The sequence below is a fragment of the Nerophis lumbriciformis genome, linkage group LG22 (genome assembly GCF_033978685.3).
Source record: "Nerophis lumbriciformis linkage group LG22, RoL_Nlum_v2.1, whole genome shotgun sequence".
In the NCBI taxonomy this organism is placed as follows: Eukaryota; Metazoa; Chordata; class Actinopteri; order Syngnathiformes; family Syngnathidae; genus Nerophis; species Nerophis lumbriciformis.
Window position 1 is genome coordinate 21,264,231 of NC_084569.2, and position 132,248 is coordinate 21,396,478.

General features: G+C 40.1%; 2 protein-coding genes, 2 long non-coding RNA genes and 3 gene segments (V, D, J or C); 2 read left to right on the forward strand and 5 right to left on the reverse strand.

Annotated features, from left to right (window-relative positions):
• nacc1a (nucleus accumbens associated 1, BEN and BTB (POZ) domain containing a) overlaps positions 1-969 on the reverse strand; it is a 38,027-nt gene extending 37,058 nt beyond the window's left edge. Inside the window, exon 1 of one of the 2 annotated variants that reach the window (XM_061974078.2) lies at positions 635-969. The gene's annotated coding sequence lies outside the window, so the exon portion shown is untranslated. The remainder of the gene's footprint in view (positions 1-634) is intronic. The other variant, XM_061974076.2, reaches the window with a different exon arrangement.
• Positions 970-8,277: 7,308 nt separating this feature from the next.
• Positions 8,278-48,709, reverse strand: LOC133615458 (uncharacterized). The gene is made up of 13 exons (XM_072915698.1): positions 48,659-48,709; positions 48,294-48,588; positions 22,667-22,725; positions 21,647-21,946; positions 15,085-15,408; positions 14,715-15,008; positions 13,437-13,748; positions 13,087-13,371; positions 11,192-11,518; positions 9,055-9,366; positions 8,699-8,986; positions 8,484-8,632; positions 8,278-8,373 (listed from the first exon to the last, which is right to left on the reverse strand). Exons 1-13 carry the CDS (start codon positions 48,699-48,701, stop codon positions 8,365-8,367), a joined length of 2,997 nt encoding a protein of 998 aa, XP_072771799.1. The 5' UTR covers positions 48,702-48,709; the 3' UTR covers positions 8,278-8,364.
• Positions 35,737-59,639, forward strand: LOC133615473 (uncharacterized). 2 transcript variants are annotated; one of them, XR_009816722.2, is made up of 3 exons: positions 35,737-35,835; positions 55,963-56,410; positions 58,052-59,639. It is a non-coding gene; the product is annotated as an uncharacterized lncRNA (long non-coding RNA). The 2 variants fall into 2 exon arrangements; XR_009816723.2 differs by lacking the exon at positions 35,737-35,835 and adding an exon at positions 48,382-48,702.
• LOC140679710 (Ig heavy chain V region 5A-like) lies at positions 43,700-44,156 on the reverse strand. The segment is given in 2 exon segments: positions 43,700-44,040; positions 44,111-44,156. Coding segments are annotated over 2 exon segments (369 nt in total).
• A 21,753-nt stretch (positions 59,640-81,392) lies between the features above and the next one.
• LOC133615460 (immunoglobulin heavy constant epsilon-like) lies at positions 81,393-88,871 on the reverse strand. The segment is given in 10 exon segments: positions 81,393-81,488; positions 81,599-81,747; positions 81,814-82,101; positions 82,170-82,481; positions 84,268-84,594; positions 86,164-86,448; positions 86,514-86,825; positions 87,792-88,085; positions 88,162-88,485; positions 88,558-88,871. Coding segments are annotated over 9 exon segments (2,295 nt in total).
• A 17,030-nt stretch (positions 88,872-105,901) lies between these two features.
• Positions 105,902-114,377, forward strand: LOC140679711 (uncharacterized). Of its 2 annotated transcripts, none has more exons than XR_012051087.1 (4): positions 105,902-106,065; positions 110,815-111,057; positions 114,060-114,146; positions 114,245-114,377. It is a non-coding gene; the product is annotated as an uncharacterized lncRNA (long non-coding RNA). The 2 variants fall into 2 exon arrangements; XR_012051086.1 differs by having other exon boundaries at positions 105,904-106,065; positions 110,812-111,057.
• A 497-nt stretch (positions 114,378-114,874) lies between these two features.
• On the reverse strand, positions 114,875-115,612 carry LOC140679709 (Ig heavy chain V region 5A-like). The segment is given in 2 exon segments: positions 114,875-115,491; positions 115,562-115,612. Coding segments are annotated over 2 exon segments (519 nt in total).
• Positions 115,613-132,248: the final 16,636 nt, after the last annotated feature.

Below are 132,248 nucleotides of genomic sequence, written 5' to 3' on the forward strand. Positions count from 1 at the left end.
ATCCTAAACCAGGCATGCTGGGAAAGTGGGTCAGCACACTCAAAAGACATTCTGTCCACAAAATGCATGCTTATTTCAACAGTCTTGGGTGTTAGCATGTCTGAAGTGAAGTGTGGAGTCATTGCTGCAGTTGGCACACACAATGCTGACTTTCTGCATTAGTACATTTCCTGGTTCTCACGTGCATTCAAAAGTCAATACAATAATATGCTATGGTGGATATTAGAACCGAAAGGGATGCCGGGTAAATGGGAGCACACGAGGACCGTACATGGTGCCAGTGTACCAGCCGGGCTCTTCTCGACTGGGCACCGGGGGCGACGTGGAGGGAGGCGGCGCAGGCTGGCAGCGAGACCCCGGTGAGACCCCCTGCTTTCCGGTATTACGAATGTCGCTCAAATAAAAATAAACAAAACACCACATTTTGTCGGCGTTAATTCACGCCGACGCCACTGGGGAATCATAGCCCCCGTTTACCTTCCTCCCCAATCCGCAACGGGCCTTGTAAAAGGTGGCTAACGGCTAAAGCTAACTAAATATTTTTGGACCATCCACTCCCTCAATATCACGCATTCCCACGACGGCTCACACTTCAGACTGCCCTAAAAAAAAGACACAAAGGCGGTGTACTTACAGTCAACGCGGGCGAGGGAGCTCGGGCTGCGGCCGTCGATTTTTTTTTTTATCCGAGATAGAAAAAGAAAAAAAGCATCGAGATGTGGCTTATTTAAATATTTTGGTGATGGGGGAAATCGCTCCCCCTGCCAGTCTCCATTGTAACGGACATCAACAGGTCATCCCGGGACACGCAGCAGCTGACTGCGAGCCAGACGGAACCAGTGCGGCAGGGCTAGGGGAGGTGGGGGAAGGCTCACAACAAGGCGCGATTATTCACGAGCGGCGCTAAAATTGACGCACACCTGAGCAACTCTGCGGTTTTTTGGGGCTATTTTGTGGCAACAGCACATTTACTGTGAGCTTGGACCGACGGGGGGGAAGTGAATCCAATGTGGTATCATCCCCTACTTTCTTGCAAACTTTAAATGTCCCGTATCAGCCGGATTCTTCATCGTCCTCATCATCACGGTGTTGAGGCGCAGACTGGCCCTCCCTCCTTTACTCCTACTCCTCCTCTTCTCCGCAGCAGTCACCGCTGTCGTCGCCGCCGCCGCTGGATCCTGAGACGACCCTGGCGGAGGATGGCTCCCTCTTGGAAGTGGATACTATGGAAGCCCGTTTCCGCCACAAAAAAACAAAAATGTATGCCAATGGTAAGTCATAAATAATGAGATAAAAAGTCATAATTTTAAACTTTGAATTTAAAAATCTATATTTTCATAAGGTGACGACTTGTCCAGGTTGTACCCCGCCTTCCGCCCGGATGCAGCTGATAGTCTCCAGCCCCCCCTCGCAACCCCGAAAGGGACAAGCGGTAGGATTCCTACCGCATCCATTTCCTACCGTAGGAAACGGATGGCCAAATACAAACAAAAGTATTTTGTCAGTCTTACCTGTGAAAGGTGATCCCCCTGATATCTAGTTTGGATTGTAAACCAGTCGGTACAATTTCATGGAAGGATAAACGGTATTAATGATAACCGCGGTAAATCTCCTGACAGTTGGTATTACCGTTTTAAATTAAAATAATTGAAAAACCGTGATTGATTGATTTGATAATCTCACAGATTGACTGGCACCAGCTCGCTATCTTAAATGCTAACATGAAAACACGAAACATTAGCATCTTTCCCCATTAAGAAATAACATAACCCAATCTGAACTTATACAAACACATTACTGTCTTAGCAATTAAGATATTCAGTTGTACACATTGAACCTTCAAGAATCAGAATCAGCTTTATTGTCATTACGCAGGGTAACGAGATTGAGGCCATTCCATACAGTGCGATGTGTGCATGCAAGAAAACAATGTGTAAATATATAAAAATATAAAAAAATATAGAAGTGCAAAGAAAGGTGTGGCCCACAAATGTGACCCTGTACACTCTATACAGTGGGTGAAATGAATATATACATGAAAAAAACAGGGTGGTTGGTGGAATGGGTTATTGCACCGAAGAGAAGGCAGTTATGAGGGACAATGGGGCAGTCCGTCAGGGTGGTTATGGCCCTGGGGAAGAAGCTGTTCTTTAGCCTGTTTGTCTTGGTTTTTATGCACCTGTAGCGCTTCCCAGAGGGCAGTAGGTGGAACAGGTCAGAGCGAGGGTGGGTGCTGTCCTTGATGATGGCACAGGCTCTGTTGAGGCAGCGGGAGGTGTAGATGTCCATCAAAGAGGGGAGAGGGCGGCCGATGATCTTCTGAGCCGTCTTGACCACTCTTTGTAGCCTCTCCCTGTCTGCTGCAGTGCAGCTGCCGTACCATACTGTAATACAGTAGGTCAGCAGGCTCTCGATGGACAAGCGGTAGAAGGTCAGCAGCAGGTCAGGCTTCAGGTTGTACTTCCCGAGGACTCTCGGGAAGTGTAGCCGCTGCTGAGCCTTCTTGATGATTGATGTGGTGTTGACTGTCCAGGAAAAGTCGTTAGAGATGTGGACTCCAAGGTACCTGAAGGTGTGGACCCTCTTCACACGCTCGCCGTTGATGTAGAGGGGGGCAGGGTCGGTGCTGCTCCTCCTGAAGTCGACGATGATCTCTCTGGTCTTGCTGGTGTTGAGAGCGAGGTTGCTCTCCAAAGACCAGGCCGTCAGCTTCAGAACCTCCTCCATGTAGGCGGCCTCGTCAGCCCTGGAGATGAGCCCGACCACTGCGAACTTGACGGTAAGGTTGTCACTGTGGGCTGGACTGCAGTCATGCAGTCAAGCACTGCTCTCTTAGCACAGAGTAAGTGTTCTATATTCAGAGGAATAGAAGACCAAGGTGTTTATATGGTATGTCCAAGGACCACTGAACAGAGTAGGACACAGAGTCTTCTCTGTAGGTATGCGTATTGTTTAGAAGTGTAACGATTAATCGATATATCGATTCATATTGCGAAGATTCAACTGCATCGATTTGTGCTCGACAAGTTTGCTTTCCGGAAGATAGGAATTTATCTAACATTGTTTTAAAAGGGAATCAATCTATTTTATGTATCCTAGAAAAAGGAAAACTTTGGATTTAAAAGTGGCAGACTTTATATGAAGTTTAGCACTATTAATGATAAGGACGGTAAACGTCTGTGAAGCTGTGTGAATACGATAGTTAGCTCAGCCATCAGTCATCAAAGCAAGAATGGTGGATACCTACGGTGCCTGAGAAAGGTCACAACAAATGGAAACAATAACAAAGACACAATGCAACAACTTTTTGCTACGGCACGATTGCAAAAGCCACAACAAATACAAAAACTGCAACACAATACCATAAATTGATTAACGTGGACCCCGACTTAATCAAGTCGGGGTCGCTTTATTCCGCTCATTCAGCGGTCTAAAAAATATCCAAACCCCCCCATCAACGATTTATATTCACGCCGTAAGTATATTTGTAATGTAGTAACAGGCACATTAATAATAACATGTAATTATTACGTATTTTGCTCATTAAAAGCATACGGCGGCGCATTCATTTCACAGACGTATCTCAACATTTGCTTTTCTCTGCAATGACAAATCTACTATTCACGGCATTTGTGAGAGACAACAAGGACTACTTTGAAACAATTTATGATCCACAACCTAAAAATCCATCCATCCATCCATTTTCTACCGCTTGTCCCTTTTGGGGTCGCGGGGGGTGCTGGAGCCTATCTCAGCTGCATTTGGGCGGAAGGCGGGGTACACCCTGGACGAGTCGCTACCTCATCACAGGGCCCACACAGATAGACAGACAACGTTCACACTCACATTCACACACTAGGGCCATTTTAGTGTTGCCAATCAACCTATCCCCAGGTGCATGTTTTTGGCGGTGGGAGGAAGCCGGAGTACCCGGAGGGAACCCACGCAGTCACGGGGAGAACATGCAAACTCCACACTGAACAGATGCAGCTTTATCCATCCATCCATTTTCTACCACTTGTCCCATTCGGGGTAGCTTTAGTTAAACCTAAATCTACTACGAACATAACAAACAAACACTCTACAGTGTCTGCTCTCACTGGGATGCCAACTGGTGGAATGTTCATATCTTCCCGTTTAGATGAATAATTAATCATAATCCCCACAAAAGGTTGAAAAATAAAAGTTTCCACAAACAATATTTTCGTGTCTTTGACAAAGTTGACCACTTCTCGATTTGGTAGTTAGCTCTGTTAAACATGCTCCGCAAAATTTCGATTAACAATAATAATAATCAGGTGACAAGATATAAATGGACTGTTGTTGGCTGTTTTTGGATGGTTATTTAGATGGCTTTGTGGGCATAATACAGTTGCTCCTATCGACTCCATTGTTAGCTGAATTTTGCTTTTACTTTTATTTACAATTTAGAATGCATATAAAAAAGAAGATCATGTATTTGTTTGTCTTACATAGGAATTTTGAATTACAGGCAAAATTTACAAAAAAAAATTGTTGTTCCTCTTTTTGGAACTTTGTGACATTCAAGCTGAATAGACTAGCAATTTCAATACTTTATTTATATAAATCAAACGTAATACTTTCAAAAATGAATAATAAAATCCACAACAAAATGTCGTAATTTTTGCAGCAATACAAAACAATTTTTGCAGCAATACAGAACATAGAGAAAGTGCCAAAAGTGACTCTTGCAATTATTGATGGTCATAAATCAGTGGGTTCCTGAATAGTCACTAGCCATAACCGAGCCTGGTGCATAATAAGGGAGTGCTCTGTTTTTGCTGTGGCTAGCTTAGTGCTGCAATACTAACGGTGTTATGATGGCTGCTGTTGGCGTGCTAAGGCTCGTAATTAAGTGTAAAACGAGCTTCAGACTCTGTGTACTTATATCAGGACACTACAGTACATAGAGGGAACCTATAATGCAAAACCAACTTTTCTTACCTATTGGTACTTGCTTTTGTGTATTTGGGATCCCCATAAGTCTGAAAAATGTGAAATATAACAGTGGAAGCATTGCGGAGATATTTATAGAATAATCATACCTTCCTTCATACTTTCTCGAAACAAGCCGTTTGAAATTAACTCGTTCAGGTGACGTTTTCTGCCCTGTGAGGTCAGACGATATCTCCATATATGGTTTAAATTTACCCGAAGATCCTTGCGCGAATCTGCAAATGTAATCAGACACTGTAGTCAATAAGTTCCTTCTTTTTTCTTCAGACTGACTTGTACATGGTCATGCATCCTCTGCTGTTGCCATTTCTAATAAAAAGAAACATATATCTCCAAATGATATCTGTCAATAGACTGCATATAGAAGCGTTAAGAACTAAAACATTGCTTGCGGGGAGAAAACGCAGTCAAAGTGGAGCCACGTAATTAAGACCAAAACGTCGCATCCTTAAGATACAGTCAGGAAGCTGCTTGAAAACGGTCTGTAAAACATAATCAATGCAACATTTTGACAAGAGAACCACCATTACATGTTATGTAAACCACAAGGAAGTGTTTTAAATGTAGAAAAAAATCACAATATCACCCCTTTCAGAGACGTTACTTGCACAATATCACCGTCAAGCAAGTGTTGCAGGTTGCTGGCCTGACTTTTTACAAGCTGCAGAATGTGTGTTACAGTCATCAATGTTAACCAAGGTTTACCTAGTGGACCGGGAAGCTGTGTGGCCCCAGCTGCCAACAGTATACCGTAGAGTTTTATCTTCTCATGGAAGGTCATACAGGAATTGTAAGACGCTCATGGGAAGGAACGACGAAATGGCGGAGTTTCCTGAAGAAAGCAGGAATTGTTGTCAGATATAAAGTTTATAGGTTAATTTGACTGTCTCTAAACTTTTGAATGCACAACTGTTCAAAGTTTCAGTACGTTTTGCACAACTTTCTGTTTTCTAATAAGGACAATCCATTAATGGGCCAATAATTGTCCTGGTTCAAATAAAGTTGTCCAAATTCCTTGGCAGTCAGCATCTTGATTGACATCATGAGACAAAGACAAAGCCTAACATTTGATCAACAGTACTTTGCCAGTCCGAGACTTCAAACAGGATGTTCCCAAAGATAAATGGCCGCTGTGCGTCGGGACGAGTGACAAAAATAAATCCTGTTTAGTATGCTTTTCTGTAAAAAATAATTTAATAAAATGCACCTGTTGTACATTTTACAGTTAAGCTGCTTGTTAGAGAATAGCAAGTTGTGTAAAAAGTACTGAAACAGTTGGACATGTGTAAGGGTTTTGAATTACGGTAAGTTCACCTGTAAAATGTATACTGCATAATGTAAATGTTAGGTACATCTTGAAATTTCACCCAAAAGCTGCATATCGCTTATGTTTTCTGAGTAGTTTATAATTATTTATTTTCAGAATTGCGGGCTCTCTTTGTGCCCTAAGTGACTGCTTATGCCACTGGGGGCCCCCAAACATTGAGAACATCAGTGATAACATTCAAACATCAACTAGTTTTACTGAAGTATGGAGAAGGGGTAAGATAAGATGCAAGTAAGCGTATGCTACTTCCTACTCCTTTTCGTATATGTTTGGATGGTATATATACATAAACTTGTGCATTACTATATTCTAATATCAAGGGCTGTCTCCGACTAAGGATTCTTATAGTTGATTGTGATTTGCTAAATTTTGCCCATAGTTGATGATCAGTTAAATCAATGTTTTTTAAAGAGAGCGATAAACAGATTGTGGAATAAACAGATTGTGGAATAAACAGATTGTGGAATATGGTAGTAATTATACTGATAATTATACTGATGGGTCACTAGGTGTCAGTAACGCCACATTAATGTGAATCGAGCCACTATCTGGTGATTCCTTCAAAGTGGTTGTGGTATCAGTTTATTTTGAACAATGAAATACATATTTTCAGTTTTTTATTATAGCATGTCCGAAAAGGTGTATTAGGAGTGTACTAAAGCAAATTATTTTAAAAATCCAGAGTTTCTTTTAAATGAACAAAACAGAGATCACATTTGCGACTTTTTCCACCTGAAAAAAAAGTTGCAACCACTCGGATAAACAAAAAAATACGCTAGCGATTGCACAGTTTAGTGAGTTCCTCGGCTCTGGCGCATCGCAGAGAAAAAAATCAAACTTAAATAGAGGAAGTAAAAGTTTAGCAAAGTTTCTGTATGTTAACATGTGGCAGGATCATTACCATTGACAGAGGAAAACTACACTTCTGGTGCAAGGTACTATGTCTAAATTTAGATGCACGCTATTTATATTTTCAATAACTCGTGACATTTGAAACCTTGGCGGGTTCACTTTGATTAGCTACTTACAAATCAAATCCTTGTAATATTGAAGACCGAAATGGAGCCACAAACTACATTTTATTTTTGCCACAAAAACTAGCCAACCTTGGTTATGGATGTGAGTGTAAAGTGCAAAAGGACAAAAGTTGTTTGGTGACACCTGTGGTTAGCATGTATACATTTCCAAGACACCCATCTTTTCAGAGTTTTTTATATTGTAAAAAATACCATCTTATAGATGCGTCAAGACTGTTTATTTCACAAATCACGTATGCATTACTAGATTGTACTAAACATTAGCATAATTCCCTATCAAATATACTGTAACTCGTTTTTTTAGTATGGGATGTGACGGTGGTCAAAGACAGTGACACCCTCTCAGGCCGTCCCGTGGGCCTGATGCCATGCATCCCTGTTACCGGCCCCTTGGCAGTTAGGATGGCATCCGCATGCTGCATCCACATCCCAGCAACAGCGTCACAGATTTGGGCCTACTAACTCAAGTCCCCGGCCAATCACACATCGACAAAGCCAATTCATAGCAGAGGTAGCAAATAGTTGTCCTTGATGTTGCTGAGTTGTCATCCCTCCAAGATGGAAATTCCTTTAAACCCACTATGTACACAACACATGCAGACAGTATAGTGGGAGTGTGTACATACTTTCAAAAATGCTGTGAATGGAAAGAAAATAATATATATAAAAAAAACATATCTGTTGTTGTAAAGAAGTGGTTCTTTAGTTAAGTATTGTCAATACTTAACATTTTCAAGCATGTATAACAAAACTGTCAAGCAAGCAAGCTTTACTACAGTTTAAACTTTGGTGCACTCTTGTGGCCAATGTGAGTAACTGAGGGTGTTATTTTTTGTTTTTTTGTTTTTACTGTTTTAATGCAGAAACAATATTCTATTTTTTATGTTGTTGTGATACTGCTTTGTTAAAAGCAAAAAATAAACCAGTGATACAGTATTAGAACCAAATCTTTATTTATATGTCAAAAGTAGTTCAATAAAACATCCACTGTCTTGGAAGCATTCATCTGTTCCACTGACAGAATTATTTAGTCTAAAGGAGAAAAAGGCGGGATAAAGTGAGGTCAACTTCCACATTAAATGTGATAATTTGTATAAAATAAAAAGATTATGTTAAAAATAGAATTATTATCTATAGCTCACCTTAAGCAGGGTGGCCACCACACCATAGATGGTGGAGATGAGAAAGAGGACAAGGAATGTGGCAGACATATACCAGCTTTCCGCATTGATATCTTGGTTAACAACTGCATGAGCGATGTCATCCAAGACGTTGCAATCTGGCAAAATCACTGTGGAATTATTTTTTAAATGAGTTTATTTTTCTGCCAGATAATCATAAATCAGCTCATTAGTACCTGGATTGGTTATATTCAACGTCAGTGTAACGGTCACATGTGTCACCCTGCAGGTGTGAACCGCCCCAGGTAACAAGTTGACTTGAGACAGACGAAGGCGGCTTTGGATGCTGAACTTCCCATCTGGGCCTCTGCTGGGTTGACTGGTGTTGAAGTCCGACAGCTCATCGGTGTCATCCAGAAACCAGGAGACGTTAACGGACGCGGGACTGAAGCCGAACACCAGACACACCAGTTCACCACGACCCTGGAGCAAGATGGCTGACGGTTGGGTAGGAGTCACTGTGGCTGTGGAGATGAAAGTTGTAAGGAAGTATGTAGTGCAAACACAAAATCATGTTAAGACTTTCACTCACCAAACACGTCCTCTATAGTGCTCGTAAAAGGACTTTGAGATGACTCATGTCTGACAGCGCAAGAATAGCTGGATTCGTGGTCCTCAGTTTTAGACACATTAATTCTACTGCTCATTGAATAAGTATTGCTGCTGCTGTATTTCCACGAAGGGCTGTTGGTGTAGTCAAGCAATCTTTGACCATCTTTCTCCCAGTACACTATAATGTTATCTGGGAAATATCCAGAAACTAGGCAAGTCAGTGTGAGGTCATCAGACAGTGACAGCTCTGAGATGGTCGGTGGTATTATGTGCACTGTTGGTGGATACAAGTCTGATAAGAGAAACACAAAAACACATTAATAAGTGACAAGTGATAATAGTGATAATTACAAATAATTATCAAAAGAAACAGGACCAAAAACCTCTTAATTGTGCATCTGCCAGAAGTTGGAGACATTATCCATGTTTAGTTTACACTTGAAAAGAGTTTATCTCTCTTAAACATTCATTTATATTCCAACACATTCATCCCCGCACGTTAAAAGCATTTGTGAACTGTTGAGAGTTTCTATTGCGGTAATTTTTGTTGGTAATTAAACGATGATGAGAGATTATCATCATACTTCAACATCTCTAACATGTAAATGCTGCCTCTTTGCTAGGTCAATATTCCAAATAAGCATCTGTTCTTGATTGTCTTACCCTGGATAAAAAAAGGTTAGCTAAATATATAAATACAAGTAAACTAGAAAGTGGGGACGCTGGTCTGTTGCTAAATGTTCTTATACTACATTACGCAGAAGGCTTAGCGCCGTAGACAGAACCCAGAAGAAGGTGTGAGCTATACACGGGAGGACGACAGTTGTGCGGTTTGAGCAATAAAGTGTTAATAAGTTTTGGTTAGACAGTTACTGTGCGCGTTTGAGCGATGATCAGAAACAAATTCGATTGGCAAAAATTATAATAATAATCATAATATTATTATTATGATTACATTTGATTGGCAAAAATTACACTGGTGGACAAAATGTGCGGTGACGGTGCAAATTTGCGTGAATTGGCAAATTCCTGGAAGGCACTGAAATATAATATATGATATTATCTTCAACTGTTTTCAGACTTCTGCGATGAGGTGGCGACTTGTCCAGGGTGTACCCCGCCTTCCGCCCGATTGTAGCTGAGATAGGCTCCAGCGCTCCCCGCGACCCCAAAGGGAATAAGCGGTAGAAAATGGATGGATGGATGGATGTTTTCAGACTTCATTTTAAAATAAATCTAAACTTGTCCAAATTGTAAAAACTTATATTATTTAGTTTTTATAATGTTTAAACTCTTCATATTGCAAAAAATATGAACTGAGTTGTTGTTGTTTTTAATTACATTTTGTATGTGTGTGTGTGTGTGTGTGTGTGTGTGTGTGTGTGTGTGTGTGTGTGTGTGTGTGTGTGTGTGTGTGTGTGTGTGTGTGTGTGTGTGTGTGTGTGTGTGTGTGTGTGTGTGTGTGTGTGTGTTCTTTTGTTACTATTACAACCTGGAAAATTCACTGTTTAAACTGCAAAAAGGAGAAATCTAAGGAGGATCAATGTGAAAAGTTTTTTAAACCTATGTGAAAGACCAACTTTCTTAAGAAACAGTGTTTCTTTTTGCTGGTAGCAGATTTTTTTTGTTTTAAGTATGCCTTGTCAAATTCTTACATTCATACTGTTAATATCAAAATGCACTTTTTTCCTAATGTTTACAATTTTACATTAATACTATTTCCATCTGCTTTAAACCTTCACTAGTTAAAGTCGTAAACCTCAACTATCCTTCATAAAAATAAAAACTATAAACATTTTTAACTCACATTGTTTTAGAGAAAAAAAAATGCTATTTTTAGTAAACATGCAATGTTGTTTTTAGTGTGTAATTATAACAGTGTCAAAATGCCACATGGCACACACACACACACACACACACACACACACACACACACACACACACACACACACACACACACACACACACACACACACACACACACAGACACAGACACAGACACACACACATTTGTTCAAACACACTCATACAAATACACACACATACTTGTCCTGGATGAAAAACGATGGTGTGGTAGTGCTATCTGGTGGAAATGTGAATATATGTTGAGACAATACCTCTGCTTTTGCGGATGTAGTCCTCATGGCCCTGGTTGGAACACTTGTGTTTTCCCTCACAGGACACTTGTTTATATGCATCCCAGTCATCTGCTGGCACACTGAGGAAGCTCCGTAAGGTCTCTGTACCATTGCTGTGACGAGTCGGCTCCTCCGTGTGGGAATTCTGAGAGTATTTCTTCCCATCTACTTTCCAGGAGATGACAAAATCATGAAGTCGAGGGCCAACCAAAAGACAAGTAATGGTCACCTTGTCCCTCTGCTGAGACTCTGTGAGTGGGGGTCCGTGAACAAACACTCCAACTTGTTGGGATGATATTGGGGTTACTGTAAAAATAACATGAAATGTGAGATTAGAAACAAATATTAAGATCCTTTTCAAATCTTTGAACATTTTGTGCCATTCGCAGTTTTTTTGGCAAGCCATTTTGGTTGTGATGAATGAGCATACAGTAGGTAAAATTTGCAAGTTATTTATTTTTTTATTATTACACTAGTGTTGTAATCTAAAGACAAAAAATGCTTGTATGAAAACAAATAAAAATGCAACCTTTGATTTGACATTTATCTTAACAGAAGTTACTAATGTTTATGTTTAGATCTTAATGTGGACTACTGGTCTTTCAGTATACATTTGTATAAATGTCCACCCATCCATCCACCCATCCATTTTCTACCGCTTATTCCCTTCGGGGTCGCGGGGGCGTGGAGCCTATCTCAGCTACAATCGGGCGGAAGGCGGGGTACACCCTGGACAAGTTGCCACCTCATCGCAGGGCCTACACAGATAGACAGACAACATTGACACTCACATTCACACACTGGGGCCAATTTAGTGTTGCCAATCAACCTATCCCCAGGTGCATGTCTTTGGAGGTGGGAGAAAGCCGGAGGGAACCCACGCAGTCACGGGGAGAACATGCAAACTCCACACAGAAAGATCCCGAGCCCGGGATTGAACCCAGACTACTCAGGACCTTCGTATTGTGAGGCAGATGCACTAACCCCTCTGCCACCGTGCTGCCCGAAATGTCCACCATATGTCGCTATTTTTTCCTATTCAAAGCGAGCAGAAAAACAATTCTGCACTTGTGCCTTCTGTAATGGCAAGTGTGTGTTTTATTATTCTTATTTCATTTCCCAATAATAAATATTAGTGTGGTTTAAGCATAATGGCTTTTGAAGGGTTAAAGCCCCAAAATATAATAAATATTTAATATTTATTTTGAAGAAATAGCAAAACAATGCAATGAACTTATGCATGAAAAATTAATAAAGTTGTCAATCATTAACCTATCTTAGGGCCTAATGATAATATAAAATAAACATCATAATAATGATGATATTGAAAGAAAGCACAATGATAATGATAATAATATTAAGGAAATATTCCTTAAAATATATTTCATGGACATATTTTTTGTTTTGAATTTAGGAACAATATATCTCAGCTACAATTGGGCGGAAGGCGGGGTACACCCTGGACAAGTCGCCACCTCATCGCAGGGCCAACACAGATAGACAGACAACATTCACACTCACATTCACACTCTAGGGCCAATTTAGTGTTGCCAATCAACCTATCCCCAGGTGCATGTCCCCGAAGGGAATAAGCGGTAGTGAAATGGATGGCTGGATGGATAGTTCAGCAAACACTTGCTTTCAAAGGGTTAAATGATATATACTGTATGTATACATTTCTTTTAATGCTTTTAAGTGATTTTGAAAGACTGTCACAGTTAAAGTGGAAAAAATATTGAATAATATTTTCACAGCAGTTTTTGGTAAGCCGATATTTTTCTCGAGGGACAAAAGAATGCAGATATTTGAAGGACAATGTTATGAGTTGTCTTTTTTTCATGCATCATGCCAATAGGGTACTTATGATTATTTACCGGAGCAAATGCTGATGGTCTTGGTGACATTTTTATTCAGCCACTTGTCAGACACTCGACAGGTGAAGACCTTCCCAGTTTGCCACTCTATCAGTGGGACGTGGAGTTGACTGGTCACAGCCACACGTCCATCCGCACTCATGCTGATGCTAGTAATTGATGGCGCTCTCTGCTTAGCCTCGCTGAACCATTTAATTTGAGGGTTAAAGCCCCGACCAGAGCACAGAACCCTCTGAGGTTTCGATTCCTCACTGGGGGCCAGAAAGAGTTCCACTGATGGGTCCACTGTTGGAAAATGGGTTAAAATTATTGTGTCAAATGAATCCAATTCTGATGAGTCAGACTCTCACCAAAAAGGCCGTATATGGGGTTTGACCGGAAGCTGTCGGAGAAGCCTTGGTTCACTTTGCAGGTTAAATTTGCGTCACTCTTCCTGTAGGACTCGTGCAAACTGAAACGTGGACGGATGGAATGTGGGCCCAGGCCTTCAGGGAGATCGACGTACTGTTTGTTAGAAATATCCACACCGTCGGCCTGAAATGTGACGTAGAGGTCGATGGCGTCCAGTTGTGTGACGTCACACTCGAACACGCCGCTGTTGTTATTCTGTAAATCTGCAAGAGATCGCCTCATCTCCACCAGTGGAGCGGTGACTGCAACACCTAAGTGATCATAACAGGATAAAAGGTGGAATTCAGTCTCTCAAAGATACAGTAGCTCATCAGAGTACAGTAAATACACCCCTCACATTTCAGCTAACGTTTTATTTAATAGTCTCAAAGTACAATACGATGGAAATGAAACTTAGAGTAGTCAGTGTACATCTTGTACTGCAGGGTTATTCAACTAGCGGCCGCCGGTAATAGATAGATAGTACTTTATTGATTCCTTCAGGAGAGTTCCCTCAGGAAAATTAAAATTACATCATATCGGCCCCCGAGTTCAGTTCAAATCTTCAATTAAAAATGTTTGCAGTCAATTTCTAAAAACACAAATGCTCTTGTTGTACAGTATAGAGGAACTTGGACCAATGTAAACACATTGGCAGATCTTTGCACGGACATTTCAACCTTGCTAGCAAACATAGAAAACTGGGGTCAAACCTTGTGATTTACATAACTGAGGCGTTCCTCAAGGCACCCTTTCAAGTCCTTTTTGGCAGTTACACATTTTTTTTTGTATACAATTTATGTATCTAAGGTGTTGCTGTTGCTTTTTTACTTCAGATGCAGTCAATCGTCATTTGTTCAACTTCTTTAGTTATACTAGTGGTGTTCCTCAAGGTTCCATTTTAGGTCCTCTCTTTTTCATCATAATGTAAATATATTTATATCAAGTAATCCAATTATCAGCCAGTAGTTTTACTTTACAGTGGAGGAAGTGGGCTACTTCACAATGTCACAGTTGGATGTCCCTTAAAGAACCGCAGCTCACCAGTGCTGGCAGTACTCATGCATCTTCAGGCCATGATGTTATCTTGGTATAGTCACTTTTGTTCCCAGCTGTTTGGACAATAATGGCCGAGTGTTGAGTCATTTTTCAGTACGTAGTAAATGGACAAGCTGTACACTGACTACTTGTTGAGTTGTGAGGAGTGGACTTACTCCGATTTTGTTCAGTCGTCCTACCTGACACACGTACGGTCTCCTCGACGTCCGGGAAGCAAAGATGCGCCGCTTTCCATTTGAGAATCCTGATTTGTCTCCACACATCAGGCAACACTGTCAGAGTACTGATGACGTGAGACGCATTAGCGTACGCGCTCGCTTGGTCGCCGGCTGCTTTGCCGTCCAGCAGCCATGTGACGACGGCATCCAATGCGGTGCGCACCGAACATGTTGCTTTCACTTGGGATGTTTCCGTCATGACTTCCTTGAAGCTGGGGAGCTCCACATGAACGGAAGGTGGGACGCTTGCCTGTGCTGCCAGGCGACACGTCCGTTGTTACAAGACGATGACAATAGCTGTGTTAATGCGAGACGGCAGACACATACGTACTTTCACAGATACTGATTGACTTTTTCTCTTCCACCTTGTTGTGAGTGGACTTGCAGGTAAACCTTAAGCCGTTTGTCCACTCTTTTACATCAGGCTCAATCTCACTGATTAGACTGAAGGTCTGTGGGGCCGTCACACTCTGAAACTTGCTCACGGTTTGCACGCCGTCGATGATTCGGTTGCCCTGCAGCCACTTGACACTCAGCGTGTCCGGGAAGAAGCCACTTAAGGCGCACCTAAGTTTGACAGAGGAGTCTCCTGCAAGGTTGCCCTCCCACAGCGGATACAATGTCATGTTTGGAGACACAATCCTCTCCATCCTCTCTGTTGAAATAGAAAATACGTATATGACGCATGTGGCTATTTCTCTAGATGTAGCAAATTACTTGCACATACCTTCAGATTGTTGCCACAATTCTAAAGGTGCAGGTGACTTTAGTTTTAAGTAGTTTTATAGTACTAACAGTCAGGTGGAAAGGGTTCCGCTTGAGCGAGCATAAGCAACATTTGAAAAAAAAAAGAAGAAGATAAAAGTACCGAAAAAACACAGAAGTGAAACTCAGCGATACGCAACAGTGCATGACTAAAGCCAGGTGTGAGAAGAGATGATGACATATTTAAATACATTTCACACACGGACACATCTTTAAAGTTTTTTTTTTTTTTTTTTATAACACTAAAAAGTTATTTTCTTTTTTTGTAGATTCCAGCTGCAGCTTTTTCAGGTCATTCTGAATTTCTGAGGAAAAATCTGCAAGAAAAGCATCACTCACATTTTATTTTTTATTTTTCTTTAAATTGTAAATCAATATGATTACTTACATATTACAGTTCATTAAAAAAAATGTTCATTTGACCTGAAAGAGAAAAAAAACTAAAATGTATTAAAGAAATACACAAATAATACACACAACAGACTGACTCATTAATCCTACTGGAAATCCAAAAAGAGATCCTTGGTATGTTTTGTGCAATTCAATTGTTTTCCAAACCATTTGTACCATCTGTCTTCCTTAAATTAGCCAAACTGGTAAAGCTAAACAAAAAACAACACATATGTTTGCAGTGACACAAATTTCCTTTTAAAACCGATAAAAACACAATTTTTGATTTCACACTATCCTGTCATAAACTCATGTAATAATTTAGGTTTAGATGACAATTTGGACTAGTGGCGTTCTACTTCTTTCTATTTAATTTTTATATTTTTCACCAGACTTTTGTTCCCCCTACTTTTTCCCATTCAAAGCATGCAGCAATATTTCTGCATGGCTGCCCTGCTACTGTAATGATAAGTGTGTGTCACTATGATGGTGGATAATGGTGTGTCTATCAAACAAAGTGTACAGTCAAACCCAAAAGTATGCATAGGTCTACTGTACACCTTGCAAATTTAACTTAAAGTTACTTAAGTTTTTCTTGCTTGAAAATTACACAGGAGATAATAGGATGATGAACAAGAGGAAAAGTTGTGGGGGGGAAAATACTTTTTAAGCTTTTATTGTATTCACATTTGAACAAAAAATGTACTTTGATTGACTTTGGACAAAAAATGGCCAATGGTATGATTAGTTTCGGTCTTGACTCTTGTATGTGTGTGTTTGGACAAAAATGTGGTAACTTTTTCAACATAAAACCCACTGTATTCTAAAGGGTTAATATTATAATATGTACAATATATTTTAGAGCAGTTTTTTGAAAAGCAGACATTTGTGTACATAATCAATAGCCTATTTGGTATGTAATTTATATTTAAGACTGAAGTTTTTAAATATTTACTTGCTTGAATATTAATGTGTAATTTTTTACAGTATTATTGTCTTTTTGGACAAATAAGTATTTATATTTAAATTCCAGCTTAAGGGCTAACCAACAAATAAAGTATAGTTATACTTTGTAATGTGTCTATAGAATTTAAAGGGAATTGTTTTTTTTAATTTTGCCCATTATCCACAATCCTTATGTCAGACAATCTTGTATGTGCGTTTTAAATGGTGAAAAACTGCTAATAAGAGGCGGCTAACGATGCGGACTTATCGGATTCATCTACTCTGCGCTTTTAAAAAAAACAACAACAATGCACTAGTTACATGCCGTGACCTATAGCGACATTGTTATTATAGGAGCTAACACAGAGGAACTACTTTTATGGCATAGAACAACAGAACTACCACCATAGTGAGTAGTCAGCTACTAGCTACTAGCTGGCTTGAGCTGCTAACAACGTAGGCTGCGACTCGCCACAAAATAAACAAGAAAGAGCTTTAGCTTTTTCTGCTGCATTGACTTTAAGGTAGGGTTCAGATGGTAGCGCGGCCGTACAGAAATTGGAGGGTTCCTTGTACGAATCTAGCTTCTGCCATCTTAGTTACTGCCATTGTGTCCTTGGGCAAGACATGTCACCAGTTTACCCCAGGGCAGCTGGGGCTACAAATGTAGCTTACCACCATCAATAGCGAATAAATGATGGGTTCTAAGTTCTCGCTGTAAGCGTTTTGAGTGTCTAGAAAAGCACTATATAAATATAATCCATTATTATTATAGTAGAAGGTTGTGGCACCAAGTTACATGTTATCATGAATGTGCCTGTTACTACATGACGTACATACTTACAGTATGTGTATAAAACAGTGTGGGAGGTTTTTGGATGTTTTTTGAAGGGCTTGTTTGGTGAAATAGATCGTATCACAATTACCTGTATTGTTCGCCGCCTTTTACTAGCAGTCTTTTACTATTTAGTATGAAGAGAAATAGGAATGACGTGTGTTTTGGTCTCACAGAAAGATTGTGATTGATAGACAAAATTCCCCAAAAAGTGCATTAGTGTAAAAAATGTTTACCGTCAACCAATGTTCTTCAGAAATATTGCAGACTTATTTTCACCTACAGTATGTAAAGGTGCAGTTAAGTGCTCAACTCAAAAACAAAAGTTGTATTATTACCTTGAAGACAGTTGTTCCAATGCTGAACAGCAGCGTGATGAGAAAGAGAATGATGAAGGTGAGTGCCGTGTTCCCCATGTTATCTTGCTCGGCTTCCACAGCATTGTTCCACTGGTGGCTCATCTCCACCAGGAAGTCTGGTGGATGTACAGTAGTACTTCAATACATACTGTATTTATTATTACTGTATTATGTGTTTATACAAACAAATGTGTCCTATAATGTTGATTTTATGAGTACAAGTAGTGCTATATAACTGGAGACCCTGAATTGCCTTTTGAAAGACTCCATTATTTCAGTGTGTGTCTTTAAAACATGATATTTCTTGTGTTTGTGTTTGTTAGGGCAAGACCCAGGAGAGGAAGAAGACGCGTACGAAGACAAGTCACACAGACCACCTATCTCTACGAGTAAGGACTTTAATACTCTCTTTCAAAACCCCAACATACTATTAATCCTTGTTGCATGATTAGTGACACTGCAAGTCACACATAGCTAAAAATAACGACAACATGAACAGCTTGCGACATACAACAGTTGCAAAGTGATTTTTTTTATTTATTTTGATTTTAAATGGACACACACTATCATTAAACATGCAGCAAACAACCAAGAGCAAAGAAGAGAAGACAAGAGTGACACAGAACACATCTACAGGGCCTTGCACAATTTGGGGTCGTCCATGTTGACGTTATCGGTGGTTCTGTATGAAATGGACCTGACAGGGACATTGGGTGTGTTGGCCACAGATTGGTGGTAAATGGCACAGCAATACACCACACCGTTCCTTTTCCACTGATCAAAGCTGAGCGTTAACTGGCCGTAGACTGAATACACGCCTTGGTTTTCTACAGGTTGGGTGGTCCTGGTGACGTATGTGGAGTTTACGGGGTTGTCATCGACAAGCCAAGACACCAGAACCTCTTGGGGGAAGAAGTCTTTCACTAAGCAAGTCAGGGTAACCATGTTTTTATCAGTTTGTTCCACTGGAGACATCATACGCACCACAGGATTTTGAGGTGATTTATCTGCAAGTGCGACAGAACAACATTTGACCACAGGAAGTAGTATCAATCATTTACAGTTTTCTTACCAGCAGTTCTTTTATAGGATTTCTTTACTGGGTGCGCAATCTTTGAATGCTTCACCACGCAGTTGCGCACTACCCCTCTGCTCCATTCGTCATACGTGATGTCAAGACGAGTCTCAAATGGGCCCGAATGGCCCGGCGGGGTGGCTTTCAAGGTCCCGGCCATCTCGTTGCCATCCTGGTCCTCCCACAAAATACTCAGCACAGATAGCCTGCTAACTTTGACCTGACATATCACGGTGCCTTTTTTGTTCAGAAAGATGTCCTCCATTGTGGGGCCACTGATCTGTATATCGACATCCGCCTCCGGGCATTCTTCGCCTGTTGAATGGACAGGAAGACTTTTTCAAGGCCGTTGTGTGATTTACATTGAGTGTGTTGCATTTTAGCCCGCGTTCACACTGGTGGTTCGGACCAAAAATATATGCATTGAAGGACTTGATTGGACACCTTTATTGACCTAACTCAATTATTTCAAACCAAAATGAGTTGTTTTTTAGACTTTGCTATTTTTACCGACTTATTTGTACTAGGGCAGTTAAACATGTGATTAATCACAACATAGTGCATTAATCATGGGTACACGCATATTAATTACAAATTTTGTTTTGAGCATACATGTTCCTTTACTTTAACTGCAGATGGTTACCTGAAAGGTGGCATACTTTTTTTGTTGTACAACAAACATAATGCACCCAATTCTTGAGGTGAGGATCAATGCTTGATTCAAATCAATTTTTGCAAAATATTTTTTGGTGTAAAAATATAATTAAACTAATGCTGTTAAATGTAACGAGTTAACTCATGTGATTCATCAACCAAAAAATTGCATTCATTAATCACGCAATTTATTTTGACCGCTCATGCTCCTTTATCTTAACCGTGGATTTTTTCCTGAAAGGTGTGTGGGTTGGTATATTTATAGAGTGAGATGAGTGAGAGGACTGCGACTGGTGTGCTCTCTGGCATATTTAATTCCAAAATAGAACGGAGGTGACTTAGGATACAACTTTCTCTGATTTTTTTAGCGTTGCATTCAAGTAAAATATTTTAAAATGTTGCTGTATGTCATTGTCACGTTAAAAATGACATTTGTGCCCAATTACGGGGGCCTTTTTAGGGTCATTTAAATAATGCAAGCAGGTAAAAATGTATATTTCATGCCAATTCAAAAGTGTGATTAATCAGATTTGAATAATTAATCATGTGACCGCACTAATTTTTACAAACACCCTGTTGTCACACACAAAGAGTCTTACATATTTGTAATTTTTGCATGCTTTGTTTGCAATCAGAGTTTGATTTACCCAAAGTGTGAACACAGCCTAAAATAAACAAATAGAAAAGTACTCACTAGGTGAATCACGCGTGTTGCTCACAGATGAGTTGATATAAACATCTCCATGTGCGTCCCTCCCCTTAAACTCGCACCTTACAGTGGTGCCAGATGACCACTCGTCGGACTTGAGCGTGATGAGGCTCGCCGCGCTGTAAAGCGTTGTTCCATTTGCAGTCTTTCTGTCCTTAGACAAAGTTATGACCTGGTCTATTCCGTGGGAGATGTCCTCTTCGTTATACAGCCATTTGAAGTCATAAACATTTGGGGAAAAATCTTTGGCAAAGCAGACGATTGAAGCCTCATCTTGACCATGAGAGGAGGCCAACACTTTCAGAGTTGGCAACTTGTAAAAGGACTCTGAAACACGAACATATTAAGTATATGTCTGCACAACAAATATATATACACAACACAAAACGTCATTTGAATGCTATTACTCATGGCTTCTGCAGGGTCGACACTAATAAAACAGCAAGATTAGATCGTACACAACCTGCATGTGAGACAAGCAAGCGTAGATGAAACAAAAAGCAAGCAAAAAACTGCTGCAACAATTATTTCCCAGACAGACAAGGCAGAGTAAGCAGCTGCACAAGGAAGAGTCAGACCTTTCTTTCCACCTTACTGTTGGCTTTAGCACCAACAATAACATCATTTGTATGGATAGTATGAAATAATGTGCAGTTTTCAGATAAATGTGTTGTGTGTAAACATTTTTAACATAAAAAAATCATCTAATTCTCATTACCCTGTTCCAGATATCCAAATATATTTACACAAAACACTTTTTGCAGAGCTTAATTATATTTTTAAAAACAGGTATAGTTTTTAACCTCACGTTTACCTTTTTGGAGGACTACTGACAAGGATGAGCTACTAGCAGTGTGGTGCATTCAGTGACAGTCTGGAAATACGTCTTCTAGGGCTCTTATTTGACTATTACTGTACACTACAACTTAATTTGGCTCCATAGTGGGTTATTTTGTGTAGAATGCAAAATAACCCACTTTGAATCATACTAAAACCGGGGCATCTAAAAACCAATATATATTTTTTCAACGACTTCAAATACACCGAATCCAAATATACTACAAAAGTGACAGCACACTACTGTGATTACCTTTAGCTGTGTCACATTCATTGTACCTATTTTAAGACTACAGTAAAAGATATGCTGTAAACACGTCTTACCTTCTGTTTTGGTGATCACGGCATCAACAGTTTTAGTTGAATGTTTGGCGACACATCGAAATTTGGCCCTGCTGTCCCAGTCGGCTTGCCTCACTCGGATCTGACTGACTCCCGTGTAGAGGTTGTCCGTCTCCACTGAAGGATACTGAATGAAGTCAGACAAATCGGCCCCGTCTTTGCTCCACGCAAACGTCAGTGGAAGGGGTTTGAAGCCGGTGGCCAAACAGCCGAGAGTGACCATGTCTCCTGCTCCGGAGCCACATTGCATCAGAGGAAAGACAGTGGGTGGGACTGGTGGGACTGGTGGGACTGGTGTGCCTGTGAAAGGAAAAGCAAGTTGTCAGTTGAGATCAAATTAAATGAAAATAGTAAAGGGAAGACACATTTTAAACCATATTCAAATTGTTGGAAAAGAAAATAAGTAGTCGGTTATGATGCAATTCCATGAAAATGGTGAAGAGATAACACTCACCATATTAAACCATATTTAAAGTGTAGATCAAATTGCACAAAAGACCTTATTTTATTTTAAATATCACAAATTATTTCATTCTCATTTATTTGACATTTTGAGTGAACCTTTTCTTAACATTGGAAAACATCTTTATAAATGGAATAGCTCACTCAAAAGCTTAGAAAAACAAAACCTGTTTGATTATTAAGATACCGCAGTGCAGAAACTCAAATTTAAGCAAAATAATCATTGTCATATTTCATAAGACTCTGTTGCTGTCGATGATGGATCAATTTGCTAATATATGCTATAATAACCTGTCAAACAACCAAGAAGATTGGACTCGCCAAAGCACCATTATACTCATTTCAGGTGGTTTTTTAAATTGTTTTGTAATATCTCACAGATTTTAGCATATATTTGTCAACGTAAGATAGATTGGTCTAATTCTACTCTTCGAATACTGGAACTACTTGATATCAATAAATGATTGCACTAAATCAGAAATATTAAAATAATGTACTTGTCCTTTCCAGTAGAATATAATTACCAAAATATTGACTTACCAGATGTAACTGTGACTTGGGTTCCTTTTCCCCAGTAGTCCAAATACCACAGTGACAAAAAGTAAGAGCATTCTAATACAAAAACTTTCCAAATATAGAATTAAAAATGTCTCAAAAGGACGTAAGAATTACTTACCAGATGTAACTGTGACTTGCGTTCCTTTACCCCAGACGTCCAAGTAGTAATAGCTGTCACAGTGATAGAACATAATGTGTTTACAATGAAAATACTATTACATAAAAAAAAAATGAACACAGGAAAAGCTGTTCCTCAAAAATTATTTCTCAAGCAACTCCCTTGAGATTTGATATTTTTTCCGGTGTGCTCTCTAACGTTTTGATTGTGTTTGGATATGTGTGCATAACCAGAGATGGGTAGTTATGTGCTACATTTATTTTGTTATACATTTACTCAAGTAACTTTTTGGATAATTGTACTTGTCTGAGTAGTTTTAATACAACATACTCTTTACTTTTACCACTTTCACTCCGCTACCTTAAGTTTAATTCTGATCGCTACATGTTGGTCTAGTGAGGGAGGTGACCAAGAACCTGATGGTCACTCTGTCAGAGCTACAGTATTCCTCTGTGGAGAGAAGGAAACCTTCTTCAAGGACAACCATCTCTGCAGCAATCCACCAATCAGGCCTATATGGTTTTGTGGTCAGACGGAAGCCATTTCTTCGTAAAAAGTTTGCTTAAATGCACCTGAAAGACTCTGACCATGAGAAACACAATTCTCTGGTCTGATGAGACAAAGATTAATTTTTCGCCATGAATGCCGGGCGTTATGTTTGGAGGAAACCAGGCACCGCTCATCACCAGGCCAATACCAGCCCCACATTGAAGCATGGTGGTGGCAGCATCATGCTGTGGGGATGATTTTCAGCGGCAGGAACACAGAGACTGGTCAGGGTAGAAGGAAAGATGAATGCAGCCGGAATAGAAAACACTTTAATGCCTGCAAACATTTTTTAGGGCACTGGTGGTCTCTAATAAGCCTGCGTACTTGAAACACAAATATTTTAAAGCTGGACATGGGGAGACCCTAGAATAATACAATGATTAATACGAGACGTAACAAACGCATGTATAATGATCTATAATTCACAAATGGACAAAATGGGACACATTTCTTACATTGAACAAAGAGCACAGTCTTCAAGTCAAACTAATTGTGTGTTAAACACACTAGGCCAATAAATCTGATTCTGACTCTGATTTTAGTGATATTACTGCTGCTTTAGAAACATTCTTAATATGCAGCAGAAACAAGAAAGTTGGGTCATAAATAATGCCAAGATTTTTTTGCAGAGTCGCTTTGGACAATTGTTTTATTATCGAAATTCAAAGTGGTAACTGCAAACAAGTGCTTGTTTCTAGCAGGACATTAACCAACATGTCCGTTTTCTTGGAGTTAAGATGCAAAAATAATAACCATTTTGGTACAAAGAGTTAATACTATGTCTGCTGCTATTTTAGCAGACGAGTATGTTCTGACCCACAAAGGAAGCTTCAATAAAGCCTTTTCTCCATCGCAGCATGGTCCAATCACGCACCATCACATAAGTAGGCAACATGTGGCACCATCTAACTATGGCACATGTTGAAGAGGTTCATTTAGCCTACTGATGGCACAGTTAAAGTAAGGCTCATGTGCACATACTGCCAGAAACCTAGTCATTTGATAAACAGCTGTCCCTTGTTGAAGTGAACCAAATCAAAACCAGTAGTTCTGGTAAAGGCCCCTTCAGTGCCACATTCCTTTAAAAGTGAGTGTGCGGGTCCAGCTGTTTATTCCCCTTTTATTATGAAGGGTGCTGCCTCACTGTCTGATAGCAACGTAAAAGTCCTAGTTACTATTTTACGTGATACTGCAGTCTCAAGGTATATTTTTCTTCGTGGTGTGTTGCCTCTCTCACATAAAACCTCCTTAAAACGTAACGAGCTGGTGCAACGCTTTGGAATTAAATTTGCTAAATTACCCATGCACTTTGGTGTTGCAAGCAGTGAGCGGAGATGGGCCGGGGTGGAAATTCTTGTTGCCCCTCGGCTCAAAGCCCGTACGTTGGATTTGAATCCGGGTCGGGGCACGGGTCCTGGCTGTTGTTTGTGCTGATGCACCAAACAGCAGTTCAGAGTACCCACCCTTTTTGGATTCCCTCGAGGGAGTACTGGAAAGTGCTCATGGCTCATGGGACCCCAGAGGCAGCGGACAGGTACTGACAAGCCAAAACTCTGACATGGGAAGAGTTTGGCGAAGCCATGGGAAAAGACTTCTGGACGGCTTCTAAGTGATTCTGGACCATCATCTGCCGCCTCAGGAGAGGGACACAGTGCACTGTCAACACCGTATATGGTGGGGATGGTGTGCTGTTGACCTTGACTCAGGACGTTGTGGATCGGTAGAGGGAATACTTTGACGACCTCCTCAATCCCACCTACACATCTTCCTATGAAGAAGCAGTGCCTGGGGAATCTGTGGTGGGCTCTCCTATTTCTGAGGCTGAGGTTGCAGAGGTAGTTAAACTCCTCGGTGGCAGGGCCCCAGGGGTGGATGAGATCTGCCCGGCGTTTGTTAAGGGTCTGGATCAGGGGTCGGCAACCTTTACCAGTCAAAGAGCCATTTTGACCAGTTTCACAAATTATAGAAAACTATGGGAGCCGCAAAAAATTTATGAAATTTTAAATGAAATAACACTGTATACAGAGATTTTTTTTTACTTTGTGCTATGTTTAAACCAGGGGTCTCAGACACGTTGCCCACACCTTTATATAGGATCTGAAAGCTGGTGCGGCACGCGGGTTTTAACTGAAAGGCGCTTGTCAGCGTCATGCGTGCTGTGTTGGTACAGCATATAGCACCCACCATGAACAGCGTGCCTGATCAGCCTCACGTTGTATGTGGCTTTTGCTTGCTCACGTAGGTGACAGCAACGCATACTTGGTCAACAACCACACAGGTTACACTGACGGTGGCGGTATAAAAATGTTTTCAACACTCTCACTAATAATGCGCTACACTGTGAACCCACACCAAACAAGAATGACAAACACATTTTGGGAGAACATCTGCACCTTAACACAACATAAACACAACAGGACAAATACCCAGAATCCCATGCAGCCCTAACTCTTCCGGGATACATTATACACCCCCGCTACCAAACCCCGCCCACCTCAACCGACGCACAGAGAGAGGGGGGGGGGGGTTGATGTGTGAGGGAGCAGGGTTGGGGTGGGGGCGGGGTTTGGTGTTAGCAGGGGTGTCTCATATAGCCTGGAAGAGTCAGGGCTGCATGGGATTCTGGGTGTTTGTTCTGATGTGTTTATGTTGTGTTAAGGTGCAGATGTTCTCCTGAAATGTGTTTGTCATTCTTGTTTGGTTTTGGTTCAAAGTGTGGCGCATTATTAGTAAGAGTGTTAAAGTTGTTTTATATGGTCACCGTCAGTGTAACCTGTGTGGCTGTTGACCAAGTATGCCTTGCTGTCACGTACGTGTGGAAGCAGAAGATGTATATTGTATAACAAGTGTTGGGATAGCACGCTGTTGATATAGATTGTAGAAGGCGCCAAATGTTGTACCAACATGGTACGCCCTTATTATAGCTGTAAGGGTGAAAATCGGTGAATATTAATCCCGGGGGAGATTTCTGCGAGAGAAACTGAAGTCCGGAAGTCTCACGGGAAAATCGGGGGGTTCAGCAAGTAAGCTGCTGAGCCGCATCAGAGTGATCAAAGAGCCGCATGCGGCTCCGGAGCCGCGGGTTGCCAATCCCTGGTCTGAATACTGTGGGGCTGTCTTGGTTGACAAGACTCTGCAATATTGTGTGGACATCGGGCTGGTGCCTCTGGATTGCCAGGTGGTTCCTCTCGTTAAGAAAGGGAAACGGAGGGTGTGTTCTAACTATCGTGGGATCACACTCCTCAGCCTTCCCGGTAAGTTGTATCTGGTTGTACTGAAGAGGAGGCTACGCCGGATAGTCGAACCTGGGATCAAGAGCAGCAGTATGGTTTTCGTCCTGGTCGTGGAACTGTGGACCAGCTCTTTACTCTCGGCAGGAATCTTGAGGGTGAATGGGAGTTTGTCCAACCTGTCTATATGTGCTTTGTGGACTTTGAGAAGGCCTTCGACCGTGTTCCTCTGGAAGTCCTGTGGGGAGTGCTCAGAGAGTATGGGGTATTGGACCGTCTGATTGTGGTGGTCCACTTCCTGTATGATCGGTGTCAGAGCTTGGTCCGCATAATAACTTTTATGGACAGAATTTGTAGGCGCAGTCAGGGCATTGAGGGGATCCGGTTTGGTGATTGTAGGATTAGGTCTCTGCTTTTTGCAGACTATATAGTCCTGATGGCTTCATCTGGCCAGGATCTTCAGCTCTCACTAGATCGGTTCGCAGCCAAGTGTGAAGCGACTGGGATGAGAATGAGCACCTCCAAATCGGAGTCCATGGTTCTCGCGCAGTAAAGGGTGGAGTGTCATCTCCAGGTTGGGGAAGAGGTCTTGCCCCAAGTGGAGAAGTTCAAGTACCTGGGAGTCTTGTTTACGAGTGAGGGAAGAGTGGATCGTGAGATCGACAGGCGAATCGGTGTGGCGTCTGCAGTGATGCGGACACCGGTCCATCGTGGTCAAGAAGGAGCTGAGCCAGACGACAAAACTCTCAATTTACTGGTCAATCTACGTTCCCATCCTCACCTATGGTCATGAGCTTTGGGTTATGACAGAAAGGACAAAATCCTGGGTACAAGCGGCCAAAATGAGTTTCCTCCATCGGGTGGCGGAGCTCTTTCTTAGCGATAAGGTGAGAAGTTCTGTAATTCGGGAGGAGCTCAAAGTAAAGCCGCTACTCCTCCACATCGAGAGGAGCCAGATGATGTGGTTCAGGAATCTGGTCAGGATGCCCCCGGACGACTCCCTGGGGAGGTGTTTAGGGCATGTCCGACCAGTAGGAGGCCACGGGGGAAACCCAGGACACGTTTAGTAGACTGTGTCTCTCGGCTGGCCTGGGAACACCTCGGGATCCCCCGGGAGGACCTGGACAAAGTGACTGGGTAAAGGAAAGTCTGGGTTTCCCTGCTTCAGCTGCTGTCAACGCAACCCGACATTGGATATGCGGAAGAAGATGGATGGATGGATGGACCCATGTACTCTCTTCAGGTGGCCTTTTTTCTCCCCACCATTCACTGTGTTACGAGCACCATTTTATTGATTATTTTCCATTACTCTTTAATAGGTAATTCTTTTTGTGAGGTAGTAGCTAAACATGATAAACTTGACATACCAATACACGATTTGATGCGGTCTAAAAGAATGTTCTGATCAATGGTATTGAAGGCAGCACTGAGAACAACAATGATGTAGCGTGCCTTTCAGCTGAGCTAGCACTATATTATACCATACCCTGAGTTACAATAGGTTACCATTTTGAGTGCACCAATACCAGAGGTGGGACCAAGTCATTGCTTTGCAAGTCACAAGTAAGTCTCAAGTCTTTACCCTCAAGTCTCGAGTCAATCCCGAGTCAAGACAGGGCAAGTCCGAGTCAAGTCCAAAGTCAAGACTGGAAAGTCTCAAGTCAAGTCCCAAGTCCTGCATTTTGAGTTTCGAGTCCTTTCAAGTCATTTAACCACAGACTAATATATTTACACAGATTGTATATGCTTTTAAAACGCTGTATTAATTTATTAAAACAAGTGCATTTGAAATTGCAGGGAAAAAGATAGTGCTGACATTGCACTTCAAAATAGCACTATTAACCAGTCATTTTAAACATGTAACTCATTCCTTTACAGAATAAACACATTTGGAAAAAAAACAAGTGCAACTGTACTTATTTGCACAAAAGTGTTAACATTGTATTTCCATGGCATATTGCATTGTAACTAGTTCCACAGCAGTTTCTATCCTGTTCTTACCTTATCTCATTGATCTCATCTCATACTGTATGTGTGTTTATGTGTGCGTACACATGAAAAACATAACAAATATATGAACATAACAATGAACAGAGTTGTACTTTTTAGATGTCAGGACCCTATGCAATATGTACACATATTCTTAATATAGTATACATTTTAACTGACCTTTATTTGACTATGTTTGTCTTTTTGTAGGTGGCTAAAATACGCGGTGCTGCTGACTGCCGTCTAACGTTACGTTACAGTGTGTGATACATTGACTAACGTTACGTTACTGTGTGTGATACATTGACTAACGTAATGTTACTGTGTGTGATACATTTACTAACGTAATGTTACTGTGTGTGATACATTGACTAACGTTACGTTACTGTGTGTGATACATTGACTAACGTAACGTTATGTGTAGGTACCTCATGCAACCCTGCTTAAAAAAAAACCACTTGACAAAAAGTATGAATAAGGTAGCAAACTGCAGTGGACGCAACAGATTGCCGTGTTTGCAATGACGTTATAACCATAGACATCTTATAAGTAGATGCAGCATTGGTTGCTGTGACGTGAGCAATTTGGCCGCCATCTTGAAGTGCTGATGAGGAGCCGGCGAGCAGCCTAAGCTGACAGTTGACAGGTAGAAAACAAAGATGCCGGGCTGGTGTTCAGCGTTTTCCTGCTCAAATGAGCGGACTGTTGAAAATAGGAATCGGGGGATTACTTTTCACAAGTGAAATTTAACATTAACGTACTATTGGTTGTATTTTATGAAAATAATATTACCACATAGTTGAGAAGGATCAAAGATCTTCAATATTTGTATGTGAAAATCACAAAGAAATATTCTGGGGGAGGATGACCCCCCTACAGGGGTTTGGTTTACAAACTTTCAGCCCCACCTAAAACAAAATTCACCAGCCACTACTGATTATGATGCATTCTCATTTTAGGCAAAGTATAAGACAATACTTTCTTAACAGTATAATTGTAACCAGGAATCAGTCTTCAAGTAACAATATTCAAATACTAACATTGTTGGGTTAAACAGAATTTGGTTTTATTCTGAATCCAGTGAAACACATTGGTGGTTTTAGCTGATATGAAGACTTTCAGGTGTTTATATATGTTTAAGTATTTGGCAGACGCTTTTATCCAAAGTGACTTACATAAAATAATACATATAAAACAATCACTGCAAACATTATCATTTAAGGGAAGAATGTAATAGAAAATATCAATACAAAGTGTCAAGACAGAATAAACTCTCTGCTGCTGCAGCAACAGAGATACAGTCTATAGGTCCCTAAGACATATAGATATCTAATGTATTCATACATTGTTTATGTAGGATACACGCATATGTATATATAACCTAATCATATTGTTTCTTCAACTTAAAAATAGCTTACCGTTTTTTTCCCCCTTCTCTGGGATTATATTCCCAGTTTTGATCTCGGACGTCTGGTCACTTATATTACTGTTAAGCAAACTATGAATAATAAAACACGCCAAAACATGTGTCTGTTATCATAGCTACATGTATGACAAAAAAGGGGGTGAAAATCAGTGGTATTCAGTGAGGTAAAATGAATTAAATGCGCTGACAGTTCATTGCTCCTGCCAAATTAATTGCACTGAGTGGAGCGGATCACCACTCCAAGATGGCGGCCACGCGCCTCGTCTGCTCCAGTAGGCAGTAGCGCTCGATGCTGCGTCTACTTATAAGATGTCTATGGTTATAACGTTAGCAGTGAGTTTGCAGCCTCACTGATTTAACTACACAGCAAATAAAAGTCACGTTACTTAGCCAATAAACGTTATCTTACATTCAAAACTTACCCTTCTTTGTGCAACTTCAAATGTCGAACGGAGCTGGAAGTTGTTGCGTCTCCGTCTGTAATATTCGAACTGCGTGATTTGCATACGGCAACTCGTTTTTTGTTGACCAAGTCGTAGTTTTTATACCCGAACGAAACCAACTTTAACATAATTGTTTATCACTGGCACGTTGTTGGACAACTCTTAAGAGTTCAAATCAAATTGCAGGACAACCAATGAACAATTGTTCATTGGTTGTCCTGCAATTTGATTGGATGAATGCTGTGTGATGAAAACAACGTAAATCTAATTTGATTGGCTGTTGTACTGACAGCACACCAGCTGACAGGAATAACACGCTGATAGACAGACGAAGAAAATGAAAAATACGGAGCGCTCCCAAATAACTTTTTAAGCTTTGGATTTTGGGGAAAGTGGCAAGTCATGTCAAGTCATGTCAAGTCATGTCAAGTCAAAAGGCTCAAGTCCAAGTGAAGTCACAAGTCATTGATGTTAAAGTCTAAGTCGAGTTGCAAGTCTCTTTACATTTTGTCAAGTCGAGTCTAAAGTCATCAAATTCATGACTCGAGTCTGACTCGAGTCCAAGTCATGTGACTCGAGTCCACACCTCTGACTAATACTCACATGTTTGTGATGAAAGCTTCACTCTCCACTTCACCTCTGCATCCTGACAGGCAGCAACGCCCTCTGACTGGTGCTGTTGTAGAGCATCTGCTCAGGGGTCCCCAACATACTTGCCAACCCTCCCGAATTTTCCGGGAGACTCCCGAATTTCAGTGCCTCTCCCGAAAATCTCCCGGGACAACCATTCTCCCGAATTTCTCCCGATTTCCAGCCGGACTTAAGTCACGCCCCCTCCAGGTCCGTGTGGAACTGAGTGAGTACAGGCTGTCGTCACGTCCGCTTATCCTTCATATAAACAGCGTGCCGGCCCAGTCACGTTATAACATCTATGGCTTTTGGAGAGTGCACAACTGCACACACAACAAGAAGGAGACGAAGCAGAAGAACGAAGAAGAGACAGTCATGGCGACGACGAGTGACAGAGAATAGAACGAGGATGGACAAATTCAACCCTACACTCACTCCTTTCCTGTAAATTAAATTTCACATTGCTACTGGCTGCAAAGCATTGCTCTTTCAAATACAACAATGAGTAGATGAACACTGAAATTCAAGTATTTTATATATATATATATATATATATATATATATATATATATATATATATATATATATATATATATATATATATATATAAAAATAGAATTCACTGAAAGTCACGTATTTATTTCATTTATATATGTATATATAAGAAATACTTGAATTTCAGTGAATTCTAGCTTTAAATATACTCCTCCCCCCTTAACCCCGGCCCCGCCCACCCAGACCCCCTCCCGAATTTGAAGGTCTCAAGGTTGGCAAGTATGGTCCCCAACCTTTTTTGCACCACGGACCGATTTAATGTAGACATTATTTTCAGGGACCGGCTTTCCATTTGTGGCAGATAAATACAGCAAAAATAAGTGCAAGAAAAATACAACTCACTATAACGCTGGGGGGCTAGTTTCTTTGCAATGAGATCCCCAGCAGGTTGATGGTAACCTGCTGGGGACTGCAATTCTACAGTACAGTCAGTGTCATTGAATCATCAATTAAAACTATTTTCTTCTCACCTTTTTCTGTTCTCTGCTCCACTTGGGTAAACTGTTCCTAACCGTGCCAACAAGTTTGTTTCGGAATGTCTTCCTGAAACGAGTCTGCACATGTGCAGTAAATAACGTGTAATAGAAGGGAGAGGAGATCTGTCCCAACAGTCATCTTTGATTAAGTATTTTCAAATACATAAAGTAAGACAGAATAAGTAAATATTGTTTTAAAACTTTAATCATCGTTTTTTTTTGAGAATTCTGGGGGCCCTTGGAAATCTGGGGGCCCCAGGCATCTGCCTGTGTCCTAGTGACAACGTGTATCTTTTTATCCGTTGTGTTCTTGGCTTACAATATTTCAGTTTGTTGGCTATCTTACAAAACACCTGTTGAAGAAACTGTCGCTTCCTGTCTTTTATTAATATCAACCAGACAGGATGTTGATAACCACATGTTCAGAATGTTGGAAACATTTTTTCAGTGTTTTGATATTAGTTGTACATTCAAAAAGCTTTATAAGAAATTCAACATTTCTTTTATGAGATATTTATTAGCATATTGCTAATTTATTTGCTCACTCAATTCACACTATATATAAGCCTTCTTTACCTTGTTTCCTGCTGTCTTTGTTGTCCATGTGCTCATTGTTACATGGTTTGCACCTTGTTCCATCATTAGCACACCTGTGTCTTGCCGTGATCCTTGTGTCTCCTCCAATCAGCTCTCTACTTCCACTTGTCCAGGTACTGCACTTCTGGTACATTCTATAGATGCTAGCCTTAGCCAATTAGCATTTTGCATATCACATGGTCATTTTGCAATTTAGCAACCATCGATTGAATCAAAAGATGCTTCCATTATATTACAATGTACCACATCTGTTGTTAGCATGTGGCTGTTTACATTGTTAGCATCATTAGCATTACCTTTTTAAAAAAAGGCCTAAAACACAACAAGTTGGTCTTAAACCCGGGGCAGGAGGTTTGCAGAAATTATGCCGAGCTGTTCAGAATTATTTAGTTCTGCAGTTTTGTTAACGTGTCTGTGAAATATTTCAACAGGTACAGACAAGCAGATCAAAAGAAAGCCTTTTTTTAAACAGTTACTGCTTTGTTTCATTTGACTAAAACAAAGAAATGTTGCAACTATGGTATATTATATCAGTTTTATTTCATCTTTTAAAATTAGTGCTTGCAGTTTTGGATATATATTTAGATATATGATATAAATGATGTAAATTTAGTTGACGATTGAGTTTTTAATACTATTGTGTTATTGTGATAATGACACATTCTAGTCATGTCACACATATTTGACAACGACAAGCGAATGACCGTTTCCTCAACGCAATGTCTGTTATGTACGTGAGGGGTGGAGGGGGACGACACCCTGAAGAAACTCAGGTTACCGGGTTTATTGTAACCTTTGATGAATGACTGGGAGGTGTATGCTACTCTGTGTTTGTTGCAGGACTGTGTGTGATTTTAACCATGTGAATAATACCAGACAATGTTGTACGTGCGTGATGGATGAATCTGTCGGCAGGCCAAGAGAGCGAGGCAAAAAGGGTGTCTGTAAGCAGGCAGATGGTCGAGAGCAGGAGAGAAGCGACAAGGTCCGTGTCCGGGCAAGGGTCAAGGATCGATGAAGGCAGTCCAAAGTCCGAAGGGAGGTCGAGGCACAGAGCTCGAGCACACGGGACAAGACGTACGGGTACTGCGGGAGGAACAAGGAACATGAGACGAGGGAACAAGGAGGACGAGGAGAACGAATGCGAGGACAACAGGAGGGAAGCCAGAGACGTAAATGCTTACTACGATGAGTTAACGTGGTTCCGGCGTTGATCCAAGGGTCCACTGGTCTTTATGCTGTCTCCCTGATTATTGCCAGGTCCACTGATAGCCGATAGTCTGCAGCTGCGGCGTTGCGTAGGTGTGAAGCGCCCGGCATACTGCCAGCCTGAGTGTTGGTGGATCTTGCTGCAGGAGAATTGTGGGTTCGAGACCGTGCCGTGACAATGTCTTTGCAAGTGAGAGGTGGCTAACTAATCCTAGCCTCCATGGCAAGAAAATAAGCAACAATAACATTAACATTCTTTAAAGTGATGTTATCACTGGAGGACTAGAGGATGAGGAACAGCTAAATATGCTGCACTTAACACCAGAGGAGGACACAATAAGCCATGCTAATCACTAACCTAGAGCTTTTGAATGTAAACAGGGGTGGGCAGACTGATACAAATATTCGACAGAAACAATGCCAAGTATAGTATTGGTATATGGTTGATACTACAATGATTAGATCGATATTTTTTACTATTATGAAAACAATTTCTGTCATTCTTTTGTTATTGTTTACAGGAGTTTAGGACTTTAAACAAGAAGCAATGCTAAGGTAGATCTCTTGAATGTACACAAGGGCCGGCGGCCAATTGATACAAATATTGACTGTAATGATACCAAGTCTACTGTAGTATCAGTATATTGTCAATACTACGGTGATGAGATCCATATTTTTTATTTTTAGTTGTTTTGTTGTTGTGTACGGGACTTTAGGACTTTAAATCAAAGCCAATAGTTGTTTTCACTTATGTTTGGTTATTTTGCACCTCCAAATGTATTTTACTCGAAACTATTAGGGGACGGCTTGGCGCGGTTGGTAGAGTGGCCGTGCTAGCAACCGGAGGGCTCTTGGTTCGATCCCCCGCTTCTTCCAACCTAATCACGTCCGTTGTGTCCTTGAGCAAGACACTTCACCCTTGCTCCTGATGGGTCGTGGTTAGTGCCTTGTATGGCAGCTCCTGCCATCAGTGTGTGAAGGTGTGTGAATGGGTGAATGTGGAAATAGTGTCAAAGCGCTTTGAGTACCTTGAAGGTAGAAAAGCTCTATACAAGTATAACTCTATACAAGTATATTGCTAAAAAATATTGTATGTACTAAAATTAAATAAAACATTAATTTAAATATTGAATTGTTAGCTTTTGTCAGACAGCCATTCTTTGTATTGTTTTTATAATTGTGATGAAAAATGTAATTAGTCAATGAAGTTACAACAGAAAGTAACCAAATTGTACCAGTAAATTTGCAAATAGATTAATAATAGTTATGATTAAAAACAACAGCATTAAAGCATTCTACACAAGACTTAAGCAGTTTAATTTGTTTACGTTTTTGTTCCCTTACTACCTCCAAGATGAACCAAACCGTGACATTAAAACCAAGGTGTTTACTAAACCGGGATTATGGCGTTTCGTTAACCCCCAAATGCATACCCATTATTGTAAATTTATAGTTACCATAATGTTTTAGAATAAGTTCAAAAGTTTGTCTTTACAGATTAGTGATATTAAGAATTTATAATCCACAAAATGCATATCTTTAACACATCTTATTTCCAGCCATGTGATACAAACTAAACAACTACACATGTGTTTTAGTTCACAACTTAGCAAAGGTATTAATGGTTTCAAGTCTAATGTTTACAGTGTTAATGTTTTGTATAAAATAAACTTATTTTTAATTGAGCTAAAAGTTTATACAGTCATTTAGTTGACTATGATTTGGTTGTGGAAAATACGTATCAACCTTTTAGAGCTAACAATGTGCATCAGAGGGTGTGCACACCGCTTGAATAATGAAAGGTTTTTGTTATGATGTGTAACACTGTGCCACCCCGTAGTATACGGTAACCACAGTGACACATGCCCATACCAAAACCTCCCCAGTCGAGCATGTAGCAGAGGATTTTTTTTGGACACAGAAACAAAGGTAGGACATTTTTTTATTTAACAAAGACTTGAAATATACTAAATGTTATTTTTGGCAGGGTATATGTGTACAAAAGATTTTTACACTTTGGAACAGCAAATTGTAGAAGCCTGTAAGGTGTCTATATATATATATATATAGCAATTGTAATAATATTTAATAAAAATATGATGCACACTGTATATTTTCAAACAGAAACAGCAATACCTACAAAGGTAAAGAGCAACAATTTAGAGTCAAAGAATGTCTAAAACATTGACCAAAGTCTTAAATGTCAAACTGTTATTAAGGAAAAGTCCAGAGAGAACAGTCAAAGCAGTAAGTTGTTTTACTTTATTTCAGTTTCATGTAGAACTTTTTTTTGCATTGGTTAAATTGTCTTTACTCTTGCATGGCAGTTGGAAATGTAAACACTTGACTAAAAAAATGCCTGTACAGGTTGTTTTATTGGTTAAACTAGTGGGTCTCATACTTTTTTCACCAAGTACCACCTCAGAAAAAACTTGGCTCTCAAAAGTACCACCATAATGATCAACATACCATTAATTAGCATGGTAGGGCTAAGTATTCATTAAAAACAGGCCAGGGGTTTTATTTAACAAATATATTCAATCATTTTGGCCTGACTTAACATTACACACAGTTGAACAGTAACACTGTTTTTGAATATAGCAAAATATAACACTGTACTTTAATTAAGTGATTCTTTGGCGTACCACAAGTGGTACACGCACCACAGTTTGAGAATCTCTGGGTTAAACATTGTGTCTCTCAACAATTGTATCTGTTAAGGTTAGTGAAACTAATGTCACTGTATAATATATACATTGACATTAAATAATTAAAACACCCCATCAGGTGACTGAATAATATTTGTGTTGCCCATACATCTAACACAGATATCCTCAAAGTTGTATAATCAATAGTCACTGACTTATGGGCAATAAGTTGCTAAGTCGCACCAGTGCCCCATCAAAGATGTTATGCTTAATGGTTGCCATGTTTTTTCAACCAATCTTGGTCAGATTTTGCAGACATGTCCTTGTCCATCTCGTGAAGATTTGTAACACATTTTGTGGCGATATGGCTTCACAACATAAAGTTGCAGGGTTTTTTTTCCCACTGTAGAGCACATTGAACTGCATGAGAACTTTCAAGTCTGTTTGCCTTTTGGGGTCAAACTTTGGAGTTTGATAAAAGTGCGTACATTTGTCACAAAATATTAGCACAGGCAACACGGCAGGGATGCTTGAATGGTTTTGCTCTATTGTGATCAGAGTTGTGGACTTGAGTCACAATTTTGATGACTTCGGACTCAACTTGAAAATATCCAAGACTTGCAACTCGACTTGGACTTTGACTTTACTGACCCGGACTTAAGCATTACTACATCCTAAGACTTGAGAGATGGGTGAGAGTGTTCAGAAGATGTGTCCTCAGCTGTGATTACAAAAATAATAATCAATATAATTACAGAATGAATATCTTGTACACATGAAAAACTTGCATTGCAGCCTATTCGTTGATTCATGTCCCAGCAACCACTACCTAATAATAAAAATCACACGCGACAATAATGTGAAAATTCTTCTTGTCGCAATTGTGCACTCAGTCTTGTATTTAAGACCTTTGCAATCCTATTTGTCATTAACAGTTAAGAGTACTTGACTACACAACATGCTGTCTAAACTTACAGTCCCACTAACTACTTATTTACTGTGCGGGGAATAATACACAATAACTAACAATAAACGCGTCATAAAACAAAACTTTATAATGTACAAATTATACAAAAAAAAGGACGACGGAACACCCTAGACACGTCAGCACTGGTGGAGAACAGCCACTTTTAAATGTCTATAAAAGTGTCTATGCATGTACACATCCATCCATCCATTCATTTTGTACCGCTTATTCCCTTCGGGGTCGCGGGGGGTGCTGGAGCCTATCTCAGCTACAATCGGGCGGAAGGCGGGGTACACCCTGGACAAGTCGCCACCTCATCGCAGGGCCAACACAGATAGACAGACAACATTCACACACTAGGGCCAATTTAGTGTTGCCAATCAACATATCCCCAGGTGAATGTTTATGGAGGTGGGAGGAAGCCGGAGTACCCGGAGGGAACCCACGCAGTCACGGGGAGAACATGCAAACTCCACACAGAAAGATTCCGAGCGCAGAATCGAACCCTGGACCTTCGTATTGTGAGGCAGACGCACTAACCCCTAATCCACCGTGCTGCCCTGCATGTACACAGTATAATCTTTTTGTCACACACATTTTTCCTCTTGTACACATCGGTTTCTTGTTTTATGTTCAATGTATTGTGTATTTGAAAAAGAAAGAAAATAAATCACAACTTGCCCAATTTCGACAGATTTTCATGCGGTTCACTTTATTGTCAACGTCCAAAGACGTGTTAATAATAAACTCAATTACAAAAACAAATTTTATCAGGGGAGTAATGATTTGTTTTACAACGATTCGATTCAAATAATAATTGCCGATTAAGGGTAACTTTTTAACTCCTCTCTGAGCTGCCACTTTAACGTGGTAGAGGAGTTTGCGTGTCCCAATGATCCTAGGAGCTATGTTGTCCGGGGGCTTTATGCCCCTTGGTAGGGTCTCCCAAGACAAACTGGTCCTAGGTGAGGGATCAGACAAAGAGCAGCTCGAAGACCTCCATGAAATATAAAAACCAAGGACCCGGATTTCCCTCGCCCGGACGCGGGTCACCGGGGCCCCCCCTCTGGAGCCAGGCCCGGAGGTGGGGCACGATGGCGAGCGCCTGGTGGCCAGGCCTGTCCCCATGGGGCCCGGCCGGGCACAGCCCGAAAGGCAACGTGGGTCCCCCCTCCAATGGGCTCACCACCCATAGCAGGGGTCATAGAGGTCGGGTGCGATGTGAGCTGGGCGGCAGCCGAAGGCAGGGCACTTGGCGGTCCGATCCTCGGCTACAGAAGCTAGCTCTTGGGACGTGGAACGTCACCTCGCTGGGGGGGAAGGAGCCTGAGCTAGTGCGCGAGGTGGAGAAGTTCCGGCTAGATATAGTCGGACTCACTTTGACGCACAGCAAGGGCTCTGGAACCAGTTCTCTCGAGAGGGGCTGGACTCTCTTCCACTCTGGCGTTGCCGGCAGTGAGAGGCGACGGGCTGGGGTGGCAATTCTTGTTTCCCCCCGGCTCAGAGCCTGTACGTTGGAGTTCAACCCGGTGGACGAGAGGGTAGCTTCCCTCCGCCTTCGGGTGGGGGAACGGGTCCTGACTGTGGTTTGCGCTTACGCGCCAAACCGCAGCTCAGAGTACCCACCCTTTTTGGATTCACTCGAGGGAGTACTTGAGAGTGCTCCCCCGGGTGATTCCCTCGTTCTACTGGGGGACTTCAATGCTCATGTTGGCAACGACAGTGAAACCTGGAGAGGCGTGATTGGGAAGAATGGCTGCCCGGATCTGAACCCGAGCGGTGTTTTGTTATTGGACTTTTGTGCCCGTCACAGATTGTCCATAACGAACACCATGTTCAAACATAAGGGTGTCCATATGTGCACTTGGCACCAGGACACCCTAGGCCGCAGTTCCATGATCGACTTTGTAGTTGTGTCATCGGATTTGCGGCTTCATGTTTTGGACACTCGGGTGAAGAGAGGGGTGGAGCTTTCTACCGATCACCACCTGGTGGTGAGTTGGCTGCGATGGTGGGGGAGGATGCCGGACAGACCTGGCAGGCCCAAACGCATTGTGAGGGTTTGCTGGTAACGTCTGGCAGAGTCTCCTGTCAGAGAGAGTTTCAATTCCCACCTCCGGAAGAACTTTGAACATGTCACGAGGGAGGTGCTGGACATTGAGTCTGAATGGACCATGTTCCGCGCCTCTATTGTCGAGGCAGCTGATTGGAGCTGTGGCCGCAAGGTAGTTGGTGCTTGTCGTGGCGGTAATCCTAGAACCCGTTGGTGGACACCGGCGGTGAGGGATGCCGTCAAGCTGAAGAAGGAGTCCTATCGGGTTCTTTTGGCTCATAGGACTCCTGAGGCAGCGGACAGGTACCGACAGGCCAAGCGGTGTGCGGCTTCAGCGGTCACAGAGGCAAAAACTCGGACATGGGAGGAGTTCGGGGAAACCATGGAAAACGACTTCCGGACGGCTTCGAAGCAATTCTGGACCACCATCCGCCGCCTCAGGAAGGGGAAGCAGTGCACTATCAACACCGTGTATGGTGAGGATGGTGTTCTGCTGACCTCGACTGCAGATGTTGTGGATCGGTGGAGGGAATACTTCGAAGACCTCCTCAATCCCACCAACACGTCTTCCTATGAGGAAGCAGTGCCTGGGGAGTCTGTGGTGGGCTCTCCTATTTCTGGGGCTGAGGTTGCTGAGGTAGTTAAAAAGCTCCTCGGTGGCAAGGCCCCAGGGGTAGATGAGATCCGCCCGGAGTTCCTTAAGGCTCTGGATGCTGTGGGGCTGTCTTGGTTGACAAGACTCTGCAGCATCGCGTGGACATCGGGGGCGGTACCTCTGGATTGGCAGACCGGGGTGGTGGTTCCTCTCTTTAAGAAGGGGAACCGGAGGGTGTGTTCTAACTATCGTGGGATCACACTCCTCAGCCTTCCCGGTAAGGTCTATTCAGGTGTACTGGAGAGGAGGCTACGCCGGATAGTCGAACCTCGGATTCAGGAGGAACAGTGTGGTTTTCGTCCTGGTCGTGGAACTGTGGACCAGCTCTATACTCTCGGCAGGGTCCTTGAGGGTGCATGGGAGTTTGCCCAACCAGTCTACATGTGTTTTGTGGACTTGGAGAAGGCATTCGACCGTGTCCCTCGGGAAGTCCTGTGGGGAGTGCTCAGAGAGTATGGGGTATCGGACTGTCTGATTGTGGCAGTCCGCTCCCTGTACGCTCAGTGCCAGAGCTTGGTCCGCATTGCCGGCAGTAAGTCGGACACGTTTCCAGTGAGGGTTGGACTCCGCCAAGGCTGCCCTTTGTCACCGATTCTGTTCATAACTTTTATGGACAGAATTTCTAGGCGCAGTCAAGGCGTTGAGGGGATCTGGTTTGGTGGCTGCAGGATTAGGTCTCTGCTTTTTGCAGATGATGTGGTCCTGATGGCTTCATCTGGCCAGGATCTTCAGCTCTCACTGGATCGGTTCGCAGCCGAGTGTGAAGCGACTGGGATGAGAATCAGCACCTCCAAGTCCGAGTCCATGGTTCTCGCCCGGAAAAGGGTGGAGTGCCATCTCCGGGTTGGGGAGGAGATCTTGCCCCAAGTGGAGGAGTTCAAGTACCTCGGAGTCTTGTTCACGAGAGAGGGAAGAGTGGATCGTGAGATCGACAGGCGGATCGGTGCGGCGTCTTCAGTAATGCGGACGCTGTATCGATCCTTTGTGGTGAAGAAGGAGCTGAGCCGGAAGGCAAAGCTCTCAATTTACCGGTCGATCTACGTTCCCATCCTCACCTATGGTCATGAGCTTTGGGTTATGACCGAAAGGACAAGATCACGGGTACAAGCGGCCGAAATGAGTTTCCTCCGCCGGGTGGCGGGGCTCTCCCTTAGAGATAGGGTGAGAAGCTCTGTCATCCGGGAGGAGCTCAAAGTAAAGCCGCTGCTCCTCCACATCGAGAGGAGCCAGATGAGGTGGTTCAGGCATCTGGTCAGGATGCCACCCAAACGCCTCCCTAGGCGTTCGGCACGTCCGACCGGTAGGAGGCCGCGGGGAAGACCCAGGACACGTTGGGAAGACTATGTCTCCCGGCTGGCCTGGGAACGCCTCGGGGTCCCACAGGAAGAGCTGGACGAAGTGGCTGGGGAGAGGGAAGTCTGGGCTTCCCTGCTTAGGCTGCTGCCCCCGCGACCCGACCTCGGATAAGCGGAAGAAGATGGATGGATGGATGGGTAACTTTAAGCCAAAGTTTTTAGTCAAAAATGCAAGCAGTGTGACTGTGAAATAAATACTGGACACTGCAGGTGAAGTTTCCTGTGTTCTTGTTATTTCTTGTAAGGTAATTAGATGTAAATGAATTATGGATGCAGATAAGCAAGTAAACTACAATTAAAGGCCAATGCATTCACATCTTATTTAGGTGCCACCTTCACTTTTGATTGAATTAACAAGAGTAAACCTTTTGTGCTCTCATTTTCAGTAATATCAAAAGTGCAACCAAAATACCTGTAAGTTGAATTTGCAGTAGATTTACCGACGACTTTTGCTGTTGTCTAATATAGAAATAATTAAAATCCAGCATTAATGTAAACATTTAAGTGTAACCAAATCTCTTAAGGTTAAATGAACAGTGGTGTGACCTGCAACTTCTAGCGTCCGAGGTGTAGGGCGTTTAAAGCACTCTTTTGAAAGACAAACTGTGAAACACCACAGATAATAAAATATGTTTGGCAGAAGTGTGATGTGGATTTCTTTAATATACTGTAATTGTGTTCTATTCAACTTTCCAATCAACTCCAATTACACCATACTGGCCCCCGAGTTCAGTTCAAAACTTGGGAGCAAAAAAATATTTTTGCAGCAAATTCCTAAAAACAGTAGAGTGCTCCTGTTGTATAGAAGAACTCGAACCACCGTAAACACATTGACATTTTAACCTTGCTAGCAAACATACAACACGGGTGTCCAAACTTGTGATTTACATAACTGAGTCGTTCCTTAAGTCACCTCTATAGGTCCTCTCTTTTTCATCATTTGGATTATTCAACTGGTGGACCACGAGTGTACCGGTAGTTAAAAATACTTGTGAGTAACTCTGTCACAGTGTGTAGGTGACAAACCCCAAGATGCAGAGACGACAGGCTTGGTGCAGGAAAACATGATTTAATTTAACACTAAAAAAAGAACAAACAAAAGGGTACAAACAAAAGGCGCGCACAAGGCGGAGAACAAACTTGGCTATGAACAAAAACTAGCACAAAGACTAACTGTGGACAAGAAACAAAAACACTTACTGTGACACGAAGGAACTATGACATGAGCAGAGTGAACAGAAGTAGACACAGCTACAACGACAAGTATTAATGACATTGACAATTATAACGACAGCAACAATACTCCAGCCCAGACTGGAGGGCAAAACAGGACTAAATAGTAGCTGGCTGATTGACAGCAGGTGTGGCCAGGTGCCAATCAGCCACAGCTGAGGGGAAAAAGCACTCAGGGATACAAGCAGGAAATAAAGACAAAATAAGAGCGCTTACAGGAAATAAAGACAGACAGAGGAAAAAACTCAAAACATGACTAAACTGTCAGTGACAAACCTGACGAACTCACATCTTTGCAGATGCTTTCCAACACTAAATTGCTGTCATAGAAATTATCTTTGACCAGCTTTTTTCGCAGAATGTCCTTAAAAACAGCGAAGCGCTCCTGTAAATCTGACAAAATAAATAGACAAAAATCTAATGTCTACTGCAGAGGACAGTGGTTCTCTGGAATATACAAAATAAGACTAAAAGTGAAGGGACAAGTCAGGGCCCCCGGTCCTCGGCTTTCTGAAATTACATTGAAATAACATTGTAAACACAAAAATTGCAGCACAACAAACAAACATTGGGCAACACAAAGAGCAACTTCCTGTAAGCAAGCAGAAGTTTATCAAGCCATTTCCTGACAAACTCAACAGTGTGAAGATGTAAAATTTGTACATGCAATTGTATCCGTCCATTCATCTTCGTCTGCTTATCCAAAGTCAGGTCGCGGGGGCAGCAGCCTAAGCAGACATATATTAACTTCAGGCCTACCATAGCTCAGGTAGAAGTAGCTAACAAATTTAGGCACGTCGTAAAAATGTGATATAGAAGTGAATACAGTTCTTTGGATTCCATTTAACGAGTGACTAGAACATGTTTGTCACGCTGCACAGTGTTGTTGTTTTTTTTCTACTCTGCTGATGCTTTGTGTTGTTGTGGGTCTCTGGCACAGTAATACACAGCCGTGTCTCCAGGCTGCATATTCTGTCCATTTAGAGTTACTGTGTTGCTGGAGGGGTTCACATTAATACTGGACTGGTTCTTCAGTGAGTCTTTGTAGTAAGAGCTGCCAGTATACGCCATCCCAATCCACTCCAGTCCTTTCCCAGCAGGATGCCTGACCCACGCTGTGAAGTAGCTACCCACAGAATAAGACACCCGACAGTCGATGCTCAGCCTCTGACCAGACTGCAGAGTGACAGACGGTGGCTGGGTCAACTCTTCACACTCGACACCTGCGGAGGAAAAGTTATTAGATATGGGATGTAACGGATCTATGGTCATGTGTGCCTCAGTGACACTCACAGGAACCTGCAGCCAGCAACAGCAGCACAACTACACGGAACATGGTTGGTACTCAAGTTGTTCTGATGGGATGGAATGTGTGCAGCTTTTATAGCACGCTGCATGGTGGGAGGGTCACTTTGCATATAGTGGCACTACAGGTGTGCTGCAAGATAGCCGCTCATTACGTAAGCTGCAATACATTTTACATCATCATGTTTACTATTGATCTTTTTTATTGACACTGTTATTACAATAGTTTCATTGTTGGTACAGTGACTTTGCTTACATTTGTGCTTATGAATAAAATTAATACCTATCACTATTTGTATTATTTTAGGATATTAAATATCATCAAAAATGAGGACAGTAATATCAAAAAACTTTCACACCCAGGGTGAAATCATTTATGTTCACTCACACAAACATATTATCATTTTTTTCATGTATTATTATTAATATTATTGTTGTTATATTAATCTAAAGGCTTAGTGGCCACATGCGTGGACAGCACCTTTTAGCTCTTATTTCCAAAATTGTGTACACTACTGAATTGGGGTCTAATGGCCGCTTGTGTGGATACTTAAACTGCCATCTGGTGGTGTCAGAATTGATTGATTGATTAATTGATTGATTGATTGATTGATTGATTGATTGATTGATTGATTGATTGAACATTGATAGAAGAGTATAACATACAATGGAATCATCATATAACAAGATGATTCTTTGTTTTTATTCTAATTAGGGTCCAATAAGCCCAAATAGCAAAGAGAAATAAAAACAGCATGTCAATAAACAGCTTGGGCCTTAAGAGGTTAATATTATTATCCTTATGTTTTTTATTTTACGTGCGGAGTTCCACAGGGTTCGGTTCTTGGCCCTGCACTCTTTAGTATTTACATGCTGCCGCTAGGTGACATCATACGCAAATACGGTGTTAGCTTTCATTGTTATGCTGATGACACCCAACTCTACATGCCCCTAAAGCTGACCAACACGCCAGATTGTAGTCAGCTGGAGGCGTGTCTTAATGAAATTAAACAATGGATGTCCGCTAACTTCTTGCAACTCAACGCCAAGAAAACGGAAATGCTGATTATCGGTCCTGCTAAACACCGACATTTATTTAATAATACCACCTTAACATTTGACAACCAAACAATTACACAAGGCGAATCAGTAAAGAATCTGGGATATCATCTTCGACCCAACTCTCTCGTTTGAATCACACATTAAGAGTGTTACTAAAACGGCCTTCTTTCATCTCCGTAATATCGCTAAAATTCGTTCTATTTTATCCACTAGCGACGCTGAGATCATTATTCATGCGTTCGTTACGTCTCGTCTCGACTACTGTAACGTATTATTTTCGGGCCTCCCTATGTCTAGCATTAAAAGATTACAGTTGGTACAAAATGCGGCTGCTAGACTTTTGACAAGAACAAGAAAGTTTGATCATATTACGCCTATACTGGCTCACCTGCACTGGCTTCCTGTGCACTTAAGATGTGACTTTAAGGTTTTACTACTTACGTATAAAATACTACACGGTCTAGCTCCGTCCTATCTTGCCGATTGTATTGTACCACATGTCCCGGCCAGAAATCTGCGTTCAAAGAACTCCGGCTTATTAGTGATTCCCAGAGCCCAAAAAAAGTCTGCGGGCTATAGGGCGTTTTCTATTCGGGCTCCAGTACTATGGAATGCCCTCCCGGTAACAATTAGAGATGCTACCTCAGTAGAAACATTTAAGTCCCATCTTAAAACTCATTTGTATACTCTAGCCTTTAAATAGACCCCCCTTTTAGACCAGTTGATCTGCCGTTTCTTTTCTTTTCTCCTTTGCTCCCCTCTTCCTTGTGGAGGGGGGGGGGCACAGGTCCGGTGGCCATGGATGAAGTGCTGGCTGTCCAGAATCAGGACCCGGGGTGGACCGCTCGCCTGTGCATCGGCTGGGAACATCTCTGCGCTGCTGACCCGTCTCCGCTCGGGATGGTTTCCTGCTGGCCCCACTATGGACTGGACGCTTACTGTTATGTTGGATCCACTATGGACTGGACTCTCACAGTATTATGTCAGACCCACTCGACATCCATTGCATTCGGTCTCCCCTAGAGGGGGGGGGGGGTTACCCACATATGCGGTCCTCTCCAAGGTTTCTCATAGTCATTCACATCGACGTCCCACTGGGGTGAGTTTTTCCTTGCCCTTATGTGGGCTTTGTACCGAGGATGTCATTGTGGCTTGTGCAGCCCTTTGAGACACTTGTGATTTAGGGCTATATAAATAAACATTGATTGATTGATTGATTGATTATTTTCTAAAAACAGTATTACACTTGAGAGGGACAAGCAGTAAAAACAAATGGATGGATGTATTTCTTCTTTTAAGATTTGCACAAGTTCAACTAAGATATGTATTGTTTTTTTTATAATCAAGTTACTGTATAGGGCAGCACTGTGGAAGAGGGGTTAGTGCATCTGCCTCACAATACGAAGGTCCTGAGTAGTCTTGGGTTCAATCCCGGGCTCGGGATATTTCTGTGTGGAGTTTGCATGTTCTCCCCGCGACAGCGTGGGTTCCCTCCGGGTACTCCGGCTTCCTCCCACCTCCAAAGACATGCACCTGGGGATAGGTTGATTGGCAACACTAAATTGGCCCTAGTGTGTGAATGTTGTCTGTCTATCTGTGTTGGCCCTGCGATGAGGTAGCGACTTGTCCAGGGTGTACACCACCTTCCGCCCGATTGTAGCTGAGATAGGCTCCAGCGCCCCCCGCGACCCCAAAAAAAGGGAATAAGCGGTAGAAAATGGATGGATGGAAGTTACTGTATATGTTTCCCTCTAAATTGCAGATAAAATATTAAGTTAAATAAAAGGTAAACAAGTGCTGTCGAAAATAAAAAATCAACTCATGAATAGTCACAAAACATATTGTAATAATCATTATGATAATCAATTATTAATCATGTATACAAACAGACTAATGTTACAAAAAGCGTCAACGTTTATTACAAAATATGGCGTTATTACATGAGGTGAAAATGTATTACATTGTTACATAATGCACTGTTATTACAGAATGTGTTGCAACACAGTGCAAACACAAAAGTGAAAGCTCAATCAACACATCGGGCGACACAAAGAGCAACTTCCTGTAAGCAAGCGGTATGACCATTTCTTGGCAACTCATCAGTGTGAAAATGTGACAATTTTACATATAATTTTATCCATTCATTCATCTTTGTCCGCTTAACCAAAATGATGTCGCGGGGGCAGCAGCCTAAGCAGACAAGTCCAGACCTCCCTCTCCCCAGCTACTTCGTTCAGCTCGTCCTGGTGGCTCTTGTGGCGTTCCCAAGCCAAATGGGAGATCTAGTCTCTCCACGGTGTCCTGGGTCTTCCCCGTGGCCTTCTACCGCCCTAAACACCTCCCCAGGAAGACTTCCGGGGGCAACCTGAGCTGATGACCGAACCACCTCATTTGGCTCCTCTCGATGTGGAGGAGCAGGGGCTTTAGTCTGAGCTCCTCCTGAATGACAGAGCTTCTCACCCTCTCTCTAAAGGAGAGCCCTGCCACCCGACTGAGGAAACTCTTTTCGGCCGCTTGTACCCGTGGTCTTATCCTTTCGGTCATAACCCAAAGCTCATGACCATAGGTAAGGATGGGAACGTAGATCGACCGGTAAATTGAGAGCTTTGCCTTCCGGCTCAGCTCCTTTTTCACCAGACTGCTCGATACAGGCTACGCATCACTGCAGACGCCGACCAGCCTGTCGATCTCACAATCCACTCTTCCCTCACTCGTGAACAAGACACAAGGTACTTGAACTCCTCCACTTGGGGCAGGTTCTCATCCCCAACCCGAAATTGTCACTGCACCCTTTTCCGGGTGAGAACCACGGACTTAGACTTGGAAGTGCTGATTTTCATCCCAATCGCTTCACACTCAGCTGCGAACGTGCAGTTTTACATTCATGACCTACTATAGGTCAGATAGAAGTAGTTAACACATTTAGTCACGTGGTTAAAACGTGATTTTAAAGTGAATACAGTTCTTTTTCTCATGCAGACTCTGCCTCGACTCTGCTTTGAGGCCCCTGGGACTGGATTCCATTTAACGAGTGACTAGAACATGTTTGTCACGCTGCACAGTGTTGTTGTTTTTGTTCTAGTCTGCTGATGCTTTGTGTTGTTGTGGGTCTCTGGCACAGTAATACACAGCCGTGTCTCCAGGCTGCATATTCTGTCCATTTAGAGTCACTGTGTTGCTGGAGGGGTCCACATTAATACTGAACTGGTTCTTCAGTGAGTCTTTGTAGTAAGAGATGTCATCAGCCGCCATCCCAATCCACTCCAGTCCTTTCCCAGCAGGATGCCTGACCCACGCTGTGTAGTAGCTATCCACAGAATAAGACACCCGACAGTCGATGCTCAGCCTCTGACCAGACTGCAGAGTGACAGACGGTGGCTGGGTCAGCTCTTCACACTCGACACCTGCGGAGGAAAAGTTATTAGATATGGGATGTAACGGATCTATGGTCATGTGTGCCTCAGTGACACTCACAGGAACCTGCAGCCAGCAACAGCAGCACAACTACACGGAACATGGTTGGTACTGAAGTTGTTCTGATGGGATGGAATGTGTGCAGCTTATATAGCACGCTGCATGGTGGGAGGGTCACTTTGCATATAGTGGCACTACAGGTGTGCTGCAAGATGGCCGCTCATTATGTAAGCTGCAATACATTTTACAATCATGTTTACTATTGATATTTTTTATTGATACAGTTATTGCAAAAGTTTCATTGTTAGTACAGTGACTTTGCTTAGATTTGTGCTTATGAATAAAGTTAATACCTATCACTATTTGTATTATTCTAGGATATTAAATATCCCCACTTGAGTACAAAATTAGGACTGTAATCACTCCCAAGGTAAAACAAAAATGTATGTTTGCTCCCACAAACATATATATATATTTAATGTATTCCTTTTTGTATTATAATATCCTTGGGTTTTTTTTGTTAATTTTTTTTTAAGTATTACAATTGAGAAGGAAAAGAAGTAAAAAAAAAAAAAAAAAATGGATGGATGGATGTAAGTTTTTCACAGGTTCAACTAAGATATGTTTTTTTTATTTTTCTTCATCAAGTCTATTTATAGATCTATATTAAAAAAAAACTTAAATAAAAAAATTAAACACTTTCATTCCTAAGATCACATTTCAGCACTCATTTTTTTTTACACATACTGTATTTATACACTATTTCCTGTGAAAAAAAATCTTGAAATAAGCGTTGTCTTAGATAATGAATGATCTTATCTTGTATTACCTGCATATGTTTGTCTATCAGCCACGCAATCTGACATCGATGGACAAAGATAGTTTTGTTTTATTTTCCTATATTCAAACACAGTGTTACTGTTCAAACTGTCCTTGATGTTACAATGGCCAAAATAAGCAAATATACTTAAACCTCTTTGTTGTTTTCAATGTATATTTAGGCCTACTACGCTACTGTATTTTATTGTTGGCCATAATGGTGGTACTTGGAGAGCCAAGTTTTTTTCTGAGGTGGTACTTGGTTAAAAAAAAAAAAAGTTTAAGAGACATTGTTTAAGACATTCAAATTTACCACAGGTGTTAAAAGAAATAAAGTCATGACAATAAAACTCTTTCACTCTCAGGGTGAAATAAATAAATGATGTACACTTCCACAAAAATGTGTATATGTATATTTATTCTCTCTAAAATCTTTCATTAAAAAAAATGTACATTAAAGAAGAAACACGTTCACTCCCAGAGTCACATTCCAAAACTTGTAGCATATTTTTTTTTTGCATTTTTGGTCTAAAAATATTGCAATAATCATGTAAATATGCAGATTATCATGAATCACTTTGTAATAACTTATACCATATTTAACAAATATATTACGGAATGTTTCAAGGTTTATTACAAAATGCGTTATATTATTAACAAATGTGGCGTTATTACATAATGAGTTGAAAATGTATTACATTATTGCATAAGGTGTTGTTATACACAAACACAAAAATGACAGCCCAAAAAACACATTGGGCAAAACAAAGAACAACTTCCTGTAAGCAAGCGGAATAACCATTTCCTGGGGGACTCAAGACTTTGAGAATATACAACTTGTACATGCAATTTTAAAGTTAATATGACTTAAGGCCTACCATATCTCAGGTAGAAGTACTTAAAAAAATGTTGTCATGTGGCTAAAACATGATTCTGAACTGAATTCTCATAAAATGAGTTAGAGACGCCTGTTGCAGCTGAAATTAAATATTTGATAAATGCAGGAGAAATAATCTGATATAAATTAAGCAATAATGTATTAGTGATGATTACGATGAATTCAGGATAAATTATATCTGACGGCATTTTCTTCTTTGAGACAATTGAAGGTTTCCGACTTTGTGGGGACGTCAGAATATCCTTTTCTGTTCCAACATGGGATCCGTAAAGACGTGATTGAGTTAGTTCAATTGAAAACATTTATGCAGGAACTAGAACTAAAATAATAACCACATGTGGTGACCTCTGCCCTCACAAATGTTAGGTGATTCTTGGTTTTACCTAAAGTCAAACCGAGAATCAGTCATCTCAACTCTCTCAGTCCAAATGCAAAACAGCGGTGTCAAGCATGGTTGGTCCAACAACAGATGGTCACCTTGTTTCTAAGAGATGCACATTTTTCATTCCTACTACCTTTTTGCACATCTATAGTAAACTCTCACAATATTTATTCAACACGCAAATTATTTTTGTGTGGAAAACAGGGTGAGAACACAGAATATGTTTTTATGGGTCCAGTTTCAAAGCAGCAGGTGGTGTCCCAGGGGTGCAGCTAGAGGATGTGTTTGGAAACTTAAAAAGCTTAACAGATCAGAACATTTTGTTTTTTTTGGTTCGACAGGTTTTTTTTTGTTAGTTTTTTTTGCATATATCTTCACTCAAAGTGCAAAAAAATATATATGTATATATATTTTATATGTATTTATATATATGTACTTTACATATATTCATATATTTTTGCCAAGAAAATTGAAAAACAATGTATCCATATTTTTTCATGTGTTTTTTGTAACCAATTCTATTTGCCACATAGTTTTTAATGCATACATTCACACCTCTTATGGTTTTGAATCATTAAATCACCTTTTATTTTTTTTATACAAAAAAGCAACGGCTCAACTAAGTTAACACCAACTGCATTTAGGTACACTATATTGCCAAAAGTATTTGGCCACCTGCCTTTACTCACATATGAACTTGAAGTGCCATCCCATGGAATTGTCCAAAATGTTTTGGTATCCTGGAGCATTCAAAGTTCCTTTCACTGGAGCTAAGGGGCTAAGCCCAACTCCTGAAAAACCAACCACACACCATAATTCCTCCTCCACCAAATTTCAAACTCGGCACAATGCAGTCCAAAATGTAGCGTTCTCCTGGCAACCTCCAAACCCAGACTGGTCCATCAGATTGCCAAATGGAAAAGCGTGAGTCATCACTCCAGAGAAGGCGTCTCCACTGCTCTAGAGTCCAGTGGCAACGTGCTTTACACCACTGCATGCCACGCTTTGCATTAGACTTGGTGATGTATGGCTTAGATGCTGCTGATCGGCCATGGAAACCCATTCCATGACGCTCTCTGCGTACTGTACGTGGGCTAATGGGAAGGTCACATGAAGTTTGGAGCTCTGTAGCAACTGACTGTGCAGAAAGTCTTTGCACTATGCGCTTCAGCATCCGCTGACCCCTCTCTGTCAGTTTTTGTGGCCGACCACTTGGTGTCTGACTTGCTGTTGTTCACAAACTCTTCACTTTTCTTATAATAAAGTTGACTTTGGAATATTTAGGAGCAAGGGAATTTCACGACTGGATTTGTTGCACTGGTGGCATCCTATGACAGTTCCACGCTGGAAATCACTGAGAGCGGCCCATCCTTTCACAAATGTTTGTAGAAACAGTCTCCATGCCTGAATGCTTGATTTTATACACCGGGCCAAGTGATTAGGACACCTGATTCTCATCATTTGGATGAGTGGCCAAATACTTTTGGCAATATAGTTAGTGTATGTTAGAGACAATGATAATAATGTGAAATATATTCTAAACTAATGTATTAACTATCTATCCACAAATGCAATTAGTCCTAGAGAACACAAAGAATACAATATTGAAACTGATGGATAGTTTCATCTGCTGAGCAAACTGGACACACAAAAAGCTATCAAAACTTTAAATGTTTATGATTCAAGTTTTAATATTCCTTTTTCCAACGCTTTATTATTTTGTATCTTCACACTACATGTGTAAATGTGACATGTATTGTACTAGTTTTGAAATTGTATGTTATTATGTACAATCATTAAAAAAAATAACATCTACATCAAACAACCCTTGTCATTTATTTTGTTTGAAATTTAAGCAAAATTCAATATTTATTGTGCTTAAAAGCTTGAAAATGTTATTATGCCCTTTTTTCAAATATATGTTTATGATTCCCTTAATCATAAAGGTTGACAGTCCAGTATAGTTTATAAGTCTAATTTACAGGACCTACCAAATATTTATTATTGCTTAGATATGTTTTTAGATTGAACACTTAAATAAATAAATATGAAATAAATAAATTAAATAATATTAAATACATTCATATTTTTCAACAGTAGGGGGAGTCCTACAGAGATTGAATTGATACAGTATGTTTCTTTATTTTTTAATCAAGGCACTGTTTATCATATATTTTGTACCTCAGGGCGTTCAATCGATTGCAACTGGACTGTTTGGTTTGTCTGAGAAGACGTTTCACCTTTCATCCAAGTAGGCTTCATCAGTTCATGCTCATTGACTTAGTTTGGTCAGATCTAGTCTAGCGGCTGGTGCCAAAAGCCCAAATATTTATACTCCAAAACGAGAAGGGCGTGCCTGGGCAAGGATGGTTTCGCTCCATCGTAGTGAGAAAAACAAGTGTTTGGATGCAAAACAGCAATTTCCACTTGTTAGCATAGTCCAAAATAGTCAGAATCCCCCACGTAAGCATTCCATTCGGGTGTAAACAAATGGCGTTCTGGTCACCTTCTGTGTTGGAAAAATATTCATGGGGGTGAAGCTCCAAATAAAATACTGCTAGAAAAAGTGTCATATTTAGAGATGTCAAAGTTAATGCATTTATGCTGGGGTGTCCAACTCATTTGAGCTCAGGGGCCGCATGGAGGAAAATCTGTGCACTGGACTATTCAAATCATGGCATTAAAACAAAAAATTAAAGACGACTTCAGATTGTTTTCTTTGTCTTACTTTGGCCGAAAATAGAACAAAGAATTTCTGAAAATATTACAATAAGAATATAGAAAAAAAATACCGGCAGCAGTAAAGTTTAGAGCCATAAAGGAAAGAAGAAAGTGAATGAATGTTTACAACTGAATAAATTTACATATTCATAAAAATGTGTTTTCTATTGTATTTTTTTTTTTTTTAATGAATTAAGTAACGTTTATGACAACCTTTTTTACAAAACACATTATAGAATGTGAGATATAACAGGATAATACATACTAGTTACCAATATTTTGGTACCGATACCAAAATTATTTTGATACTTTTTGGTACTTTTCTAAATAAAGGGGACCACAAAAATTGTATTATTGGCTTTATCTTAATAAAAAATCTTAGGGTACATTAAACATGTTTCTTATTGCAAGTTTGTCCTTAAATAAAATAGTGAACATACAAGACAACTTGTCTTTTAGTAGTAAATAAACAAACAAAGGCTCCTAATTAGTCTACTGACATATGCAGTAACATATTGTGTCATTTCTCATTGTATTATTTTGTCAAAATTATTAAGGACAAGCGGTAGAAAATTAATTATTAATGTACTTGTTCATTTACTGTTAATATCTGCTTACTGTCTCTTTTAACATGTTCTATATACACTTCTATTAAAATGTTATAATCACTTATTCTTCTGTTGTTTGATGCTTTACATTAGTTTAGGATGATACCACAAATTTGGGTATCAATCCGATACCAAGTCGTTACAGGATCATACATTGGTCATATTCAAAGTCTTCATGTGTCCAGGAACATATTTCCTGAGTTTATAAACATAACATAAATGTTTAAAAAACGGAAGAAGATGTTGTGAGGCCAAAAATATCGACGTAATCATAGCAGTATCGACTGGTACTTGCTATCATTACAGTGGATGTCAGGTGTAGATCCATCAATGGCGTTTGTTTACATTGTGAAGCCGGTGAGCTACGGTGTGTATTGAAGCATTTTTAGCTATTCCTTGTCCTGCAGGGATGATACTTGTAAGAAACTTACTTTTTTTGTCGCCATGGAGACCAGGATTAGTGATTTAGAAGTAGCTAAAATATGGCCAAATAAGTCCAGCCCCGACTGGGACTGGACTAGCCATGTCTTAAAGCACCTCTTCCTGAGGGCGTTTCAGTGTTATAACTTCACCGGTACTTTTCAGAGGCGGTATAGTACCGAACATGATTCATTAGTATCGCGGTACTATACTAATACCGGTATAACGTACAACCCTACTGCATACATTTATCATTTTTTTTCAAAATGGTTACAAAAAAAGGCACCCCAAAAATTTACTGTGGGACCCCATTTTTATGACTTGATAATTTTGTAAACTGATGGAGTATCGGTGCGCGCAAAATAGCAGCAGGGGGCTGTGGCCTGTGGGCCGTTTCTAATGCTAATCAGAGATAATTCATTTATGGGCTGGATCTGGCCCGCGGGCCTTGACTTTGACACGTAGGCATTAACACATGCAAATAATCTAAAAAAGTATACATCACGTTAATCTTACATAAATCCAGATTAGTCATCTAATCTATTTAGACAGCAAATTCCCTTTACCTCAACCGCGAAAGGTTATCTGAACAGCAAATGTAGCTTCAAAATACACGTTAGGGCAGGGGTGTCACACGTACGGCCCGAGGGCCAGATCGGGCCCGCAAACAGGTTTTATCCGGTCCGTGGGATGAGTTTGTGAAGTCTAAAAATTAACCTGAAATTTTACAATGAAAGAAACTGCTGTTCTAAATGTGTCCACTGGATGTCGCAATTGCAATTCTTAGTATCTTTGTAGATGATGCTACATATGTACAAAATAAACCACATGATGTTAGTACATCAGTCGAGGAAAATGATCAAACTACATAAATAACATCCTGTAATTTAATTTTGATGTAATTTTTTTTATCTTGATAGATTGAAAATTAACACCAATGAGTTGACTGATGAACATTATCACATCATTTATTCAGAAAATATAAATAACGACAAATAAAGGTAGAATACTATTAACCGCCACATGTAAGTGTAGAAAAAACCCAACAACATTATGATTTGTACAATTTTAGAATGTGCTTGTTCTATTTTTAAACAAAGAAAACAATCTGAAGTTGTCTTTATTTTTAAGTTATCGTGCCGTGATTTTACCAGTCCGGTAAAATTTTTCTCCATGTGGCCCCCGATCTAAAATGAGTTTGACACCCCTGCGTTAGGGGACTTAAGATAATACAGTTGCCAAATTTTTTGAGCAAATAAATGTAGTGCGTTTAAGTAAAACATTTTTCTAAAAATGTTTGTGTACACTGTGAGAAAAAATGTCAGTGGATTTTACGGCAAAAATAACTGACAGCTGTCACCAGATATTCACAGTAAAACAAAAGTAGTGGAACTTGAGTTAGGAGTAAAGGCATCCGTGTAAACTAAAGAGGTACAGTAAATAAAGTTTAACATGTGATCTATATGAAGCATTGCTAAATATACATAATAATAAAGGGGCTATTTGCAACCTTTAGGCAGATGCTGTCACGGCCAGGGCTTATTCCAATGCGCCCTCATCTGTGTGCTCTGCTAGTTGCGCCTCCAAGAGCGCACCTCGGGACACGCCCACGACCGCACACTTCCAGGAGCGCACCAGGCGCGTGTCCGCACTGCTGCAGCCGGCAGCTGCAATCATTCACCGGCAATCAGCGCACCTGAAGCTGATCATCAGAGGACTGCCTTCAAAAGCCTGCTCAACCTGCTATCCGGGGCCAGAACGTAAATCAGCTGTTCGAGAACCTATACTCCATCGCCTTGGAAGTGAGCTGTGCGCCTCACTTCCCTGGACCCCCTCTGGATTCTGACTGCCTCCCTCGATCCTGGACCCCCGCTCTGGAAACGGATCTGTTGACCCCTCAGACTACATGCCTGTTTTACGGAACTCCGAGATCTGCCTTGTCCCTCCTCTCGTTCAACATTACGGTAACACTCAGCAGTTAATTCACACACAGTCTCTCACACACACACACACACACACACACTCCCTTGGATTTTGTCTCACTCCAAACCCTTGTTAATTAATATATTGTTTGTTTTATTTATATATATATATATATATATATATATATATATATATATATATATATATATATATATATATTGCTCCCATGTGGTCTGTGCCATCTACACTCCCTCTGTAACCATAACAGATGCCTTTAGGGCGCTAATTTTCCATTGGTGGCCCAATTCAATATTGATATCGGTCCAATATCAGCAAAAAAACAAGTAGCGGATGATATTGGCTTGCATGTAAAATGTCCTCTGACATAAGCAGTCCTACAGGTCGTTGCCTTGTGCAAAGCTAACATCTAAATGTCACTCCTACATCTTTTTTTACTTCAACTCGATATTTGATATATATCGCAATATACTTTTCGGTGAAAGTATACATGTAAAGATATTAATTTTTTGAGCGATTTTCACTGAAATTGAAGTGAATGAGAACTGTACTGTAAATAGTCAGTGGCACTTTTATTAACCCAGTTAGTCAAGATGGGTATTAACAGCACAGAACACAAACTGTGTAAGTAGTACAAAATTAAACAACATAAATAAAATAGAAAAATATTATTTTTATGTAAAATGAATACCATTGTTGTGCAAATAATACAAAATGTATCAAACTCAGATAAATAAATACATTTGCAGGCAGGGACTTTGATTTCCCTTCCTGGTTCGATGACCCGCCCTATCTTACCTCCGATTGGCCTGTCCCTAACCAATCGTGACTCATCATAGTAAACAACCAACCAATCATGGATGTTCTTATACGTGCAAGCACGTCTTGGAAGGAGGAAGGGGAGGGGTTTAGAAGCCCATGGAGGTGGAGCGGGGGAGTACAAGGAACACAACAAATAAGCGGCGTTTGGTAATTTGAACGTGAAATAAATTATATCGATATTACGATATTTTCTTAATTCATATCTTGTTTAAAAATATATCGATGTCTTACAAACTCGACATATCGCCCAGCCCTAGAATAGACCCGCTCATCGGCAGTGCGCCTTATAATCGATGTGCCCTATGGTCTGAAAAAATTTATCAATTCATATCAGTATCGGTCAATACTCAAGGCTCTAATATTTCTATCGTATCAGAAGTGAAAAAGTTGTATCAGGACACTCATAGTTTGAAGTATTATATCTAACCATCTTACAGCTTTTACATCCTTACTACATCCATTAGCTTTGTGTGTTAGCGGTTCAGCTATCATAACAGCATGACTGCAAATTGTTAGTTGTTACTTTTGAGTGAGTAACAAGCCTAAACAGCAGACAATTTTCTCGGGCCGACAAGCATTTTTTATTGTGAAAAATATTTAAAAATACATATGTTCTGTTCTTGTTCTCATTTTTGGCTTAACAAAATTGAACTTTGAGCAAGCTGCAAACAGCTCCTTTAACTTTTAACAACAACAAAAATCCATTTTCAATGTAAGTTGTTCTATCCTATTCCCATTTTCCTTGGTTTTACGTCAAATGATGTCCCTGTCTGAATGTGCACCGTACACACAACATTGCAAATGTGTATATGTACATCATTAAGCCCATGTTTCTTTTCCAGACCAAAGCTGCAGAGATAATCCACCAGAGACTTCATCCCTCCTCTTTGACATACACACATCAGCAAGTGATCACATTTGACACTCAACATACGCACACTCAATAAAGACAGCATACATACATACAGGTAAAAGCCAGTAAATTAGAATATTTTGAAAAACTTGATTTATTTCAGTAATTGCATTCAAAAGGTGTAACTAGTACATTATATTTATTCATTGCACAGACTGATGCATTGAAATGTTTATTTCATTTAATTTTGATGATTTGAAGTGGCAACAAATGAAAATCCAAAATTCCGTGTGTCACAAAATTAGAATATTACTTAAGGCTAATACAAAAAAGGGATTTTTAGAAATGTTGGCCAACTGAAAAGTATGAAAATGAAAAATATGAGCATGTACAATACTCAATACTTCACAGTAAAATCCCCAGTGTTAAATATGCAGTGTCAACATGAATTACATCTATCAGAGTTATTACAACAACAGCTGGAGTAAAACGCCCCCCAGTGTTGGTGTTGATTTCCATCGTTAAACGAGACAGTGTTAGAGGTACTCTGATTAGCCCCGCCCTCCAGCCACTCCTCGTGTCCACACCCTGAAGAATTTTCTGGACGCCATATTCTGGATGTTTAAGGACTGTGGTAAGTTGCTTCTCCTCTCTTACTAAATCAATTATTTGTCATTTGTAGCATCATGTCAGAATTTACTTTATATTGTTGCTCAATATGTAATTGAGTTATTTGTGTACGGTTTTGTATCTAATAAATATGGTATTCTAAAAGGGCTAATGTCACCCAGTGAATGTTAGCTTAAATGTTAGGCACCTCAGACTTCGTTTTTGCGCGGGATGTGGGACAATTTCAAACATTATGTGAAATAGAATATTTGATATGTAAATTGTGCATAATTATATACTGTATAAACCTGGAAAATTTGTGTTTTACTCACTTATTCACACAATACCGGTTTTCACTGTAGTATAGTGATGTACATTGATCCCTGTACTTGAGTACTTCAAATGCCTAATGGAGTGCTTCAGTACTTATATCTTTTAATTATAATTTTTTTTTTTTTATAATTTTTTTTTTTAATGTATTTATTTTTCTAACTTTTAATACGAGGGTTTTTCGACCACGGAGCACAACATTAGAAGAGTCATTTTAACACGTTTGTTACATTTACAGGAAACATTTAAGCCCAAAAATAGATTATTTTTGCACCCAGTCCAAATAAGGGAGTACCTTTGTCATTCCGCGCCCACAACAGTGGAAGCTAAGTATGTTAGCCGCCTGGCTAACAGACGTAACTAGCAGACGAGGCTCGCAGAGCTCTGGGCGGACAGGTGAGTTGACCGCCGCTGCCACGAAGCGAAAAGAGGAACTCGTATAAATACCACAGTGTTTCTATGTCTAATATCAGGTTAGTGTGCCGGGCGGGTAATTTTATCATTGTATAATCTTGTGACGATATGCTCCGTGTGCAGGCTGGGAAAGGGAGAGTTTAAAGATGTAAGTATTGTAAGGACGTCACTCGCGCCGTTATTAACAGTGAATGAATGTAAGCTGTATTCAACGCCAAAATAAATATATAATAATGAACGCACAGAAACCGGCTTTTACTCTGTTTTTTCGTTTCACACACAGACCAAACTTGAACCTCCCCTTGCTCTGTAAACTGCATGTAACAATTGGCTTCAAGTTTATATCTGAAACCAGAACATTTGTAACTATTAAATAAACTAACATAGGGCTCAGTCTGTTACAGTATAGATGCATATATATATATATATAAGTATTTATAACTTACTTTCACAAATGCATTGCAGTTCATAAAAATAATAATTTAAAAAAAGGCTGCTGTATCACATATACCCAGAACTGTGATACGTTGACTTCTTTTCCGGCATTCTGAATGAAATGTGCATGTGGATGGATCTTTATTATGTTGCTCCAATCCTGCTCATGTGTTATGTACTTTCTACAGGGAAAATGCTGGTAAAAGTGAGACTGGGTGATGTCCAAAAAGTTGTTAGAATAACGAAACCAAATTTGTCGGACTTTTTGAATGCAGGTAGGAATTTGATATTGTGAATGTGATGTTTGCACACAAGCTTTAACTGTGCTATGAGCAGAGTTTGTACACAGCCTTGAATGTCTGGAAATATAGGGTTTTCCAGGTTTCAAATCAGAATCATCTTTGTTGACCATGTATAACACACAAGGAATTTGACTCCGATAAACTGCTTTCTCTGAAACAATGAACGAAAAAAAAAAATATATATTTATATATATATATATATATATGTATATGTATATGTATATATATATATATATATATATATATATATATAATGTGTGCTGGAAAATGCTGGATCTACTCAATGATGGCCAGTGTCATAATTTAAAAATGTATAGTTTGATGTAATTGTGTTGCTCCCGGTGTAAGCATCAAAAGTGTCTGGGTGGGGCAAGCCCAGTTATTTGTCATGCAGTATATATATAGATGTATATAGTCTATTTAAAGCTTTGGCTTCTTTAAAAAGTTTACATTTTATCTTGAAAGTGCTGGAAAATAGCTTGAATGTTGCTCCTAAAAAGCTGTATGTTAGTTAATAGCACTGTTTCAATTAAATTAAAATTCAGTTGAATTTAGTTATAGAAATCTGCTCTCACTTTATAACTAATGGTAAGCACAAAGTTTATATTATAACTCAAATGATAGGTTTTAATTCCAAATTTAGTGTCTGTAACTGGGTTTCCATTACAGATTTTTTGCAAAATAAAAACATTTCTAAATGACGACAGTCGAATTGCGCATGAAATCTTATCCCGTAAGAATTTGGCATAGGAAGATGGACTCTCCAAAAATCCATATAACACTCCGTATTCTATGTTGTTATAACACAAAATGGCTTCGAACACTCACAAAATGCTACAAAAACCCATAAAATGACTTAAAAAACACACAGAATACTACAAAAACCCATACAATGACTTAAAAAAACACACAGAATACAACAAAACCCATAAAAGACTTAAAACACACATACAATACCCCCAAAACACACAAAATACTAAAAAAACACACAAAATGACTTAAAAAACACACAGAATACTACAAAAACCCATAAAAAGACTTAAAACACACATACAATACCCCAAAAACACACAAAATACTCAAAGAACATACAAAATGACTTAAAAAACACACGGAATACTACAAAAACGCATAAAAAGACTTAAAACTCACATAAAATACCCCCAAAACACTACAAAACCACACAACATTCTCACAAAACTCAGAAAATGACTTAAAACGCACATAAAATACCCCAAACAACAACATGACTTAAAAAACCCACAACATGACTTAAAAACACAATATACTCAGAAAATGACTTGAAACACATAAAACACCCCACAAAACACACACAACACTACAAAAACCCATGAAATGACTTAAAAAACACACAAAATACTCCAAAACACACAAAATTAAATAGTGAGTAACCCTGGTCTAGGCACTATTGAGCATAGGTGGCCAGAGCACAAAATCATGAGGTGTGTGTGTAAATATTTTTGCTTCTACATTGTTAATGGCGAGGTTACTAAACAATCACCCGTTAGCTTACCAGCGTGAAGATATGCAGATAAGATTACAGGTACCATAAATCATGTTTCATTTTATGTGTTTTTTGAATTGAGTGTGCAATTTCACATTTGTTGGCCCTTTTTTTTGGTAGCCCTATTTGAAATATATATAGGAGTATCAAGTCATTAGGTTTTTCTAATGATCATTTTTCTTATATTTGTGTATACAGTATTTGTTTTGACTGGGCCTTTCAACTTTGGCTGTATGTTTTGCTTCAAAATAACTGATTTGAAACTCATTTTAAAAATATATCAAATGACCTGTCGGTTTCTGCTTTTTTTCTGTTTCCTAGCATTTTCCAAATTCGGTGTCCCAGCTGTAACAGAAGGTGTCAAAGTTGTTGACAGTTCAGGGACTGAGATAGATGATGATGTTTTTGAGGAAATTGTGAAGGATCCATCCACTGGGGTACTAACCATCAAATACGAAACAGGTTTGTTACCGCTTTAAATTTGTAAGGTATATTAACATTTTTATTCCAATAGTGAGAAGAGGTAAATCTTTATTTATAATCAAGCTAAGTAACTTTTTTTTTCAAAGCAAACCGATATTCTCCATTAGATTAGGTGTGGGTTTATGAGCAAATTGTGTCCAACATGTCTTCTTTCTACTTTTTGCAATGGTGGTTAGAATCTGTCTCCAAAGTCCCAATCATCCGTTTGTTCATCAGACTCAGACACAATCATCCTTGAAGACACTCCTACCAGAAAGCGTCAGAGGCTGGACTTTGAAGCTGTGCAAGTAAGACTTCATACAGGCACTAACGCTCTCTATTGAACAAGGATTAAAATGGTTTGAACAATGATCTTAAATTGCATCGTATGAGGGCTATGTTTAAGTTATGTCCAGATTTTAACATTGTATTGTACTAAATATAGATTTCTTAAATTGTTTTATATTTTTGTTTGATATTTTTATTTCAGCTGGTGAAATCCATTCTTACCAAGAAATCGGGAGGAGAATATTTAATAAATGAATACAACCAAACTAAGTCCTTGACAGATGAGAGCAGAAGAAAATTGGTGAATATACTGGCAGCTGAGATGACGGAGAAGAATGGGTAAGTTGTTTATTGGTTTTGATTGGCGCATGTGTTCTTATTTAGGTTTCAGAGTAATTTTAAATCTAAATAATAAATATTTCACTACATCTTATAAAACGTGTGTATGACAAATAAACTTGAATGTGATTTTTTTTTTTTGTACATCTCCGTCTAGACAGGTGAAGGAAATGTATGCACAAGGAATTGTAAAGTTGTTCCCCAACCTCAAAGACCCATTTTTCAAGAATGGCTATGTGAGTTACACACTCTTAATTGTTGTTATAGTTTTTATTTTGAGTCGTCCCAGAGTATGTTGTGACTAATAGTGCCTATTTTTGCAATTTTCTCAAAGGAACATTTTTATGATAGCAACAGTGGTACTGGGTACTTGGCCTGGAGAATTAAAACTATTCAGAGATGCAGTGCTAAAGAAAGGCGATCATCATTTGGAGGTAATCCTATATTATTCTTGAAAAATGTATTAAATAGAATAGTCATATGAGCACTTATTGGTTTTGTTGCATTTGTTGCAATGCTTTTCAGCTAGTAGCCAAACATTTTTTCATAAAAGTTGGGTCAAATCCAGCTGACAAAGTGTTTTGAACTGTATGTGATTGTCATGAGTAGTATGTCTCCATATTGTTTAGCTTTGGCGGAAGGACCATCTGATGAAGACAAGTCGGGAGGACCAACTGTTGGACAAGTTACCCAATTCATTCCAGAGATTGTCCTGTCTGAAGATGAGTGCAAGGAAGCGATGTCACTGATGAAACATTCGGCTGACGTGGACATGGTCATCAAAGAGATGAAGCTGACATTTGCCCATCTGCATAACATGGTCCTGGACCCACAGCAGTCAAGCAACAATCTTATTTTCCTCGTTTTAAAGACATCAAAGGCTTGGTAATTATCTCATCAACATTTTCTGTATTAATGTTGTACAACCATTGCACATTTTAACTGTCGTTTACTGTGTAATTTTAAAATTGGTACCTAACTTCCCACTACAGGTTGAACAGGATTTTGTTCTATTGTTTGGAGAGGATGTATCGGGCAAGTTTCTGGAGAAGTAGCCAACCACATTCAAAAAGAAGATCATCCAACAATGCAGAAAGCTTCCCTCCATCACTGAGCTTGAGAAACTCCTGATGGCAGCTGACCCTCCTGAGGATGGGGCTGAAGTGAACGTTGACTTTGGTAAGATGTTTGTAAGGATACATTCATTTAAATGAGGAAGCATGTTCAAAATGCAGACTTACAACCATAATTAGAACAAAATTCCAAAGTCTTTGGCCTCACCAAGAAGATATTTTTTGGAAAAAAAGGGCTTCTTCAGGTGTTTTTAAAGTGCCATATTTTATTTATATATATATATATATATATATATATATATATATATATATATATATATATATATATATATATATATATATATATATATATATATATATATATATATAGTAATGAAAATGCCACTGACCTTGCAGTGTATTAAATTAAATTGTTGGTCCACATTTGAAGTAGGCTATCAAACTTGTTCTGTTTCAGGTTGGGACAATGACCTCTCATCGATTTTGCTGCTCTTACACTTGATCCCACCGACTGCTCTAGGTCGGAAGAGGCCAGGAAAAGTTTCTGCATCCCGGGCTGAGAAGCATCTTGTGGTCTTCAAGAAGGTTTGTATTGTTCTCTAATAAAGGATTTTTAGTTTACAATAATTTATGTACCGTATTTTCCGCACCATTAGCCGCACCTAAAAACCACAAATTTACTCAAAAGCTGAAAGTGCGGCTTTTAACCCGGTGCGCTTTATATATGGATAAATATTAAGATTCATTTTCATAAAGTTTCGATCTCGCAACTTAGGTAAACAGCCGCCATCTTTTTTCCCGGTAGAACAGGAAGCGCTTCTTCTTCTACGCAAGCAACCGCCAAGGTAAGCACCCGCCCCCATAGAACAGGAAGCGCTTCTTCTTCTACTGTAAGCAACCACCCGCCCCCGGAAGAAGAAGAAAAAACGCGCAGATATCACCGTACGTTTCATTTCCTGTTTACATCTGTAAAGACCACAAAATGGCTCCTACTAAGCGACAAGGACCCGGTTCATGAAAAGACGCAATCTCTCCATCCGCACACGGATTACTACCGTATTTCACAGCAACTGATATTCCTGTGAACCGCACTGTGGAACGGGAGCACGTACGGTGAATATTCGCACCACAGGGAATGAGAAGTCATCCTTCACTGTGGTTCTAGCTTGCCATGCTAACTTCCACCCATGGTGATATTCAAAAGGAAGACCTTGCCAAAAGAGACCTTTCCAGCCGGCGTCATCATAAAAGCTAACTCGAAGGGATGGATGAAGAAAAGATGAGCGAGTGGTTAAGGTAAGTTTAAGTTTACGCGAAGAGGCCGGGTGGCTTTTTTCACGCAGCTCTGTCCATGTTGATATACGTATGTTTGTGATTGCACATTTGCGTACATTTTGGGAGTGAACAGAGTTGTTAGAACGCTGGTTTTTAATATATTATTAAAGTTTGACTGACCTATCTGACTGTTTTTTTGACATTCCTTTAGCGCAGTTAGATGCGGCTTACAACACGGGGCGGCTTATTGGTGGACAAAGTTTTGAAATATGCCGTTCATTGAAGGCGCGGCTTTTAACCCAGGGCGCCTTATGATGCGGAAAATACGGTAATTTCTATAATATAACCACAACCATGTTGATTTTTTTATTCTTCTCTCCGTAGACTGGAACAAGCATCCAAGAACATCTTGACACCATTACTACCAGCACTCAACCCTATCTCCTGGCTGTTGGAGTTCATAATTCTCGACAAGAATGCCATACCTTGCAGGTCACACTCCTCTCTTGGTGCTTTTGATGAACTGTTTAAAGCACACTTTGTGTTTGCAACATCATACCACACCATGCTCCACAACATGTACACAATCATCCAGACTACTTTGTACAACATTGATGTTGGGAAGGTCAAATAGAGTCCTCGTGTTGCTGAAATTAGGACAAGGTTGCTTCTGTAGTGTTTGACTTTTGTCTTGCACCATTAAGTGTTTTGTTTGTCAGGCTGAGTTCCCTAGTTCAAACATGCTTGTTCGACATTTACGCTTAGTTCACGGTTACCTGCCTGGAAAAAATCTTAACCTTAAATGCGTTCAAACTGGATGTGGTGGTGTGTTTGGTACTTTCTCTGGTTTTAGGAAGCATTTGAAAACAAAACACTCAGTGTACTGAACTACAGATTGGCACCTTTGTTCACTTAAACAGGACAGAAGAGACAGTGTCAGTTAATGTAGATGAGTCAGCCACAACATCTGAACAGTCGAGACAAGCTAATAGGAGCAGTCTGGATATGTGTACCACTGCTGTTGCACAATTTAAGGTAGCTGGATTAAGTCAGTCTACTATGAATGGTTTTGTCTCATCCATGGAGGAAGTGTACAGAGTACCGCTGTGACTTCATTGTCTGTTCAGAAGTGGCATTTGACATACCTGTGTTTTGTAAGATAAAAAATATTATTGTCAAAGCTGATAATGTATTGCTCTGTGGGAAACTGTGTTTTGAGGAGCATTACCATGCCTATAAGGTCAGGTTGCATCCAGACAAAGTTGTTAAGGTTTTGGACATAAAGAAACTGCCTTACTCCAAACCAATTGATGTTCAAATGGCGTATGGAACATCATGTTCCACATTGTATGTTGTCCCATATTGCCATTTCATGCAGACCTAAGGTCACCCTTTCTGTATTCTCTCCCTAAAGTTGATTGTTCTGCCTGACAAAGAAATAAAGGTAATTAAACGTATGATATTGTATTACTGTGTTTTGCACTCACTTGCTATTTACAAGACAAAGTTGTTGAGACTTAATTTGACACTGCACAAGAGTAAATCAAGTAGAACGAGCACCATTTTTTTTTCCAGAAATAGTGTGAGGTTTTATAAACACTGCAATGTTAAAGCATTTTTACTATTTACTAAATATTTTTTTCTTCACTGCAAGGGAGTGAATAATCAACATATTATGAAACCTTATCAGAGTTTTTTGAACACCAAAGCAGTGTTAATGAGCAAATACATTTAACTTGGTGTACATTTATCACCACAGAAGAGTAATTTATCAACACTACTCAAGAGTAATATTTACACTAATCAGAGTTAAAAAATAAGTTGAACAACACTCTACAGTGTAACAATTTTTGACTCTAGTGTTCATTTAACTCTATAAATTTAACACTATGGAAAGAGTAAATTTAACACCAGACAACACTCTACAGTGTTACAATTTTTGACTCTATGTAGTGTTCATTTAACTCTATAAATTTAACACTATGGAAAGAGTAAATTTAACACCAGACAACACTCTACAGTGTTACAATTTTCGACTCTATTTAGTGTTCATTTAACTCTATAAATTTAACACTATGGAAAGAGTAAATTTAACACCAGTTTAGGTTAGGACCATATAGACTCAGGAAAAGTGTTAAATTTAACTCTTTAAGTGTTGATTTGACACAATGGAATTTACTGTGTTGGTTGGAGCTCCTTTTGCCTCAATTACTGCGTTAATGCGGCGTGGCATGGAGTCGATGAGTTTCTGGCACTGCTCAGGTGTTATGAGAGCCCAGGTTGCTCTGATAGTGGCCTTCAACTCTTCTGCGTTTTTGGGTCTGGCATTCTGCATCTTCCTTTTCACAATACCCCACAGATTTTCTGTGGGGCTAAGGTCAGGGGAGTTGGCGGGCCAATTTAGAACAGAAATACCATGGTCCGTAAACCAGGCACGGGTAGATTTTGCGCTGTGTGCAGGCGCCAAGTTCTGTTGGAACTTGAAATCTCCATCTCCATAGAGCAGGTCAGCAGCAGGAAGTATGAAGTGCTCTAAAACTTGCTGGTAGACGGCTGCGTTGACCCTGGATCTCAGGAAACAGAGTGGACCGACACCAGCAGATGACATGGCACCCCAAACCATCACCCAACCATGCAAATTTTGCATTTCCTTTGGAAATCGAGGTCCCAGAGTCTGGAGGAAGACAGGAGAGGCACAGGATCCACGTTGCCTGAAGTCTAGTGTAAAGTTTCCACCATCAGTGATGGTTTGGGGTGCCATGTCATCTGCTGGTGTCGGTCCACTCTGTTTCCTGAGATCCAGGGTCAACGCAGCCGTCTACCAGCAAGTTTTAGAGCACTTCATGCTTCCTGCTGCTGACCTGCTCTATGGAGATGGAGATTTCAAGTTCCAACAGGACTTGGCTCCTGCACACAGCGCAAAATCTACCCGTGCCTGGTTTACGGACCATGGTATTTCTGTTCTAAATTGGCCCGCCAACTCCCCTGACCTTAGCCCCATAGAAAATCTGTGGGGTATTGTGAAAAGGAAGATGCAGAATGCCAGACCCAAAAACGCAGAAGAGTTGAAGGCCACTATCAGAGCAACCTGGGCTCTCATAACACCTGAGCAGTGCCAGAAACTCATCGACTCCATGCCACGCCGCATTAACGCAGTAATTGAGGCAAAAGGAGCTCCAACCAAGTATTGAGTATTGTACATGCTCATATTTTTCATTTTCATACTTTTCAGTTGGCCAACATTTCTAAAAATCCCTTTTTTGTATTAGCCTTAAGTAATATTCTAATTTTGTGACACACGGAATTTTGGATTTTCATTTGTTGGCACTTCAAATCATCAAAATTAAATGAAATAAACATTTGAATGCATCAGTCTGTGTGCAATGAATAAATATAATGTACAAGTTACACCTTTTGAATGCAATTACTGAAATAAATCAAGTTTTTCAAAATATTCTAATTTACTGGCTTTTACCTGTATATACACACATACATAAAATACGTGCTTTTTTAAATATATATTTCTTTACAAAAGCAGACATGATCGCCAGAAACAAGCCTGCATCTTCCTCAAAGGGGCGTCAAGGAGACCCATAAGTCACATTTCCAGGAATTCCAAGCAAAATATTCAAAGAGACAAGCTAAAAGTGCAACTTAATAAATTTTTTGCAGAAATATGGTGTGTGTTTTTGGCAAAATTTGTGTATTAAAATGGGGAAATAAAAACAAATGCAAATCTATGATACATATATATGTATTATTATTATTATTATTATCATTATAGGCATCCGTCCGTCAGTAGTGACGATGGGTTGCGCCTGGGGGAAGTCTTCCTCCCACCGTTTCCTCCCTTTAGGGGGGAGGCTGGAGTGACCTCTCCGTGGCGCATGCCTGGGCAGAAAATTTGGAGATCCTGGGTTGCCCAGTCATCAAGATCCCCCTCTCGGCCGTGTCGATGTGGCCCAGAGGAAAGCAAGGCAATACGTCTGGCATCGGCTTGGCTGCAGGAGCTGCCGGCAGGGGGTCAGCAATGACACCCAGCCGCCTCAGGGGCTCCACTCCTGATTTTCTGTCTGGGTTTACTCCCATAGCCTTTCCTTCTCCCAAAGGTACAACAAGGCAGCGGGTATATGTATATGTACTGTGTATATGTGTATGTATATATATATGTGTATATATATACTTCTGTATGTATACAGTAGGTATATTTTTCTGTTGGTTTTTTTTGTATTTTATTTTGTTTTTGTTTTTTCTTTTTCTAATTTTGAAATTATGCAAATCTGGAAGTGTTAAATAGAAAAACAATAGTGGAGTCTTCTTACATATTGACGTTAGCTCTCAGATATAAGGTGTTATGTTATTAATCACACAACAAAAAAATTCTAATATACATTTTTTTTGGACAACATTTCAATACAGTACTGTTTTATATAACATTTACCAAGAAGTGTCCAGGGGGTTTATGGTATTTTTTTTTGTCATTAAAAAATACAGCATATCAGTATAGAATTAAATTATGGAATGGATTAAGCAAAGCAATCAAGAAACTCTTCAAACTTAAAGTGTTTACCAAGTACAAAGAACAAGAACCATGACAAACATTCTCAATTTATTTCATCCATCCATCCATTCATTCTCAAAATAATCTTACTTATCTCATCATATGAAATATGACTTACTTCACCAATTATTATTATTAAATTATTATTTTTATTTATTTTTATTGTGATTACTTATGGAGTATATTGTGAATAAATTGTGAACAGGAAGTGAACAAAAAGTTTTAGCAACTGTTATGTAAAAGAAAAGGGGTAGGATTAAATAAGCTCTGCTTCTTCCTCCTCCTTTTTGAACATGTTGAAAAGAGAAACTGGAAATTGTGATGTATCATGTTGTATGCTTGCATGTTCGAAATAAACTCAAACTCAACTCAACTCAACAATCATGTGCTTACGGACTGTATCCCTGCAGACTATATTGATCTAATGGAGGAACCAGAAATATTAATAACAGAAAGAAACAACCTTTTTGTGTGAATGAGTGTAAATGGGGGAGGGAGGTTTTTTGGGTTGGTGCACTAATTGTGAGTGTATATTGTGTTTTTTATGTTGATTTAATAAAACATTTTTTAACAAAATATATTTTTTATTTATTTTTTGTGCGGCCCGGTACCAATCGATCCACGGACCGGTACCGGGCCGCGGACCGGTGGTTGTGGACTGCTGCTCTACAGTAGACATTTTGGTCTATTTAGTTTGTCAGAGTTACAGGAGTGCTCTGCTTTTATTAAGGACCTACTACAAAAAAGCTAGTCAAGATAATTTCCAACAGCACTGTAGTGCAGTGATTCTCAAACTGTGGTACATGTTCCAGTAGTGGTACACGGGCTCCATCAGTGGTGCGCCAAAGAAACACTGTATTAAAGTGCAGTGTTTTATTTTTCGATATTTAAACAGTGTTACTGTTCAAACTGTGTGTAATGTTACAGTGACCAAAAATAATACAAAAACACCTGTTAAATAAAGTCTCTGCATTGTTTTTAATGAATACTTTGGCCTACTACACTACTGTAGTTCAATGTCGATCGTCATGGTGGTACTTGCAGAGTCAAGTTTTTTCTGGGGTGGAAAAAAGTTTGAGAATCACTGGTCTAGTGCAGGGCTGTAACCAGGATTTGACAAATACCGAGGTCAAAACTTTGGTGGTCCAAGAGGAGCTTTTGAAAGGCTGAAATCATGGGTATCCAGCAGCATATAAACAATATTACCTTCAGCAACACAATTAACAATACACTTTTTTAATTACTATGCTGACATTTAATGTAATAAACAGTTTTAACATCATTGAAACATCAATTTGAAAACTTAACATAATTTATACCTCGACATGGAATTGAACCCACGGTCTCTACTTTGTAGCTTCAGTGCTAATGACACATTCCACCAAGAGTTATGAGGAGAAATTTGTTTTCATGTTCTAATCAGTGCATGTATAAAATTTCATGTGAAGCGCCTTGTCATTAAGTAATTTACATTTGAAGTGCGCTTTTTCTCACAAAACGGGCCCCCCACGGCTAACAAAGCCATGCGGGCGGCACCTGACAAGACAACGATATAAAGTTAAAGTTCCAATGATTGTCACACACACACGAGGTGTGGTGAAATTTGCATTTGACCCATCCCCATGTTCACCCCCTGGGAGGTGAGGGGAGCAGTGAGCAGCAGCGTGCGCCATGCTCGGCATTCATTTTGGTGATTTAAACCCCAATTCCAACCCTTGATGCTGAGTGCCAAGCAGGGAGGTAATGGGTCCCATTTTTTGTAGTGTTTGGTATGACTCGGCCGGGGTTTGAACTCACAACCTCCCAGTCTCAGGGCGGACACTCTAACCGCAAGGCCACTGAGCTGGTATAATTTATGTTGACAGCACATTTCGGATTGGATAATGTTTCAAGTAGGTTTGTACGGTATACCGGTATTGGTTTAATACCACGATACTAATGAATCATTTTCGGTACTATCCCGCCTCTAAAAAGTAAGGTCCCCCAACCAATCCTCGCCAACATGGCGACAAAGTGAGTTTCTTATGAATATCATTCCTGCAGGACGAGGAATAGCTAAACATGCTTCACTACAAAATGTAAAAAAACGCCATGGGTGGATCTACATCTGACATCCACTGTAATGATACCAAGTACAGGAGCGTATCTCGTCGATACTACTATGATTACATCAATATTTTTTAGCATCACAAAATCTTTTTTCGTTTTTTAAAAATGTCCCTGGACACATGAGGACTTTGAATATGACCAATGTATGATCCTGTAATGACTTGGTATCGGATTGATACCTACGTTTGTGGTATCATCCAAAACCAATGTAAGGCATCCAAACAACAGAAAAATTAGTGATTATTACATTTTAACAGAAGTGTAGATAGAACATGTTAAAAGAGAAAGTAAGCAGATATTAACAGTAAATGAACAAGTAGATTAATAATTCATTTTCTACCACTTGTCATTAATAATTTAGACAAAATAATAGAATGGAAAATGACACAATATGTTACTGCATATGTCAGCAGCTAAAATAGGAGCCTTAGTTTGCCTACTTACTAATAAAGGACTTTTTGCTACGGCACTATTGCAAAAGCCACAACAAATACAAACACTACAACACAACACCATGAATTGATTAACGTGGACCCCGACTTAAATAAGTTGAAAAACTTATTTGGGTGTTACCATTTAGTGGTCAATTGTACGGAATATGTACCGTACTGTGCAATCTATTGATAAAAGTTTCAATCAATCAAAAAGCCACAACACAACTTTAAGCCACAAAGGAAGCAACAGACACAACGGAAGTGACAGCGGAGCAAGTTTGGCTGACGGACCTAGTGAGGCAGAAGTGTAATGAACATAATTATTGGTGTTATTAAAAAAGGAAAAAAAAAAGTTATTTATGACTAAAAAATGGTCACACTTCACGTACTTTTCCAATCTCAATCATTACACCGTTTTAACTTTACGTCTTAGGAAGTTATATTGTTATATTTTGTCTTATAGTTGTTGTGTTGTGGCATTTGTATTTGAATTGTTTTTCTCGGCTACCGCAGCTGTTTAAATAACAATAAAACGTATTAAAATAAGTAGGTCAAACCATCTGATCTGAAAAGATTTGGTTGCGCCTAATTTCTCTCGTACACCTCCCTTTCATTCAACCCTGAAGAGATGTTGGTTGCATTTTATGTTGAAAAACAACAACAAAAGTAGCAAGTAAATAAACTGTTAAAATGTTGGTTACTGTACTTTTATATATAATTTCTTGAATATTGAAAATGTAAGCAGAAATCTTTTCTTCTTGTTAATTCAACCTGAAGTGTTGGTTGCACTTTATTCAAATAACATGTTAATGCTTTGGCCATGTTGTTGTTTACTTGTTTGTTTGCATCCATAATTCATTCACCTAATTCCTGAGAAAAAATAAGAGGAATATAGATCATTTCACATGCAGTGTCCAGTATCTTCTTCAAAGTTACACTGGTTGAATTTTTTTCCTAAAAAGTTACTGAATCGATTTCAACTCACTGAATCCTTTCAGATCCTATTATTCTGAATAAACTAATATAGTCCCTGAATCATATCGGCAAAATCAAATTATGATTTGATTCAAATCGTTAAAACAAATTGTACACCTCTATTATTGTTTTATATTTTAATTGACAATAGTATAAAATTGGTTCTTGAAAAACAGTGCAGTTGTTTAAACAGTGCCTGGACTGGTACTTGAAACATTAAAACATGCACATTTTTTGTTAAAAAACAAAAAACAAACAAATAATAAAATACTAATTTCTTAGAGGGGACTGCAATTTTGGGGAATTTTGCCTATCAGTCGCAGTCCTTATGTAAGACAAGGACACGTTTTTCTTTTTTTATGCTTTGTAAATCGTAAATAAACGTTAGCAAAAGTCAGCTAACAATTGAGTCACGGTGAATCGCTATATTCCGCCTATTCAGCGGTTTAAAAAATATCCAAACCCTTCCATCAACGTTTTATATCCATGCTGTAAGTATATATGTAATGTAGTAACAGGCACATTCATAATAACGTAATGTAATTACGTAATTTGCTAATTTCAAGCATACAGCGATGCATTCATTTCACAGACGTATCTCAACATTTGCTTTTCCCTTCAATGACAAATGTACTATTCACGGCATTTGCGGGAGACAACAAGGACTACTTTGAAACAATTTATGATCCACAACCTGAAAATGTTTAGCCTGAATATAAGAAGGATGAGCAACAAGTTTTAGAAGCTGTGTGCAAAACAGATGCAGCTTGAGTTAAACCTAAGGATACTACGAACATAACAAACAAACACTCGACAGTGTCTGCTCTCACTGGGATGCCAACTGGTGGAATGTTCATCATATTTGCCAACCTTGAGACCTCCGAATTCGGGAGATGAGTGTATATTTGGTTTGGTGTATATTTTAGCGTCCCGGAAGAGTTACTGCTGCAAGGTATTCTGGGTATTTGTTCTGTTGTGTTTATGTTGTGTTACGGTGCAGATGTTTTCCCAAAATGTGTTTGTCATTCTTGTTTGGTGTGGGTTCACCGTGTGGCGCATATTTGTAAAAGTGTTAAAGTTGTTTATACGGCCACCCTCAGTGTGAGCTGTATGGCTATTGATCAAGTATGCCTTGCAATCACTTAGATGTGTCATGTCTGTGTGATCATGTTTTGTTTTAGTAATGTTCGGTTTTATTTTTTGGCTTTTTGTGCACTTTTGTTTTGTTTTGTCACCATAGTTACCCATTAGTTTCACTTGTCATGTCACACACCTGTTTTGAGTCACGCACCAGTTGTTAATCATGTCTGTGTTATTTAAGCTTTTCATTTTCTGTTGTTCGTCCTGGTGTCATATCCTTTCTAGCCCTGCTATCCTCTCGTTTCAAGCCCTGTTCACGGTCCCATGCCACAGTAAGTGTTTTGTTTTTTTGTGTTCAGTTTCTGCCTTTGTGCAAGTTTTGTTTTCATTCGGCAAGTTTTTTTTACCTCCGCCATTGTGCGCGCTTTTCGTTTATTCCTTTTTTGATAGTAATAAATAAATCATGTACCCACCTTCAAGCCATGTCCGATCCAAATTCTCTTGCATCTTGGGAAAACAAAAACTCCATAGTCCAAGTCGTGACATTATGACACCAGCAAATCGCTTTCCCGCAAGGAATTTGGTCGAGGAAGGATATAGGGAGTCGTTAGGAGCCATGGCGGAGCGAGACCTGACGTGGGGGCCAAATGGGAAGCTTATTCCTATTAGCTCCATTTGGTCCGAGGACGGCGCTGCGTCACCGCAATCCCGGAAGCGCCGCTCCAGACCGAGGACGTCAGGGAAGGCGAGCAGACCGCACGCAGCACTCCCGCAGGCTCCTCCCACTCCGGGCGGAAGCAGGCTGCTGCCAGCTCCGCAGCTCCAAGATGACGTCAAAGACCAGGATTTTTTTTTTCTGAATTCTTTTTCTTTTGATTCCCCGCTCCCCAGGACTCAAGCCACACCCAAGTCACAAATATATTTTTTTTCACCCACTCAATCACAGGTACAAAAAAGACATTTTGGACAATTTAAAGGGGAAGTTTCTGCTCCCCTCCTGTCCTCCGTCCGCCCACCTCTAGAGAGAGTTCCAGACCGCAGGGAGCGCGTCTGGTATCCGCCCCTTGAGGGGGGGGCTAGGGCTGGGAATTGTTCAGGTGGGGTGGCTCAGCATCACCATGTCAAGCCACAGCCTCCAGCACGGCCGCCACCACCAGTCTTCCGACCTGCCAAGCCACAACCTCCAGCACGGCCACCATCACCGGTCTTTCACCATGCCAAGCCACAACCCCCAGCTAGGCCACCTCCACCTGCACCAGTAGCTGCACCACGGCTAGCACCAGAGCCAAGGCTAGCACCAGTAGCAGCACCACGGCTAGCTGTACCACGGCTAGCACCTGTCGCTGCACCACGGCTAGCACCTGTCGCTGCACCACGGCTAGCACCTGTCGCTGCACCACGGCTAGCACCTGTCGTTGCACCACGGCTAGCACCTGTCGCAGCTCCACGGCTAGCACCTGTCACAGCTCCACGGCTAGCACCTGTCGCAGCTCCACGGCTAGCACCTTTCGCCGCACCAAGGCTAGCACCAGCTCCATGCCAAGACCAAGACCCTCCACGCCAAGACCAATACCAAGACCCGCCATGCCAAGACCAAGACCCGCCATGCCAAGACCAAGACCCGCCATGCCAAGACCAAGACCCGCCATACCAAGACCAAGACCAAGACCCGCCATACAAAGACCAAGACCAAGACCCGCCATACCAAGACCAAGACCAAGACCCGCCATGCCCAGACCAAGACCCGCCATGCCAAGACCAAGACCCGCCATGCCAAGACCAAGACCCGCCATGCCAAGACAAAGACCCGCCATGCCAAGACCCACGCCTAGACCAAGACCAAGACCAACGCCAAGACCAAGACCAAGACCCACGCCGAGCTTCGCCGCCTGACGCGCCACGCTGAGCTTCGCCGCCTGACTCACCACGCCGAGCCACGCCTGCCACGATGACGACGCGCCTGCCTCCTCGTCGGCTACGGATATGGCCGCTACCTGGTCGCCCGCCACGCCAAGTGCGCCCACCTCCCAGTCGGCCACGAATGTGGCCAATCCCTGGGCGCCCGCCTCGCCTGCTGCAGCGGCGTTCCACTCGCCGCCGCCACTTGACTTTGCCTCGGTGGATTCGGGGACACTTGGCCTGGCGACCCACCGCCATGTCCCCCTCCCGCCCTCCCATGACTCTTGTTCATATTTTCTGTTTTTGGACATCTGGGATCTGTCCCTAAGGGGGCGATTCTGTCATGTCTGTGTGATCATGTTTTGTTTTAGTAATGTTTGGTTTTATTTTTGGACTTTTTGTGCACTTTTGTTTTGTTTTGTCACCATAGTTACCCATTAGTTTCACCTGTCATGTCACGCACCTGTTTTGAGTCACGCACCTGTTGTTAATCATGTTTGTGTTATTTAAGCTTTTTATTTTCTGTTGTTCGTCCTGGTGTCATATCCTTTCTAACCCTGCTATCCTCTCGTTTCAAGCCCTGTTCACGGTCCCATGCCACAGTAAGTGTTTTGTTATTTCGTGTTCAGTTTCTGCCTTTGTGCAAGTTTTGTTTTCATTCGCCAAGTTTTTTTTACCTCCGCCATTGTGGGCACTTTTCGTTTATTCCTTTTTTGATAGTAATAAATAAATCATGTACCCACCTTCAAGCCATGTCCGATCCAAATTCTCTTGCATCTTGGGAAAACAAAAACTCCATAGTCCAAGTCGTGACAAGATGTGTGTAAAGGCCGCATATATAATGTGATTGGGCCGGCACGCTGTTTGTATGGAGGAAAAGCGGACGCTACAGGCAGTGCCTTTTAAGGCAAGCCCCCAATATTGTTGTACGGGTGGAAATCAGGAGAAATTCGGGAGAATGGTTTCCCCGGGAGGTTTTCAGGAGGGGCACTGAAATTCGGGAGACTCCCGGGAAAATCGGGAGGGTTGGCAAGTATGATGTTCATATCTTCCCGTTTAGACGAAGAATTAATCATAATCCCCACAAAAGGTTGAAAAATAAAAGTTTCCACAAACAATCTTTTCGTGTCTTTTTCAGAGGTGATCACTTCTCGATTTGGTAGTTAGCTCTGTTAAACATGCTCCGCAAAATTTCGATTAACAATAATAATAATCAGGTCACAAGATATAAATGGACTGTTATTGGCGGTTTTTGGATGGTTATTTAGATGGCTTTGTGGGCATAATACAGTTGCTCCTATTGACTCCATTGTTAGCTGAATTTTGCTTTTACGTTTATTTACAATTTAGAATGCATATAAAAAAGAAGATCATCGTTTGTCTAACATAGGAATATTGAATAACAGGCAAAATTTACAAAAAAAATAATCGTTCCCCTTTTTGGAACTTTGTGACATTCAAGCTGAATATCCATCCATCCATCCATTTTCTACCGCTTATTCCCTTTGGGGTCGCGGGGGGCGCTGGAGCCTATCTCAGCTACAATCGGGCGAAAGGCGGGGTACACCCTGGACAAGTCGCCACCTCATCAAGCTGAATAGACTAGCAATTTCAATACTTTATTTATATAAATCAAACGTAATACTTTCAAAAATTAATAATAAAATCCAAAACATTTTTGCAGCAATACAGAACATAGAGAAAGTGCCAAAAGTGACTCTTGCAATTATTGATGGTCATAAATCCGTGGGTTCCTGAATAGTCACTAGCCATAACCGAGCCTGGTGCATAATAAGGGAGTGCTCTGTTTTTGCTGTGGCTAGCTTAGTGCTGCAATACTAACGGTGTTATGATGGCTGCTGTTGGCGTGCTAAGGCTCGTAATTAAGTGTAAAACGAGCTTCAGACTCTGTGTACTTATATCAGGACACTACAGTACATAGAGGGAACCTATAATGCAAAACCAACTTTTCTTACCTATTGGTACTTGCTTTTGTGTATTTGGGATCCCCATAAGTCTCAAAAATGTGAAACATTGCGGAGATATTTATAGAATAATCTTACCTTCCTTCATACTTTCTCGAAACAAGCCGTTTGAAATTAACTCGTTCAGGTGACGTTTTCTGCCCTGTGAGGTCAGACGATATCTCCATATATGGTTTAAATTTACCCGAAGATCCTTGCGCGAATCTGCAAATGTAATCCGACACTGTAGTCAATAAGTTCCTTCTTTTTTCTTCAGACTGACTTGTACATGGTCATGCATCCTCTGCTGTTGCCATTTCTAATACAAAGAAACATAAATCTCCAAATGATATTTGTCAATAGACTGCATATAGAAGCGTTAAGAACTAAAACATTGCTTGCGGGGAGAAAACGCAGTCAAAGTGGAGCCACGTAATTAAGACCAAAACGTCGCATCCTTAAGATACAGTCAGGAAGCTGCTTGAAAACGGTCTGTAAAATATAATCAATGCAACATTTTGACAAGAGAACCACCATTACATGTTATGTAAACCAAAAGGAAGTGTTTTAAATGTAGAAAAAAATCACAATATGACCCCTTTCAGAGACGTTACTTGCACAATATCACCGTCAAGCAAGTGTTGCAGGTTGCTGGCCTGACTTTTTACAAGCTGCAGAATGTGTGTTACAGTCATCAATGTTGACCGAGGTTTACCTCGTGGACCGGGAAGCTGTGTGGCCCCAGCTGCCGACAGTATACCCTAGAGTTTTATTTTCTCATGGAAGGTCATACAGGAATTGTAAGACGCTTGTGGGAAGTAACAACGAAATGGCGGAGTTTCTGGAAGAAAGCAGGAATTGTTGTCAGATATAAAGTTTATAGGTGAACTTAATTTGACTGTCTCTAAACTTTTGAATGCACAACTGTTCAAAGTTTCAGTACGTTTTGCACAACTTTCTGTTTTCTAATAAGGACAATCCATTAATGGGCCAATAATTGTCCTGGTTCAAATAAAGTTGTCCAAATTCCTTGGCAGTGAGCATCTTGATTGACATCATGAGACCGAGACAAAGCCTAACATTTGATCAACAGTACTTTGCCAGTCCGAGACTTCAAACAGGATGTTCCCAAAGATAAATGGCCACCGTGTGTCGGGACGAGTGACAAAAATAAATACTGTTCAGTATGTTTTTCTGTAAAAATAATTTAATAAAATGCACCTGTTGTACATTTTACAGTTAAGCTGCTTGTTAGAGAATAGAAAGTTGTGTAAAAAGTACTGAGACAGTTGGACATGTGCAAGGGTTTTGAATTAAGTTCACCTGTAAAATGTATACTGCATAATATCTTGAAATTTCACCCAAAAGCTGCATATCGCTTATGTTTTCTGAGTAGTTTATAATTATTTATTTTTAGAATTGCGGGCTCTCTTTGTGCCCTAAGTGGCTGCTTATGCCACTGGGGGCCCCAAAACATTGAGAACATCAGTGATAACATTCAAACATCAAGTAGTTTTACTGAAGTATGGAAAAGGGGTAAGATAAGATGCAAGTAAGCGTATGCTACTTCCTACTCCTTTTCGTATATGTTTGGATGGTATATATACATAAACTTGTGCATTACTATATTCTAACACCAAGGGCTGTCTCCGACTAAGGATTCTTATAGTTGATTGTGATTTGCAAAATTTTGCCCACAGTTGATGATCAGTTGAATCAATGTTTTTTAAAGAGAGCGATACACAGATTGTGGAATATGGTAGTAATTATACTGATGGATCACTAGGTGTCAGTAACGCCACATTAATGTGAATCTAGCCACTATCCTGGTGATTCCTTCAAAGTGGTAGTGGTATCAGTTTATTTTGAACAATGCAATACAGCCCATATTTTCAGTTTTTTATTATAGCATGTCCGAAAAGGTGTATTAGGAGTGAACTAAAGAAAATTGTTTAAAAAATCCAGAGTTTCTTTTGAGTGAACAAAACAGAGATCACATTTGCGACTTTTTCCACCTGAAAAAAAAGTTGCAACCACTCGGATAAAAAAAAAAAAATACGCTAGCGATTGCATAGTTTAGTGAGGTCCTCGGCTCTGGCCCATCGCAGAGAAGAAATCAAACTTAAATAGAGGAAGTAAAAGTTTAGCAAAGTTTCTGTATGTTAACATGTGGCAGGATCATTACCATTGACAGAGGAAAACTACACTTCTGGTGCAAGGTACTATGTCTAAATTTAGATGCACGCTATTTATATTTTCAATAACTAGTGACATTTGAAACCTTGGCGGGTTCACTTTGATTAGCTACTTACAAATCAAATCCTTGTAATAATGAAGACCGAAATGGAGCCACAAACTACATTTTATTTTGTGCCACAAAAACTAGCTAACCTTGGTTATGGATGTGAGTGTAAAGTGCAAGGGGACAAAAGTTGTTTGGTGACACCTGTGGTTAGCGTGTATACATTTCCAAGACACCCATCTTTTCAGAGTTTTTTATATAGTAAAAAATACCATCTTATAGACGCGTCAAGACTGTTTATTTTACAAATCACATATGCATTACTACATTGTACTAAACATTAGCATAATTCCCTATCAAATATACTGTAACTTGTTTTGTTAGTATGGGATGTGACGGTGGTCAAAGACAGTGACACCCTCTCAGGCCGTCCCGTGGGCCTGATGCCATGCATCCCTGTTACCGGCCCCTTGGCAGTTAGGATGGCATCCGCATGCTGCATCCACATCCCAGCAACAGCAACACAGATTTGGGCCTACTAACTCAAGTCCCCGGCCAATCACACATCGACAAAGCCAATTCATAGCAGAGGTAGCAAATAGTTGTCCTTGATGTTGCTGAGTTGTCATCCCTCCAAGATGGAAATTCCTTTAAACCCACTATATACACAACACATGCAGACAGTATAGTGGGAGTGTGTACATACTTTCAAAAATGCTGTAAATGGAAAGAAAATAACATAAAAAAAAACCATATCTGTTGTTGTAAAGAAATTGTTCTTTAGTTAAGTATTGTCAATACTTAACATTTTCAAGCATGTATAACAAAACTGTCAAGCAAGCAAGCTTTACTACAGTTTAAACTTTGGTGCACTCTTGTGGCCAATGTGTGTAACTGAGGGTGTTATTTATTTATTTTATTTTTTAACTGTTTTAATGCAGAAACAATATTCTATTTTTTATGTTGTTGTGATACTGCTTTGTTAAAAGCAAAAAATAATCCAGTTATACAGTATTAGAACCAAATCTTTATGTATATGTCAAAAGTAGTTCAATAAAACATCCACTGTCTTGGAAGCATTCATCTGTTCCACTGACAGAATTATTTAGTCTAAAGGAGAAAAAAGCGGGATAAAGTCAGGTCAAATTTCACATGAAATGTGATCATTTGTATAAAATAAAAAGATTATGTTAAAAATAGAATTATTATCTATATCTCACCTTAAGCAGGGTGGCCACCACACCATAGATGGTGGAGATGAGAAAGAGGACAAGGAATGTGGCAGACATATACCAGCTTTCCGCATTGATATCTTGGTTAACAACTGCATGAGCGATGTCATCCAAGACGTTGCAATCCGGCAAAATCACTGTGGAATTATTTTTTAAATGAGTTTATTTTTCTGCAAGATAATCAGAAATCAGCTCATTAGTACCTGGATTGGTTATATTCAAGGTCAGTGTAACGGCCACATGTGTCACCCTGCAGGTGTGAACCGCCCCAGGTAACAAGTTGACTTGAGACAGACGAAGGCGGCTTTGGATGCTGAACTTCCCATCTGGGCCTCTGCTGGGTTGACTGGTGTTGAAGTCCGACAGCTCATTGGTGTCATCCAGAAACCAGGAGACGTTAACGGACGCGGGACTGAAGCCGAACACCAGACACACCAGTTCACCACGACCCTGGAGCAAGATGGCTGACGGTTGGGTAGGAGTCACTGTGGCTGTGGAGATGAAAGTTGTAAGGAAGTATGTAGTGCAAACACAAAGTCATGTTAAGACTTTCACTCACCAAACACGTCCTCTATAGTGCTCGTAAAAGGACTTTGAGATGACTCATGTCTGACAGCGCAAGAATAGCTGGATTCGTGGTCCTCAGATTTAGACACATTAATTCTACTGCTCATTGAATAAGTATTGCTGCTGCTGTATTTCCACGAAGGGCTGTTGGTGTAGTCAAGCAATCTTTGACCATCTTTCTCCCAGTACACTATAACGTTATCTGGGAAATATCCAGAAACTAGGCAAGTCAGTGTGAGGTCATCAGACAGTGACAGCTCTGAGATGGTCGGTGGTATTATGTGCACTCTTGGTGGATACAAGTCTGATAAGAGAAACACAAAAACACATTTATAAGTGACAAGTGATAATAGTGATAATTACAAATAATTATCAAAAGAAACAGGACCAAAAACCTCTTAATTGTGCATCTGCCAGAAGTTGGAGACATTATCCATGTTTAGTTTACACTTGAAAAGAGTTTATCTCTCTTAAACATTCATTTATATTCCAACACATTCATCCCCGCACGTTAAAAGCATTTGTGAACTGTTGAGAGTTTCTATTGCGGTAATTTTTGTTGGTAATTAAACGATGATGAGAGATTATCATCATACTTCAACATCTCTAACATGTAAATGCTGCCTCTTTGCTAGGTCAATATTCCAAATAAGCATCTGTTCTTGATTGTCTTACCCTGGATTAAAAAAAGGTTAGCTAAATATATAAATACAAGTAAACTAGAAAGTGGGGACGCTGGTCTGTTGCTAAATGTTCTTATACTACATTACGCAGAAGGCTTAGCGCCGTAGACAGAACCCAGAAGAAGGTGTGAGCTATACACGGGAGGACGACAGTTGTGCGGTTTGAGCAATAAAGTGTTAATAAGTTTTGGTTAGACAGTTACTGTGTGCGTTTGAGCGATGATCAGAAACAAATTCGATTGGCAAAAATTATAATAATAATCATAATATTATTATTATGATTACATTTGATTGGCAAAAATTACACTGGTGGACAAAATGTGCGGTGACGGTGCAAATTTGCGTGAATTGGCAAATTCCTGGAAGGCACTGAAATATAATAAATGATATTATCTTCAACTGTTTTCAGACTTCTGCGATGAGGTGGCGACTTGTCCAGGGTGTACCCCGCCTTCCGCCCGATTGTAGCTGAGATAGGCTCCAGCGCTCCCCGTGACCCCAAAGGGAATAAGCGGTAGAAAATGGATGGATGGATGGATGTTTTCAGACTTCATTTTAAAATAAATCTAAACTTGTCCAAATTGTAAAAACGTATATTATTTAGTTTTTATAATGTTTAAACTCTTCATATTGCAAAAAATATGAACTGAGTTGTTGTTGTTTTTAATTACATTTTGTGTGTGTGTGTGTGTGTGTGCGTGTGTGTGTGTGTGTGTGTGTGTGTGTGTGTGTGTGTGTGTGTGTGTGTGCGTGTGTGTGTGTGTGTGTGTGTGTGTGTGTGTGTGTGTGTGTGTGTGTGTGTGTTCTTTTGTTACTATTACAACCTGGAAAATTCACTGTTTAAACTGCAAAAAGGAGAAATCTAAGGAGGATCAATGTGAAAAGTTTTTTAAACCTATGTGAAAGACCAACTTTCTTAAGAAACAGTGTTTCTTTTTGCTGGTAGCAGATTTTTTTTGTTTTAAGTATGCCTTGTCAAATTCTTACATTCATACTGTTAATATCAAAATGCACTTTTTTCCTAATGTTTACAATTTTACATTAATACTATTTCCATCTGCTTTAAACCTTCACTAGTTAAAGTCGTAAACCTCAACTATCCTTCATAAAAATAAAAACTATAAACATTTTTAACTCACATTGTTTTAGAGAAAAAAAAATGCTATTTTTAGTAAACATGCAATGTTGTTTTTAGTGTGTAATTATAACAGTGTCAAAATGCCACATGGCACACACACACACACACACACACACACACACACACACACACACACACACACAGACACAGACACACACACATTTGTTCAAACACACTCATACAAATACACACACATACTTGTCCTGGATGAAAAACGATGGTGTGGTAGTGCTATCTGGTGGAAATGTGAATATATGTTGAGACAATACCTCTGCTTTTGCGGATGTAGTCCTCATGGCCCTGGTTGGAACACTTGTGTTTTCCCTCACAGGACACTTGTTTATATGCATCCCAGTCATCTGCTGGCACACTGAGGAAGCTCCGTAAGGTCTCTGTACCATTGCTGTGACGAGTCGGCTCCTCCGTGTGGGAATTCTGAGAGTATTTCTTCCCATCTACTTTCCAGGAGATGACAAAATCATGAAGTCGAGGGCCAACCAAAAGACAAGTAATGGTCACCTTGTCCCTCTGCTGAGACTCTGTGAGTGGGGGTCCGTGAACAAACACTCCAACTTGTTGGGATGATATTGGGGTTACTGTAAAAATAACATGAAATGTGAGATTAGAAACAAATATTAAGATCCTTTTCAAATCTTTGAACATTTTGTGCCATTCGCAGTTTTTTTGGCAAGCCATTTTGGTTGTGATGAATGAGCATACAGTAGGTAAAATTTGCAAGTTATTTATTTTTTTATTATTACACTAGTGTTGTAATCTAAAGACAAAAAATGCTTGTATGAAAACAAATAAAAATGCAACCTTTGATTTGACATTTATCTTAACAGAAGTTACTAATGTTTATGTTTAGATCTTAATGTGGACTACTGGTCTTTCAGTATACATTTGTATAAATGTCCACCCATCCATCCACCCATCCATTTTCTACCGCTTATTCCCTTCGGGGTCGCGGGGGCGTGGAGCCTATCTCAACTACAATCGGGCGGAAGGCGGGGTACACCCTGGACAAGTTGCCACCTCATCGCAGGGCCTACACAGATAGACAGACAACATTCACACTCACATTCACACACTAGGGCCAATTTAGTGTTGCCAATCAACCTATCCCCAGGTGCATGTCTTTGGAGGTGGGAGAAAGCCGGAGGGAACCCACGCAGTCACGGGGAGAACATGCAAACTCCACACAGAAAGATCCCGAGCCCGGGATTGAACCCAGACTACTCAGGACCTTCGTATTGTGAGGCAGATGCACTAACCAATCTTCCACCGTGCTGCCCGAAATGTCCACCATATGTCGCTATTTTTTCCTATTCAAAGCGAGCAGAAAAACAATTCTGCACTTGTGCCTTACTGTAATGGCAAGTGTGTGTTTTATTATTCTTATTTCATTTCTCAATAATAAATATTAGTGTGGTTTAAGCATAATGGCTTTTGAAGGGTTAAAGCCCCAAAATATACTAAATATTTAATATTTATTTTGAAGAAATAGCAAAACAATGCAATGAACTTATGCATGAAAAATTAATAAAGTTGTCAATCATTAACCTATCTTAGGGCCTAATGATAATATAAAATAAACATCATAATAATGATGATATTGAAAGAAAGCACAATGATAATGATAATAATATTAAGGAAATATTCCTTAAAATATATTTCATGGACATATTTTTTGTTTTGAATTTAGGAACAATATATCTCAGCTACAATTGGGCGGAAGGCGGGGTACACCCTGGACAAGTCGCCACCTCATCGCAGGGCCAACACAGATAGACAGACAACATTCACACTCACATTCACACTCTAGGGCCAATTTAGTGTTGCCAATCAACCTATCCCCAGGTGCATGTCCCCGAAGGGAATAAGCGGTAGTGAAATGGATGGCTGGATGGATAGTTCAGCAAACACTTGCTTTCAAAGGGTTAAATGATATATACTGTATGTATACATTTCTTTTAATGCTTTTAAGTGATTTTGAAAGACTGTCACAGTTAAAGTGGAAAAAATATTGAATAATATTTTCACAGCAGTTTTTGGGAAGCCGATATTTTTCTTGAGGGACAAAAGAATGCAGATATTTGAAGGACAATGTTATGAGTTGTCTTTTTTTCATGCATCATGCCAATAGGGTACTTATGATTATTTACCGGAGCAAATGCTGATGGTCTTGGTGACATTTTTATTCAGCCACTTGTCAGACACTCGACAGGTGAAGACCTTCCCAGTTTGCCACTCTATCAGTGGGACGTGGAGTTGACTGGTCACAGCCACACGTCCATCCGCACTCATGCTGATGCTAGTAATTGATGGCGCTCTCTGCTTAGCCTCGCTGAACCATTTAATTTGAGGGTTAAAGCCCCGACCAGAGCACAGAACCCTCTGAGGTTTTGATTCCTCACTGGGGGCCAGAAAGAGTTCCACTGATGGGTCCACTGTTGGAAAATGGGTTAAAATTATTGTGTCAAATGAATCCAATTCTGATGAGTCAGACTCTCACCAAAAAGGCCGTATATGGGGTTTGACCGGAAGCTGTCGGAGAAGCCTTGGTTCACTTTGCAGGTTAAATTTGCGTCACTCTTCCTGTAGGACTCGTGCAAACTGAAACGTGGACGGATGGAATGTGGGCCCAGGCCTTCAGGGAGATCGACGTACTGTTTGTTAGAAATATCCACACCGTCGGCCTGAAATGTGACGTAGAGGTCGATGGCGTCCAGTTGTGTGACGTCACACTCGAACACGCCGCTGTTGTTATTCTGTAAATCTGCAAGAGATCGCCTCATCTCCACCAGTGGAGCGGTGACTGCAACACCTAAGTGATCATAACAGGATAAAAGGTGGAATTCAGTCTCTCAAAGATACAGTAGCTCATCAGAGTACAGTAAATACACCCCTCACATTTCAGCTAACGTTTTATTTAATAGTCTCAAAGTACAATACGATGGAAATGAAACTTAGAGTAGTCAGTGTACATCTTGTACTGCAGGGTTATTCAACTAGCGGCCGCCGGTAATAGATAGATAGTACTTTATTGATTCCTTCAGGAGAGTTCCCTCAGGAAAATTAAAATGACATCATATCGGCCCCCGAGTTCAGTTCAAATCTTCAATTAAAAATGTTTGCAGTCAATTTCTAAAAACACAAATGCTCTTGTTGTACAGTATAGAGGAACTTGGACCAATGTAAACACATTGGCAGATCTTTGCACGGACATTTCAACCTTGCTAGCAAACATAGAAAACTGGGGTCAAACCTTGTGATTTACATAACTGAGGCGTTCCTCAAGGCACCCTTTCAAGTCCTTTTTGGCAGTTACACATTTTTTTTTGTATACAATTTATGTATCTAAGGTGTTGCTGTTGCTTTTTTACTTCAGATGCAGTCAATCGTCATTTGTTCAACTTCTTTAGTTATACTAGTGGTGTTCCTCAAGGTTCCATTTTAGGTCCTCTCTTTTTCATCATAATGTAAATATATTTATATCAAGTAATCCAATTATCAGCCAGTAGTTTTACTTTACAGTGGAGGAAGTGGGCTACTTCACAATGTCACAGTTGGATGTCCCTTAAAGAACCGCAGCTCACCAGTGCTGGCAGTACTCATGCATCTTCAGGCCATGATGTTATCTTGGTATAGTCACTTTTGTTCCCAGCTGTTTGGACAATAATGGCCGAGTGTTGAGTCATTTTTCAGTACGTAGTAAATGGACAAGCTGTACACTGACTACTTGTTGAGTTGTGAGGAGTGGACTTACTCCGATTTTGTTCAGTCGTCCTACCTGACACACGTACGGTCTCCTCGACGTCCGGGAAGCAAAGATGCGCCGCTTTACATTTGAGAATCCTGATTTGTCTCCACACATCAGGCAACACTGTCAGAGTACTGATGACGTGAGACGCATTAGCGTACGCGCTCGCTTGGTCGCCGGCTGCTTTGCCGTCCAGCAGCCATGTGACGACGGCATCCAATGCGGTGCGCACCGAACATGTTGCTTTCACTTGGGATGTTTCCGTCATGACTTCCTTGAAGCTGGGGAGCTCCACATGAACGGAAGGTGGGACGCTTGCCTGTGCTGCCAGGCGACACGTCCGTTGTTACAAGACGATGACAATAGCTGTGTTAATGCGAGACGGCAGACACATACGTACTTTCACAGATACTGATTGACTTTTTCTCTTCCACCTTGTTGTGAGTGGACTTGCAGGTAAACCTTAAGCCGTTTGTCCACTCTTTTACATCAGGCTCAATCTCACTGATTAGACTGAAGGTCTGTGGGGCCGTCACACTCTGAAACTTGCTCACGGTTTGCACGCCGTCGATGATTCGGTTGCCCTGCAGCCACTTGACACTCAGCGTGTCCGGGAAGAAGCCACTTAAGGCGCACCTAAGTTTGACAGAGGAGTCTCCTGCAAGGTTGCCCTCCCACAGCGGATACAATGTCATGTTTGGAGACACAATCCTCTCCATCCTCTCTGTTGAAATAGAAAATACGTATATGACGCATGTGGCTATTTCTCTAGATGTAGCAAATTACTTGCACATACCTTCAGATTGTTGCCACAATTCTAAAGGTGCAGGTGACTTTAGTTTTAAGTAGTTTTATAGTACTAACAGTCAGGTGGAAAGGGTTCCGCTTGAGCGAGCATAAGCAACATTTAAAAAAAAAAGAAGAAGATAAAAGTACCGAAAAAACACAGAAGTGAAACTCAGCGATACGCAACAGTGCATGACTAAAGCCAGGTGTGAGAAGAGATGATGACATATTTAAATACATTTCACACACGGACACATCTTTAAAGTTTTTTTGTTTTTTTTTATAACACACTAAAAAGTTATTTTCTTTTTTTGTAGATTCCAGCTGCAGCTTTTTCAGGTCATTCTGAATTTCTGAGGAAAAATCTGCAAGAAAAGCATCACTCACATTTTATTTTTTATTTTTCTTTAAATTGTAAATCAATATGATTACTTACATATTACAGTTCATTAAAAAAAAATGTTCATTTGACCTGAAAGAGAAAAAAACCAAAAATATATTAAAGAAATACACAAATAATACACACAACAGACTGACTCATTAATCCTATTGGAAATCCAAAAAGAGATCCTTAGTATGTTTTGTGCAATTCAATTGTTTTCCAAACCATTTGCACCATCTGTCAACCATCTAAACAAAAAACAACACATATGTTTGCAGTGACACAAATTTCCTTCTAAAACCGATAAAAACACCATTTTTGATTTCACACTATCCTGTCATAAACTCATGTAATAATTTATGTTTAGATGTCAATTTGGACTAGTGGCATTCTACTTCTTTCTATTTAATTTTTATATTTTTCACCAGACTTTTCTTCCCCCTTGTTATGATCCGCTGCCCGGATCATATTTTCGTTTACGTTTTCGAGGTACTTGTGTTTTTTGTTAGTTTTGGACTCCTTGAGTGCCTGTTTTGTACACCTGAGTTGTTGCCATGGCTGCTTATTATTTTCACCTGCCGCGTGTGTTCCCGACGCGCACCTGTTTGTCATCACTGACATTATTATTTAAGCCTGCCTTCCCTGTCATTCTGTCTTGCTTCCTAGTTTGTTTTCATACAACAGATGACGACTTTTGTTTCCTGCTCTAAACCTGCTAGCTTCCACGCTAGACTCCTTTTTACCTTCTAGCTCCCATGCTAGCTCTTTTAGTTTTTGCCTTATGTGCTATGAGCACCCTTTTCTTTGTTCCGGTATAATTTATTTATTAAATAAATACTTTCTTACCTGCACGCTGTGTCTGACGCCCGTCTGCATTCCTGAGAGAACGAACCCCATCACCATGCGCCCCGTTCGTCACACCCCTACTTTTTCCCATTCAAAGCATGCAGCAATATTTCTGCATGGCTGCCCTGCTACTGTAATGATAAGTGTGTGTCACTATTGATGGTGGATAATGGTGTGTCTATCAAACAAAGTGCAAAGTCAAACCCAAAAGAATGCATAGGTCTACTGTAAACCTTGCAAATTTAACTTAAAGTTACTTAAGTTTTTCTTGCTTGAAAATTACACAGGAGATAATAGGATGATGAACAAAGGGAAAAGTTGTGGGGAAGAAAATGTTTTTTAAGCTTTTATTGTATTCACATTTGAACAAAAAATGTACTTTGATTGACTTTGGACAAAAATTGGCCAATGGTATGATTAGTTTCGGTCTTGACTCTTGTATGTGTGTGTTTGGACAAAAATGTGGTAACTTTGTCAACATAAAACCCACTGTACTCTAAAGGGTTAATATTATAATATGTACAATACATTGTAGAGCAGTTTTTTGAAAAGCAGACATTTGTGTACATAATCAATAGCCTATTTGGTATGTAATTTATATTTAAGACTGAAGTTTTTAAATATTTACTTGCTTGAATATTAATGTGTAATTTTTTACAGTATTATTGTCTTTTTGGACAAATAAGTATTTATATTTAAATTCCAGCTCAAGGGCTAACCAACAAATAAAGTAATACTTTATAAAGTGTCTATAGAATTTAAAGGGAATTGTTTTTTTAAATGTTGCCCATTATCCACAATCCTTATGTCAGACAATCTTGTATGTGCGTTTTAAATGGTGAAAAACTGCTAATAAGAGGCGGCTAACAATGCGGACTTATCGGATTCATCTACTCTGCGCTCTTAAAAAAAACACCAACAATGCACTAGTTACATGCCGTGACCTATAGCAACATTGTTATTATAGGAGGTAACACAGAGGAACTACTTTTATGGCGTAGAAAAACAGAACTACCACTATAGTGCGTAGTCAGCTACTAGCTACTAGCTGGCTTGAGCTGCTAACAACGTAGGCTGCGACTCGCCACAAAATAAACAAGAAGGAGCTTTAGCTTTTTCTGCTGCATTGCTTCTAAGGTAGGGTTCAGATGGTAGCGCGGCCGTACAGAAATTGGAGGGTTCCTGGTACGAATCTAGCTTCTGCCATCTTAGTTACTGCCATTGTGTCCTTGGGCAAGACATGTCACCCACCTTGCTGCCAGTGCCGCCCACACTGTGTATGATTGTGAGTGAATGTTTGGTGGTGATCGGAGGAGCCAATGGACGCAAATTGGCAGCCACGCTTCCGTCAGTTTACCCCAGGGCAGCTGTGGCTACAAATGTAGCTTACTACCATCAACTAGCGAATAAATGATGGGTTCTAAGTTCTCACTGTAAGCGTTTTGAGTGTCTAGAAAAGCACTATATAAATATAATCCATTATTATTATAGTAGAAGGTTGTGGCACCAAGTTACATGTTATCATGAATGTGCCTGTTACTACATGACGTACATACATACAGTATGTGTATAAAACAGTGTGGGAGGTTTTTGGATGTTTTTTGAAGGGCTTGTTTGGTGAAATAGATCGTACCACAATTACCTGTATTGTTCGCCGCCTTTTACTAGCAGTCTTTTACTATTTAGTATGAAGAAAAATAGGAATGACGTGTGTTTTGGTCTCACAGAAAGATTGTGATTGATGGACAAAATTCCCCAAAATGTGCATTAGGGTACAAAATGTTTACCGTCAACCAATCTTCTTCAGAAATATTGCAGACTTATTTTCACCTACAGTATGTAAAGGTGCAGTTAAGTGCTCAACTCAAAAACAAAAGTTGTATTATTACCTTGAAGACAGTTGTTCCAATGCTGAACAGCAGCGTGATGAGAAAGAGAATGATGAAGGTGAGCGCCGTGTTCCCCATGTTATCTTGCTCGGCTTCCACAGCATTGTTCCACTGGTGGCTCATCTCCACCAGGAAGTCTGGTGGATGTACAGTAGTACTTCAATACATACTGTATTTATTATTACTGTATTATGTGTTTATACAAACAAATGTGTCCTATAATGTTGATTTTATGAGTACAAGTAGTGCTATATAACTGGAGACCCTGAATTGCCTTTTGAAAGACTCCATTAATTCAGTGTTTGTCTTTAAAACATGATCTCTCTTGTGTTTGTGTTTGTTAGGGCAAGACCCAGGAGAGGAAGAAGACGCGTACGAAGACAAGTCACACAGACCACCTATCTCTACGAGTAAGGACTTTAATACTCTCTTTCAAAACTCCAACATACTATTAATCCTTGTTGCATGATTAGTGACACTGCAAGTCACACGTAGCTAAAAATAACGACAACATGAACAGCTTGCGACATACAACAGTTGCAAAGTGATTTTTTTTATTTATTTTGATTTTAAATGGACACACACTATCATTAAACATGCAGCAAACAACCAAGAGCAAAGAAGAGAAGACAAGAGTGACACAGAACACATCTACAGGGCCTTGCACAATTTGGGGTCGTCCATGTTGACGTTATCGGTGGTTCTGTATGAAATGGACCTGACAGGGACATTGGGTGTGTTGGCCACAGATTGGTGGTAAATGGCACAGCAATACACCACACCGTTCCTTTTCCACTGATCAAGGCTGAGCGTTAACTGGCCGTAGACTGAATACACGCCTTGGTTTTCTACAGGTTGGGTGGTCCTGGTGACGTATGTGGAGTTTACGGGGTTGTCATCGACAAGCCAAGACACCAGAACCTCTTGGGGGAAGAAGTCTTTCACTAAGCAAGTCAGGGTAACCATGTTTTTATCAGTTTGTTCCACTGGAGACATCATAAACACCGCAGGTTTTTGAGGTGATTTATCTGCAAGTGCGACAGAACAACATTTGACCACAGGAAGTAGTATCAATCATTTACAGTTTTCTTACCAGCAGTTCTTTTATAGGATTTCTTTACTGGGTGCGCAATCTTTGAATGCTTCACCACGCAGTTGCGCACTACCCCTTTGCTCCATTCGTCATACGTGATGTCAAGACGAGTCTCAAATGGGCCCGAATGGCCCGGCGGGGTGGCTTTCAAGGTCCCGGCCATCTCGTTGCCATCCTGGTCCTCCCACAAAATACTCAGCACAGATAGCCTGCTAACTTTGACCTGACATATCACGGTGCCTTTTTTGTTCAGAAAGATGTCCTCCATTGTGGGGCCGCTGATCTGTATATCGACATCCGCCTCCGGGCATCCTTCGCCTGTTGAATGGACAGGAAGACTTTTTCAAGGCCGTTGTGCGATTTACATTGAGTGTGTTGCATTTTAGCCCGCGGTCACACTGGTGGTTCGGACAAAAAATATATGCATTGAAGGACTTGATTGGACACCTTTATTGACCTACCTCAATTATTTCAAACCAAAATGAGTTGTTTTTTTAGACTTTGCTATTCTTACCAGCTTATATTTGTACTAGGGCAGTTAAATCATGTGATTAATCACAACATAGTGCATTAATCATGGGTACACGGATTTTAATTACAAATTTTGTTTTGAGCATACATGTTCCTTTACTTTAACTGCAGATGGTTACTTGAAAGGTGGCATACTTTTTTTGTTGTACCACAAACATAATGCACCCAATTCTTGAGGTGAGGATCAATGCTTGATTTAAATCAATTTTTGCAAAATATTTTTTGGTGTAAAAATATAATTAAACTAATGCTGTTAAATGTAACGAGTTAACTCATGTGATTCATCAACCAAAAAATTGCATTCATTAATCACGCAATTTATTTTGACCGCACATGCTCCTTTATCTTAACCGTGGATTTTTACCTGAAAGGTGCGTGGGTTGGTATATTTATAGAGTGAGATGAGTGAGAGGACTCCGACTGGTGTGCTCTCTGGCATATTTATTTCCAAAATATACCCGAGGGGACTTAGGATACAACTTTCTCTGAATTTTTGAGCAATGCATTCAAGTAAAACCTTTTTAAAATGTTGCTGTATGTCATTGTCACGTTAAAAATGACATTTGTGCCCAATTACGGGGGCCTTTTTAGGGTCATTTAAATAATGCAAGCAGGTAAAAATGTATATTTCATGCCAATTCAAAAGTGTGATTAATCAGATTTGAATAATTAATCATTTGACCGTACTAATTTTTACAAACCCCCTGTTGTCACACACAAAGAGTCTTACATATTTGTAATTTTTGCATGCTTTGTTTGCAATCAGAGTTTGATTTACCCAAAGTGTGAACACAGCCTAAAATAAACAAATAGAAAAGTACTCACTATATGAAACCGTGTTGCTCACAGATGAGTTGATATAAACATCTCCATGTGCGTCCCTCCCCTTAAACTCGCACCTTACAGTGGTGCCAGATGACCACTCGTCGGACTTGAGCGTGATGAGGCTCGCCGCGCTGTAAAGCGTTGTTCCATTTGCAGTCTTTCTGTCCTTAGACAAAGTTATGACCTGCTCTATTCCGTGGGAGATGTCCTCTTCGTTATACAGCCATTTGAAGTCATAAACATTTGGGGAAAAATCTTTGGCAAAGCAGACGATTGAAGCCTCATCTTGACCATGAGAGGAGGCCAACACTTTCAGAGTTGGCAACTTGTAAAAGGACTCTGAAACACGAACATATTAAGTATATGTCTGCACAACAAATATATATACACAACACAAAACGTCATTTGAATGCTATTACTCATGGCTTCTGCAGGGTCGACACTAATAAAACAGCAAGATTAGATCGTACACAACCTGCATGTGAGACAAGCAAGCGTAGATGAAACAAAAAGCAAGCAAAAAACTGCTGCAACAATTATTTCCCTGACAGACAAGGCAGAGTAAGCAGCTGCACAAGGAAGAGTCAGACCTTTCTTTCCACCTTACTGTTGGCTTTAGCACCAACAATAACATCATTTGTATGGATAGTATGAAATAATGTGCAGTTTTCAGATAAATGTGTTGTGTGTAAACATTTTTAACATAAAAAAATCATCTAATTCTCATTACCCCGTTCCAGATATCCAAATATATTTACACAAAACACTTTTTGCAGAGCTTAATTATATTTTTAAAAACAGGTATAGTTTTTAACCTCACGTTTACCTTTTTGGAGGACTACTGACAAGGATGAGCTACTAGCAGTGTGGTGCATTCAGTGACAGTCTGGAAATACGTCTTCTAGGGCTCTTATTTGACTATTACTGTACACTACAACTTAATTTGGCTCCATAGTGGGTTATTTTGTGTAGAATGCAAAATAACCCACTTTGAATCATACTAAAACCGGGGCATCTAAAAACCAATATATATTTTTTCAACGACTTCAAATACACCGAATCCAAATATACTACAAAAGTGACAGCACATTACTGTGATTACCTTTAGCTGTGTCACATTCATTGTACCTATTTTAAGACTACAGTAAAAGATATGCTGTAAACACGTCTTACCTTCTGTTTTGGTGATCACGGCATCAACAGTTTTAGTTGAATGTTTGGCGACACATCGAAATTTGGCCCTGCTGTCCCAGTCGGCTTGCCTCACTCGGATCTGACTGACTCCCGTGTAGAGGTTGTCCGTCTCCACTGAAGGATACTGAATGAAGTCAGACAAATCGGCCCCGTCTTTGCTCCACGCAAACGTCAGTGGAAGGGGTTTGAAGCCGGTGGCCAGACAGCCGAGAGTGACCATGTCTCCTGCTCCGGAGCCACATTGCATCAGAGGAAAGACAGTGGGTGGGACTGGTGGGACTGGTGTGCCTGTGAAAGGAAAAGCAAGTTGTCAGTTGAGATCAAATTAAATGAAAATAGTAAAGGGAAGACACATTTTAAACCATATTCAAATTGTAGGAAAAGAAAACAAGTAGTCGGTTATGATACAATTCCATGAAAATGGTGAAGAGATAACACTCACCATATCAAACCATATTTAAATTGTAGATCAAATTGCACAAAAGACCTTATTTTATTTTAAATATCACAAATGATTTCATTTTTATTTATTTTACATTTTGAGTGAACATTTTCTTAACATTGCAAAACATCTTTATAAATGGAATAGCTCACTCAAAAGCTTAGAAAAACAAAAACTGTTTGATTATTAAGATACCACAGCGCAGAAACTCAAATTTGAGCAAAATAATCATTGTCATATTTCATAAGACTCTGTTGCTGTCGATGATAGATCAGTTTGCTAATATATGCTATAATAACCTGTCAAACAACCAAGAAGATTGGACTCGCCAAAGCACCATTATACTCATTTCAGGTGTTTTTTTTAAATTATTTTGTAATATCTCACAGATTTTAGCATATATTTGTCAACGTAAGATAGATTGGTCTAATTCTACTCTTCGAATACTGGAACTACTTGATATCAATAAATGATTGCACTAAATCAGAAATATTAAAATAATGTACTTGTCCTTTCCAGTAGAATATAATTACCACAAATATTGACTTACCAGATGTAACTGTGACTTGGGTTCCTTTTCCCCAGTAGTCCAAATACCACAGTGACAAAAAGTAAGAGCATTCTAATACAAAAACTTTCCAAATATAGAATTAAAAATGTCTCAAAAGGACGTAAGAATTACTTACCAGATGTAACTGTGACTTGCGTTCCTTTACCCCAGAAGTCCAAGTACTCATAGCTGTCACAGTGATAGAACATAATGTGTTTACAATGAAAATACTATTACATTAAAAAAAAATGAACACAGGAAAAGCTGTTCCTCAAAAATTATTTCTCAAGCAACTCCCTTGAGATTTGATATTTTTTCCGGTGTGCTCTCTAACGTTTTGATTGTGTTTGGATATGTGTGCATAACCAGAGATGGGTAGTTATGTGCTACATTTATTTTGTTATACATTTACTCAAGTAACTTTTTGGATAATTGTACTTGTCTGAGTAGTTTTAATACAACATACTCTTTACTTTTACCACTTTCACTCCGCTACCTTAAGTTTAATTCTGATCGCTACATGTTGGTCTAGTGAGGGAGGTGACCAAGAACCTGATGGTCACTCTGTCAGAGCTACAGTATTCCTCTGTGGAGAGAAGGAAACCTTCTCCAAGGACAACCATCTCTGCAGCAATCCACCAATCAGGCCTATATGGTTTTGTGGTCAGACGGAAGCCATTTCTTCGTAAAAAGTTTGCTTAAACGCACCTGAAAGACTCTGACCATGAGAAACACAATTCTCTGGTCTGATGAGACAAAGATTAATTTTTCGCCATGAATGCCAGGCGTCATGTTTGGAGGAAACCAGGCACCGCTCATCACCAGGCCAATACCAGCCCCACATTGAAGCATGGTGGTGGCAGCATCATGCTGTGGGGATGATTTTCAGCGGCAGGAACACAGAGACTGGTCAGGGTAGAAGGAAAGATGAATGCAGCCGGAATAGAAAACACTTTAATGCCTGCAAACATTTTTTAGGGCACTGGTGGTCTCTAATAAGCCTGCGTACTTGAAACACAAATATTTTAAAGCTGGACATGGGGAGACCCTAGAATAATACAATGATTAATACGAGACGTAACAAACGCATGTATAATGATCTATAAGTTACAAATGGACAAAATGGGACACATTTCTTACATTGAACAAAGAGCACAGTCTTCAAGTCAAACTAATTGTGTGTTAAACACACTAGGCCAATAAATCTGATTCTGACTCTGATTTTAGTGATATTACTGCTGCTTTAGAAACATTCTTAATATGCAGCAGAAACAAGAAAGTTGGGTCATAAATAATGCCAAGATTTTTTTGCAAAGTCGCTTTGGACAATTGTTTTATTATCGAAAGTGGTAACTGCAAACAAGTGCTTGTTTCTAGCAGGACATTAACCAACATGTCCGTTTTCTTGGAGTTAAGATGCAAAAATAATAACCATTTTGGTACAAAGAGTTAATACTATGTCTGCTGCTATTTTAGCAGACGAGTATGTTCTGACCCACAAAGGAAGCTTCAATAAAGCCTTTTCTCCATCGCAGCATGGTCCAATCACGCACCATCACATAAGTAGGCAACATGTGGCACCATCTAACTATGGCACATGTTGAAGAGGTTCATTTAGCCTACTGATGGCACAGTTAAAGTAAGGCTCATGTGCACATACTGCCAGAAACCTAGTCATTTGATAAACAGCTGTCCCTTGTTGAAGTGAACCAAATCAAAACCAGTAGTTCTTGTAAAGACCCTTCAGTGCCACATTCCTTTAAAAGTGAGTGTGCGGATCCAGCTGTTTATTCCCCTTTTATTATGAAGGGTGCTGCCTCACTGTCTGATAGCAACGTAAAAGTCCCAGTTACTATTTTACGTGATACTGCAGTCTCAAGGTCTATTTTTCTTCGTGGTGTGTTGCCTCTCACACATAAAACCTCCTTAAAACGTAACGAGCTGGTGCAACGCTTTGGAATTAAATTTGCTAAATTACCCATGCACAGAGCCGGCCCAAGGCATAAGCGTACTAAGCCATTGCTTAGGGCCCCGCGGCCGCCAGGGGGCCCCCAAAAGCAATTAACAAAAAATTATTTTTTATTTTTTGCATGTACGAGTCTGACTGATGATTTCTAAATGATCAAAGATATATTATTGTACAAAAACACAATTTAAGGTCAACATTTTTGCACATTGCTGTTTCAGGTTTTTGTTACCAAAAATAAAGTGAATCAGAATCAGCTTTATTGTCCAGTTATGTTTAACACACATGGAATTTAACTTCAGTAGACTGCGCTCTCTTTGTACAAAGTAAACATTAAATATGAACAATTAACTAAAAATATAAACTAGTAATTAAAGACTAATATGTACAAGACTGATGAGACAAGATGACACTTTTACTGTAAATACAAAGCTTTATCACTTGGACTGTTCAACCCCAGGCCACTCTTGTAGCTGAATGTTTTCTACATTTTAAGATTAGGAACCATATGTGGCACTCTGGACATCATTCGTTCATTCATTGGTATTATTTATGTTCTTAACTGGGCCACCCCCATATCTTTATAAATGACATGTCATTTGTAAAGACATGCCAGGCTGACAATAGGATAATGTAAACAACACTGCCAGAGCCGCAATGAGTTTATATATTATTTATATATTATTGGCAGAAATAGAGGGCCCCAAAATCAAATTTTGCTTAGGGCCCCATGGAGGCTTGGGCCGGCACTGCCCATGCACTTTGGTGTTGCAAGCAGTGAGCGGAGATGGGCCGGGGTGGAAATTCTTGTTGCCCCTCGGCTCAAAGCCCGTACGTTGGATTTGAATCCGGGTCGGGGAACGGGTCCTGACTGTTGTTTGTGCTGATGCACCAAACAGCAGTTCAGAGTACCCACCCTTTTTGGATTCCCTCGAGGGAGTACTGGAAAGTGCTCATGGCTCATGGGACCCCAGAGGCAGCGGACAGGTACTGACAAGCCAAAACTCTGACATGGGAAGAGTTTGGCGAAGCCATGGGAAAAGACTTCTGGACGGCTTCTAAGTGATTCTGGACCATCATCTGCCGCCTCAGGAGAGGGACGCAGTGCACTGTCAACACCGTATATGGTGGGGATGGTGTGCTGTTGACCTTGACTCAGGACGTTGTGGATCGGTAGAGGGAATACTTTGACGACCTCCTCAATCCCACCTACACGTCTTCCTATGAAGAAGCAGTGCCTGGGGAATCTATGGTGGGCTCTCCTATTTCTGAGGCTGAGGTTGCAGAGGTAGTTAAACTCCTCGGTGGCAGGGCCCCAGGGGTGGATGAGATCTGCCCGGCGTTTGTTAAGGGTCTGGATCAGGGGTCGGCAACCTTTACCAGTCAAAGAGCCATTTTGACCAGTTTCACAAATTATAGAAAACTATGGGAGCCGCAAAAAATTTATGAAATTTTAAATGAAATAACACTGTATACAGAGATTTTTTTTTACTTTGTGCTATGTTTAAACCAGGGGTCTCAGACACGCTGCCCACACCTTTATATAGGATCTAAAAGCTGGTGCGGCACTTAGCTGAATGGCGCTTGTCAGCGTCATGCGTGCTGTGTTGGTACAGCATATAGCACCCACCATGAACAGCGTGCCTGATCAGCCTCACGTTGTATGTGGCTTTTGCTTGCTCACGTAGGTGACAGCAACGCATACTTGGTCAACAACCACACAGGTTACACTGACGGTGGCGGTATAAATTTTTTTTCAACACTCTTGCTAATAATGCGCTACACTGTGAACCCACACCAAACAAGAATGACAAACACATTTCGGGAGAACCACTGCACCTTAACACAACATAAACACAACAGGACAAATACCCAGAATCCCATGCAGCCCTAACTCTTCCGGGATACATTATACACCCCCGCTACCAAACCCCGCCCACCTCAACCGACGCACAGAGAGAGGGGGGGGGTTGATGTGTGAGGGAGCAGGGTTGGGGTGGGGGCGGGGTTTGGTGTTAGCAGGGGTGTCTCATATAGCCCGGAAGAGTCAGGGCTGCATGTGATACTGGGTGTTTGTTCTGTTGTGTTTATGTTGTGTTAAGGTGCAGATGTTCTCCCGAAATGTGTTTGTCATTCTTGTTTGGTTTTGGTTCAAAGTGTGGCGCATTATTAGTAAGAGTGTTAAAGTTGTTTTATATGGTCACCGTCAGTGTAACCTGTGTGGCTTTTGACCAAGTATGCCTTGCTGTCACGTACGTGTGGAAGCAGAAGATGTATATTGTATAACAAGTGTTGGGATAGCACGCTGTTGATATAGATTGTAGAAGGCGCCAAATGTTGTACCATCATGGTACGCCCTTATTATAGCTGTAAGGGTGAAAATCGGTGAATATTAATCCCGGGGGAGATTTCTGCGAGAGAAACTGAAGTCCGGAAGTCTCACGGGAAAATCGGGGGGTTCAGCAAGTAAGCTGCTGAGCCGCATCAGAGTGATCAAAGAGCAGCATGCGGCTCCAGAGCCGCGGGTTGCCGACCCCTGGTCTGAATACTGTGGGGCTGTCTTGGTTGACAAGACTCTGCAATATTGTGTGGACATCGGGCCGGTGCCTCTGGATTGCCAGGTGGTTCCTCTCGTTAAGAAAGGGAAACGGAGGGTGTGTTCTAACTATCGTGGGATCACACTCCTCAGCCTTCCCGGTAAGTTGTATCTGGTTGTACTGAAGAGGAGGCTACGCCGGATAGTCGAACCTGGGATCAAGAGCAGCAGTATGGTTTTCGTCCTGGTCGTGGAACTGTGGACCAGCTCTTTACTCTCGGCAGGGTTCTTGAGGGTGAATGGGAGTTTGTCCAACCTGTCTATATGTGTTTTGTGGACTTTGAGAAGGCCTTCGACCGTGTTCCTCTGGAAGTCCTGTGGGGAGTGCTCAGAGAGTATGGGGTATTGGACCGTCTGATTGTGGTGGTCCACTTCCTGTATGATCGGTGTCAGAGCTTGGTCCGCATAATAACTTTTATGGACAGAATTTGTAGGCGCAGTCAGGGCATTGAGGGGATCCGGTTTGGTGATTGTAGGATTAGGTCTCTGCTTTTTGCAGACTATATAGTCCTGATGGCTTCATCTGGCCAGGATCTTCAGCTCTCACTAGATCGGTTCGCAGCCAAGTGTGAAGCGACTGGGATGAGAATGAGCACCTCCAAATCGGAGTCCATGGTTCTCGCGCAGTAAAGGGTGGAGTGTCATCTCCAGGTTGGGGAAGAGGTCTTGCCCCAAGTGGAGAAGTTCAAGTACCTGGGAGTCTTGTTTACGAGTGAGGGAAGAGTGGATCGTGAGATCGACAGGCGGATCGGTGTGGCGTCTGCAGTGATGCGGACACCGGTCCATCGTGGTCAAGAAGGAGCTGAGCCAGACGACAAAACTCTCAATTTACTGGTCAATCTACGTTCCCATCCTCACCTATGGTCATGAGCTTTGGGTTATGACCGAAAGGACAAAATCCTGGGTACAAGCGGCCAAAATGAGTTTCCTCCATCGGGTGGCGGGGCTCTTTCTTAGCGATAAGGTGAGAAGTTCTGTAATTCGTAAGGAGCTCAAAGTAAAGCCGCTGCTCCTCCACATCGAGAGGAGCCAGATCATGTGGTTCAGGAATCTGGTCAGGATGCCCCCCGGACGACTCCCTGGGGAGGTGTTTAGGGCATGTCTGACCAGTAGGAGGCCACGGGGGAAACCCAGGACACGTTTGGGAGACTGTGTCTCCCGGCTGGCCTGGGAACACCTTGGAATCCCCCGGGAGGAGCTGGACAAAGTGACTGGGTAAAGGACAGTCTGGGCTTCCCTGCTTCAGCTGCTGTCAACGCAACCTGACATTGGATATGCGGAAGAAGATGGATGGATGGATGGACCCATGCACTCTCTTCGGCTGGCCTTTTTTCTCCCCACCATTCACTGTGTTACAAGCACCATTTTATTGATTATTTCCCATTACTCTTTACTAGGTAATTCTTTTTGTGAGGTAGTAGCTAAACATGATAAACATGACATACCAATACACGATTTGATGCGGTCTAAAAGAATGTTCTGATCAACGGTATTGAAGGCAGCACTGAGAACAACACTGATGTAGCATTTGTTTCGGAATGTCTTCCTGAAACGAGTCTGCACATGTGCAGTAAATAACGTGTAATACTCCATTTCGTGTGAAGGGAGAGGAGATCTGTCCCAACAGTCATCTTTGATTAAGTATTTTTAAATACATAAATTAAGACATAAATAAGTAAATACTTGTTTTAAATAGAAGGAAACTTTAATCATCGTTTTTTTGAGAATTCTGGCGGCCCGTGGAAATCTGGGGGCCCCAGGCATCTGCCTGTGTCCTGGTGACAACGTGTATCTTTTTATCCTTTGTGTTCTTGGCTTACAATATTTCAGTTTGTTGGCTATCTTACAAAACACCTGTTGAAGAAACTGTCGCTTCCTGTCTTTTATTAATATCAACCAGACAGGATGTTGATAACCACATGTTCAGAATGTTGGAAACATTTTTTCTGTGTTTTGATATTAGTTGTACATTCAAAAAGCTTTATAAGAAATTTGACATTTCCTTTATGAGATATTTATTAGCATATTGCTAATTTATTTGCTCACTCAATTCACACTATATATAAGCCTTCTTTACCTTGTTTCCTGCTGTCTTTGTTGTCCATGTGCTCATTGTTACATGGTTTGCACCTTGTTCCATCATTAGCACACCTGTGTCTTGCCGTGATCCTTGTGTCTCCTCCAATCAGCTCTCTACTTCCACTTGTCCAGGTTCTGCACTTCTGGTACATTCTATAGATGCTAGCCTTAGCCAATTAGCATTTTGCATATCACATGGTCATTTTGCAATATAGCAACCATCGATTGAATCAAAAGATGCTTCCATTATATTACAATGTACCACATCTGTTGTTAGCATGTTGGCTGTTTACATTGTTAGCATCATTAGCATTACCTTTTTAAAAAAAGGCCTAAAACACAACAAGTTCGTCTTAAACCCGGGGCAGGAGGTTTTCAGAAATTATGCCGAGCTGTTCAGAATTATTTAGTTCTGCAGTTTTGTTAACGTGTCTGTGAAATATTTCAACAGGTAGAGACAAGCAGATCAAAAGAAAGCCTTTTTTTAAACAGTTACTTTTTTGTTTCATTTGACTAAAACAAAGAAATGTTGCAACTATGGTATATTATATCAGTTTTATTTTATCTTTTAAAATGAATGCTTGCAGTTTTGGATATATATTTAGATATATGATATAAATGATGTAAATTTAGTTGACGATAGAGTTTTTAATACTATTGTGTTATTGTGATAATGACATATTCTAGTCATGTCACGCATATTTGACAACGACAAGCGAATGACCGTTTCCTCAACACAATGTCTGTTATGTACGTGAGGGGTGGAGGGGGACGACACCCCGAAGAAACTCAGGTTACCGGGTTTATTGTAACCTTTGATGAGTGAGTGGGAGGTGTATGCTACTCTGTGTTTGTTGCAGGACTGTGTGTGATTTTAACCATGTGAATAATACCAGACGATGTTGTACGTGCGTGATGGATGAATCTGTCGACAGGCCAAGAGAGCGAGGCAAAAAGGGTGTCCGTAAGCAGTCAGATGGTCGAGAGCAGGAGAGAAGCGACAAGGTCCGTGTCCGGGCAAGGGTCAAGGATCGATGAAGGCAGTCCAAAGTCCGGAGGGAGGTCGAGGCACAGAGCTCGAGCACACGGGACAAGACGTACGGGTACTGCGGGAGAAACAAGGAACATGAGACGAGGGAACAAGGAGGACGAGGAGAACGAATGCGAGGACAACAGAAGGGAAGCCAGAGACATAAATTTTTACTACGATGAGCTAACGACTTTCCAGTGTTGATTCCAAGGGTCCACTGGTCTTTATGATGTCTCCCTGATTATTGCCAGGTGTGTTGATAGCGGAAAGTCTGCAGCTGCGGCGTTGTGTAGGCGTGAAGCACCCGGCATACTGCCAGCCTGAATGTTGGTGGATCTTGCTGCAGGAGAATTGTGGGTTCGAGACCGCGCCGTGACAATGGCAAGAAAATAAGCAACAATAACATTAACATTCTTTAAAGTGACGTTATCACTGGAGGACTAGAGGATGAGGAACAGTTAACATGCTGCACTAAACATCAGAGGAGGACACAATGAGCCATGCTAATCACTAAACTAGAGCTTTTGAATGTAAACAGGGGTGGGCAGACTGATACAAATATTCGACAGAAACAATGCCAAGTATAGTATTGGTATATGGTTGATACTACAATGATTAGATCGATATTTTTTACTATTATAAAAAAAAAAAATTATGTCATTCTTTTGTTATTGTTTACAGGAGTTTAGGACTTTATACAAGAAGCAATGCTAAGGTAGATCTCTTGAATGTACACAAGGGCCGGCGGCCAATTGATACGAATATTGACTGTAATGATACCAAGTCTACTGTAGTATCAGTATATAGTCAATACTACAGTGATGAGATCCATTTTTTTTATTATCACAAAATATATTTTTCATTTGTTTTGTTGTTGTGTACGGGACTTTAGGACTTTAAATCAAAGCCAATAGTTGTTTTCACTTATGTTTGGTTATTTTGCACCTCCAAATTTATTTTACTCGAAAATATTAGGGGACGGCTTGGCGCGGTTGGGAGAGTGGCCGTGCTAGCAACCGGAGGGCTCTTGGTTCGATCCCCCGCTTCTTCCAACCTAATCACGTCCGTTGTGTCCTTGAGCAAGACACTTCACCCTTGCTCCTGATGGGTCGTGGTTAGTGCCTTGTATGGCAGCTCCTGCCATCAGTGTGTGAATGGGTGAATGTGGAAATAGTGTCAAAAAGCGCTTTGAGGACCTTGAAGGTCAAAAAGCTCTATACAAGTATAACTCTATACAAGTATATTGCTCAAAAATATTGTATTTACTAAAATTAAATAATACATTAATTTAAATATTGAATTGTTAGCTTTTGTCAGACAGCCATTCTGTGTATTGTTTTTATAATTGTGATGAAAAATGTAATTAGTCAATGAAGTTACAACAGAAAGTAACCAGATTGACCAAGTAAATTTGCAAATAGATTAATAATAGTTATGATTAAAAACAACCAAAACATTAAAGCATTCTACACAAGACTTATGCAGTTTAATTTGTTTACGTTTTTGTTCCCTTACTGCCCCCAAGATGAACCAAACCGTGACATTAAAACCAAGGTATTTACTAAACCGGGATTATGGCGTTTTGTTAAACCCCGAATACATACCCATTATTGTAAATTTATAGTTACCATAATGTTTTAGAATAAATTCAAAAGTTTGTCTTTACAGATTAGTGATATTAAGAATTTATAATCCACAAAATGCATATCTTAAACACATCTTATTTCCAGCCATGTAATACAAACTAAACAACTACACATGTGTTTTAGTTCACAACTTAGCAAAGGTATTAATGGTTTCAAGTCTAATGTTTACAGTGTTAATGTTTTGTATAAAATAAACTTCTTTTTAATTGAGCTAAAAGTTTATACAGTCATTTAGTTGACTATGATTTAGTTGGGGAAAATACGTATCAACCTTTTAGAGCTAACAATGTGCATCAGAGGGTGTGCACACCGCTTGAATAATGAAAGGTTTTTGTTATGATGTGTAACACTGTGCCACCCCGTAGTATAACCACAGTGACACATGCCCATACCAAAACCTCCCCAGTCGAGCATGTAGCAGAGGATTTTTTTTGGACACAGAAACAAAGGTAAGAAATATTTATATTTAACAAAGACTTGGAATATACTAAATGTTATTTTTGGCAGGGTATATGTGTACAAAATATTTTTTTTCGACACTTTGGAACAGCAAATAGTAGAAACATCGAAGCCTGTAAGGTGTGTGTGTGTGTATATATATATATATATATATATATATATATATATATATATATATATATATATATATATATATATATATATATATATATATATATATATATATATATATAAATAGCAATTGTAATAATATTTAATACAATATGATGCACACTGTATATTTTCAAACAGAAACAGCAATACCTACAAAGGCAAAGAGCAACAATTCAGAGTCAAAGAATGTCTAAAACATTGACCAAAGTCTTAAATGTCAAACTGTTATCAAGGAAAAGTCCAGATAGAACAGTCAAAGCAGTAAGTTGTTTTACTTTATTTCAGTTTCATGTAGGACTTTTTTTTGCACTGGTTAAATTGTCTTTACTCTTGCATGGCAGTTGGAAATGTAAACACTTGACTAAAAAAATGCCTGTACAGGTTGTTTTATCGGTTAAACTAGTGGGTCTCATACTTTTTTCACCAAGTACCACCTCAGAAAAAACTTGGCTCTCAAAAGTACCACCATAATGATCAACATACCTTAAATTAGCATGGTAGGGCTAAGTATTCATTAAAAACAGGCCAGGGGTTTTATTTAACAAATATATTCAATCATTTTGGCCTGACTTAACATTACACACAGTTGAACAGTAACACTGTTTTTGAATATAGCAAAATATAACACTGTACTTTAATTAAGTGATTCTTTGGCGTACCACAAGTGGTACACGTACCACAGTTTGAGAATCTCTGGGTTAAACATTGTGTCTCAACAATTGTATCTGTTACGGTTAGTGAAACTAATGTCACTGTATAAAATATACATTGACATTAAATAATTAAAACACCCCATCAGGTGACTGAATAATATTTGTGTTGCCCATACATCTAACACAGATATCCTCAAAGTTGTATAATCAATAGTCACTGACTTATGGGCAATAAGTTGCTAAGTCGCACCAGTGCCCCATCAAAGATGTTATGCTTAATGGTTGCCATGTTTTTTCAACCAATCTTGGTCAGATTTTGCAGACATGTCCTTGTCCATCTCGTGAAGATTTGTAACACATTTTGAGGCGATATGGCTTCACAACATAAAGTTGCAGTTTTTTTTCCCACTGTAGAGCACATTGAGAATGAGCATGAGAAATTTCAAGTCAGTTTGCCTTTTGGGGTCAAACTTTGGAGTTTGATAAAAGTGCGTACATTTGTCACAAAATATTAGCACAGGCAACACGGCAGGGGTGCTTGAATGGTTTTGCTCTATTGTGATCAGAGTTGTGGACTTGAGTCACAATTTTGATGACTTCGGACTCAACTTGAAAATATCCAAGACTTGCAACTCGACTTGGACTTTGACTTTACTGACCCGGACTTAAGCATTACTACTTCCTAAGACTTGAGAGATGGGTGAGAGTGTTCAGAAGATGTGTCCTCAGCTGTGATTACAAAAATCGATATAATCAATATAATTACAGAATGAATATCTTGCCCACATGAAAAACTTGCATTGCAGCCTATTCGCTGATTCATGTCCCAGCAACCACTACCGAATAATAAAAATCACACGCGACAATAATGTGAAAATTCTTCTTGTCGCAATTGTGCACTCAATCTTGTATTTAAGACCTTTGCAATCCTATTTGTCATTAACAGTTAAGAGTACTTGACTACACAACATGCTGTCTAAACTTACAGTCCCACTAACTACTTATTTACTGTGCGGGGAATAATACACAATAACTAACAATAAACACGTCATAAAACAAAACTTTATAATGTACAAATTGCGACGCAAAGGACGACGGAACACCCAAAACATGTCAGCACTGGTGGAGAACAGCCTGACATTAAGTGTCTATAAAAGTGTCAATGCATGTACACAGTATAATGAAAATACATTATTATATTTCAATTTTTAAAAATGTTTTTGTCACTTTACACACACATTTTTCCTCTTGTACACATTGGTTTCTTGGTTTATGTTCAATGTATTGTGTATTTGGAAAAGAAAGAAAATAAATCACAACTTGCCCAATTTCGACAGATTTTCATGCGGTTCACATTATTGTTAACGTCCAAAGATGTGTTAATAATAAACTCAATTACAAAAACAAATTTTATCAGGGGGAGTAATGATTTGTTTTACGATTCGATTCAAATAATTGGCGATTAAGGGTAACTTTAAGCCAAATTTTTTGTCAAAAATACAAGCAGTGTGACTGTGAAATAAATACTGGACACTGCAGGTGAAGTTTCCTATATTCTTGTTATTTCTTGTAAGGGAATTAGACATAAATGAATTATGGATGCAGACAAGCAAGTAAACTACAATTAATGGCCAATGCATTCACATCTTATTTAGGTGCCACCATCACTTTCGGTTGAATTAACAAGAGTAAACCTTTTGTGCTCTCATTTTCAGTAATATCAAAAGTGCAACCAAAATATCTGTAAGTTGAATTTGCAGTAGATTTGCTCCGGTTGTATAGAGGAACTCGAACCACCGTAAACACATTGACATTTTAACCTTGCTAGCAAACATACTACACGGGTGTCCAAACTTGTGATTTACATAACTGAGTCGTTCCTTAAGGCACCTCTATAGGTCCTCTCTTTTTCATCATTTGTATTATTCAACTGGTGGACCACGAGTGTAGTTAAAAAAAACTTGTGAGTAACGTTTGTGCTCTCATTTTCAGTAATATCAAAAGTGCAACCAAAATATCTGTAAGTTGAATTTGCAGTAGATTTACCGACGACTTTTGCTGTTGTCTAATATAGAAATAATTCAAATCCAGCATTAATGTAAACATTTAAGTGTAACCAAATCTCTTCACGTTAAATGAACAGTGGTTTGACCTGCAACTTCTAGCGTCCGAGGTGTAGGGCGTTTAAAGCACTCTTTTGAAAGACAATATGTGAAACACCACAGATGATAAAATATGTTTGGCAGAAGTGTGATGTGGATTTCTTTAATATACTGTAATTGTGTTCTATTCAACTTTCCAATCAACTCCAATAACACCATACTGGCCCCCGAGTTCAGTTCAAAACTTGGGAGAAAAAAAAATATTTTTGCAGCAAATTCCTAAAAACAGAGTGCTCCTGTTGTATAGAGGAACTCAAACCACCGTAAACACATTGACATTTTAACCTTGCTAGCAAACATACAACACGGGTGTCCAAACTTGTGATTTACATGACTGAGTCGTTCCTTAAGGCACCTCTATAGGTCCTCTCTTTTTCATCATTTGGATTATTCAACTGGTGGACCACGAGTGTAGTTAAAAAAAAACTTGTGAGTAACTCTGTCACAATGTGTAGGTGACAAACCCCAAGATGCAGAGACAACAGGCTTGGTGCAGGAAAACATGATTTAATTTAACACTAAAACAAGAACAAACAAAAGGGTACAAACAAAAGGCGCGCACAAGGCGGAGAACAAACTTGGCTATGAACAAAAACTAGCACAAAGACTAACTGTGGACAAGAAACAAAAACACTTACTGTGACACGAAGGAACTATGACATGAGCAGAGTGAACAGAAGTAGACACAGCTACAACGACAAGTATTAATGACATTGACAATTATAACGACAGCAACAATACTCCAGCCCAGACTGGAGGGCAAAACAGGACTAAATAGTAGCTGGCTGATTGACAGCAGGTGTGGCCAGGTGCCAATCAGCCACAGCTGAGGGGAAAAAGCACTCAGGGATACAAGCAGGAAATAAAGACAAAATAAGAGCGCTTACAGGAAATAAAGACAGACAGAGGAAAAAACTCAAAACATGACTAAACTGTCAGTGACAAACCTGACGAACTCACATCTTTGCAGATGCTTTCCAACACTAAATTGCTGTCATAGAAATTATCTTTGACCAGCTTTTTTCGCAGAATGTCCTTAAAAACAGCGAAGCGCTCCTGTAAATCTGACAAAATAAATAGACAAAAATCTAATGTCTACTGCAGAGGACAGTGGTTCTCTGGAATATACAAAATAAGACTAAAAGTGAAGGGACAAGTCAGGGCCCCCGGTCCTCGGCTTTCTGAAATTACATTGAAATAACATTGTAAACACAAAAATTGCAGCACAACAAACAAACATTGGGCAACACAAAGAGCAACTTCCTGTAAGCAAGCAGAAGTTTATCAAGCCATTTCCTGACAAACTCAACAGTGTGAAGATGTAAAATTTGTACATGCAATTGTATCCATCCATTCATCTTCGTCTGCCTATCCAAAGTCAGGTCGTGGGGGCAGCAGCCTAAGCAGACATATATTAACTTCAGGCCTACCATAGCTCAGGTAGAAGTAGCTAACAAATTTAGGCACGTCGTAAAAATGTGATATAGAAGTGAATACAGTTCTTTGGATTCCATTTGACGAGTGACTAGAACATGTTTGTCACGCTGCACAGTGTTGTTGTTTTTTTTCTACTCTGCTGATGCTTTGTGTTATTGTGGGTCTCTGGCACAGTAATACACAGCCGTGTCTCCAGGCTGCATATTCTGTCCATTTAGAGTCACTGTGTTGCTGGAGAGGTTCACATTAATACTGAACTGGTTCTTCAGTGAGTCTTTGTAGTAAGAGCTGCCAGTATACGCCATCCCAATCCACTCCAGTCCTTTCCCAGCAGGATGCCTGACCCACGCTGTGTAGTAGTAATGGCTACTCACAGAATAAGACACCCGACAGTCGATGCTCAGCCTCTGACCAGACTGCAGAGTGACAGACGGTGGCTGGGTCAACTCTTGACACTCGACACCTGCGGAGGAAAAGTTATTAGATATGGGATGTAACGGATCTATGGTCATGTGTGCCTCAGTGACACTCACAGGAACCTGCAGCCAGCAACAGCAGCACAACTACACGAAACATGGTTGGTACTCAAGTTGTTCTGATGGGATGGAATGTGTGCAGCTTTTATAGCACGCTGCATGGTGGGAGGGTCACTTTGCATATAGTGGCACTACAGGTGTGCTGCAAGATAGCCGCTCATTACGTAAGCTGCAATACATTTTACATCATCATGTTTACTATTGATCTTTTTTATTGACACTGTTATTACAATAGTTTCATTGTTGGTACAGTGACTTTGCTTACATTTGTGCTTATGAATAAAATTAATACCTATCACTATTTGTATTATTTTAGGATATTAAATATCATCAAAAATGAGGACAGTAATATCAAAAAACTTTCACACCCAGGGTGAAATAATTTATGTTCACTCACACAAACATATTATAATTTTTTAAATGTATTATTATTAATATTATTGTTGTTATATTAATCTAAAGGCTTAGTGGCCACATGCGTGGACAGCACCTTTTAGCTCTTATTTCCAAAATTGTGTACACTACTGAATTGGGGTCTAATGGCCGCTTGTGTGGATACTTAAACTGCCATCTGGTGGTGTCAGAATTGATTGATTGATTAATTGATTGATTGATTGATTGATTGATTGATTGAACATTGATAGAAGAGTAAAACATACAATGGAATCATCATATAAAAAGATGATTCTTTGTTTTTATTCTAATTAGGGTCCAATAAGCCCAAATAGCAAAGAGAAATAAAAACAGCATGTCAATAAACAGCTTGGGCCTTAAGAGGTTAATATTATTATCCTTATGTTTTTTATTTTACGTGCGGAGTTCCTCAGGGTTCGGTTCTTGGCCCTGCACTCTTTAATATTTACATGCTGCCGCTAGGTGACATGATACGCAAATACGGTGTTAGCTTTCATTGTTATGCTGATGACACCCAACTCTACATGCCCCTAAAGCTGACAAACACGCCGGATAGTGGTCAGCTGGAGGCGTGTCTTAATGAAATTAAACAATGGATGTCTGCTAACTTCTTGCAACTCAACGCCAAGAAAACGGAAATGCTGATTATCGGTCCTGCTAAACACCGACATTTTTTTAATAATACCACCTTAACATTTGACAACCAAACAATTACACAAGGCAAATCAGTAAAGAATCTGGGTATCATCTTCGACCCAACTCTCTCGTTTGAATCACACATTGAGTGTTACTAAAACGGCCTTCTTTCATCTCCGTAATATCGCTAAAATTCGTTCTATTTTATCCACTAGCGACGCTGAGATCATTATTCATGCGTTCGTTACGTCTCGTCTCGACTACTGTAACGTATTATTTTCGGGTCTCCCTATGTCTAGCATTAAAAGATTACAGTTGGTACAAAATGCGGCTGCTAGACTTTTGACAAGAACAAGAAAGTTTGATCATATTACGCCTATACTGGCTCACCTGCACTGGCTTCCTGTGCACTTAAGATGTGACTTTAAGGTTTTACTACTTACGTATAAAATACTACACGGTCTTGCTCTGTCCTATCTTGCCGATTGTATTGTACCATAAGTCCCGGCCAGAAATCTGCGTTCAAAGAACTCCGGCTTATTAGTGATTCCCAGAACCCAAAAAAAGTCTGCGGGCTATAGGGCGTTTTCTATTCGGGCTCCAGTACTATGGAATGCTCTCCCGGTAACAATTAGAGATGCTACCTCAGTAGAAGCATTTAAGTCCCATCTTAAAACTCACTTGTATACTCTAGCCTTTAAATAGACCCCCCTTTTAGACCAGTTGATCTGCCGTTTCTTTTCTTTTCTCCTCTGCTCCCCTCTTCCTTGTGGAGGGCGGGGGGGCACAGGTCCTGTGGCCATGGATGGTGTGCTGGCTGTCCAGAATCGGGACCCGGGGTGGACCGCTCGCCTGTGCATCGGCTGGGAACATCTCTGCGCTGCTGACCCGTCTCCGCTCGGGATGGTGTCCTGCTGGCCCCACTATGGACTGGACTCTTACTATTATGTTGGATCCACTATGGACTGGACTCTCACAGTATTATGTCAGACCCACTCGACATCCATTGCATTCGGTCTCCCCTACAGGGGGGGGGGGTTACCCACATATGCGGTCCTCTCCAAGGTTTCTCATAGTCATTCACATCGACGTCCCACTGGGGTGAGTTTTTCCTTGCCCTTATGTGGGCTTTGTACCGAGGATGTCGTTGTGGCTTGTGCAGCCCTTTGAGACACTTGTGATTTAGGGCTATATAAATAAACATTGATTGATTGATTGATTGATTATTTTCTAAAAACAGTATTACACTTGAGCGGGACAAGCAGTAAAAACAAATGGATGGATGTATTTCTTCTTTTAAGATTTGCACAAGTTCAACTAAGATATGTATTGGGGTTTTTTTTATAATCAAGTTACTGTATAGGGCAGCACTGTGGAAGAGGGGTTAGTGCATCTGCCTCACAATACGAAGGTCCTGAGTAGTCTTGGGTTCAATCCCGGGCTCGGGATCTTTCTGTGTGGAGTTTGCATGTTCTCCCCGCGACAGCGTGGGTTCCCTCCGGGTACTCCGGCTTCCTCCCACCTCCAAAGACATGCACCTGGGGATAGGTTGATTGGCAACACTAAATTGGCCCTAGTGTGTGAATGTTGTCTGTCTATCTGTGTTGGCCCTGCGATGAGGTAGCGACTTGTCCAGGGTGTACACCGCCTTCCGCCCGATTGTAGCTGAGATAGGCTCCAGCGCCCCCCGCGACCCCAAAAAAAGGGAATAAGCGGTAGAAAATGGATGGATGGAAGTTACTGTATATGTTTCCCTCTAAATTGCAGATAAAATATTAAGTTAAATAAAAGGTAAACAAGTGCTGTCGAAAATAATAAATCAACTCATGAATAGTCACAAAACATATTGTAATAATCATTATGATAATCAATTATTAATCATGTATACAAACAGACTAATGTTACAAAAAGCGTCAACGTTTATTACAAAATGTGGCGTTATTACATGTGGTGAAAATGTATTACATTGTTACATAATGCACTGTTATTACAGAATGTGTTGCAACACAGTGCAAACACAAAAGTGAAAGCTCAATCAACACATCGGGCGACACAAAGAGCAACTTCCTGTAAGCAAGCGGTATGACCATTTCTTGGCAAATCATCAGTGTGAAAATGTGACAATTTTACATATAATTTTATCCATTCATTCATCTTTGTCCGCTTATCCAAAATCAGGTCGCGGGGGCAGCAGCCTAAGCAGACAAGTCCAGACCTCCCTCTCCCCAGCTACTTCGTTCAGCTCGTCCTGGTGGCTCTTGTGGCGTTCCCAAGCCAAATGGGAGATCTAGTCTCTCCACGGTGTCCTGGGTCTTCCCCGTGGCCTTCTACCGCCCTAAACACCTCCCCAGGAAGACTTCCGGGGGCAACCAGAGCTGATGACCGAACCACCTCATCTGGGTCCTCTCGATGTGGAGGAGCAGGGGCTTTAGTCTGAGCTCCTCCTGAATGACAGAGCTTCTCACCCTCTCTCTAAAGGAGAGCCCTGCCACCCAACTGAGGAAACTCTTTTCGGCCGCTTGTACCCGTGGTCTTGTCCTTTCGGTCATAACCCAAAGCTCATGACCATAGGTAAGGATGGGAACGTAGATCGACCGGTAAATTGAGAGCTTTGCCTTCCGGCTCAGCTCCTTTTTCACCAGACTGCTCGATACAGGCTCCGCATCACTGCAGACGCCGACCAGCCTGTCGATCTCACAATCCACTCTTCCCTCACTCGTGAACAAGACACAAGGTACTTGAACTCCTCCACTTGGGGTAGGATCTCGTCCCCAACCCGAAATTGTCACTCCACCCTTTTCCGGGTGAGAACCACGGACTTAGACCTGGAAGTGCTGATTTTCATCCCAGTCGCTTCACACTCAGCTGCGAACGTGCAGTTTTACATTCATGATAACGTCAAACCTACCATAGGTCAGGTAGAAGTAGTTAACACATTTAGTCACGTGGTTAAAACGTGATTTTAAAGTAAATACAGTTCTTTTTCTCATGCAGACTCTGCCTCGACTCTGCTTTGAGGCCCCTGGGACTGGATTCCATTTGACGAGTGACTAGAACATGTTTGTCACGCTGCACAGTGTTGTTGTTTTTGTTCGAGTCTGCTGATGCTTTGTGTTGTTGTGGTTGTCTGGCACAGTAATACACAGCCGTGTCTCCAGGATGCATATTCTGTCCATTTAGAGTCACTGTCTTGGTGGAGGGGTCCACATTAATACTGAACTGGTTCTTCAGTGAGTCTTTGTAGTAAGACCTGCCATCACGTGCCATCCCAATCCACTCCAGTCCTTTCCCAGCAGGATGCCTGACCCACGCTGTGTAGTAGTTAGTGCGACCCACAGAATAAGACACCCGACAGTCGATGCTCAGACTCTGACCAGACTGCAGAGTGACAGACGGTGGCTGGGTCAACTCTTCACACTCGACACCTGCGGAGGAAAAGTTATTAGATATGGGATGTAACGGATCTATGGTCATGTGTGCCTCAGTGACACTCACAGGAACCTGCAGCCAGCAACAGCAGCACAACTACACGGAACATGGTTGCTACTCAAGTTGTTCTGATGGGATGGAATGTGTGCAGCTTTTATAGCACGCTGCATGGTGGGAGGGTCACTTTGCATATAGTGGCACTACAGGTGTGCTGCAAGATGGCCGCTCATTACGTAAGCTGCAAGATGGCCGCTCATTACGTAAGCTGCAATACATTTTACAATCATGTTTACTATTGATCTTTTTTATTGACACTGTTATTGCAATAGTTTCATTGTTGGTACAGTGACTTTGCTTAGATTTGTGCTTATGAATAAAATTAATACCTATCACTATTTGTATTATTCTAGGATATTAAATATCCCCCCTGGAGTAAAAAATTAGGACTGTAATCATTTCCAAGGTAAAACAAAAATGTATGTTTGCTCCCACAAACATATATATATATTTAGTGTATTCCTTTTTGTATTACAATATCCTTGGGTTTTTTTTGTTCAGTTTTTTTTAAGTATTACAATTGAGAAGGAAAAGAAGTAAAAAAAAAAAATGGATGGATGGATTTCATTTTTTAAGTTTTTCACAGGTTCAACTAAGATATGTTTTTTTATTTTTCTTTATCAAGTCTATTTATATATTTATTAAAAAAAAACTTAAATTAAAAAATGAAACACTTTCAGTCCTAAGATCACATTTCAGTACTCATTTTTTTTTACACATACTGTATTTATACACTATTTCCTGTGAAAAAAAATCTTGAAACAAGCGTTGTCTTAGATAATGAATGATCTTATCTTGTATTACCTGCATATGTTCGTCTATCAGCCACGCAATCTGACATCGATGGACAAAGATAGTTTTGTTTTATTTTCCTATATTCAAACACAGTGTTACTGTTCAAACTGTCCTTGATGCTACAATGGCCAAAATAAGCAAATATACTTGTTAAAGTAAACCTCTTTGTTGTTTTAAATGTAAATTTAGGCCTACTACGCTACTGTATTTTATTGTTGGCCATAATGGTGGTACTTGGAGAGCAAGTTTTTTTCTGAGGTGGTACTTGGTTAAAAAAAAAAAAGTTTAAGAACCATTGTTTGAGACATTCAAATTTACCACAGGTGTTAAAAGAAATAAAGTCATGACAATAAAACTCTTTCACTCTCCGGGTGAAAGAAATAAATGATGTACACTTCCACAAAAATGTGTATATGTATATTTATTCTCTCTAAAATCTTTCATTAAAAAAAAAGGTACATTAAAGAAGAAACACGTTCACTCCCAGAGTCACATTCCAAAACTTGTAGCATATTTTTTTTTGCATTTTTGGTCTAAAAATATTGCAATAATCTTGTAAATATGCAGATTATCATGAATCACTTTGTAATAACTTATACCATATTTAACAAATATATTACGGAATGTTTCAAGGTTTATTACAAAATGCGTTATACTATTAACAAATGTGGCGTTATTACATAATGAGTTGAAAATGTATTACATTATTGCATAAGGTGTTGTTATACACAAACACAAAAATGACAGCCCAAAAAACACATTGGGCAAAACAAAGAACAACTTCCTGTAAGCAAGCGGAATAACCATTTCCTGGGGGACTCAAGACTTTGAGAATATACAACTTGTACATGCAATTTTAAAGTTAATATGACTTAAGGCCTACCATATCTCAGGTAGAAGTACTTAAAAAAATGTTGTCATGTGGCTAAAACATGATTCTGAACTGAATTCTCATAAAATGAGTTAGAGACGCCTGTTGCAGCTGAAATTAAATATTTGATAAATGCAGGAGAAATAAACTGATATAAATGAAGCAATAATGTATTAGTGATGATTACGATGAATTCAGGATAAATTATATCTGACGGCATTTTCTTCTTTGAGACAATTGAATGTTTCCGACTTTGTGGGGACGTCAGAATATCCTTTTCTGTTCCAACATGGGATCCGTAAAGACGTGATTGAGTTAGTTCAATTGAAAACATTTATGCAGGAACTAGAACTAAAATAATAACCTCATGTGGTGACCTCTGCCCTCACAAATGTTAGGTGATTCTTGGTTTTACCTAAAGTCAAACCGAGAATCTTTTTTTTTTTTTCTGTCAGTCATTTCAACTCTCTCAGTCCAAATGCAAAACAGCGGTGTCAAGCATGGTTGGTCCAACAACAGATGGTCACCTTGTTTCTAAGAGATGCACATTTTTCATTCCTACTACCTTTTTGCACATCTATAGTAAACTCTCACAATATTTATTCAACACGCAAATTATTTTTGTGTGGAAAACAGGGTGAGAACACAGAATATGTTTTTATGGGTCCAGTTTCAAAGCAGCAGGTGGTGTCCCAGGGGTGCAGCCAGAAGATGTGTTTGGAAACTTAAAAAGCTTAACAGATCAGAACATTTTGTTTTTTTTGGTTTGACAGGTTTTTTTTGTTAGTTTTTTTTGCATATATCTTCATTCAAAGTGCAAACAAATATATATGTATATATACTTTATATGTATTTATATATATGTACTTTACATATATTCATATATTTTTGCCAAGAAAATTTAAAAACAATGTATCCATATTTTTTCATGTGTTTTTTGTAACCGATTCTATTTGCCACATAGTTTTTAATGCACACATTCACACCTCTTATGGTTTTGAATCATTAAATCACCTTTTATTTATTTTTATACAAAAAAGCAACGGCTCAACTAAGTAAACACCAACTGCATTTAGGTACACTATATTGCCAAAAGTATTTGGCCACCTGCCTTTACTCACATATGAACTTGAAGTGCCATCCCATGGAATTGTCCAAAATGTTTTGGTATCCTGGAGCATTCAAAGTTCCTTTCACTGGAGCTAAGGGGCTAAGCCCAACTCCTGAAAAACCAACCGCACACCATAATTCCACCTCCACCAAATTTCAAACTCGGCACAATGCAGTCCAAAATGTAGCGTTCTCCTGGCAACCTCCAAACCCAGACTGGTCCATCAGATTGCCAAATGGAAAAGCGTGAGTCATCACTCCAGAGAAGGCGTCTCCACTGCTCTAGAGTCCAGTGGCAACGTGCTTTACACCACTGCATGCCACGCTTTGCATTAGACTTGGTGATGTATGGCTTAGATGCTGCTGATCGGCCATGGAAACCCATTCCATGCGTACTGTGCGTGGGCTAATGGGAAGGTCACATGAAGTTTGGAGCTCTGTAGCAACTGACTGTGCAGAAAGTCTTTGCACTATGCGCTTCAGCATCCGCTGACCCCTCTCTGTCAGTTTATGTGGCCTACCACTTGGTGGCTGACTTGCTGTTGTTCACAAACTCTTCACTTTTCTTATAATAAAGTTGACTTTGGAATATTTAGGAGCAAGGGAATTTCACGACTGGATTTGTTGCACTGGTGGCATCCTATGACAGTTCCACGCTGGAAATCACTGAGAGCGGCCCATCCTTTCACAAATGTTTGTAGAAACAGTCTCCATGCCTGAGTGCTTGATTTTATACACCGGGCCAAGTGATTAGGACACCTGATTCTCATCATTTGGACGAGTGGCCAAATACTTTTGGCAATATAGTTAGTGTATGTTAGAGACAATGATAATAATGTGAAATATATTCTAAACTAATGTATTAACTATCTATCCACAAATGCAATTAGTCCTAGAGAACACAAAGAATACAATATTGAAACTGATGGATAGTTTCATCTGCTGAGCAAACTGGACACACAAAAAGCTATCAAAACTTTAAATGTTTATGATTCAAGTTTTAATATTCCTTTTTCCACCGCTTTATTATTTTGTATCTTCACACTACATGTGTAAATGTGACATGTATTGTACTAGTTTTGAAATTGTATGTTATTACGTACAATCATTAAAAAAAAGAACATCTACATCAAACAACCCTTGTTGGTTAACCTTCACTTGTCATTTATTTTGTTTGAAATTTAAGCAAAATTCAATATTTATTGTGCTTAAAAGCTTGAAAATGTTATTATGCCCTTTTTTCAAATATATGTTTATGATTCCCTTAATCATAAAGGTTGACAGTCCAGTATAGTTTATAAGTCTAATTTACAGGACCTACCAAATATTTATTCTTGCTTAGATATGTTTTTAGATTGAACACTTAAATAAATAAATATGAAATAAATAAATTAAATAATATTAAATACATTCATATTTTTCAACAGTAGGGGGAGTCCTACAGAGATTGAATTGATACAGTATGTTTCTTTATTTTTTAATCAAGGCACTGTTTATCATATATTTTGTACCTCAGGGCGTTCAATCGATTGCAACTGGACTGTTTGGTTTGTCTGAGAAGACGTTTCGCCTCTCATCCAAGTAGGCTTCATCAGTTCATGCTCATTGACTTAGTTTGGTCAGATCTAGTCTAGCGGCTGGTGCCAAAAGCCCAAATATTTATACTCCAAAACGAGAAGGGCGTGCCTGGGCAAGGATGGTTTCGCTCCATCGTAGTGAGAAAAACAAGTGTTTGGATGCAAAACAGCAATTTCCACTTGTTAGCATAGTCCAAAATAGTCAGAATCCCCCACGTAAGCATTCCATTCGGGTGTAAACAAATGGCGTTCTGGTCACCTTCTGTGTTGGAAAAATATTCATGGGGGTGAAGCTCCAAATAAAATACTGCTAGAAAAAGTGTCATATTTAGAGATGTCAAAGTTAATGCATTTATGCTGGGGTGTCCAACTCATTTGAGCTCAGGGGCCGCATGGAGGAAAACCTGTGCACTGGACTATTCAAATCATGGCATTAAAACAAAAAATTAAAGACGACTTCAGATTGTTTTCTTTGTCTTACTTTGGCCGAAAATAGAACAAAGAATTTCTGAAAATATTACAATAAGAATATAGAAAAAAAAAATACCGGCAGCAGTAAAGTTTATAGAGCCATAAAGGAAAGAAGAAAGTGAATGAATGTTTACAACTGAATAAATTTACATATTCATAAAAATGTGTTTTCTATTGTATTTTTTTTTTTTTTTAATGAATTAAGTAACGTTTATGACAACCTTTTTTACAAAACACATTATAGAATGTGAGATATAACAGGATAATGTATACTAGTTACCAATATTTTGGTACCGGTACCAAAATTATTTTGATACTTTTCGGTACTTTTCTAAATAAAGGGGACCACAAAAATTGTATTATTGGCTTTATTTTAATAAAAAATCTTAGGGTACATTAAACATGTTTCTTATTGCAAGTTTGTCCTTAAATAAAATAGTGAACATACAAGACAACTTGTCTTTTAGTAGTAAATAAACAAACAAAGGCTCCTAATTAGTCTACTGACATATGCAGTAACATATTGTGTAATTTCTCATTGTATTATTTTGTCAAAATTATTAAGGACAAGCGGTAGAAAATTAATTATTAATGTACTTGTTCATTTACTGTTAATATCTGCTTACTGTCTCTTTTAACATGTTCTATATACACTTCTATTAAAATGTTATAATCACTTATTCTTCTGTTGTTTGATGCTTTACATTAGTTTAGGATGATACCACAAATTTGGGTATCAATCCGATACCAAGTCGTTACAGGTCATATTCAAAGTCCTCATGTGTCCAGGAACATATTTCCTGAGTTTATAAACATAACATAAATGTTTAAAAAACGGAAGAAGATGTTGTGAGGCCAAAAATATCGACGTAATCATAGCAGTATCGACTGGTACTTGCTATCATTACAGTGGATGTCAGGTGTAGATCCACCAATGGCGTTTGTTTACATTGTGAAGCCGATGAGCTACGGTGTGTAGTGAAGCATGTTTAGCTATTCCTCGTCCTGCAGGGATGATACTTGTAAGAAACTTTCTTTATTTGTCGCCATGGAGACCAGGATTAGTGATTTAGAAGTAGCTAAAACACTACCGACGGCGGATGGACGTTAGCCGCTAGCTATCTAGCCATGTCTTAGCACCTCTTCCTGAGGGTGTTTCAGTGTTATTACTTCACCGGTACTTTTCAGAGGCAGTATAGTACCGAACATGATTCATTAGTATCGCGGTACTATACTAATACCGGTATAACATACAACCCTAATGCATACATTAATCATTTGTTTTCAAAATGGTTACGAAAAGTGGCACCCCAAAAATTTACTGTGGGACCCCATTTTTATGACTTGATAATTTTGAAAACTGATGGAGTATTGGTGCGTGCAAAACAGCAGCAGGGGTCTGTGGCCTGTGGGCCGGTTTTAATGCTAATCAAATATCATCCCGAGGGCCATAGATAATTAATTTACGGGCTGGATCTGGCCCGCGGGCCTTGACTTTGACACTTAGGCATTAACGCATGCAAATAATCTAAAAAAATATACATCACGTTAATCTAACATAAATCCAGATTAGTCATCTAATCTATTTAGACAGCAAATTCCCTTTACCTCAACCATGAAAGATTAACTGAGCAGCAAATTTAGCTTCAAAATACACGTTAGAGCAGGGGTGTCACACGTACGGCCCGAGGGCCAGATCAGGCCCGCAAACAGGTTTTGTCCGGCCCGTGGGATGAGTTTGCCAAGTATAAGAATTAACCTGAAATTTTAGAATGAAAGAAACAGCTGTTCTAAATGTGTCCACCGGATGTCGCAATTGCAATTCTTAGTATCTTTGTAGATGAAGCTACACATGTACAAAATAAACCACATGATGTTAGTACATCAGTCGAGGAAAATGATCAAACTACATAAATAACATCCTGTAATTTGATTTTGATGTAATTTTTTTTATCTTGATAGATTAAAAATTAACACCAATGAGTTGACTGATGACATCATTTATTCAGTAAATATAAATAACAACAAATAAAGGTGGAATACTATTAACCGCAACATGTAAGTGTAAAAAAAACCCAACAACATTATGATTTGTACAATTTCAGAATGTGCTTATTCTATTTTTAAACAAAGAAAACAATCTGAAGTTGTCTTTATTTTTAAGTTATCGTGCCGTGATTTTACCAGTCCGGTAACATTTTTCTCCATGTAGCCCCCGATCTAAAATAAGTTTGACACCCCTGCGTTAGGGACTTAAGATAAAACTGTTGCCAAATTCTTTGAGCAAATAAATGTAGAGCGTTTAAGTAAAACATTTTTCTAAAAATGTTTGTGTACACTGTGAGAAAAAATGTCAGTGGATTTTACGGCAAAAATAACTGACAGCTGTCACCAGATATTCACAGTAAAAACAAAAGTAGTGGAACTTGAGTTAGGAGTAAAGGCATCCGTGTAAACTAAAGAGGTACAGTAAATAAAGTTTAATGTGTGATCTGTATGAAGCATTGCTAGATATACATAATAATAAAGGGGCTTTTTGCAACCTTTAGGCAGATGCTGTCACGGCCAGGGCTTATTCCAATGCGCCCTCATCTGTGCGCTCTGCTAGTTGCGCCTCCAAGAGCGCACCTCGGGACACGCCCACGACCGCACACTTCCAGGAGCGCACCAGGCGCGTGTCCGCACTGCTGCAATCATTCACCGGCAATCAGCGCACCTGAAGCTGATCATCAGAGGACTGCCTTCAAAAGCCTGCTCAACCTGCTATCGGGGGCCAGAACGTAAATCAGCTTTTCGAGAACCTATCCACTGTCGCCTTGGAAGTGACCTGTGCTTCACTTCCCTGGACCCCCTCTGGATTCTGACTGCCTCCCTCGATCCTGGACCCCCGCTCTGGACACGGATCTGTTGACCCCTCAGACTACATCCCTGTTTCACGGAACTCCGAGATCTGCCTTGTCCCTCCTCTCGTTCAACATTACGGCAACACTCAGCAGTTAATTCACACACAGTCTTACACGCACACACACTCCCTTGGATTTTGTCACACTCCAAACCCTTGTTAATATATATATATATATATATATATATATATATATTGTTGCGTTCGGACCAGTTGTTCCTCTCAGGGAATTCAAGTTTCTGGTCGTCGCTCCCAAGCTCTTTACGACACTTAAAGCTCAGTGAAAGAACCACCAGAGACAGAATAGGTATTTTGTAATATATTTGCAAAGCTTTGTAAATATCATGAGACCAGTCCAGCATAGAACATTCAATCGCGCAGCTAAGATGGTCTAATCTCAAAAATGGAAACCTTCTCTTCTATAAAGTCTCTCTCCCTCCCACCCTCGTTGTCTTGTCTTTCCAGCCTAAACACATGCCCATTGTCCTCCGCATCTGGACAGAAGAATAGATAAGAAGAAGGAGTATCTCTCTTTCTTACATTCCATACCCAAGGTTAGCACACAGTATTTGCAGACAACCAAAAGACCACAATTGAAAGAAAAACACTAGCTGTTTTGTAATATGATTATGAAATTAAAGAAGTAACACTTAAATACGGATATATGTAAATATCTGCCTCCGACAAAATATATATATATATATATATATGTATATATATATATATATATATATATATATATATATATATATATATATATATATATATATATATATATATATATATATACATATATATATATATATATATACTAAATCATAGAGCTATATTTCCCCCATGTTGTCTGTGCCGTCTACACTCTGTCCGTAACCATAACAGATGCCTTTTGGGCGCTAATTTTCCAATGGTGGCCCAATTCAATATTGATATCGGTCCAATATCAGCAAAAAAACAAGTATTGGATGATATTGGCTTGCATGTAAAATGTCCTCTGACATAAGCAGTCCTACAGGGCGTTGCCTTGTGCAAAGCTAAGATCTAAATGTCACTCCTACATCTTTTTTACTTCAACTCGATATTTGATATATATCGCAATATACTTTTCGGTGAAAGTAGACATGTGAAGATATTCATTTTTGAGCGATATTCACTGAAATTGAAGTGAATGAGAACTGTACTGTAAACAGTCAGTGGCACTTTTATTAACCCAGTTAGTCAAGATGGGTATTAACAGCACAGAAAAGAAACTGTGTAAGTAGTACGAAATTAAACAACATAAATAAAATACAAAAATATTATTTCTATGTAAAATAAATACCATTGTTGTGCAAATAATACAAAATGTATCAAACTCAGATAAATAAATACATTTGCAGGCAGGGAGTTTGTGATTTCCCTTCCTGGTTCGATGACCCGCCCTATCTTGCCTCCGATTGGCCTGTCCCTAACCAATCGTGACTCATCATAGTAAACAACCAACCAATCATGGATGTTCTTATACGTGCAAGCACGTCTTGGAAGGAGGAAGGGGAGGGGTTTAGAAGCCCATGGAGGTGGAGCGGGGGAGTACAAGGAACACAACAAATAAGCGGCGTTTGGTAATTTTAACGTGAAATACATTATATCGATATTAAGATATTTTCTTAATTTATATCTTGTTTAAAAATATATCGATATGTCTTACAAACTCGACATATCGCCCAGCCCTAGAATAGACCCACTCATCGGCAGTGCGCCTTATAATCGATGCACCCTATGTAAAAAAATATTAATTCATATCAGTATCGGTCAATACTCAAGGCTCCAATATTTGTATCGTATCAGAAGTGAAAAAGTTGTATCAGGACACTCATAGTTTGAAGTATTATATCTAACCATCTTACAGCTTTTACATCCTTACATCCATTAGTGTTATGCCCGTTTGATTGTGGACTATTACTGACACCTTGTGGCGATGGGAAATGCTGCGCGTCATTAGTTTGGTCACTTCCGGTTTACGATGTTAGACCAGTTCATAAACAATGAGAAGTAGACGAGTTGTGTTAACTCTTACAAGCCTTGGAAAAGATAAGTCTTTTTACAAATAAAATAAAAGTCCAGTGCAAGACAAAGCAATATCAAGAACAATAAAGAGCCTAAATTAGGGTGACCATTTCCATGACACCAAAAAGGAGGACATTATGCGCCATATCAATAAATTACTATGGTGTACATAGGACTCTGGTATACTCTTATTTATAGTACAATTTTGAGTGGTTTAAAGATGATGTTTGTGTGGCTGAATAGGAAAAAATATTAATGTCAAGTGTTTGTTAACAGTATTTGTATTTATTCAATACATTGTGGTGTTCAAAAAGTGACCACTGAGATGAATCTTTTCAAGTGCAGAGTGCCACAAAGCATAACATATGTGGACTTAAATGTAGTTAACATATATAATTTAAAAAAAATGCCACAAAAAATTTTCCACATCAACATCAAGGCTGCTTGCTGCATATCTGGTTGTGTTATGCAGAATATGGGCCAAACAGTTTGCAGGGAGCACATCTTTTTGGCTCAGTTTCAACTTCTGATACACACTGTTATGTTTGCCACAATTGACACTGGCATTGTCTGCTGCATATGCAGACATGTTTTTCACCTCTAAGCCAGACATCTCAAGTTTTGCCAGCAGCTGGTTTGTTATGGCTTCTGACGTTTCGTTGCTGTCACTATAAAAATCCAACAGGACATGTTGGATGCCTTCATCAAAGTGAAAATACCTTACCACAATGGGAAAACACTTGTTTGTTCCTTTATTTGAGGCGTCGGTTGCCACGGAAAAGGGTAGGTTGTTTTCTTTTATGTAGTCGGTATGTTCCTGTACCGAATAGTGAGCGATGACGTTCTCGCACAATGCCTTGGCTTTTGTTCGGCCACAGGCCATCCCTTTAAAGTTAAAAGTTAAAGTACCAATGATTGTCACACACACACTAGGTGTGGCGAAATTATTCTCTGCATTTGACCTATCACCCTTGATCACCCCCTGGGAGGTGAGGGGAGCAGTGGGCAGCAGCGTTGGCTGCGCCCGGGAAACATTTTGGTGATTTAACCCCCAATTCCAACCCTTGATGCTGAGTGCCAAGCAGGGAGGTAATGGGTCCCATTTTTATAGTCTTTGGTATGACTCGGCCGGGGTTTGAACTCCCAACCTACCGATCTCAGGCCGGACACTCTAACCACTAGGCCACTGAGTAGGTTTAGCTGTGGGATAGTCACTGAAAATCTCCCGGTCCACTTTCATGCCGCAGTCTAAACTTCTGTAGGACTGGTGATGCTTTACAGCAGCGGTTCTCAACCCTTTTTTCAGTGATGTACCCCCTGTGAACATGTTTTTAATTCAAGTACCCCCTAATCAGAGCAAAGCATTTTTGGTTGAAAAAAAGAGATAAAGAAGTAAAATATAGCACTATGTCATCAGTTTCTGATTTATTAAATTGTATAACAGTGCAAAATATTGCTCATTTGTAGTGGTCTTTCTTGAACTATTTGGAAAAAAATATATAAAATAACTAAAAACTTGTTGAAAAATAAACAAGTGATTCAATTATAAATAAAGATTTCTACACATAGAAGTAATCATCAACTTAAAGTGCCCTCTTTGGGGATTGTAATAGAGATCCACCTGGATTTAGGAACTTAATTCTAAACATTTCTTCACAAAAAAAGAAATCTTTAACATCAATATTTATGGAACATGTCTACAAAAAACGTAGCTGTCAACACTGAATATTGCATTTCTTTTCACAGTTCTTTTTGACAGACATTTACGTGAGGGTCAAACCATCATGGCATGGGGGAAACTCTGGGTTTATGGTAATGAATGGAATAGCCGACTTGATTTGATGTTCAGTTTATGAACTTACATTACATTACATACCCCCAGGGTACCATTTGAGAACCACTGCTTTACAGCATGGTACACCTTGCACAGCTCCGCAGCAGTTATCTTGTCATCCAGGGGCGACGAAACTTCACGAAAAAATGTCCTCATTGAAGAGGTGCCGCACGTTTATTACTTTTATGTTTATCCGTACCCGTATGCCGTTCAATTGCAGCTTTCCCCTGACTACTTACGTCGACATCACATCGACAAAGTGTGCAGAAGCCATGGAATGAGTCTCGACTGCTTTTCGTTATAAATTCGTGCTCTTTTGTCCATTCAGAATTACACGAGGTCTTGCGTTTTGGCATGATGCTAACTTTCTGTCAATGTCATGCCGCAGCAGCACATGGACCCTTGTTTACTTTTTTAACCAATGATAAGCAGATTTGTATCCGACACCGCTCTTAGCCAATCATTTGATACGTTACTGCGTTGGGGGCATTTTTTACGGTCTTTGATTGGCTATCACGCTGCAGCCCAGCAAAGATGAAAAAACTCCGCTCTTCAAGCCTAGTGCCTCAAAAAGGAGGACAAATACGTGTCCGGCTTGATGCTGCGCCGGACGCCGGACAGGGCATAAAAAATCCGGACTGTCCGGCCTAAATCCGGACACCTGGTCACCCTAGCCTAAATGGATTCATCTGCTTTGGAACTTTATTAGAACGTCCTGGATTGGTTGTTAGCTGTCCGTCAAGCTGTACAACCTCAACACATATAGTGAGGGCAGAACAGTAAAAAGACTGAAAGCACAGCGGGCTTCACAGAGACATAACGCAGCATTCTCTTCAACATCCAGTGGTAAACAGCACACCATGGAGCATTCAAAAGAAGACGTAAGCAAACATGAAAGAAGTTCAAGATCGTCACATTCATCTCACTCAAGTCGGATGACGTCAGTGAGCGTTGCTGCTGCAAAAGCGCGTGCTAAAGCAGAAAGTGCACGTGTTAAACTTTCCTTTGCACAAAAAGAAGCAGAAATGTTAAAACAGCAAGCGGAAATACAAGCTAATCTGCTCCTGTTAAAATCAGCAAAAGCCGCTGAAGCAGCAGCAGCTGAAGCACATGTTTTAGACATATCAGCTCAAGAAGAAAGTGATATCCAAAGAAGCCAATTTGATTTTAATATGCCAGTACTAAGCCCTGTAAAACGCACTAAAGAGTTTGTGGAGCAACTGTCAGAGGCATCTCATGGCCAACACTCACTCCATTCTTTAAACAGCCAATACTGACCTCTTCCTCAGCGCGCCAGCAGACAATGGACAACGATGAAGATGTTAAGGTCAATACAACGGCTAATAAACAAGAGATGGATGATGTAAAGTACCATGTGCCCAATTACCTACCTGTCCAGCACCACAAACAACCACATCGGGAAGACGTGGGGACTCCACCGCTTCATATTACTGCAAGTCCATCAAAGGACACCTTCACAAGGAATGATGCAACTCAAAGGATAGATTCTTCATATCAAAAATCATTCCACCATACCCAGCCTCATCACTTTTCCGCACAAGGAGCAACTTCCTTCGACAATCGTGGTGCATCAGACCTGGCTAAATACCTAATGCGTAAAGAGATGGTTAGCTCTGGTCTTCTCAAGTTTGATGACCAACCACAAAATGACTGGGCCTGCAAGGCATCATTCATCGGCTCCACAAGGGACCTATATCTCAGTGCACGCGAGGAATTGGATATGCTGGCTAAATGGCTTGGACCTCAATCAGCAGAACAAGCTAAGAGATTAAGAGCCGTGTACATACACAATGCAGAAGCTGGGGTCGAAATGGTGTGGCAGAGGCTAGAGGAGTCATACGGTGCACCTGAAATAATTGAGCACGCTTTACTAAAAAACTTGAGAACTTCCCACATATCTCAAACACAGACAACCAAAAACTGAGAGAGTTTGGGGACCTTCTTCTTGAGTTGGACGCAGCAAAGTCAAATGAACTCTTACCCGGTCTTCTTCATCTTGACACAGCTCATGGCATTAGTCCCATCCTGATCAAGCTGCCATATCGTCTCCAAGAAAAATGGGTTAGTGCAGGCTCAGCATACAAAAGGGACAAAAAAGTGGCTTATCCACCATTTCACTTCTTTGTGAACTTCATTATGGAAGAAGCTAGGATCCGCAATGATCCCAGCTTTGCATGTGTCACCAGTGGTAGCGTAACTAATGCTAGACAAGAACGACTTCAACCGAATTACAGGACACCAGTGTCCGTCAAGAAAACTGAAGTGGCGACAGTACCTGAAGCTAAGTACAACTTCCAAGAAAATAAATCTGAAGACCCAGATAATAATATGTCCCATCCACAATAAGCCTCACCCTCTACGTAAATGCCATGGCTTCCGAAACAAACCACTCGAAGAAAGAAAGGCTTATCTAAAAGAGCAACACATCTGTTATCGATGTTGCGCATCTACGAGACACATGGCGAAGGATTGTGAAAAAGCCGTGCAATGTAAAGAGTGTGACAGCACTAAGCACATAACAGCGCTTCACCCTGGTCCACCACCAACAACAGAGAACTTCCCAGTGAAGGAAGATCAAGGCGGGGAGAATAATGAAGATCTCATCCCATCAGTGACATCAAAGTGTACTGAGATCTATGGCAATTCAGTGACTCCAAAATCCTGTTCCAAAATGTGTTTCGTCAGAGCATACCCTGCTGGCCAAAAAGAGAAATCTGTCAAAATGAATGCAGTCCTGGATGAGCAAAGTAACCGATCCCTAGCTAAAACAGATTTCTTCAATCTCTTCGGCATCAAATCCGATTCAGCACCATACACACTGAGAACATGTTCTGGGGTAATGGAGACAGCAGGAAGACGTGCATGCAACTTCATTATAGAGTCATTGGACATGCAAACCATTGGACATGCAAACCACAGTACCTCTCCCCACACTTATAGAATGCAACATGATGCCCGATGACAGATCGGCGGTCCCATCACCAGAGATTATTCAGCATCATCCTCATCTAGCTCCACTGGAAGGAAAGATACCAGCAGTTGACCCCAATGCAGCAATTTTGATTTTACTCGGAAGAGATATTATCCGAGTGCATAAAGTAAGGGAGCAGTACAATGGACCTGACGAGGCACCTTATAAACAACGTCTTGACATAGGGTGGGTCATAGTCGGGGAAGTATGTCTTGGAGGAGCTCATAAGCCAGAAAACATCAATGTCTTCAGGAATAATCTGCCGCACAATGAACGAGAAACATTTCTAAGTCAATTTTCTAACACCATCTGTGTCAGTGAAAAGTTCAACAGCCCTAATCCGTGCCATGGTCTGCAACCCCCAAAACATCTGGAGGAGATGGACAACCTCGGCAGCCAAGTTTTTCAAAAAGCTAAGAATGACGATAAACCAGGTTTGTCTCCTGATGATCAAGCATCCCTTGACATTATGAACAGAGAAGTATACAAAGATGAGTTAAATACTTGGGTTGCCCCGTTACCCTTTCGATCACCTCGTTGCCACCTCTCAAACAATCGGGAACAAGCATCAAAGCGTCGTTCATTCCTTTATCATACGCAGAAGAAAGACGTCATATCTGCACCGCCAGGAGACTTCAATGTGAAAGACATCCACTCAAAACAATGGCGGCAAGTCCAACTTCTCTCTGATAGATTCTGGAAGCGATGGAAACACGAATACCTGTCAACCATACAACCTAGGAGAAAATGGTGTGCAGCATACTTGCCAACCCTCCCGGATTTTCCGGGAGACTCCCGAAATTCAGCTCCTCTCCCGAAAACCTCCCGGGACAAATTTTCTCCCGAAAATCTCCCGAAATTCAGGCGGAGCTGGAGGCCACGCCCCCTCCAGCTCCATGCGGACCTGAGTGACGTGTTGACAGCCTGTTCTCACGTCTGCTTTCCCACAATATGAACAGCATGCCTGCCCAATCACGTTATAACTGTAGAATGATCGAGGGCGAGTTCTTGGTTTCTTATGTGGGTTTATTGTTAGGCAGTTTCATTAACGTCCTCCAAGCGCGGTAACAACACACAACAACAGCAGTCAAGTTTTCGTCTACCATAAAGCAGTTCGTCTGCCGTAAACAGCAATGTTGTGACACTTTTAAACAGGACAATACTGCCATCTACTGTACATGCATATATGACCCACCCATAATGTGTCACATTTTTGTGTTGATTTATTTATTTTATTTTGTGGTTTGAGTTCGTTTTTGGAGCTGTCATTACACATGTATCAGTATTCACATTGGTCAGTAGGGGGAAGTAGGGCGTTTCTTCCCAATTGAATGCTATCACCTGCAGACCGGAAGTGTCTTGTCATTCTGATAAGAGCGACCAGTCTGTGAACAATTGAAACATCCTGTATGCTTTTTCCTCCTGTATAACAGGTTAGTTTTGGTGAATCAACTCACTGAATAATATCCATGTGATCTTTATAAGTTTAAGTACACATTCTGTTGGTGGAGCCTAACTCTAAAGTGTTTGTGAGTTGTAGTTTGTATTTGTGAATGAATCCAGTGCACAGCTGCAGTAATCAATACAAAATGGCGACGTGATGTTTATGTAGGAACTTCTGATCCTAATTCAGACTCCCAAATTAGAGCTCCTGTTTTCTTATTGATTTTATAATGTATATGTGTATAATGTGTGTGTTCTGAAATAGTGACAGAGTATAGAACAAGGATGGACAATTCAACCCTTAACTCAACAATGAGTAGAGTAGTGTTATGTGTGTGTATACGTGTAAATAAATGAACACTGAAATTCAAGTATTTCTTTTATTTATTTACATATATGTATATATATATATATATATATATATATATATATATATATATATATATATATATATATATATATATATATGCCTCCTGAAATCGGAGGTCTCAAGGTTGGCAAGTATGGTGTGCAGAAAGGCCTAACCTGCAAGTTGGAGACCTAGTACTACTGAAAGACGGCCAGGTGAGAAGAAATGAATGGCCCACTGGACTCATCGTCAAGTCTATCAACAGCCATGACAACAAAGTAAGAAAAGTAGACGTCAAGATCATCCAAC

Coding starts and splice junctions, on each gene's coding strand:
- LOC133615458 (XM_072915698.1), bottom strand. CDS start 48,701: ATGTTCCGTGTAGTTGTGCTGCTGTTGCTGGCTGCAGGTTCCT. Junction 11,519..13,086: donor GACCATCAGCATTTGCTCCG/GTAAATAATCAT, acceptor TTATTTTTACAG/TAACCCCAATATCATCCCAA. Junction 8,987..9,054: donor CACTATAGAGGACGTGTTTG/GTGAGTGAAAGT, acceptor TCATCTCCACAG/CCACAGTGACTCCTACCCAA.